This window comes from Cottoperca gobio, chromosome 23 (assembly GCF_900634415.1).
Source record: "Cottoperca gobio chromosome 23, fCotGob3.1, whole genome shotgun sequence".
NCBI lineage: Eukaryota > Metazoa > Chordata > Actinopteri > Perciformes > Bovichtidae > Cottoperca > Cottoperca gobio.
The window spans coordinates 12,893,853-13,033,739 of NC_041377.1; the positions used below are offsets into that span (position 1 = coordinate 12,893,853).

The 139,887-nt window shown below is 43.0% G+C and overlaps 2 protein-coding genes across 2 annotated transcripts; one reads left to right on the forward strand and one right to left on the reverse strand.

Annotated features, from left to right (window-relative positions):
* Positions 1-7,598: 7,598 nt before the first annotated feature.
* On the reverse strand, positions 7,599-15,165 carry ppp1r3aa (protein phosphatase 1, regulatory subunit 3Aa). The gene is made up of 5 exons (XM_029461489.1): positions 15,063-15,165; positions 13,608-14,448; positions 12,655-12,698; positions 12,470-12,555; positions 7,599-11,980 (listed from the first exon to the last, which is right to left on the reverse strand). Exons 2-5 carry the CDS (start codon positions 14,345-14,347, stop codon positions 8,804-8,806), a joined length of 4,047 nt encoding a protein of 1,348 aa, XP_029317349.1. The 5' UTR covers positions 14,348-14,448; positions 15,063-15,165; the 3' UTR covers positions 7,599-8,803.
* A 3,912-nt stretch (positions 15,166-19,077) lies between these two features.
* On the forward strand, positions 19,078-116,663 carry foxp2 (forkhead box P2). The gene is given in 21 exon segments (XM_029461975.1): positions 19,078-19,232; positions 28,180-28,246; positions 28,957-29,022; positions 59,770-59,956; positions 77,618-77,707; positions 86,994-87,131; positions 88,955-89,044; positions 90,718-90,846; positions 90,848-90,899; positions 91,931-92,207; positions 93,918-94,022; positions 99,785-99,872; positions 101,573-101,656; positions 107,006-107,216; positions 108,196-108,299; positions 108,473-108,574; positions 110,948-110,995; positions 110,997-111,070; positions 111,348-111,417; positions 112,315-112,646; positions 116,519-116,663. Coding segments are annotated over 18 exon segments (2,316 nt in total). The 5' UTR covers positions 19,078-19,232; positions 28,180-28,246; positions 28,957-29,022; positions 59,770-59,779.
* The last annotated feature ends 23,224 nt before the right edge of the window (positions 116,664-139,887 follow it).

Here is a 139,887-nt window from a genome sequence, read left to right on the forward strand (position 1 = left end):
AACTCTCAATCTCAAAATCCCGTTCTGCTGTAAAGACCAGGCAACAAAATAATCAGTGGATAATGTTACTTTCTGTCTGTTTGACTAGTCATACAGAGGAAAAGGGTATTAAACAACGATCGCTACGGACAAAAATCTCCTTTTTCCAAGAGAGACGAATGCATTGTGACATTTTCACAATCAGATTTTCTTTTTTACAGTAACAATATGAAGCAAAGTGAAATCTGTTAGTGCTGTTTTAATAGGCTCCACAACACTAATGTGCATCTTTAGTCTTTAAAACATTCTTAAAGAGGTTCAGCAACATGCAAGAGAATGTCAACAGCTTTGCGGGCCCTTCCCCATGCAATTCCCATTTTACTAGTCTTATTGGAGGGCCTGAGGGCCTTCGAAATGAACAGACACCGTGAGCTGTGTCTGAATGACTTAACCCTTTTGTAAGAGCAACATCACACATGGAATGAGAAAGGATCCAGAGAAGGGGAGAGAGAGAAGGAGAGTGAAAGTGAGTTATATGGTTCTGTCAAATGTTGCTCTGACATTTAGGTCAGGCCAACGCTCTAAATGGCATGCAGACAGATTTACTGAGGGCTTTCGGAGAGGCCGACTGCTTGTCTTCTGACTGTCAAACACTCAGGGCGTGCCTGGTCATCGCTAAAGCCTTTCTTAACCCTTTGCCACCTTTACCTACTTGTCACATGTCTTTGCTCAAACAAGGTCACTTTTCCATTTGGTGCATTGTTCCTACTCAACAGCAGGAGGCTAGCTTGAGATATGCTGGTTTAGCATTCAAGTTGCAGGGCTCCGGTACCAATTTGCACAGTTGCTTTTAAGTTTTGAAGATTCTGTTCAGAAATGTAAGTGCTAGCAAGTCTAAGCCCAGCTAAACAAACGGTTACTAGCCTGAGATACAGTACCGTAACTCTTACTCTCCATGTAGCTGTGGGGATTTACTTTAATGGATGTTTTTTTGCAGTTGGGCCAGTTCAAAAGAGACACTGAGTTTAATGCTTAATATTTTAAAGGCTACAACTGAGTGCAGTGTACCTTTTTAAAAGAGATAACTTTCCTCAAGTTGTTGTTTATTGGAGTAGGCTTCCACCTCAGTACACAATACAGAACATTAGCATATGTCATTAGTCAAAATGCTAGTGACAACAGGCCTTTTTATTGGAAATGCGTAGCAATGGAAGCGGCTTTAGTATAATTTATTATCTGCCAGCTGTAAAACACTGCAAGTGGAAAACAAACTTTAGAGTCATTTATAATGTTTCAAATGGAAACTGTGATCTGAGGAAGCTAGGACTGTATGGACCGACGAGCGTGAAGCAGATCAGAGTAGATATTTTAAGAAATTTGACATACAAATAATGTGTGTCCTCTGTCCCTACATTAGTCTCATATTTCAACATCAAGATTGAATAGTGATGACATAATAAATGGGAAATATTTATTATTTCGTTATTTTGTTGTCTTTGTCACCTATGAGTGATTATTACTTTAACTGGAGATATTCTTTATCTCATGTTCCAGAGTTAGCCTGTCACTTTAAGAGTGTGTTGCATTATGGGTTGTTTGTAGCCTCAGTGGCTAGACTGTGAGTTTCTGCCTGTCAACAGTGTGTCAACTAGAGTTAGCCCCCAAAGTGTGGAGGGAGTCTAGTATTTTTTTTAATGTTTAACATTTGTCAAGTGCTAATGTTAGAGGACAGAGAAAACCTTAATGTTGTGCCCAAAGTGCCCACTTCTAATGACAGCTGCAACACTTATTAATACTTTATTGGACATACTTTCAAATCATGTGTTTAACTTTGAAGACTAGCTTAAAGGTTCTCAATTGGCATAAAGAACACACACACAGGAAGCATGACTTCATTCTCTGCTCAGTTACATTTCAGTCTGCTCTTTACATATTAAAAAGTAGTTTGCTGCTTTATTGATGCTCTGAGTTTCTAATTGAGAAGCTTTAATTGATTGGTTTTAGTCTAGACACAGCGCGAGCCTGATAACAAGCTTCCAACGCCTGGTTCAACTGGTCAATGTTAATTATCTGTTTATTGAGATAATAATAATAAACTGGGCAGACAACGCTGCGTTGTCATGAAGTAATATGTCTTTTTCATGGAAGACATTTGGGCACTTGGTAGCAGGAAACGCACAGGTGTAAGTGATCAAAATTAATGAGTTCCATTTAGCTAGTTTCAGGATCCTGGTAATGTGCGCGGCTCGATGTCACTGTCATGGCTTACTGGGACAGAACAAAGCCATGGTTGATTAGTAATTAGTACAGAATTAGTAAAACTATTCATCCATATGTAGTCGTGGTGGTTATTGCTTTGGAAACGACTAAAAATGGCAACATGAAGACTTCACGAATGTATACTACTGCAGTTTGTGACAAATTGTCAATAGTATAGAGCTAAATAGAGAGAATCATGGTTAAAAACAAAAGGATAGGGCATTACTGTAAAACACACAATAGGGTTTATCCAAAAAACATACATCATAAGCAACCTGATGTATTATTCTGCATGTTTGCGATTCAGCAGCCCTACAGTTTGAGAGTGCAATTCACTTATACACCGCTGTCCTAAAAATGGACAGCTGTAACATTACACATGCATTTTTTATGATTACATTACTTATGGTCAAAGACTAGCGAGTCAACAACTTTGCTAACATAGCCAAAAAAATCAAGCAAGTGCAACACCAGACATAGCAAGCCAGCTAATATTACTTACAGGCGTTAGACCAACGGCAGGAGGAACCCGGTCCCGTTACCAGCACGCCAGCGTTACCCCCCGCCACGGGCCTCAAACCTTCTCCTCCCAGCGATCCAAAGCTCCGGTGCTAGCGGGGTTAACACCAAAACTCCGCTAGTGCTCCGAGCTCCCACGCCTGGCTGTTAGCTCAGTTAGCCGTGCTAAAATGATTTTGAAGCTTTTATTTTAAGGTAAAATAATCACATTATGTTGCTTTAATAGGAATCACAGTGTGTTGTCTTTTTAAATGTGAAGTTGAAGTTGAAATCTGTGCATAGGCTGTACTTATAGGATGGATATTTGGGCTCCTGACAACGTGTTTCTAAATTGTTTGATTTCGAAAAATAAAAAGTGGGTTTCTGGCTTGAAATGATTGACGAACAACAACTACCGACTGCAATGCTTGCTTGCTCGCTGAGAACAAAGAACTGCCTGGCATCGTGGTTTTTCTACAAGGTTCAGACAAGGGCCGCCAAAGGGAAATTTTCTCAGGAATGGCATGTCTCCTTGTATTAGTTGGCTGAGTTGCAGGACAGAAGAGAAAAACAGCTCATAATGATTCACTCTGCACTGCAAAAACAAATGCCCATCTTTACAAAGCACTTTACAATAGCATTTGTGCTATTGTAAAGTGAAATTATTATTATTTTGGCCAAAAACACACACACACACACACACATACACACACACTAAAAACCCCAGCCCAGAGTATGTCCTTCACTGCAGCCATCCAGAACTATGTTGTGGATGTACAGAGCTCTGTCTCACCACTTCCTCACCCTTTTGATGCACTTTGTTTTCACATGTTACATAATACTATATTATTATTGATACATTTCATAAAGGTCCTCACCGATGCTCTCTTCAAGTTCTCTACTCGTCACTCTCTTCTCACTATTCCCCGTTTGGTGCCAAACAATGACTGAATCTGACAGAAGCTCATGTTACAGTCATACAGCATTCCTCATAAGTTAAAATATCTCCCCCTCCCCCTCCTCCTCCTCCTCCTCCTCCTCCTCCTCTCCTGCTCATCTTCCTCCTCATTCTTTTCTCACACCTCCTCGTTGTGATGAAACAAACCCAGCCGACAGCACTACAGATGACAAACAGCTCTGTCATCTCATGGCAATGCTGCAAATGAAAGCAAAGGAAGTAGGAGCACTTACAGTATAATGAGTGCTATAAAAGCACAAGATATATTGTGCCGTGTGTGTTCTCTAAAAGTGGATTATATATGTGTTCAAAATGCAAAAAAGACTGATTTCAAAAAGGAGATTTTTTTTATAGAGGCAATGTATTCAACAGTAAAGAAATGTGTTAATTATAGATAGTTTGGGAAGTGAACTGAAACACAGGTGCATGAATGTATTGATTGATAGATAGTATATGCCCCCCCCATCAATCAGATGTGCTTCTGATGACAAACACATAAAAATGAAAAACAACCTCATGGTACCACTCCTCTGATTTATTCCTGGATGGATCCTCCAGCAGTCAGTATACTGCAATTAGCGTTGAATGGGAGGTGACGGTGTCCCACGCACGCACAGCTTTCAAATGCCAAGTGACACCAGCAGGAAGCCTGGCTGTCTTAGTGATGCAAGAGCCAGCGGACATCTGGGAATGTCGAGTTGCTAAGGGTAGTCAGAGAAGGAGGCAAGGGGTAAGGAGGGGGAGATGAAGCTGGCAAGGTTGAAGGCTGATGGAGCAAAGCACGGCGAGGTTGCGAAGGCGGAATGGAGATATGGGTGAATAGAAAAAAGTGGTTCCCTCGACTGGGTAGAGTGTGGACGATGCAGTCTGTCTGGTCTCCAATCTGTCAGCAGAGTACCTCTGTTCCCCTCGGGCCGCACAACACTGCCCTGCCTCAGTTTGCGCTCTCATCCACTCACATACCATGTCCTCATGCACCCTCTTGTCCCCGCCAGTACACTTCACTGCACAGTGATTTGGCCACAGGGATAAAAAGAAATAAAATAGATTGTCATGTGTTTGTTGCTTTCTGGGTCAAACTACTTATCATGCAAAATTACATTTTCAGTTTTAGGATTATGCAGATGGTGTCAAATGCTTGCTTGAGGTGATCACACGATTCCCTATATTATTTTAGTATCAATGTTTGGTTTTAGACACGTATGTCTTTGAAAAGTGGAGCTGCACTGACATCTGTTGGAAGAGATGCAGCATTGCAGCTCTGCTTTCCACTTTAAACTGCTGGTGTATACTTATATCTAAAGTGTGTTACACAACAATGACAAGATGTATTGTTTTATCCCTTAGTAGTAGTGGTATTCTTTACATATGCAGCATAAACACAACGAGTTGTTGAGCTTCCTTAAAGCTATTATGTTCCATTTCATCATTTTCTCTTTATGTAATTCAATTCCCCAAATGATCACAAGGGAGAAACAGTAAATGCTTGAATCTCTTGTTAAGCTTTGATGACTGATGTTGAACTACGGTAAGCTTGTGTTGAAGACTAATGGAGGAATGCACACACACACACGATAGGTCTCTCACATGATCGGGCGATCCTTATTATAGTTTGCCTCTCTCTGTCCTCACATACGCACATATACAGAGACGCATACCAACACAAAATCCTGTATACACACACACTGTAATGTGAGAATGATGAGCATCAACGTGTGATGATAGGCTCTCGTTTTAGTCAAGACTTGTATCACAAGGTTCAGGGTGTGATCCAGAGAGCCAATTAATGTGTTTCCCCCGGCCATCGCTAGAGACCCTGAGCAACCTTCTATAAAAGAGGGTCAACGCTATCAAAGGCTTTTTATATGCTAAGAACATATTAATGTAAAAAAAACAACTTGGTTTTAGCAGCCATTAGTACTAAAAATGTAAAAAGCTAAGACAGCTTTCACTGAAAGGGACAACCAATATGTTTCATTATGATTTTATGATTTGTGGAAAGGTTAACTGCTACTATATTTGTAAATGTTCCACCTTATCCCTCTACCTAGTGCAGCACTGGTTAGTTAAATTCTTCTGTTCGTACATGTTGGCAGTGGATTTAATAAATAATCGAAAAGGTAGCCCTGCACTTCTGGGTAACCTCGGCTCATTTGTCCTTGTTTCTCACTTTCTTCCTGTCACTGCTACTTTTTGTCTGCCCACACACACGACAGTCGCTGTGCCAGGTTCTTCACTGTGCCCCCTCAGAGCAATGCCCTGTGAAGAGTAGCCTCACACTCTGCCAACCTTGGCTTTTGGCCAGTTTGCTAAAGGTGCCAGCGTGGGATCGGAGCCAGTTTACAGAAGGTCAACATACCCCAGACAGGATCAAGTGACTTCTACTGAACAGCAGCGTCACTCAAACCGCCCTTTTATCGCACACAGTGTCACACAGGGAGTCGTCTCTGCCTGTGGTGGATGAGCAGATGTAGAGTGACACAGCCTCGCCGTCATTGAAGCATCTTTGAAAAACTTTGTGAAGTGAAATTTGATCAAAACACATTTTGATACATTATAGTTTTGTGCATTGTTATGCTTCTTTAGGACATGGCTACCATTTGGCATATTATCATCCATCAATTGCTTCCTTTCTCATCAGTATGGATATGGAAGCATACGTAAGTAAAAACACCCATGAACACACACACACACACTTCCACCACCTCCATGTTTTTGCAGATGTAGGAAAGTCAAATTCAAAATATATTTCATTAATGACAAAAGATAATAAGTAAGTTTGTCCCTTACTCTAACTCAGCAGTGAAATATAATTCATTTAAAGTATTGCAGTGTACAGGAGAATAAAGTTACCAACATATCTGAATCATCAAGGTTAACATCAGTTATTATAACTGAAAGACATTGTTCCAATTAAAACATATTTTGATAATTACTGTATAAATTACAGCCATTTTCTATTACAGTGCAAAGGTTTGTATATAATGCACACTTGTTGCACTTGCTTATCATGATCATTTGTGAGTTACATGATGGACAACATGCTCCATCCATTCAGAAAGGCATCTGCTCAGAGCAGTGAACTGGGGATCTTCTTTGATCAACTTATATACAGTACAGCTTCCTGTTGGTTTTACATTCATATTTGAGCCTTTGTGGCATCTATGTGTTATTTTCTGCCTCTACAAGAAAAGGTTTGTTTCTCCTAACTTGCCTAAATAACATCTGACAGAAAATAATTCCCTTGTACCCAAAAGCAGTAAATTGAACATCACAATGTCAAGAGCCTGAATTAATTTTATTGTATAATTAACCTTGTAATATTGTGCCTTTAGTAAGTCACATGAGCAGCGATGAAGTGGGTTAATTGCAAAGTGAATTTCACTTAATTGCAACACTAAAATTGAAACTATAAATGACAAAGAAGGGAGCCTGGTCTTCACTTTAAAGACAGGCTGCTAAGGTTCAAATAATTGATTTATTTGATTATCAACATGTAATTCTGCTGAAACTTCCAAAGATGTTATCCTTCAAAGATTGTCATAAATCTGACCTTTTTCTTAAAGCTACAAGTTCCTTGATATTACCTTTTATAGCGATTTCCAAATCCAAGAACAAAGAACCGACTGTTCCTCCGGTCTGAAGAGAGTCATCTCACAGTCAGTGACTTATCTTATGAGTAACACTGAAAGAGTGTGTGGCTGTTAATACAAGCTTTAAACAGGATCAAATCAAATTATAAAAAACACATAAAATGTCAAAAGCATAAGCTGAAGAACATGCATGAGCTACTGTATAAAGGAACATGAGTTAATATTGGGTACAAATAGATCTTGAATACTTTTTTGCCTCCATTAATGAGGCAAATTATGTTGTAAATCACAAAAAAAAACAATGGTTAAATTGTTTTTCTTAGTCATATGCATTTATTTTATTGAAAAAAAGCAAGGAAAGAGAAATGTTTCAAAACTCCAATGCCCCACTAATCAATTTTCACTTTGATCCATTGTAAAGTGATATTGGGCCCATAAACACTGCAAATATACACATAATTACAATACACAGGTGGATTTTCATATATATTTCAAAGACAAAAACTAATCTAGTACTTTTATTTAAATTTCAATGTTGCTCAAATTAAATCCAAGATTATCTGAAAATATATATGCTTTATTTATTTTTTAAAACAGACCTGATTGACTAATTCAGTGGTTCCCAATCTGGGGTTTGGGAACCACCACAAGGGGTTGCAATAAAGAGACATAACGGGAGAGGAATAAAGTGAAGAAAACACATTTCTACTGCATCAAAGTTTATTTTTTTCCTACTTCCCTCTAATGATTTAAATAAAACATTTAAACCAAAAACCAAAAACCAAAAATCACTCTGGTTAAATGGAGTTATTGTAGTAACTAAAGTTCAGGAACAAGATCACGCTTCTCTTCTACATTAGTTAGATCACCTGTGCACTTGTGTAGGTGTGTCCAACCCTTTTCTCTCCCATTTGTCTCAGTTCTCACAACCATCCAGCCAAAAACACCCATTCTTCTTCTTCTCTCTCAGCACGGCGGCACCATTACCACACGACAACAAAGTCCTGGAGTTGTACTTGTACGCTCCAGCCACACCACGACCCTGTTCTTCCTTCTTCAACCCTCTCAGATTTACCCCTTTTCATCGCACCGAACACAAACCTAACCCTATCATCCCGCGCACAAAATCCCAAATCTTCTGGCCAGTCCAAATGAAACAACTTTGTAAGGTACAAATGGCGTGGTCCGTGTTCCTGAAACTGCTTATAACTGGTGGACTTGCAGCGAGTGACAAGGGGTCACAAAGAGGCATTGCTTTGTTTTAAGGGGTCACAAGCCAGAAAACGTTGGGAACCACTGCAATAAACTCACTTAGAGTTAGAAACAACCAAATATAAAAACACACACACACACACACACATTATGAGTGCTGTGTGTAGCATTTTGTTTTATTGCACCCGTTGCGAATCTTCTTCACAATTGTCAAGATATTTACGGCATTACAATTAGTGTAATGTACTGATGTTTAAAAATGCTACACAGCCGTTTGTAACAACCGCTCTTCCCTTGTTTGTCATCACTCTGAGTCTTTTCCACTTATAAAACCACCAACCAATGAAAATGTGTAGAGCGCAAAGAATGCTGGGAAATCACACAGGAAAACGATGAAGAAGAGCCCAGACACTAAGAGGGCACCGATTAGAAGTCTGGTGATGTGGCGGAGGATGTATGACACACTCCACATTACAACGCCATCGGACTCTTTTAATTTCTCACAGGAGGAACTCTGATGTTTGCGAGATGGGTGGGCTGCTAGATTAAAACTCTCCCTGCGGGCGACTACACAGTCTTCTATCTGTCTACCTGTTTCCTGGCGGGTGACTGATCTTTCTTTTATTTGAGTGTAGTTCTCCTGATCCTGTGGAGCGCGTTGGGCTGATTCAGGCCATGACTGCCTACTCTGAGAAGTTAAAATTGGAGTGAGATCTTGACTGAGATGAGCGCTTGAGTTTGAATCCATCTGTGATTCTGAGAGAGAGTGAGTTTTGCTGTGTGACCGACTCTCTTCTGGGGCGTATTCCTTTCTCTCTAAGGTTTGTTCTAGGCCTTGACAGAGACTTGAATTTGTATCTGTTGGTAATTCTGTCAAGGAAAATACGCCTGAATCGAAAGCGTCACTGAAGTCCGTCTCAAAAAGACGATCTTGTGTAATATCAGGTATAACAACCAGCTTGCCCCCCATCCCATCAACAATATCGGCGTCTTTATTAGACGCCCGTTCTTTCCGACCGAACACCTCTTCCCATATCCCACTGATCAAATCTTCTCCAAATCTTTCAATGAACATCTCCAATCCCGACCCTATCACTTCAAGTGCTACAGTATTATGTGCTGTAATAGGGTCTTTTGTTCCCTCTGACAATTTTTTACATTCAACATGTGAAGAGCACTCAACTTCTGCTGACAACTCTTGTTCTTTCAATTCAGCTGGTGCGTTCTTCCTCTCCCCCTGAGGGTTCTCCCCATTACCCATCAACTCCCCCAGCACTTCTATTTCCAGCTTTCCAACACTCATGCTCTCATCTTTGTCTCTCTGACTCATATCTTCCTCTCTTCTTTCTAATGTCTCAGGTTGTTGTTGAAGTTCGGTTAAAGTGTCTTCCTTTGCAACTTCTTCTGGGCCTACATCCTCTTTCTGACCCTTCATATCGTCCTGGGAATGGCTCCATCTCATTTCTACCTCTTCTACAGGGTTTGAGTTGCATGCATCTGTTGGAAAAGGTCTGAATGCATCATGGACACCTTGGAAGACCTTTTTCATTTCCCTTGATTCCACTGTGTGTCTTGTTATTTCCTGTTGCTCCTCAATTATCCCATCACAACTCAAGCTTTTTCCTTCCTCTCCCTGATATGAGACTAATACATATTCACCTGTTCCTGAATTCAGTACATTTTCCTTTATTTGTGTCAGTGTTGAGTCCTCCTCCTCTTTCTGAATGCACACCTCTTCCCCTGCTTTGATTGGCTTTGACTGTTCATACATTTCTGGAATTATTGATGTGTTTCCCCTCCGCCATGATGAGTTAAATTGGAAAGCTTCGTCATTAATTTCCTCATTTAATACCTGAACAATTCCCACTTCCGCACCAATTAGTCTCTTTGTTTCATCTCTTGTTGTACAATAGGAAGGTTCCATCTCTGCCTTTTTGAATACTTCCAAGTCGTTGCTATTTGATGCAACATCTTCGCTTTCTGCTTCATCCAATTTGAATTCACTTGCCATTATTTGGCTTCGCTTAAAACTTTGCTCAGACGTTTGGCTCGGATTGGATTCATCTGCATTTCTCTGTTCGAGTGTTATTTCATTTTCATTCTCCTGTAATAGATTTTCACTGTTTTGTTCCTGCCTGAATTCCTCATGTTGCTTTTCATCTGCACACCACGGGGAGATTTCACACTCTGCGGTTTTCCGTGGCCTAAATCGCTCCTCATCTGTAGATACTTTATTTTCCGTACAGTTATTCACAATCCCTTCCTCCACTCCTTGTCTGGATGTGGAGAAGACAAACCACTCCCCATCCTTTGTCACCTCTCCGATTGTCCCCCTAAATGCCAGCGTGTCATCCATCACACTGTGTGAGGTACCTGTAACCTCGCCTTCCCTGCCGGAAGAAAGACCCTCATCCACTCTTGCTCCCTGTGAGATCCTATCAACGGCAGTGGCATTCTGAGACTCTGGCATCGCTGTCATGTCTGTTGTGTCAGACTCCCCTGAGCTTGTTATTAAGTCAGCTTTGTATGGCGTGAAGGGCTCATCTTGTCCTATTCCTTCTGCTCTTCCTAATTTTCCTTGTCTTCCTCGCTTCCACATCGCATGCTCCTGACACTCTGTTGAACTGTCGACAGAGCCCTCGGACACCTGCGTTGCCCCCTTGAGGCAAAATTCCTGTGGAGTGTCTGTTACGGCGTTTGTCTGTGACCTTTGGGATGCATCTTGTGTCTCTGTGTTGTCGTCTCTTAGGCTGCAGACACATGCCTCCGCTGGCTGGTGGTCTTCAGTGTTCAAGGCAGCATTAGCTTGATGATATAAGGATTTTTGACAAGTGTCTGACAGCAGCTGACATACAGCTGAGGAGTGCGTATGTAAGGTGGTGGGTGTATCCGCGCCCACCTCAAATTCATGCTCTTGACTGCTTGCTGCAGTTTGGGCATTGTGCTCTTTATCATTTGAGGGAGACACTGACGCTGCCGTCTGCAGCCATTCTGACTCTGGAACAGCAGAATGGTCTGTACAGCTCGGCCCATTAAGAAATGCCTGCCATACATTGCACACCGAAGTTTCTTTATCAGGGGTATCATCTGTACCGTTAGGAAAGGTCTCCCACATGTCATTGACAGTCGGTTTATTTTCTAGATTTTCCTCTGACGCTTTTGACAAGGTCATTTTAGCTTTTCCGGTACAGATGTCGTCCATGTCAGCAGCCCCCCACTGATGGGCTTTGTCAGTGTTCCAGTCCAGTGTAAGCAAAGGAATCTGGTGGTAGGTGAGCACCTGTGGCATCTCGTTGGATTGCTTCTTATGGCGTTTGTGGAGAAAGCTGGCAGACTCACCCCACGGAGTCAGCACAGAAACCTTCTGCCTATTGGCTGAGTCATGTGAATAAGCCTTTGGTACTTGCTGCCTCCTTCGGGAGAAGTAGTCCTGCACACGCGCCAAATGTGCTGCTCTGTGTCGGCTGTTTATGCTATTCACCTGTCAAAAAAGGTCAAAGGTCAAGCCAAGTGGTAATGCTTGAACTCCTATAATCAGAGGCTACCAGTTGTGTTAGTCTTAAGGTCATCGGCTACTTTAAATCCCCTTACTGGCTTGATGACAAAAATGCATGGAATGACCCATTCATTGAGTGTTCTTAACGTTACTGTGAAGCAATGTATTGCAACACTTGCTGCAACCTCAGCACATACACCTATGTGTTTACATTTATTATTAATAGTTTGCACATTTCAGACATGCTCTCAAGTGTCAGGCTAGCTCACTTTCCACATCTTTCTGGAACCCACCGAGCACTGTGCAGTATGACATGCATTTTTTTGCTCTGTGCAGAAAGTACACAAATACTTTTTCACTATATATGTACGGTTTATATCAGCAGTGTTTACTTCTGGGTGATGTTTCATTTTATTTCCTCCAGACTTCAAAAAGAGTCTGCTTGTCCAAAAGAAAACGATAAATGAACCTCACCAAAGGTTTGTGTCCTTCATGGGAAAGTAAGGATTGTATATCTGTGCTGTGCTTTCGGTTAGCCTCCTCTGCTTTATGTGTGGCCTCTGCAAAAACAAAAACAAAGCATGAGTCAATTTGTTTGCACTCTTCCACTTAATTAATGTACATGTACATACACACATAGAAACATTAAGTGTACACACCTGCAGCTGCTGGTGTGTTGATCTTTTCCTCTGCACTTCCCCGCCTGCGGTTCAACAATGAAGCAGAACATAAGCTCACAGATATCTTTTACAGCTTTTAAATAATATTCTGTTTCGGTGTTTCTTTGTGACAATTTTGCAGATATTTAAAACAGTTGCAATCACATTTAGAGCTTTTCTGTAGTTTTGGCTGCATGTCTTTCTGTTAGGAAACAAGCTGAAGGTTCATCATCTTAAAGCTCAGTGTTTAATCTATAGTACATTTTTCTGACTAAGGTTTAGTGATATAACAGTATAAATAGGGGTTCAGAGATTTCACCTAGTCAACATCCTCAATACTTTTGTATTTCGTCATCTCACCTGTGTCTAACCTGGCTCTGCTATAATCATGATAAACACAGTTGTACACAAAACAGCTGTGATCCTTTATTTCCATGCATATATATGTGTATGGACCTGCATACCACCAAAACAGCAAAAAATAATTGTTCCAAAAGCAAACAAAAAAAGCATTTTTTGAATTGGAGTCATTCAAAGAGAATAAAGTAGCTGAAGCATATCTGGCTTCCTTCGGCGTGGTGAGACGTCATGGAAAGCTACACAGACACCGGACCTTAAATGGGCAATATGTGTTCTGCTGCCCAAACATCCATCACTAAAGCGTTACATAACAGCTTACTGTAAACACACAATTGCCCTGCCAGCTTCCACCTAATGAGAGGAGCAGCATACTGTGTCAAATTTCCTACCACGGCAAATGAGCGTTGTTTCTGGCTGATTTGTTGCCAGGCAAAAACTTGTAAAAGTTTTACTTCTATGAGAAGTTTTCCCTGATGGATCCTGTTTTATTTCAATACTGATTACCACATAACGACGTCTATTGTCACAAGTGTGATGCGACTTCCTCCGGCTGAGGCATGTTTAAAAAAAGATTGAGCATTGGGTTCTCTCACGTGTTAGCTTTGAGACAGCTCCTCTTGTAGCCGATACTCTCCTCTTGCACCTGAGGCCCGTGCTCCTTCACACGTCCCTTCTGGTGGCAGAACAGCACATAGTTCATTTCCGTGTTATTAGCCCAAAAGGTGCCCACGGACGTGTCGTAACGCAGACAGATCTCCACTCTGGTCCCCTCTCTCTCAAAGGGAGGTACCAAGGTATACATAAAGGTAAACCTGTCTGTCTTCCTATCACTGGATCCAGGCACATACTCCGCCAACAGGTCAAAGTAGCTTGTCCAGCGATCCAGGGTCATCCGGGCATAAACGGACTTACTGTAGCAGAGGTTGACCACCCTGACGTTGCCACGGAGTGTGGTGGTTCCCGGGAGGAGCTCAATGCTTTCGAGCTCAACCATCTGTACTCGCAGTCTCTGTTCCAGCGCCTCTGGGGATGAGGGGACTGTAAACAGGCAGGACATGTAGAACTCCTCCGAGGGATGCATTGCCTCATTCTCAGGGGGCTGGCTGACTTTTGACTCTGCTACTTCAGCAATGTCAAACTCCTTTACTGACACCAGGTTGAAACCAAATGCATCGGCAAACGACACCTTCCTCAGAATGACCTGTGGGGACTCCGGTTCAGAGTCCTCATCCGTTTGCTCGTCTGAGGCCTCTTTCTGCTCCCCATTTCTTTTACTGTCCTCCTCCTTAACTGCCCCATTCTTTTCCAAGGGTTGGATGTGCAGAGCCTCCATAATGTGCGGTGGTCTGAGAGGCAGCTGTCAGCCCGTCCTGCCGTCTGTCTGGCTTGGAGGGTGGCACCGACCAGAGTGCCCCTAGCCTGGCTGCAGTGATACTGTAGAAGGGAGAGCAGAGAGAGGACGTGACTTGACAGATGGAGTTCGGTTACAGCTGAGCATTGTGAGTCTGAGCCAGGACTATTAATAGGACACACATAACTAGTTCAGAGCAGGCCATTTATCCTCTCAGTTATCCTTGCACAATATGTTTGCTAGTTACAAAATAAATAAAGGAAAATATAGCTTTTATAAAGCACTTTAAAATACAACTACAGCACAAACAGGTCAATGTTTACAGGATATTGGGATGTTTATATTTCTTCAAATATGCAAATGTTTCAAAATCCAAACCAACAATTTGACTTTACTATCCCTGTGGAATTATACAAAACACAATAATAATATGGCCGACATGGGACTTTTGATCCGAGTGTAATGGCATGGTACAATTTCATCTGGTCAATGGTGGCCAGGTGATTACAGAGGCCGTCATGTAACCATTACATATGTCATATAATCTGTGCATGTAAATACACAGCTGTACTGTTATGATGAGGTAAAGGTGAGGACCCAAATGCAGCAGGCAGACGAGGATTTCACCAAAAAGAGAGCTTTAATTTACAAAAAACTAGCAAAATACAACTGTAACAAATAAACTGAAAACACAGACCAAGTCAGAGGGGAGACATGAGGGCGACACACAGGAGAACACCAGGTAACATCGATGACGATCCAACAAGAACACTGGGACAGACAGGGATATGTACACAGACACCAAACAAGGGAACAAGACACAGCTGGGGAGAAAGGCAAAGACACAGGGTGAATGGACACAGGAGGAACACATTAACAATCAGAGAGGGAGGGAAAACACACAGACAGGAAGTACAACTAGACATGACACAAGGAGAGTAAACTCTACAAAATAAAACAGGAAACAGAGTATAACCAGATCGTGACATGTACAACTTTATGGCAGATGCAGATGGTGCTTCTTTCAGGATTTGCAGAAATGGAAATTGAACTTCCACTCTAGTAAGTTGAACAAACAGTAGCTTGAACTAAATATTTGCTTTCATTTATTTTAACTGGATATCGAATATAAATGCAGTTAGTCCTGCACTGTGCTCGGAACCGAATATCTCAACTATTGATTGCATTGCAATTACATTTTGTACAGAAATTGTTGAATGAATTATGCTGACCTTGTTGATCCCTTAAAGTTGCATCTATTGCCATCATCAGGTCAACATTTAAATTGTTCAGAATTAGTTCAAATGCCTGCAAAACTAATTACATTCCCAACCTCTTCATCTCTACTTTGTGTGTACTGCTAATTAGTCCACGTCAGCATGTTTATATGCCTAAACATAAGCATGTCAACATTGTCAATGTGAGCGTGTTAGCAGTGTTTAGTAGAATGTTCATTGTGCCGTGCAGGAGGATGCTGCAGTAAGTATTTGTGTCGACGAGCACTAACGTGTCCCCAGGAAAAAGAAAAAGATAATTTCCCTGTTCGGATCAATAATGTCTGAAATTATTATTATTGCTGATTCTGTGCTTGAGAGGCCTCTGTGTGTGTGTGTGTGTGTGTGTGTGTGTGAGTGTGTGTGTGTGTGAGAGGCAGCCTCCATTCTTCAGGTTCACTGCATCTTGGAACAGAAGACTGAAGAGTATTCTGTTCTAGCGAATTGAGTGTGTGTGTGTGTGTGTGTGTGTGTGTGTGTGTGTGTGTGTGTGTGTGTGTGTGTGTGTGTGTGTGTGTGTGTGTGTGTGTGTGCCACCCTCTCAGGTAGGAAGTTTAGCTAATCTTCTATATGCAGTGTAACTATACCCCAAAATCTAGTTTATCTTGTAAATAGACTTTAGTGCTAGTTATACAATCCTTCACTGGTAGGTGAGTGGGGTTTTGTCCTCAAAGACCCCTTTATTCTACGTTTTTGCCAATTTTAATTGCAGTTTTGGTCTTTAATTAATATTAGAAATTCTCTATTGCAACTTCTGTAAATGCAGATATACATATATGAACAAGTCTGTAATAATTAATCCAAAAATGACTCTGCTTGAGTTTTTCTCTTTTAAGTGTTCACATTTAAAAAGCAAGGGAACAAAACATCAGGAACAACAAACTGCTTATCAAAAAGAAGAAGAAGCTGAATCAACACCTCTTTAATAGAATTAACAAAAATGTGTTTTCTTGTCAACCCTTTGAATTTATTAACAGATGACAACTTGTCCTGTATGTCTGATGTATATCAGTAGATGGCACTATGTGATCAGAGTAAAATACATGTCAGATTAACCCACACCTCGGACAAATGTATGTACATGTTCAGTTTGCTCTTCTCTTGTAATAATAACAGCAAGATAATGATAGTGAACAAAACGTTCAATACAGGGAGGGAGAGGGGAAATAACAAAACATATTATGTATATGTTTAGTTATGTACAGTCCATTGTCTCATACAGTACGTTACATTGGACATACTGTTATGTATATATTTGACCGGTAGGTGGCAGCATAACACCACAATTCCATGATACTTGTTTTCCCTTCAGCCTCATCACTTCCCAGATGCTGATTCCTCTTACTTTTTATTTGATGGATTTTTTTAAAATCGCAATTACGATATGTAAGAACACACACAAATAGAAAAATCCAATAGACCAACTTATTAAATGTAAGGAAATACATATGCATGTGCCATGTTTTCAACTCGAACAATACTTAAAAAAAGAAAGAAAACAAATCAAATATAAATTTCACTGATTCTTTCTCTAAAGCCAGGCCAATTTTAAGACATGTTGGATATACTGTATGTATAGCAACGCCGAGCTTGTCCATATATGTGGGGAAACTAGCTTCACTGGAGAATAATAACACTGTAATATTAATATCAACAGTAATAACTATTTCGGAGATGTCGAGTATTTTATGTTTTAGTCAATAAAGAAATCTCCGTTTCATTGACGCAATTTAAATTCCCACATACGGAGTAAACTAAGACACACCGGCTGCAAGATGTGTATCTTTCACTCAAAACAAAAACAAATAAAAACCTCCTGTCCATGAACAGATCACATTTCCCACTCTTAGTCATTCATAATATAAATACTATAAAGTATAGCATTCCAAACTAGGTTTCCAGTAGATAGAATAAGTAAGTACTTCTCGCGTTTTTCACATTTTAATAAACTTGCCCCCCTCCCTTTCTTTTTTTCACTTGATAATAATCTGGTCATTCATTTCTTGACCGTGAACGTCTCAGCAGTTGGAAAAAGAAGAAGAAGAAAGACGAGACAGAATAAAGCAAAGCCTTTTAACAAACGTATGACTGGCTTCGGATCTACAGTAAAAATAATAAATAGACTAAATTACTTTGTACCTTTTAGCAAAATGGATCAGAAACATTCCTTCACTCAAACAGTGCATCTGTCCTCTTTCTGTAACAACGTATTTATTCAGCAGTGCTTTTATTAGATGACATTTAGAATGAGTTATAGGTAGTCTAAACGTATGTTGACATTAACATACGTAAATTGCGTATAATAATAACAACAATAATAATTTGTAAGATATTTACAGTTATTGATTCCCCAACATTTTGCTGTATACACACACTTCCAGACGATCATTATGTGTCTTTTTTCCCCTCTGCAAACTGATTAATAAGGTGAAGTATAATGTATTAAAATACATTAAGGCTGATTTAAAATGTTTGACATAAAAAATGCCATAAGTGATGCTGAACGTAAACTTTAAGTCTGGACTTGAAGAATGAAGCAAGCTCTACTTTGTTTCCTGGTTTACACAATTCGACACGTTTTACCCTAATTCTGTATCGATGTAATGCTTTTTGATTCTTTTCCCCAACAATGATTGCATATTTTTTTTATGCTGAATTATAAGAGTCTTAATAGAATATGAAGAGCGACGCAGTTTACACATATTAAATGGAAAACACACAACTTCCTATATAAGAATATCTTATTAGAAAGGAAAACAATAACGTTTGATGTCGGTCACTGTGTGGTCGCTATATGGAGATCTAGTTGAAATATTACAGAGACATTACGGGAATATCTATTGATTTTTCTTCATGTAGTTCCGACTTGCGGATGTATTTGCAATAAAGCGATTTATTGCTGGTCGCCTTGAACGCAAGTTTGTTAGATCCAGCGCCGGGCGCACTTATCTTTGGGTCGAAAGGACCGTCCCGTTACTGAAAGGTTCACTCCCCAACAACAATGCATTTCTATCGTGGAAGCTCGCACACGACGCTCAAACCTCCTAAATGAGCCGCCGCGAAACGTTTGAAAAAGGGGAAATAAACTTTTAAAATTACTTTGTGTTGACATAGCTGATGGCCCCTGACGTCACACGGGGTCGCAGTACGCCCAAAAATAACAACACACACCTCCGCGCACAAGCAAGTGCCTCCCCTGGGGGGGTTTCTAGTCCCAAATATACTTGCTTGCTGGGATACAGCTTGATGTGTGTTTGAATCGTAACGAAAAAAAACAAGCCGCGTCTTCCTCGCATTGCGCGTCATTCAAACAGGACTCAGTGTACTGCTTTTCCCTCTGTTGCATTAGTAATAACAGCGGCGTTGACGGGAGACAGCAGGAGAGAGTGTGTGTGTCTCCGACAGCGGTGCCCAGCGGAGGAATATTTGAGCTTTTTATTTACTCTGCAGCTTGTTGTTCATTTTCTCTGCGTTATGGTGAACTTGGACAGTCACGTGTGAAGATCTCTGCAAACATAGAGGACGACAACTTCGCACCTGGTGTGTCCCTTTGACTTTAACCGCGAGGAGAATATACCTGCCATTTTTTTGTGGTAAGTTTTTCTGCCCAAGAGCCTATTTCTCTCCACACTGTTTGACTTTTTGAATTAGGAAGTGGACCGCCGGCCACAAGTTTGTCCTGTGTTATCTAGCGCTTTGACTTGCGACATTATTATTTACACGTTGCGGGAGGACTTCCTGTGCTTTTTAATTACCGAGCAGCTGATATTTAACATATTTCACCTAGTAGGCTACTGTAGTTCGGCTTTTTCATGTTGGACCTTCAGACAGCACTGTCCAGGTCTGAACGCTGAACACTGACTTTTGAAAAGCCGATTTATAGTTTCTTATCTGCATATTGTTATCTTTAATTCAGTTTATAAATGCGTCTTGCAAATTGTAGCGCCTTTTTATTTACCACCAACGTATAAATGACTTATCTAAAAACTATTTAAAAAAGGAAGTCTGTTCAGAAATGTGATGAATTGTGTAATAATATTGTTATATACGCGTTTCTTCAACAAATAGTGTCAGATTATATTTGCATTAATGTCGTTGAAAGCAATTTTACTATCTATTTAGTGTTTGCTGTAATGTATTAGTGTTGCCAATACATGTAAATACATAATACTTAAACGTGTAATACAAATTGGTATATGTATATCACATATTAAATCTATATGGCATCCAATGTTCTTATTTATCAAATAGGCAATGATTTTTTAAATTCCTTTAGTGTTGTAGCCATGGTATTTTCCTCTGTGACACACAGTAGTAGTTTTAAAAGCATTCAAAAAGAAATCAGTCCTGTTTTTAAAATAGCGTTGTCACAGTTCCTGATGCTCAAACCTGTACACATAAACATGAAATGCAATGATAATTAAAGCATAGGCTGTAGTTGTTTTATAATTGTCAATGCTTCCTCTGCATGATCTACATCTATGGTTATCAGCAGTCAACACCTTACCGTGCATGTTTGCTCCATTTTTATATTCCATCTTTTTTGTCCAGAAACAAACAGGGATGCTGGAATCAAAATGCATGACTAAAATTCAAACTATTTAAGCAAAACAGTAAAAAGCTCATGAAAGCTTCTGCTGAGTTCTTCCATTTCTTGCTACTGTTCTCTTTCAATCACTGTAGCTCAAAAATCAATAGAATGTTTTTTTTTTTGGTAAAGAAAGGCTATCAAGGTAGTGGGAGATGCTGAACTCTTCGGGCCTGTCCTCTGATCAGCTTTCACCCTGGATTAGCTGGATCGACCCTCCTTGTTGAAGCCGCAGGGTGCACAGGTGTTCCCTCCTCAGTTATGCAGGTGTGGGCCAGTTCCCCCCTCACTCAGCAGCTCTCACTCTTCAAAGGCCAGGCGGCAATAAATGCCCCTTGTGAAATATGTCATCGACAGTGCACAATCAGCTCCTTTGTTGAAGTTCCCCTGTAATCATGTCTTAAAGCATGTTTAAAACAGCCAGTACACACTTGTTTACTTGTTTATGGGTGATGTGTGCAGTAAATAACTTGATTTTGTGAAACGGGATGCATTTTCCTCCGAGGCAGTGGTAGCGGTGGAGAGAGACTTGCCATTAGCCTCCCTCCAACACTGACCGTTGTTGCACTTATTACCCCGACTCTCCCCACTCTGCGTCCATTTTTTGATTGCTGCATTTATCATCGGGCAGTCGTGCTCTACATTATGGTAATAGGAAAATGAATGTCCTCCACAGAATTAATGTGTATACCCTGTCATACGTTTCAATCATTTATCAATATTAAGATTCAGCTTTCAGCTCAATGAACACTGGTTGATGCATGATTTTATCTTTAGATATGGAAATTGTTGCTTCCAGCTGAGCTGAAGTAGAAAAAGCTTTGCAATTCATTTTTAATTCTGAGAGTCCTATGAAAACTTTGTGCTTATACTGTGAATGCAGAAACTGCTTAAATCGACAGACTACATTCAAAATGGCAAATTTTAGAATCACAGATCACATCAGTTCTGTTTTTGAGTCAGAGCACTTCTTAGGCAATGAAACACTTGCTCACTTTTGGATTGGCTTTTAAGTTGCACCATTACCCATCCCCCAACACCTCTGTAATGAAACAGACTGCTCGCTCAACCCTTGAGGTGTTGCTGCATTTTGGGGGAAAAACGGGTAAGAAAATCAAGGGAGTGGTGCAGCAGCTTCACTTTTCTAAACCTCTCACTGAGCTCTTCCACGAAACCTCCACAGTGTGTGTTCGCGTATACCTCACTTAACCCCGTTACTCAGCTTAAAGGCAATTCATTTGGAAATGTACAGGTTTTATCCCAGTTAACTTCAATAAAAATGCAAGTTAAAGCAACCAGAAGTGATCAAGTCCTTCCCCCTCCTCCTCCTCCTCCTCCTCTCCCCCTCCCTCCCTCCCTCTTTAGTTCCCCCCCCCCCCCCCCCACCCCTGTAAGAATGGAATTTGTGTTGACAGTTTTGGCCTTTAATGGCACTTTTGTGCCGCGCAAAAGTATTTGTTTACCAGGATCATATACTGCAAGCTGTCAGCTTGGAAGAGATTGACTTCGTAAGATAAAAGAGTGCATTACATGCTTAAGAGGCCACCCTTTTGCACTGTAATTATCCACATCACAGTAATGATGTTTTGTGTGCCACGGTTACTAAGAGTCTTGAGACAGCTCAGACTTTTTTAGTTACGCTCTGGGTCACTTCTTAAGCCCGACTCGACGCCGTTGTGAGGGAGAAACGTTGTGACTCTTTGACCGGAGAAAGCTGTGCAGGGTGGGGTCAGGGGATGAGGATTAGGAAGGAGATTGCAGGCTGCCCACACAAGGGCGAGTTAAGAACCATTTGAGGAAAGAGTGTGTTACTCGCCATTTGTTTCAGTTCGTGGTCACATGTAGAATTAGTTTGAGTTTATTTTTTAATGGGTTTCATGTTTGCTTGGCCAAGTTACATATTTATTTGGACCAAATGTCAAAAACATATTTCTAATATTATATTAATAATACATCTTACGTCACCATACCTCCCTCCAAGGATTGTAAAACCACAAAAAGTGTAGCTTTTGGCTGGCGTGGATAACCTCGCAGTGTGTCAGATTCTGAAATGGAAAGGGACATGCATGTTAAGTTCTGAAACAAACTTTTTGCTTTGCTTACACTATTTCTTTAAAGATATGTAAGATAATTTATGCCTTCATAAGGTTTAGAGTTCACCTCCTGGCACCATAGTCTTGACGGTGACCTTGTGGTTTCACAGTCTCCTGTTGAGCTAACACTCCGAGCTGCCCCCCCTGAGCTTGGCCTGTAACACCTACCGACTTGTCTGTGTATCCATTAAACTCATTTGAATCACAGTACACCAACAGCAGTCACAGCCTCCTTGTTGTTGTTGCATATTTACTTGATGGTCAGTGTGGTGTGAAGGCATGACTGCTTTTATTCAAGTCATAGTCAGATGAAAAGATGTGTTGGTTTTGGGGGTCTTGCCCTGAATTAGATGGAGGGTCAGTCATGGTAAAAGGCAAGGTCATTGTCGCTCAGACCACATCCAGCCATCCGCCTGTCACTCGTAAACTGTCAAACCTCACTGTAGGCTGACAGTGGTAGCAACCATTGTGTAAAGGGCCTTTATAAAGACATCTTTTAGTGAGGACAACATCATTTGATTATTAGTGGTGTGAAAGAAACTGTATGCTGACAATACGTGTGAAATGAGGGACAAGAAAGTGACTATTCCCTGGGTCAGTTACAACCTAAATAATGTCTGACAACCAGAGGGTAATGATCTAAAAAAGAAATCGTTCTTAATGTATGAATGGCTGTGATAGCTGAGCTTCAGCCGTAGACCGTTTGTGCTTCTGACCAGAATACAGATACATCAATACTGCGTTAACTCTGCCTCACATCTCTAAGGACCTTTTTCCCTTTACCCAGAGAGACACAGACAGAAAAAAATGTTTATTTCAAACATGTTGTGAGAGGGAAAAAAAAACATGGGGGGGGGGGGGGGGATTCGTGACAGTAACAGTTTTTGACAGGCACATTAGGCTGCAGAAAGAGCATCCAGCTCGGGGCTGAGGGCATATGGTGCTGCCTTCTGCCGGCGTAGCTCTAGAACAAGTTACAACACTCGCGCAGGGTCACGACTGTCTCAGGTTTGTTCCTTCTGTCTCGCTCGTCTAAATAAAAACAGGAGGCAAAATGGAAGTGGGGGGTTGGGTGGTGGCGGCAGTGTTGAGTGGGTTTGCCGGGCAGCAGTGTTGTACAGTAGTCTTTCAGTAAAGGACAAAAGGAATGTTTCCAGTCGAGCCCTTTGGGCCAGGACATAAATTGGTCAAAACGTGAAGGAGAGACTTTTGACATTTCCAGAGATGCATCACTGTTAGTTTGGGTAGTTTCACAGCAACACACCACAATTTCTGCTTCTGGCATGGCAAATATACATTTGCATAAAACGTAATAGCAGTTAAAAGCAAGTATAGTGTAGTGATGCTATCTCCTTTCACCATCTGAACACCCAGCTTGTGCTGTTGGATGGCGAGCCCTAATCCTACTCTAAACAATGACCTTGTTTTCACCACATTGGCTCTGTTAGGTTTTCTACTCTGTAATGTGGAGAGGATGAACTTGGATAATGTGTAGGATGACGCAGGGCTCTGGTCTGAAGACAGCAGATCGACAGCAGGGTAATTACAGGCTACTGTGCGGCTCTCTGGATTTTCCCTGGATCACATCTATAGGCCTCAAAGCTCAGCCTCTGTTGCTACTCTCTGAGAAGGAAATCAAATGGCCACAACATATGGAGGCAGCAAAACAATGGTTTATTTTTATGATATTTGATGAGTGGTTTTTAATTTAGATTGTCACTTCTGGCAAGCAGCAGGGCAGATGGTGCAGACTTGAGTGCCCATTAGAGCCTAAATACCTCCAGGCAGCTGTTGGTCATAAACTTTTTTTTTGTAGTTTTTTCATGCATGCTTTTTTCTTCTCTTTTTAACATGGTTTGGGTCAAGAGGAGTCAAACCTGTTATAACACCTGTTTCTGCATATGCAAATCTGTTGTTTTGTCATTTCATTAGGCAAGGCGAAAAGACATGGGTCCCTTGTGGTTGCAAATCCGACTGGCACCGGGCCCAATTGGCATGCTACACAGCAGAAAGATGCTTGAGGCGGGGTGAGGGGAGGGACCAGAAGTTGGGGTTTTTTTGTAGCGACTCAGCCATCGGATGCCATCACATTACAGCTCAATCTGGATGGGTTCCTAAAATCAAAGTTGTGTTGAAATTGAGGAGGGGGCGCATTATCTTTATCTTTTCTGTAAAGAGTAGCTGTAAGTGAATGACAAAGGACATGCCCAGTAGCCAAACAACTGGCACACGCGTGTCTGGCACACGCAACACGCCTCCTTCCACCCCCCTCAGTGTCCTCTTCTCTCCCCCTCCTCCCGCTCCTCCTCCCATCCACATCCCTTCATCATCTGGCGCTCTCCGGCACCGCTCGCTTCTTAACCACATGTGCCAGTGCCGGGCCTGCTCTTGCTCCGGGGCTAATTGTTCACTGGTAAACTGCATGCTTGTTGGTGGGGGTCTCCCCTTTATCCAGGCACACTGCTACAAAGCAGGATGGTGGCGGCGATGATGATGGTGGTGGGTGGGTGGGTGGAGGAGTGGGGGGGGTACAGATCATGATCTCTCCATGCAGTTTATTTTCGCTGTATAAGTCTGAAGATTGTCGGTTGTAATCCGGCCTGTGCTCTGAATGCAACAAATACACCATGAAATTAAAGGTTATTGCAGGAGCGTAATGCAAAAGCTCTGTTCCAGATTACCAAAGCTGTTTGCAGACCTGGGGAGAATGAGAAGGAAGGGGGGCACCAGCAGACGATGCTTTTCCTTCCTCAGTCAGTCCAAGAATCTCCCTCTGGGAACTGGATTTGTCCTTTTTTTTAACAGATATAATGTTCTTTGATTTGCGTGCAGCCTAATTGGGTACACTGTGTATTGAAGGTGTTCGCTTAAAGTTGAAATTGCACGTTGAATTATTGCTCTGTTTGGTTGTCCTGTCTAACTGATAGGCCTGCCACTAACGATTACTTTCATTATCGTTTAATCTGCCGATCATTGTTAGGATTAATTGTTTGGTCTAGAAAATGTCAGACAACAATGAAAAATGTCCATCCCAGTTTCTCAAAGTCATGTCTGTAAATGTCTTGCTTTCTCAGTCCAAAAAAACAGCAAACAAAAAGAAATCTGCATGTTTGAGGCCATTTTTGCATGAAAAATGACATTTAATGATTAAACCATTATCAAAATAGATCATAGATTATTTATCTGCCGATCGATTAGCGGACTAATAGTTGCAGCCCTAATAAATGACCTGTGACGAGTCCATTCTAATCCATTGTTACTTTTTCTAATATTGTAGTCCTTTTTATGAGTGCTTTCCTCAGCCTACACCAAAGAGGTAGATGGATGAAGCACCTAGGACTAGTCCCGGTGCTGAGTTAATCTCATCTGATAACTGAGGCCTTCCTCATCCTCCCTCTCCTGTCTCTCCTTTCTTTTCTCCCCCTCTCTATCTTCCTCCTCCCTTCTCTGCCGTGGCTTGGCGGGTCTGCTCCTCTCTCACCACACAAACGGCATTAAAGCCAAGGCCCACAAGCCCCCTCTGATATGGGAGAGTTCATTAGAGATGTGCCTTTGATGGGCAGCCTTTTCATGTGACTACCGGTTTTTCAAATACCTTGATGTAGAAGCTTAAGAAGGCATTGTGCTGTAAGCCCTTCTTTTGATGCGACTTATTTAGATCTGCATAGTAAATCAGGGGGGAGTAAATAACCAGCCAACAGATGGAAGCAAGGAGATAAGGCACCAGCGAACAATCGCATTTGTATTTTGTTATGATGTTGACAGCAGCTAAAATTCACTAATCTAGAGCCACTGATCTGCATTTCAAAGAAATCTCATTTAGCAGCAGGGAGGATAAAGTTCCTCTCATTGTGTCTATTTTATTGCATTCTTCACTAATTTATCTGCCCACAGATTTAACGTGCATGGCTTGGTGCTAGGACCTGGCCTCGGCGCGTTGCATAGGGGGGTCTTAAATACTGTGAAAGCGGTTACGTCTAGACTGTGAGCTGAGGGTAATTACACGTCTGACCATGAATAGAATGAGTTTGAAGACTCATCTTTCTTCCAGTGGGCCTGAATTGCTCGACTAACACTGATAAGGAGCATTTGGTCCCCACAGAAATATTGCCAGTGACTTTCCATAATGCCCCCTCCCTTTTTCCAACACCGAGGATGGTATTTACTTTTAAGATAAAGTTATTGTGTACAGTAATCTGACTTGTTAGCATAATGTCCTCTTTCATCGCAGGACCCTCCTTTTTCTGCAGTTTGGAAGTATTTGTGGTCCGGGTCTTAAATAGTTTATCTTGACTTAGTGCACGAACGCTTTATGTAAATATCAGCCTATAGCATTATTAGGCCTTCATGAATACTTGAATGCATTTGCCATATTTATAAGTTGATAGAATTTACCAGTGGTTTTTGTATTTGGCATAAAGATATGTGTGGTATTTGTAAATCCCTACGAATTGGAGGTCATACAGACTAATAGCATTCCTAATGCTTTTCCGGTGAATAAAATATGACATCTGCACAGCCCTAGAGGTGTTGTGATATTGAAGTCTACTCAGCAGCCAATCACTTTTAAGCAAAGGGGCATTAACTTGAAATAATGTTTTATATCTAAATTATATTTTAAAACTCTCGGTTTTCTTTGCTTCACTGTACGGTTGACAACTGTAGTCATCCCGCGCAGCTACGCCTTTTTGCAACATCTCATTCGATTTTTGCAAAAAGTCCCATCATTATTTTAGACTCACATACAACTATATTTCTCAGTTTAGTATGTAGATGTACAAAATACAAATGAATCATATGATTTTATTTCATGTTATACGTTTCCCCAACACACAGTGCATTGGTTGGTGGTTACACAGCAATCTGTGCAACATTTTCCACAAACTCAAAACAGTGAAAAATGATAGCAGTTGGCATGTTTTTGTTTTCAGCTGTGCTTTCTGAGCGCAGGGCCTTTTTTTTTTTTTGTGTCCAGTTCAGAGAGCACATTCCTCAGGATTCAGCCGTCGCTGGTTGCCTGTAGGGGTCATTGGAATTCTGGGAGAATAAAAGAGAAAACAAAAAAAGTCTTGGAGAGGAACATTTAGGCCATTTTGTGCCCCTCATGCCCCCAGCTGCAGAAATGTGCCCCAACAGTGCTGTTCAAAGAGGGGGAATTATTCATTTATTTGTTGCCTAATGCTCTAAACCTGGTGAATATGCAGTAAAAACGTCCAGAACAATCTGTAGCTGCATTTGTTGTATTGTACACTCTTTCTGTAGTATAAAATAATCAATACTAATGGTCTATAAATTATAGCGATGCCACAGCATGTGTACTTGACGTAGACAGCTGAATGGACCTACATGAGAAATCAATCGTGTCAGTTTAATAGTGTGATTTACTTGGCGTTGAGAGCTTGAGCCTTCCAGGCACTGCACCTTTTAACTTGAGAGAGTGAGGTGTGTGTGTGTGTGTGTGTGTGTGTGTGTGTGTGTGTGTGTGTGTGTGTGTGTGTGTGTGTGTGTGTGTGTGTGTGTGTGTGTGTGTGTGTGTGTGTGTGTGTGTGATGGGGTGGGGGGTTGGGGACTATAGTTTTTACTGTACTGTACATTGCCTGTTTGTGCATGCACTCTCTCACACAGACGCACACACACGCATAAACTCTCATGCTGCACAGCAAAATCCAGGTGCACTTTGTTGTTCCAAAGTTTATTGCTTTCACCTACAAGCCATACGGACAATAGTTATGCAAGACACAATCTAGCCCACACATGTCCGCACCAGCACTGAATGTACCTAGGAAACCAAAAAAAAAACAGCATTTCATGAATAGCTTTTAGACTAATGGTATACTTTCTGTTTTTGTCTCATCTCAGATAGCTGACATCGCTGGACTCCTTCCACTCCTGTGACGGACAACAACAGCAAGTTCTCTCCCTTAGGGTGAGTATTTGAACACGGTGCCTTCATGTCCATCCGTCAAAGAATCCTTAACCTTGAGAAAGATTAGGGGAGCATTACCAGTGTTATTTCAAGGATCAGTGTTAACATTAAAATTAACAGTAACCTACGGCGTATTCTCAAGATCATGCTTCTTTCCAAGCTTTTAAGGCATGTCCTATTTTTGTTTGAATAAAATGATGAGCTCATTTAGTTTTTTATCAAGACTCCAACTGTGTCTTTGGTCGTGGTGTTAAAGTATTGTGAGCCTTACTGTGTGTTTGGGTGATTGTAGTGGCGAGTGGAGGTCAAGGGGGCCCCATTCCCCACTCAAATATAACAAATCTTCATCTTGTCCACCATGATAGAATTCTCCCTCCACTAGGCAACCTTTCAGTTGTGCCTGTTTGGTTTTCACACATCAAGGATTTTCAATCTACTCTACCTCAGAAGTTATGATATGCATTATGGCCGACAAATGTGGGCAAGCTTGGATATCAGTTTTTCTGTTATTTACTTTGTTGATGTCTTGATTGAGATTTGCAAGCGAACGGAACAAAGTGAAGTTATATAAGCTCTAACCTGCTAGTGCACCTGGTATGCTTTACTATATACTTCAGAAACTAGAAGCCAGAGATGCAGCTTTGTTCAATGTACTGCTCGTAATTTCAGTGCAAACATATTTTTTACACTTCTCCTTTTTTTTTTTTAAGGATGAAATATGCAAGCTTTGCGCCCGTAGAAGAACGCAGACGACACACACTTTAAAGTCCAAAGTGGTAAGTGAAAGCTGTTTTGTCTTTGTCCTTGCATGCCTGGTGTTGTGCTTTTTTCCTCCCAGAAAGACCTGTCCACTTTCTGTAATGCGACACATCAGTCATAACTGTTGGTGAGGTTTGGCTTCAGACTAACACAATCCTGGGCCAAATGACCAAACAGCAGAGCCCGGTGTGAGAAAGTTATACCTGTTTAGTACATGGAACTCACTCCATTTAGAATCTTTACAATTAAAGTAGAAACTGATTTCTTTGTAGTTCTGCAAAACTTGGACGATGATATCAGATATCTCCCTTTTCCAAGCTAATGATACAAGTCGGTGTTTGTCACCAGGTCAGTCCACAAATGAGTCTCAGGGCTTAATGAGAATCACCAATTATATCTCCGTCGTGACTTATATGGCCACTCTATTGATTAGATCGCTCATATACACTCATGCATTCAGTGCACACATTTCCAAACATTTTCATGAAGCGATGCGGTGAGAAGAAACGCAATAAAACGTTTAATTTCGTTGGTTCGGAAGAATGTGTCTAAAGAGTGTGTGTGCTTGTGAAGGTGATATGTTTCATGTACTGTCACCCGATAATCAATCATTCTATATGAAATATTTTGACACGTCTGCCTAAATACTCAACGTTTTTGGTTTGAAGCCAGACATTTCTGTCAGTTTGCTTTAAGTGCATACCATAGGTTTAATTAGATTCTTTTTTCTACCCCCAACCTAATCTATTTATCTTATGACACAATCGTGAAGAAGCGCCTTTGAGGTACAGATATGATTTAAAGTGTATGTGCAGGAGCAAAGATGATGGGTGGCTTGACTGTTGAGCCAAGTCCACCACCCCAAGAGTCCTATCTTTCCAGAGGGAAGCAGAGTCCAGATTTCCTTTTCCACCTAAAACAGATTTAAATATTAGTTCTTAATTTGTCTAGTATTCAGTTAAATCTTCAAAGATGAACTCTTACTGCATATCTGCGAGCCTTAAAAAAAAAAAAAAAGTCCTTTTAATCATTGCAAAAAAAAAGTGTAATTGCCCCAACACTGCAAGCCGTACTTTCAATGTAGACGTATATATAAAAATCTACAGCAATTAAAGACATCTTTGGCCGCTTTAAAGAAGCTGCAGTTCGGACTGAACAGCCCTCTGCTCACATTTCCAGTTTGAAATTGATTTCTTGTCAAAGATCAGAGACCTCTTGTCATTCCACTTCCAATCCTCAAATGGTTTCTCTGAGCCTGCTAACTGTCGTTCCTGTGAGTGGGCAAACAGGGGGAACCTCCATGGATCTCTACCCTGGGCACTCAGAGCAGTCGAGGGGGTAGAGGCAGAAATCAAAGGGACTTGGATCATTCCCCATTGGCAGCCTCCATTGTCTAGCTGATGTGCGATTGGTGGAGAAGGTGAAAACTGCGGGGTGGAGTGTGGGGGTGGATGGAGATCAGGCAAAGCAACCCTTTTTTTTCTCTCCTAATCTTTATCCACCATTAACCCCAGTGCCCCAGTGTGTGGCTGAGATCAGGGCCATTGGTCAATCCCCCATTCACTGCCACCCAGAATATTTTAAAGTTAAGCCCCCTCGCTTAACAAAAAAAGTCTTACTCATCAAAGGTTTACTTTCCCTTCTTTCCCTCTCTTCCTTTCCTTTTGCTCTCGGTCCCAAGGATCTGCTGCCGTTCTCCGTGCACCCTTCTCTCTATGGTCCACTGTTTTGTCTTCACTCTTAGGCTAGGGGGAGGGAGAGAAGTTGGAAGTTTTTGGAAGTTCCCCAAGTTTCCATATTTCAATTTAATGAGGTTTGGTTTGGGGACCGATAGTGCCGTGCTGTGAGCAAATTGGAGTAAAAGTGGATTGACCAATGATGTCCTGCCCTTTGCTGATCTCTGGGATTAGGATCGGTCCTGTTTTTAAACAGACTCCTGAATAGTACTTATATTATTTCCGCAGAGGAAATATTATTCACACCTGTGATGTATATTCCCAGCTTTTTTTCATTCGTCCTTTTGCTGGTCAGGACACTCCATATGAAACCCATCACAAAACATAACCATAACAAGGCTGAATTCAGTCCAGATCTCCTACTCCATGTGAACATTTCAGACTCTCTCTTTCTTTTATACGAATGTCTGTTCTCGGCAAGTGTCAGGTATTTATCTTGCACAGGTCTGATGTGAGTGAGAAATGGCCGAGGGACAGCATAGAGAAACCAAGAAGAGGATGTGGAGATGCAGGACAGACGGTGAGGAGTGAAGAAAAGAGATTGCATGGAGAGTGTTTGTCCAGAGTGCACAGTTGCCATGAGAATGGAGTCAGAAAGCGGGGAGGAGAGGAGGCTCAGAATTGCCGTCATTCCTTAAGGAGATAAAGAGGCTCAATGAGTCTATTGATCCTCGTCACTGCCTATGCTGTTCTCTCTTTCTTTCTCTCTCCCCCCCCCCCCCACACTGCATCTTTTATCCAATTGTTTTTAAAACGCCAACTCTTCATGCTATTTTGAAATAAGATACATTTGCCCTGAGCAAAGTCGGCCTCAGGATACCTTGAGGCCCCTCCAATAGTTCTGTTTATGCACACCTCATATTAGAAATGACTGATTGCCAATGCGGCATACACAAGCTTAATTTCCAAAAAACGAGCAGGGATCTAGTGTTTCACGTGTTATTCTTTCCCTGCGATTTTAATTGGAGAAAGCTTGGGTGCGGAAGCTGGACTCGATGGCATCTCTCCAAGAGCCTGAGATTATTGTGAAACCCAACCCGAGGCAGGCATGACATCAGAGCGGCCTGACATTAGTTTGAACTCCTTATTTCAGGTGGGAAGAATTATGAGCGGGCTTCACTCGCAGGTGATCGTGTCCAATGAATCGGTCGCACACAGTCGCGCATTCTTCTCCCAAGGTCTGAATGCTGATTGTCTTGACAGATTGAACTCGTGTGTTATCACCAAACTGTCACACAGACTCAATCTTCAGCCCTCAGTTTACGTTAGCCCTTCACAGTCCAGTGTTTTATAGGGATATTGTCATCATGACATAAACTCAATCTACACTTTTTTAACCCTACTGATGAGTTCTGTCCCTCTCATCGACGGCATACTATGTTACAGTGTAAAGAACCATCTGGAGACTAATCAATGCTGAATCAACAGGATTTGAGACATTTCCAAAACGCAGATATTATGATGTACGTAATCCACAGAAATTGGCTTCTAGGAAACACATCTGTTTATTTTTACTATAGCAACCTCTTAAAGAAATTGTGGCAATGATATGTTGGCCTCCTGTGGTGATATAAGCCTTGCATGTTTTAAGTAATCAGATACAAAGAAGGTTTGTATCAATGTAAATTAATGTAAAAAGTCTATAATTCGTTTTTGTTTCATGCCTATTTATTTGCATATAAATGACTGTGTCTAAAATACACTTTTTCATTAAATATTTTTATTTTGACCAAACATTCTTAAGATTCCTTCATGAGATAGTGCCCTCCTCCTCTTTAACTCTTTCATTCACTCTAGTAAAAGTTTCAAATCAAACCTCACAGTCACAGCCACTGAAGAAGCTTTTACTCCAGAGGCAAAAAGCCAAGTCCTTTGTTCATAATGATCACTTGATCGCAGGGCTGAAAAAGGATACAGGCGGCAGCAAAAGAGCTTTGGAATCTGACTTCCTCACTGCAAACCACAAGCCCAGACAGTGCAACTGTTACTACCTGGTTGGAGACAAAATGGGCAGAAAGCATCCCTGTGTGTGTGTGTGTGTGTGTGTGTGTGTGTATGTGTGTGTGTGTGTGTGTGTGTGTTGTGTGTCTGTGTGTCTGTGTGTCTGTGTGAGTGTGGAAAAACGCACGCACACACACACACACACACAGCATGCTCGATTTGGGTCATCGAGCTGACAGACAGTGGAATGTGAATGTGTGTATGTTGACAAACTCTGCTGCACCCTGAATGGGGTTTGTGATTACACCTCATCATGCGTGCTGCATCGGTCCTGTCCCCGGCCCCCGATCCTTCTCCCTCTCCCTCTCTGCCTCTCTCTCACCTTTCGCTCCCTCTCTCTCCCCATTTCTCTCCTCTCTCACCACAGTGCCTCCTGGGCAATCATGTGGTCACACTACCTGACTCCTTGCTGCTCAAGAGTGCAGTTGACAAAAACAGCCCGAGGCCCGTCATGTGGAAAAGATTCAGTCGGCACACAGCATAGATTCTACCTCCCCCCTCCCACCCCCCCACGCTACAACTCCTCACTTTCTCCCACTAAGTAACTGAAGCACCAGGGTGTTTCCTTCTTCTGCTCACCTGTGAAGGGAAGTGGCACGGCTTTCCTCTTGTCTGGGTGTGTGCGAGAGTTGGATATTTTTGTGTTTGCAACTTTGTGGCCACAGTGTGTGGATGCCGCTTTAAACAGCCAATGTGTGCACAAGTGCGTAAGGGTGCATGTGTGTTTGCTTTCGCCAACCCTGTCTCCCTCCCACACTCTGAGAGATGCAGGCAGCCTCTCTTTGTCAGTTGAGTTGCACTCCTCATGTCATGTAACATAAAGCTGGCGGTCAGTGAGCGCTCTCGGCTGTCAGTCAGCTTGGTGGTCCTGGCCTGTCGAGCTGCTCACCTGTGTTTATTGGACAAGACCTGCTTCACACTACCCAGGGAGAGCACCTTGTCTCCCCCACTTTTATTTTTCTCTTTCTCTCTCCCATGCTTTCTCTTTCACTTTGTTTGTGTCTATTTCTATCATTCCCTTTGTCTGTCTTCCTCCCTCTTTCTACCTGTCTCTCAACACAATATCGCTTTTTGTTTAGCTAATCTCTTTTATTTTTCTTAATCCACCACTACCTTCCCTCCCAGGTCTTCTCCCCTGCTGTCCTGTGCAGTTTATTGTTTCTGGCTCTCTTCCCCTGCTTCTCTTCTTCTGCTCTCCCTGCTGTCTGTTTTTTATTTTGTATTATTTTGGGACCTTTTTGTCAGTCCATCGGTTGAAAGCCACGGCGCGTCTTCGGCGGCTTCGGTGTTCATCTCTTCTCCACACCTGGCTGAGCACACGCACGAGCCTGCACACACCGCCGCTAGACGATTGATTGAAACTTGTGTCTCAAAGTTGCTAATGTTCACTGAAGCATTATATTGTAGATAAAGTAAATAAACTAGGTTACCATGGGAGAAATCTCTGGAATAGACTGCAGTGATCGGGCAGATGACGCACACACACACACACACACACACACACGTAGCCTTGCACAGAGGCTTTCTCTCTTTCACATACACACACATAAACAGGCCCACACATACATAAAGTGAATGGCTGAAAAGGTGTCCGTGATGTTGAGGTGATGTGGAGATATTTTCTATGGCTCAGGAATTTTAATGTTTTTTGAGGAGTTCTCTAGAAAAGTAACAGTTGGATTCAAGGGCTCGCAGTCAAGTGTCTGCTTACACGTCAGTCCACAGCACACAGTCGGTACACAGTATACCTTTTATAATGAAAAGGCCATTTACTTTTTTGCTTGGTGAATTTCCAGGAAGCCGTATTTAACCACATAACTTTCACATGCGTTCTAAAAGTATTTTAAGAAAGCCAAAGGTAGGCTCGATCTTTTCTTTTGTTCACGCTCTCTTCTTCTTCTTTTTCTTCTTCTTCTTCTTCTTCTTCTTCTTCTTCTTCTTCTTCTTCTTCTTCTTCTTCTTCTTCTTCTTCTCGCTTTCTTTTCAGATGTTCTTTCAAACCGTTTGTCAGTCAGTCCAATTCAAATGATTTTTGTTCGAAAGACTCATTTGCTCGGTTAGTTAGCATATTTTTTTTTTTTTAAATGAAAGGGCTGACTCTTTGTGGCTTCAGGGTTTTAAACCAGGGTCCGCTGAATGATCCCTCAGGCTGCAGTGCTATCAAGGCAGTTAAGCCACACATCGAAAGAACACCGCATTCATATTTCCACCTGGTATTATATGAAACTCCCTTGTATCCATCGTGGTTCCATTCTGTGCCGTAAAGTGGTATAGGTGACATGGTAATACATTTGCATTGTGCCCAGTGATAAATACTCCACCAGGTCTTACTCACTCCGCTGCTTCCAAATGTGTCCGGACAGCGGCTGTATTGTCAAAGGCGCGGGGTCATTCAAAACTCAGTCGCCCTCCCTACTGCCTTTTGTCTAATATTTCTGCGCGGGTGATAGTTTTCTCATTTATTTAGTGAATAGTCGGCGGGTGAAGAAGAAAGAGAGTTTTACATTATGGAGATGATGGAATGGGTTATAATCTCCCACATATTCATCACGGCAGACATTGGACCCTTGTGATACTGTCCTCCATTTGGCTATTGTTCCGGTTCTCTTTCCGCGTACTGTTCCCCTCAATAGGCAAAGCAGGCTTTAATCCTGTCTCTCTTTGGAATGATAATGTTTACTAGCTATCATTCAATAAGGAGCCAGGAGCATGACACACATTTCTCTGTCAGTAAATGCTGTGAGAATGTGCTAGAACCAGATACAAAAGAAAGGTATTGTTAGCCCTCTGAGGATAGGATGGAAGGGTTCGGCTATTTCGACAAAGTGATTGGGCGTTTCATGTTTCGTAACCCCGAAAATCTTTTCACTACTTTTTCAGCCTGACTTCCCTGTCTCGAACATACCAACCTGTATACATTACAGTGAAAAAATAAGCCCTGAACAGGCCTTTGGTGTTTGCCCGTCCATACAACAACACGTAGACTTGGCAATGCTGCGTAATTATTGCCTGTAAGTAGGGATTAGGGTTGTGGATGTTGACAGTAAATTGGCTCTCAGAGCGTGTGTTTAACACACCTCTGTGTGGATCAGACACATTCTTGCAAAGAGTGAAAGTGAAGGTTTCTGTACATAACCCCCTCCCCCCCAACTCTTTCACCTCACCTTGTCATGTATTTAGAGTTCATCATATAAATATGGGATTATTTTTCTCACTCACTTATCTCTTATTGTGAAGGACGCACAGGCGAGCTAATGGGATTTCTAAATGTAAAGAATAAAAAAAAACAAGTCCATGAAAGCTGAGATGTTTGTCTGGCTTTATTTTCGTCCGTTTCTCTTGCTCCCTCCAAATTGTTTTCCCTTCAAAGTCTTGACAGCATTAGGGATTAGTGCCATAGCTGCTAACAATCATTAGTGTGTTTTCATCATTGTGTCATGCACTGTTCCCCCCCCCCCCCCCCCGCCTTACCTCCTGCGTGTGTCTCCTGCTTTCGTGCCAAGCAAGAAATGAAAAACAATCGTAGCGACCTCCAGCGACCCCTCCTGACGCTCAGACAGTTAAATGGTTTGTAAGACGTTTAATTACCAAATGGTATAATCGTTATTCATCTCATCATTAGATGTATGATATTAAGTGAATTGCCTCCCTTGGGTCCCTGTGTTTCACAGATCAATAGATTTAGATGGAGCTTGAAGGGGGCGGGGGGGGCAGTTAAAACACTTCTGAGGCTCCTGATATGAACACATGCATTGTTGGTGTGATGCACCGTGGTGACATTCACTCATTTATTTATGCAATTAGCTTTTATATAGGTTTAATTATGCTAATGTGTACATCTGCACCCAGGACCGGCAGTATGTCACTTTAGCAAATGGATTTCTGGCTCCTGGGTTTATTTTGATGGTGAAAGGACATGAAACAATGGACAAGGTTATGGCACCACAGACTTCCCATCGCAGGAGTGCTTGCGTTTGCACTTTGAGACACTTTGTTGGTATCAAGCATTGTTTGAAGGCATTGTAGAGATTGCTAATGCAGCGTGTACACCTCTGAGGCCCAGTAGCCTTCAGCTTGATATCGCCTGTATTCCCAATGTGAATATGGCTGAGTGGTGATCGGGGACTTGCTGCACCACAAGCTGCTATTCACTGCAGCCGGCACCACTAGCCAGAGTTAATTGTCCATTATCTGCTATTATCTAAGCTCTACCCCTCTCTGTCTCTTTTATTCTCTCTCACTCATGATTCTAGCCGTCGCCACCAGTTTCACTCCCTCAATATGCTCTATCCACTGCTTTTTTTTTTCTTCTACTACCTACTCTAGCAACCTCACACCAGTGTAAAAAGTCAAGTCTTGGCAACTGAGTTCAAATAGTAATAATGATTCCCTTTGTTCCTGAGGTACCTCAAACATGATTCTGAACATAAAGTCAGCAAAGCATCACGTTCATTTCTTGTCTTACCGTCTCCCCGCTTGAGTGGGAGGTGCTCTGAGTAAAGATTTGAACAATATTTTTTCCAAAAACAACATGCAGATGTACAGAATACATTTGAATTACACTTTTAAAACGCCGGTTCACATGCTAACAGTGTTGAGGTATATGTTTGACAAGGAATAAATCTCCCATTTTTGGATAAATAAATATGCACGTTTGCCTTGAGTTTGATGAGATGATAGATCTATCTGCTGAGGTGTTTGAAGAATCCTCAGAAATTTCACTTGATGGCACTGTTTTCCTTTTTGCTCCCACTGAAGCAACAGGGCATGTTTTATGTATGCTGGGCACAATGTGAAAACCCGGGCTGTGCCACAGATATTTGTGCGTCTTTTCTCTCTCTTCCTGTCCCTAGGCACCAAGAAACACTGACAAACAATAAGGTCATGCACTATACTATTTTTTTTTAAATCATTACACTTCAGATTAAATGGTTGAGAAGTAAGTACACATTGGCACAGTTACTGTCATGTAGTTCATTAATTATTTTGTGTGTTTTGGAATATTTTCGTGCTTTTTCTTTAAAAAAGAAAATAAGTTGGAGGGTTTCTGCTTGGAAAATGTAATGTATAATTTAATGTAAATTCTAACAACAATAAAAGAAAACTGTCACTATTCAGCAGTTTAAATTAATTAAATTGCATTCCTCCTGTGCTGCCAGGCGATGCTTTTAATAATTACATCAACAAGATGATACAAACTATAAGGCCTGGAGTGATTCTGCAGTTCATTTTAATCTCACACCTTCCTCTCAACTACCACTTGAAGTAGTTGGATCTTCACCTGCAATTAGTCTCAAGATAATAGACACACACACACACACACACACACACACACACACACACACACACACACACACACACACACACACACACACACACACACACACACACACACACACACTTGCACAAAGTCATTCATGCAATTTAAAGGGCTTCAATTTTTGGTCCTGTTACAGTATAGAAATAAATACAAAGTATTAAAGCATAAAATTCAGTTGAAAGGGAAAAATGGTTGCCCTTTGTCCATTACTCTCCCTGCTGTCTAGCAGGGAGGGGGATTAAACAGAGTTTAAATAGAGGTTGGATGGATGGATTGGGGGTGTGTGGGGCAGTGGGGGTCAAGATCATATTAAGTGCTCACAAAGCAAATGGTTCAGCATTAGGAAGTGTTGGTCTGGTGGCCCTGCCTCATGAGCAGCCTTTAAAGACGCAATACATCACAGTGAAAAATGGCCAGAGCTTGTATTTCAGCATCGTGCGCATCATAAATAAAGGTGTGCCATGTATAATTGACGCTCGTGCATGGGGAACTCGGCTGGAGATGAGAAATGGAAATCTGTGTACTGGTAAATAGATAATCACACAAAAGTAATTGAGGTTTTCAAACCCCAATCTAGTCTGCCAGCATGAGCTCGTTTGCATGTTAATCACGTCAGTGATTTCCCTTCATCACAGGGAAGTCCGCGCACACTTCCATAACCAGCTTTTAATTGCATTTAAAATGTCACAGAGGTGGAACACATGTAATTTAGCCAGAACTGTGTCCAAATTAATGGGTACTACTGAGACGCTCCATTGGACAGGGTTAGAAATGAGAGGCTGTCCATTGTTTGGGTCTTTATTAGAGATGTCTCAGTCTTCCAGTTTCTCCATGATAACATCTCCACAGCACCTTTTTTTGAAGTGTATATCAAGACTTCAAAATTAAATCTGACAAGCATTTAGTGAACGACTTAACACTACAATGTAGATGCCAACTTCTTGCAAAATAAGCCAAATGGATGGACATTTAAAAAAAAAAAAGGTGGAAAAGAAACATCAAAGGGAGAGACCACAAAGCCAAAGTGTTGGGTTTTAAATGGAGAAAGAAAGAGAGGAATAGTTTATTTTCTTTCATCACCAGGTGTTCTTTGGTGTATAAATTACCAAGATGATGTTTCCATAAAACAGCTAAGAGCACTCCAGAGAGGGAAACCTGCAAAACAGACCTATTTAATGTTTCATTGAGGTGGACCATCAGGAGCAATAAGCCAATATTCCTCTTCCCCTTTTCCAGATGCCTTCTACACCACTGTATCTTACCAAAACCCAAGCCCCTCTTACTTTTTTCAAAAAAGAAAAACTTCTGCCGAGACCTACATGAAAGGAAGGAACTGTTGAAATGTTAATTTTACCATCTGCTGTCGAGGCCTGCTACCTTTTTTTTGTATGTGTGCATTTTCTTACCCCCCCCCCCTCCCTGCCTTCTTTTAATTCCCAGTAGTTCTGTTCTGTTTCATGAATGTGCTGCTATTTTGGCTGTTTGAAGTCATGGGGTCTCTGCGAGCATGGCTTTAACTGGCTGGAAAATACAATGCCACATGGTGGATGGTGGAGACTGTCTATTAGTTTCCTGTTTAAAGCCCAGTCCCTCCTGGTAACCTTGTTTCTTATACCAGTCCCAAGGCTCCAGTTCCGCTCCCGTGCCCACCTCACAGCACACAGTCCGTCAGTCTCTCCTGCTGACTCGGACTTGCCCTCGCTCCCTCTCCTTCCTGAGTGTGCACGTCTTCGGGGACCTATTTAGTCTGTTTATCTTAATGCTGAGGATTTTAATCACTCGTTTACAAGACCCCTAGCACCTTTAGCTAATCAAAGTCTCCTCCCCCCTCTCAGCACACATTATTGCTCGTTTTCCTGTAAGCTCAATAAACCCCAGCAAATCCGAGAAAGAATTAAATTCTCAACAACTCCTGTTTCTACCTTCTTTTTTTTTTTTCGTCCTGTCTTCTCATCACAAAAAAGTTGACACTTTTAAAAGCAAAAGTATATTGCCAAGTTTGCTGTGAAGATTTTGCCAAATGGATAGATTCCATTGTGAGATTTGATAGTTGGCAATTAGGGTGAGACATCCTGTGTGCAGAGTTGCTTAGCATTTTCCTTGGCCGGGACCAGATTGTTTAGTCTGCTCTCATTGTGAGCTGTTTCTGAGCTGCAGTTGACGGTTGTTTGCAGAGCGCTGGGGGAAAATGTGAGAGGGGCCAGTGCCTTTCTCTATTTATTTATTTTCCCCGTCCTTGGAGCTGGAATCTGATTTGTGTTCATGTTTCTCTATTCTCTCTGAGCGTTTTTTAAGTGTGGCTGCTGAAATCTAGACTCTGTATGACCTCACTGCGCGGCCTGTGTTTCATTAATGACCAGCCCTGTGGTTTGGGGAGAGGAATATTTTTCATATGACACCGCCTTGCATTAGCGCGCAGCAGCAGCTGCACAACCACAAAACCATCCAATTTTGTGGCTTTGAAAGGTGTGAAAAGTTCAGCTCCCTATAGCAAGCATTGCATTTATAATTATAGTCAGTGTATGCAAGAGCCTATATGTGTCAAGCAGCGGAACTACTGAAGACTAGTAAAAGAAACAAAAAAAAAGAAAAGTCACCTGCAAATGAAACATTTGTCTTTCATTCTCTTTGGCAACTTGTGAAGTAAATAATGGAGATACGTTTCAGAGTGAGACGTTTACACTTGCAGATTTGACATGCTACGCTTAAGAGAAGCCACCTAAAATAACAAGCAGAAATTCAAAGTGGAGTAGGTAGCATTTTGACAGCTTGATTCATATGTAATAAATATTTCATTTCAGTGTGGTTTCATACTGTTTGGACCCTTAGAGTCCCGAACACAAGCAAGTCTTTTTAAGTCTTTTTATTTTTTTTTCAAGTGCCACATCTGGCATAAGAGGTATTTCTTCACAGATTGATTGATTTCCCAGGCTTTGTTGGAAGCGACTCACGCGAGCCACACAGCAATTGACTAAGAAGCATGCAACAATTCACAGACACACGTAGCAAGCCTTTGCACACCCCCCCCCCCCCCCCCCAACCCCTTCCAAAAAAAAGCCCAGACACTAGACTACTGTAACTCTGGTTTGTACCTTGCAGGATATTGAATATCCAAAAGGAAACCTCAGATTTGTCCCGTCCCAAAACAAAGAGCCGTTGTGCTGCAGCCCTCCTCTTCCCCCCCCTCACTTTAAAACCAAACTAACACTGTCAACATAACACAACAAACACTTTGAATACATAAGATAGCATGTGTATATTTTCTCAGATCATTCCTAGCCATTCATCACGGTGCACTCCCATAGTCCTGGCAGCATTAAGTGTTGTGTTGTCAGCTTGAAGGCAGGAGGTGGAACCGGGAGAGATTGAGGTTAGTCACCAAGGCTCAGAGAGAGTGAACAAAGGAGAAGATTACCTAATAGTCCTGCTATGTATTTGAAGTGGAGCCTGCTGTTTGTTTGGTGAGGTTCGGGGCTGGATGTGCAGGGAGATGTCTCACAGGCAGCTGATGGGTACTTTTAAGCTGTCAGAAACATCCCCTTTGCCATTTGTCTTCCTGAATAGACCGCAACAGACTTCGACAGGGGGCAAAAGGCAATACAGAGAGAAAGTTAATGATGTTTCCCAAGTTCGCAAAGTGTTGAAAATGTTGCCTCCAAGTATAATTGGGTGACTTTGTGTAAATTAAAAGTCAGCCTTGATGGGTAGCTTGACAAGTGTTTTAAAGCGCCGACGCACGCTCCACGCACTGCTTCCGGGGCCTCGTGTTACGAGATCTCTAATGAGTCTGCTCTCGACTTGTGTATGTTTTGTAAACAACAATCTCACAGCTTGTCACTGAGAATAAAGTTCTATATTTTGCTCACAGAAATGAATTCATGGTAACAGCACAAACACCATCAACCCGGTGTAAACCACATAATTACATGTCATTTATTTAATTAGTTGTATCATTTTCTTAGATTACCCTCAATAAAAGAAGCACATTAAAACCATGTTGGAAAGGTACAGATTTTTTGACAAAAGGTTGCGATCCGTGCAACGCACTGTGAATATTTACCTACATGAATACATTTTTTGAACAATGCACTTTTCTCATTTTATTAATTAATTAAAGGTAATTAATTTCCTAAAGCTGTTTTTAGACAGTATAACTCAAATCACTCTCTTGATAATTTCTTTTAAATGGTGTTGCTGAATTTAATTTCTTTCTTTTTTTATTCCACAAATTGCAGTCGTCCTTTTGTCGTATGATTTCGAACAAACGGTTACAACTTCTCTGAAACGCAGCCAGCCAGCCCTTTTCTGTTTTGATAAATTGTACATCTAGTTCTATTTTCAAAGTCATCAGCGATTGCTTTTTTGCCACTCAGAGTACTGAACATGGACAGCTTTTAAAGGCAGTGAGTAGGTATGATAAGTGGCTCAATCCTTGTACTAAAGCATTTTTACTGAAGGTTTAATAGCAACTGTATAATGACTTATAATGTATTCTCTCCAATTGCACATTTCCTCTAATATAGCCCTTTTGCCGTAGCAAAAAAAGTCCATCTGAATATTATTGTGACCAGCTTTTTAAGAATACAAATCAATTGCATGATTTTAAGTAGTTAGATTCATACTTTTGTTGTACATTTCCCCCCAATGCCAAATGGAACGGTGCTCGTATAACTGGAATAGCTAACCAATTTCAAGTAGTGACATCATGGTCGGCTCCAAGTCAACTGTATGTTTTAGTATAAAATACAACCGTTCATCGGAACATTTCAGCCTAGTTTGAACTCATTGAAAAGCAGTAGGCTTATGAATCATCTTGCTGTTCCAATTTAATGGAACATACCTTTCAATGACAGCGTGTACCGGCACATCATCAAAGTGAAACTTCCAAAGTTCCGCTTAACTTGTTGCCGAAATACTTTCTCGTTTTCAAGAAAATTGCAGCGCGCAAAGTCTCAAGAAGTGTATCAGGGAATCTTCCCTGAAGGAAAAATTGCCACTTGCATACTTGTCTTTGACCAAAGTGAATCCCTCACCCACTCCAGGGGAACACGCGCTGTTTAGGAAGATATAAAGGAGTAATTTTATTACTCGGTACATCTCCCCTCAGAAGCCATTTCATTTCTCCTTTCAGCCTCCACAGAAGCCTTTATTTGATCTCATGTTCCAGAGTAGGACTGCCTCAAACCAGTCGGACTCCGTTTATTTTCATTTGGAAAACACATTTAGTGTTGGAGGGGTGGCAGTGGATGGAAGTGGAGAGCAGGGGGTTCGGATGTGGAAGGGACGGAGGCGAGTTTCTCTATAACATGTTAATGTCCTCCTGCAGGGATTTTTTCCCACTGTGCCCAAACTTTATATTTCATTCTTCCAATTTGATCAGTGTTATCAAAGAAAAATCTTTCAAATGTATTCACATTCACATTCACATTCACTTCTCCTCCTCACCAATGCTTCCTCGCAAATAACCGCTAAGTTTGCGTCCGTACAGTGAAATTGATACAGCTGGATACCCTTTACTCAGCGCTTTGAAACTGCACATCATTGGAAAAGTGTGCCATTTATTAGGCAGCCCACTTAGGCAGCCCAGATGTAGCTGGTCACTTGAGAGGGAGACGTCCTCATAAACTGTGAGACTTAAGAGCGGGCACAACACCCAACTGTAGAAACTAAATTAGCCCCACCCACTTTTTCTTAAACTCCACATCCTTGGCTATTTACCAAATCCTCAACCGGTGCAGCTGTCTGGAGGAGCCCCACATTCCCTGAGAAACTTTCTCCCTTTTTTAAATTATTCTTTGTATTTTTTAACTATTTATCAGTGTCTCTGTCTGTGCCTGCAGCCCCTACGTCCTCTCCAGCCTGTGTCTGGTGACAGCACAACGAAAACATGTTTGTGAAAAGTGTCGTTTCAGTGCTCCGGAAGTCCCACTCACCCAAATAGTTCCTTCTCTATGTCTTGTCTGTCTCTCTGTTTTCTCTTTTTTTGGTGGGGGCGGGTTGGGGGGGGGGGGGGGGGTATCGTAGCCTCCTCTGGGCTCAGTTCCACACAATGAATTACCTCCAGATGTAATTCCTATCCCCCGCCTTTCGCCCTCAAATTAGTGGCTAGTAAAAATTAGGTTTGAATTATCCGCGGTGTGCAGAATAGAAGAGTTTGAAATTTCCATTTAATGAGTTTATTATTCTTTGCTGGAATGCCTTTTCCTGAATTAATTTGATCAGGTTTTTTCTTTTTCTTTTTGGTGTTATTGGTGTCGAGTTGAATGGTGTTTTAGTCATGAATGGATAGCCTCTGTGTCAGCAGTAAGTCAGAAGGTAATCGGAGGACTCCAAAGTCCAGTCTGCAGCCGAACGCTCCACGCCTCAATAGATCCTGGAGAGGACTCACAAACTTTCTCCATTATCTACTTCATGGTCAGTGTTTAATTCTTCATCCCGCATGGAAGTCTTTTTCATTGCTACTTGCAAATGCATTGACAGGATTCCTTTAGATATTGGTTGTTGCATAGCACACATAGGTGTTGTGCTCTTTAGACTGCCAGTGGAGCTTGTCTTGCTGCCATTCAGCTGAATAGCCGTGATTCTGGGAATGATAATCTCTGGCAGAGCTGGAGCTGTGGGATCCTCAGATACTGCAGATCACTGTCATAAATGGGTTTCAGATTCATGTGTGAAACGACTATTGTATCTCACTTTTTAATTTTTTTTTAGCTGTTCCTTCATCTTGATGACATCTCAGTGGCCAGGAACATTAAAAACAACTCTGTAGCATGTGTTCCTTGAGAAGGAATCTAATTTAAACTGCAACCGCCTTTACTATATGATAATATCTACTACTGTGAAAAAAGGGAACTTGTCTGCCATGCTCTGCTCTTTCATGTAATTCCAATCTACTGTATAACAGGTAAACTGCTGTGAGCTGCACTTGCTTGTTTAAATTTACCCGGCTCAGCCGAGCCTTTGATTTCAGCAACTCGTTTAATTCAAATACTCTTTTGAAGAAAAGCTATTTTTTTTTAGGAAGGGGGGGTTGGGCATTGGTGGCAGCTGTGGTGGTGGGGAAAATAAGAGGAGGCGCACGAGGGCCAATTTAACCTGGAGTGTCTGTCGCTAGTCTACCAGCTCCTTCGTTTCAAGAGGCCCGGTCAGCTTGAACTGTCTGACTTCTGTCATTTCGATCTCTTTTTATTTTTCTCCTGTAATGTATACTTTAATTCCCGCCCGCCTGCTGTCTGTGTGCAGCAGCGGAGTCTGCAGAAGCAGCTGGAGGGGAGGTGCAGGTATCATTAAGCCTTGGAGAGGCACCAGCGGAACGCTGCTGAGTGCTATACGTGGCTCCTTGCAGCGCGTGTTGATATTTCTGGCCCAGTGAATGTACAGCCTGGTTTATTTTCAATAGGATCCAGAGGCCGGGCTTGGCCAGAGTGTGCCCCCACCCACCCCCACCCCCCGGCTGCTTACTCGGGCTGTTGATATTGAGTCAAGCAAACACTCTCTCAGGGATGTCCTGTTGGGCACTCAGCCAAAGTCGCAAATGGAAGTCGCATGTGGAGACTCCCAGAGGAAAGCAATAAGGCCTCAATTCACACCCATCCACACTGCTTTTTTTTTTTTAAAGCAAAACTTGTGTATATAATAGTTATTTGGACAAAATCACCAAACCTTTGTCTTATTCACTGATTCAGAAATTGTATATTTCCTAAAAGAAATGCATTTTCCAAAGGACAAACACCATATTTATTATTGTAATTGCAGTAATCAGGCCCCTCTTTACCTCCATTTACTGCTCTCAGTTTTTTTTTGTAGTGAAATACATATGCAAATATATTTGGACACTGTCATTATCAGCCACTTAATAGGCATTTCATTAGGGATTTTCTGAACGCACGGTGGAAGGCAAGTTGCCATGGATACCCTGGTGCTTAAGTACAGTATATTAAAATGGCGCTGCCTTCCAACCACTTATATAATCACCGGTCCGTAATGGCCTCTGCTCTCTGGCCATAAGCAACCTATCGTGTGATCAACATTGCCCAGGACTAGAAAGAGCCCTACCCCCTCATTATGCTTTATTTGTATTTATATATTTATTCGCAGGCAGGACAAAGTGGCTCATGAATTGTGCTTGTGGAACATTTGTGTGACAAGTAATGAATGTGTGTGCTCGGTTTCACATGTGTGGTGTTTGACTCTTTGGAAACAGTGGTTATCACTGTGTGGGAGTTGTTAGGGGCCGTTGAGCATATTTTAACAGACGGTAAAATCACTTCATTTTGTCTGACAAGCTCTTAAATGTTCGAATGGACGAGGGAAGAGGGAAGTCAAATGGATAACCTCCCAACGCAGAGTGAACATCATTGATGCTCTTGGCACTTGTGCTTCAATAAATACTCTCAGTCAGAGAAAAGACACAACGTCTTTGTCTCCCTGCATCGTTCTCTTTGTCCTCCTCCTTTCCACTGTATATCTAAAAGGTACATGCGTGCTTTCATTTATTTTTAGCACACACACTAAACGTTTTTCCTTTTCTACATTTTTACTAATTTCTCTCATTTACAGTGTGTGCTAGGCTGATGGTTGTTAAAGGGTTAATAAGGAGTGATTCACATGGCTGAAGGCCGGGCTGCTTGTGACTGACGAACCTCGTGGCACTTTGCGGTGGCTTGGTAGTGTTGGTGTCACAAATGACGAGGGAGACGCGCCGTGATGGGCGCTTGACTTTGTCTAATGCCCCGGAGGCAATGCACTTCACGGTGGCTTTAATTGAAAATTAATAGTTAGTGGTAGTGTGTGTGTGTGTGTGTGTGTGTGTGTGTGTGTGTGTGTGTGTGTGTGTGTGTGTGTGTGTGTGTGTGTGTGTGTGTGTGTGTGTGTGTGTAAACTGTGAAAATGATAGCAGTGCCGGGAGACGGGAAGCAACAACCGACGCCATCGTTGTCGTGGCGTTGCACTGCATCACAGATCCACCGCTCCCCCACTGCTGCTGCCGCTGCTCCTGCCAGGGTTGGTAACCAGCTGCTGCCACCCCCACCCCCCCTCCCCACTGTACCCACTACACATGTCTATCTCTCTCCCCCCTTTTCTCTCTCTCTGTCTCCCTTCACCGTTCTGCTGCCACCACATCAGGACGCTGGTGGGCCTGTTCGTCTCCGTTGACCTTGGCAGCGGAAAGCGCCGCGAAGAAGAGACATGGGGAATAAATACCTGAAGGGTGGAGGCACACAATTGTCACAGATGTGTAGGAATAGGCATAGCATTTCCCCAGTGTAGTGAATGTTTCTAGGGCCATGGGCCTCTTGTTTGTCTTTTCCAGCGAGGGATTCTGAGTAGTTTATTAAAGGGGCTGAAGGAGCTTCCTAGCCTGAAGCCTTTAACGCTGAAAGAGAAATGGGAGAAATTACTGGCATAATGTGGATGCTTTGAGCAATTAACAGCAGTTGTTTAATGTTAGCCCCCTTCGCCTATCTCTGTCGCTCTGTTTTTTTTCTCTCCTGCTTGCTTCTGGTTCTGTCATCCCTCTCTCTCTCCTTTTCTCTCGCTTGCTTCAACTCCCACTCTCTCACTCTGCCATGATTGTTTAGTGTTTACCCTCCCTGCCTGAGAGCTCAGAGAGTTGACACTAATGAAAATGCTACATCTTTTGGTTCTGTGTTGGTCTCTAAATAATGATATCATATGGCTGAAATATGCTCCAGCGGAGCCCGGGAGATAACGTGCTATTCAGAGCCTGTTAAATCATGGCAGTGCACAGCTCAGAGCTGCGAGTTCAAGTGGTCTTTACATCACGTTAGGGGGCTACGTCTTTACCTAAATAAATCTGTCATAGTTGCCCTGGGTGCCTCTCTTTTAAAACATAAAAGTTCTTGCACTCTCACTAACCTCTTGCTGTGGCTGCCTGTACTCCTGCATGTGTCTGTAAGTGTATAACTATGAATTTAATTTTAGAGTTGCGTCTCTGCCAGATTTAGTGTGTTTGTGTTTGATTCTATGTATATGGCACAAACATATGTAGGCAGATGCAAAAAGAAAAGAAAGAAAAAAAAAAAGTCCCCTCTTGTATTAAATCTCTCAGGCCCATGTGGCAGAGCGAGCTGGTGGCAGATGGACTGGCTTTCTGCATCTGCTGTGTGCAGACTGGGGGCTTTGTACTCCTCTCTCCTGGGGAAGACCGAGCCTTTCTTCTTGCCAGTAGATTCCTGCCTGTTGGAGCGACTAAGAAAAACATCTGTGGCATGCAAGGGAGAGAGAGAGAGAGGAGGAAAGGAGAGAATGAGAGGGAGAGAATAAAAAAATTGACTTAAGGATTGGCAAACACCATTAGCCCTAAATGTTCCAGCTCATTGCCTGTTGTGCATTGTTTACAGCAGGGGAAACATGTTGATACATCACATCCAGCCCGCCTTAATTCAGCTCGCTTCAGCTTTCGTCGGCTTCCTGAGCAGGCAGTGGGGACCGGCGGTTTTTGCGGTCCCAGTTAGAGATACTGAAGTAATTCATTAGGAGAGACTTGTTTAGATAACTGAATCCTCATGTAAGACATCTGTCCAGACACGTTGGCCTTTTATCAAGTGGTAAACCAAGCTTTTAATGACTGTGGCTGAGGGGGAAAGCTGTGAAATGTTTGTCAGCTTGTGAATATTTTTTTTTTTTTATAAGAAAAAAAACAAAACAATATAGATTCTTTATTGTGTTGGGAATAATTTAGTTTTTGTTATTGCTTAAAAATGTATTTGAGAGAGTAGAGAGTGGTGGTGGTAGCTTATTTGAAAAAGACTCGAAAAAAAAGCATCATCTTAGTATTTTTGTCTAAAGAAAAAGTGAGGGAGCATTTGGCATGTGGAGGTCTCCCCAGTTCTGAACCTTTTGTGGTCTCCCTCCCCTCTCGGATTCCTCTACAAAACGCCTCTTCTGAACCCCCCTTATACACACGCACACGCACACACAGTAACACCCCCCTCACCATTCCTTTGCCAACTCTCTCCACCCTCCGCCCCCTCCCCTCCCCTCCCCGCGACCAGCCCCCTACCCCACCGATCAAGCCACTGGTTTTTGTGTACTATTGGTCCTCAGGCGTCAAAACAATCCAGTGGGGCTGCCTGACTTGTTTTAATTAGGCAGCACTGAAACGGCAACTGTCTCTCAGACGTGACCAGGCAGAGGTGCTCTCCCCTCGCACTACTGTAAATACCGCTATAAATACTTCTCAGGTGATGTCTTTGACAGTCAGCTAGTTTCTCTTTACTTTTTTTTCCCCCACTTTTGATGCTCTTGATTTCTACTAGTGGTATTTCCTCCCTCTCTTCGTTTTTGAAAATGCATCCAGGCTTCTGAGAATACTTCTTCAAATGCTTCTTACCCGGGAGAGTGGATTTCTCACTCATTGTTTTAAAGGTAGGTCATTTTATCTCTCCCTCTCCCTCCCTCTTTTGCAGTCTATTTGTGACTTTGTTTGGTTGTGTACTTGTGGTGTCGTAGCGGTGCTTTGTGATAGCGTGTTACTTGGTAACGCATGAATGTGATATGGCTAATTGTTTTTAAGAGCCCTATACGCTCTCTGCCGGAGCACGGTGCGGAGGCTACCGACTGCCGCTCAGCCCTTCACTAATCCCATTCAGACTCTTTACATCTGCACACACACACACACACACTTTGACATGCACACAATCAGAGCTGAAAAGAAAAGCAGTGAACTGTGCTCGAAGAAAGCCAGACACTCATACCTTTTGTGGCGAAACGCACCTCACATAGCGGCTTCCTCCAGCCCTTCTCCTCCGTCTCCGTTTCCCTCGCGTCTCAGCGATGCTGGGTACATAGAGGAGCAGAGTAGAGAGCCGATCGGGCAGTTTGTGTGTAAGAGTGTGTGTGTGTGTGTGTGTGTGTGTGCGTGCGTGCGTGTGTGCGTGCGTGTGCGTGTGTGTGTGCACTTACACAAGAGAGAGAGAGAGAGAGAGAGAGAGAGAGAGAGAAACAGAGAGTGTTCAGAGAAGCAGATGTGCGATTAGAGCGAGAGCAGCGCGAGCTGCCTGGTAAGCATGCAGCCGAGGTGCAAGGGGAGAGCCGGAGCATCCTGCAAGGAGTCACAGCACTCTGCGTGTGAAGATCCCCCTCACACACTCACACACTCTCTCATTCACACGCAGGAACCACCCACACACACAGACTACCTACACACACCGTTTCTCTTACACATTTGCACCCAAATGCACAGAAAACTTCTTACTTGATAATCAGATCTTGAAAGACATATCCTAAATTTAAAAGACAGCAAAATGGAGATCTAACTAATAATTGCCTTGTCTCTCATTTCCAATAAAATGAAATGATAAGCAGTGTTTTCCAGTAATTGTGATATATTTCATCAGCGGCAGGCATAAGAAATGATGGTCTAATTATTTCCAGTGTAGAGAGAGAAAGAAGCCGCCGTCATAAATTTCTATTTTGTACTCTATCCCCCCCCTTCCATGTACACACACATATGCACTCACACACACACTCTCCCTCCGCTTGTCCCCTCTCACACTCTTTTCCTTCTCTCCCCCAACTCAAGCCTTTCCTATCGGGCCTGCGTGTCCGACCCGCACAGGGTGCCCCGGTCGGTAATTGCCCCGGTGACAACTGGAAATGATAGAATAATTGTCAGGAGAGGCGTCTGGGCTTTCTTTTTTTTTTAATGGGGCGAGGGTGATTTAAGTGTGTATGAATGGCACGGTGGTGGTTAGGTGGCAAGAGAGGGAGAGGAGAGGAGAGCAGAGAGAGAGAAGGAGCGGGGGGGAACTGGGGCGGGGGCTGGGTGGCGGCTGGCGGGGGGGGAGATGGCTTGTTTATGATGCCATCCCCCATAAACACGGCTGAAGTGATGACACAGATAGTGTTGCCTCTCCACGGGGTGACACCAGTCGACTTGCGGCCGTTGCTGCTAGACACCCTCGGCAGTGGCAGAGGCAAGCATTCTGTTCTCTGGTCAAGCTCTCTGGCACTCCTCACCTTCAGGTAAAAAAAAAAAAAGAAAGAAAAAAAAGTCAGGCAGACTCTGTCCATCCATCATCCATCATCCATCATCCATCATCCATCATCCATCATCCACCCATCCATCCTGTGTTATCCGTAGTGGACTCCAGGCTCTCGGCTGTGTTTAATGGTTGTGTTTTATTGCCGGGCTGTGTCTCCTGCCTTCCCCGCTGGTCGTCCCACTGTGTAACCGTGCAGCCTTGGTCTGCGGGCTCTGTTAATCTGCTGCTTAATTAGTGCTGATGAATGGCTCAGTGTGTGTGTGTGTGTGTGCGTGTGCGTGCGTCCAAGTGAGTGTGTGTGCACCGTCGTGACTTTGTGTTTGTGTGCATGGGGACTCACTCACTGTGGTGTTTTCTGCTCTTTTGTTTTTGTTGTGCTGTCTCTCAGATGTTGCTTCTCGCATGTTAAGCTCATCATTGATCATTAAAATCAAGAGGACAGAGATGTGGTTAAACGGAATAAAAGGGCACAGCCACTGCATAACCTTTCTTAAACTAACAACAATCAAATATTAATCTGTTGCAGATATGTGTGTTTTGAGAGGGCAAAGATTTTGCTTTAAGTTTGGTTTGTGGGGGGAAAAAAAAGATCTTTGGAGCAGATGTTTAGTTTGAAGAGGAGAGAGGTCACGAGACTGATAATCGGTGAAGCACTAATTATCTTTATCAAAGGCGAGTGGGATAATTTGTTTACTTAAATATTGATGAGGGTGAGCAAGGCATGGTATTGGGCTATTGTGGGCATATTATTAACATTTCATAGGGCTTTGTACAGGAATGCGAAAGGGACTCCTCTTCATAATTTAATACCCTAATGCATAATGAGCTATGTGATTAGTTCACATGGAGAATTGGCCAAACTCCATTTTGAAGGCAGATAATTTACATTGTTCTCCAGAGTCTGGCATATAATAGCTTCTTTAGCGCAATAAAATTAAATGCTACACATTTTACAGCTTACAAATCCCCTTGGCAATATTCAGTTCTGAGACTTCTCTCTCCCTTTTTCTTTCCGAGTCTGTCTAAATAAATAAAACAATATGTGGGGAAATGAATTTAAAAATTGTTTAACTAAAACACATGTTTACCTACATGTTTTATTTAGAATGCACACTGGCCAATTAACACTGTTCATTAGCCCAGCCGCGTTATTTGTTTTGAAAGTTTAACCAATCACTTTGTTATGCTAATTGTGATGTAATTTAATTTGAGTTCCCGTAATGATGATGCCGCTATTATCCACATAAATGATGCAGTTAAGCAGCACGGCCTCATTTGCATGTGCTTGAAGGGAGAGAGGCTGAAAGGAGCCGGCTCCCCGTATCACTCTGCTTTAATTTTCCAGCTCTGTTCACTCCTGCCCTTTGGGTCTTCCTGGTCTGTCGCTGGCTATTGATGATCAGCACTTTTATCTGAATTTTTTTTTAAATGACAAAGAGGCCTTTATTTGTCTGCTAACAGATTCCTAACACCGCAGTGTAGAGAAATTAAATAATTGTAAGACTATTAAAAAATGCAAATGATTATTTCTTAGTATCAAACAGTAAGTGAACAATTGATTTATGAGCCCCCACCACACACACCTACACACACGTTTTCATTGGTTCTGGGGGGTGACGGGTTGGGGGGGGGGGGAAGAGTGGCGTCTTGAATTTATTATTTCAAGATTTATAAAAAATTGTGCTTTGTTGGCTCAATGTTTAATCTGTTGATTCCATCACAATCTTTGGTTTGGACATTATTCAGATGTGGATTGAATAGTCGGGTGTGTTTTCAAAATGGGAAGCTGTCAGGCAGTACACACTGTCAACCAGTCTCTGCATATTTTTGGAAAATCAATTTCTTAATCCTGTAAGAAGCAAGAGTGATCCTTTCTTCCGAGCAGTTTTTAAAGTCCCCAACCGGGCTTGGAGGAAGTGTGACTAAGCCCGTGTTAAAGACTGCCCATTATCTATTTTGTCGTGGGTTACACTTTGGTCCTTTTCCTGTGGAAAGATTATTTTTTCTCCTGACCGGTCCCCCCTCTGTTATGCTCCTAATTGGTTACATAAATCTTGTCTGGTATGAATGAGGAATGTTGCGGTGTTGTCAACTGCAATCTTCACCCTTATTTACCAATTCATTAAGATCTATCGATGCAGGACTGCTGAGGGGGAATGACAACATAAATCAGAGCTGGAGACATAATGGCCCTAATCAAGCAGAAATAACTGGAAACGTCACGATGAGCTATGTCTCTGTAACTGTGCCGGCCGCGGCTTGCTCCCTGCGCCTGTCCGCTGGATGTGCCGCGCTGTGGAGAGGACCGGAGAGTCAGGCCATCCAACTGTCATTAGTTCCTCTCATTTTTCTCTTCTCCCCTCGACAAGGCACCAGACCAGTGTAAAGAATTTGTCAATTTTCCTCCTTTTTTTTGTTTTTTTTTCCAACCTTTGCTCCATGTCAAAGCAGCTCGGTCCTGATTGCTTTGGTTCATGTAGAGAATAAAATCTTTTCTGAGTGGAATACTTCCACGCATGAGCTCTATAAATACAGTTGGGTCGGAAGTACCCTGCATTCACAGCGCACCTCCTCTACTCTTGGTAAAGATGATTGGACGAGACAATGAGGCCTCCCCTCTTTATAGGTCAATTAGTCCTGATTAGGTGGGCCGAGTTAATTAATGGAATTGGCAAATATGCAAATGAGAGCCGACTGATCAGCTTTCGTCACTGTCTTGCTCGCCCCACAGCGGCGGCGCTGTCTCCTGCTTCAGCAGAACGAGGCGCCTGATGTGTAACATGTAAATGATATGGGACGAGCCTAAATGCAGGAGAAAACTACTTTCTCTCCGCCTCTTTTTACTCCGTCTGCGAGGGGCGTGCCACGCTACAGTTATATATTTCAGAAGTGTGCATTTATTGCTGCAGCGGTGCTTTTTGTTGAGCAAAGGAAATGGATAAACTGTCAATTATATTATCTTTTTACTGAAAAATGTATTGTTGATCTTTAATTTAACGTTTACATGTTGGCCTACCAAAACCCTTTTTTTTTTTTATTACTAGTAATTGGATAGCTCATGTACAATAACTGCGTTGTCGTATTTCAGTGCTGGTTGTATTGATGTAAAATGATTTTGTATTAACATAGTATCATACACACTATTCATGAGTGCCTCTTGCATTTGATTCTAAGAAGACATTGTGCAGACCGTACAATTGAACATGCACTTTACACCCTTTCCTCTGGTTTGCTTTGTCATTTCCTTCCCTTTCTGTACTCCACAAACACTCTGACACACACTCACACTCACATTCAGGGACACTTACACACTGTGGCAAATAGTCTGTCTTTTATCTTATTCCGTCTCATCTCCTTATTGTAAATAGAAGAGAATTAAGTTCTGAACATTCTTGACTGAACGTCTCCTATCGCAGAACTACGATTTATTGTCAGCTCAAATGAAGAATTGAAATATGACTGAGGTTTTACTCAATGTAGGGCTCATTGGACAGGAGATAAGCACATTTGATTCTGTTGCTTTGAATAACGTTAATCCCGGAAAAAGCAAAGTCCATTATTCATATTCATCTCTTTTCATTTGGCCCCACTCTTGATTTTGTAAATATGATTTCTTTTCTTTTTTTTTTTTCAAAAGCAATCTTCATTCACCGGTGAAACACTTTTGAAATTCCTCTATCTGAGAGCAGAAACCATTACCATACACAGGTTTATAAGAAGTAGTCATTAATGCTCTTTTATGGTGGCCCTTTAGTGCCAAAAAGGAAGCTTTTAATTCTAAGGCACGGCAGCCTGGCTTGCCTTTCTTAATCCGGGGGACTGGGTTTTGTCGAACGTAGCTCTCCAAGTGGTCGTTTTTCCATCTCCGACTCCAAACTCCCTGCTTGGAGCTGAAGGCTGTAATAAAGCGCTTGTGGTCTCCCTGTGCTGTGACAACTTGCAACCAGAAAAGATTACAGTACACACCCAAGTACAAATAAACATATGATCATAATCAAAGATTCTTTGAAGGCATAAATGTATGGTGTGCCTGGCAGACGTTATGCAGTCTGATTAAGTTATTTTAAACTTCTTTTGTTCTCCATTATTCGCTCTTAGATTACATTTATCATTTTGAAACGCAGCGCTTTTAAGCACCATTTTTTTTTGTCAGCACATATGTGGCATTTTGATTTATTAAGCAATCTGAAGTATTGAATATGTGAGCCCCTTGCCCTTGCCCAGTTACTTCTTTATTTTGTATGCATAGTAACTTATGGCAATGATGAATTAATTTCACTCAAGCACAGAATCTGTGATTATTTTAAATGGTAACCATATCTCGACTTGATCAGAGAGCTGTGAGGAGTCGGCAGACTGTGAAATGTAATTTCTATTATTATTATTTCTTTTATTTTGATCTCACAAACCAAAAGAATTCACGCCAGCCACCTGAAATGTGAGCTCACAGTGAACGGACGTCTGGGATCACAGATTTACAGGTCACTTTTTTTATTTTTTTGTCATCCTAATGAAAATATTTATTGCAACTCATGCATATAAAATGAGGAGATGGATCAGTGTTCTAGATAGAGACACAGTGGAGAACATCCTTACACTGGAAATGGATAGGCAAGAGAGTCTGAACGAAAACTAGTGTCAAGCCCGTTGTGTCTTAACAACATAACGTGTGTGTGTGTGTGTGTGTGTGTGTGTGTGTGTGTTAAATTCCCCAGTGTTCCCCAGACAGTGTTGGGAGCACAGCAGACAGCTGCGTATTCCCACTAGATGGATGGCCAGTGTCATAGTGTGTGTTTACTGCACATGATAGAGCGGGAGACAGGCCAGGTAATGAGGCTACATTAAGGGCTTTTAGAGCTCGCAAACAAAGATGGAGGGCTGCTTCTTTCCCCTTTAATGATAGGTGTGTGTGTGTGGTGTGAGTGTGTGTGTGTGCCAAAGGGAGAGAGTCAGTGTGTATGAGGCAATGAAAGGCTCAATTCTCCTTACACCTTTTTTGTTGTGTCACTTCTGGGAAGAAAGAGGAGAAATTCTCCCAATCTCTGGGCCAAATTCGTCGTCAGGACCCTTTTCTCAGATTCTGTACCTGATGGAAGAGACAGATTTGCGTAGCGCGAGATTCAAGGGTAAATATTTGCGCAAGCTGAAGAGGAATAGCAAGCAAAGGCTATGGTTGCACAAGGAATGAGACAAAAGCTGGAGTTGGTCTGAAGCTTTTGCAAATAAAGTGTCTGTGTGTCTATCTTTGCTTCATCAGGAAATGGCTTTCTTCCTATTGAGACTCCACCTTCTAATAGAAATGTTGGAGCCATCAGAGAACGTTGACGACAGAACATTTGGAGAGTGCAGAGTTATCTCTGTCCCTCGCTATCTCTCCGCCACCCCACAACCTAAACACTTAGTATCACTATCATCTTCCTTCCTAAAGCCATACATCTACAGACTCGCCAGCATATTACCGCGGCAATAACGGCCTTCCTCTCTGTTTCCGATCACGATAATAAGTGGTCTAGGTTCTCCATCATTGGAAGATTATGGCTTGAAGAAATGGCATCAAATAGTGGGTGTGTTGAAACGCAGGACACCGGCAATTTATGTGATGTCAAACACGCGTGCAGGCAAGCCGGCAGCCTCACTCACGCGGCATTAAAGCTGCCTTGCACCGCCGCAGATCACAGCGAGGGCCCTAGCTGATATTGTAGCTGGGGGTGGCGCGGCTCCTTCCGACCCAGTTGGTTTAGGACAGGCTGAGCCGGGGTCAGGGCTGGTATCCCTCAGGGAGAGAGTACAGGGCATGGTGGACCTGTGGTAGACACACAAATGTAGATACACGCATGAATATAGTCACACCCTCAGGTGCCGAGTATTGTCACTATCTGTCTCTCTTGAGTGTGTGTGTCTGTGTGTGTGTGTGTGTGTGTGTGTGTGTGTGTGTGTGTGTGTGTGTGTGTGTGTGTGTGTCAGTTCCATCACCCCCACAGATCAGCTCAGTAGCCCGCTCATCATTGCAGCCTGGCTGTGTTTCTAATTGACATTCTAATTGGCAGATTTGAATGCCGCCTTTAGATGGCTAATTAATTTATCTCACTGCTGTCATTAAGGTTAAAGGACCATCTGATCTCTGTGAATATACTTTGCATATATCTGCATTATCATTATGTTGCAGTTAGACATATTGCACAGATTTTTATTTTGGAGGAGGATGAGAAGATTATGGCACTGAGATTAAGCTAAGTGTGGGGCTTTTATTGTTTGTATGTTAAATACAAATTATGCTTCCTGATTCTTTTTTTTTATTCAAGCTATGATGTCCTCTTTTCTTAATTGTATCCCTTCAGTAAGCACATTAAAAGCACATTTCATTGGTTTGTTAATATCAAAGTAGCAATTTTCCTTGGACTTCCGCTATAGTTTGCATTGCATTCAGATGTTATTAAAAATCCTTATTTCCTTGTCTCATATATCTTCAAGTTTTCTGAACACCCATCGCTGGTCCAAGAAAGAAAGGTGTGGGGGGGGGGGGGGGGGGGGGAGAGAGATCCTAGCTCCATTAGAATGTTCATAAAATTGTAGTAAAGGCAATCAGACAGTCTTTCTCTGAATATTTTAAACATTGGGCATGTAAAATTTATGCCTAATTTGAATACTTATTAGCCGGCTGATCTCGGCTGCAGCCTTGAGTTTCTTATGCTGAGATTCATCACCGGATTGGATGTCACATTGTGCCAGTCTCCCCCCCCCCCCCTCCACCACCACCACCTTCCTCCCTCCCTCCCTCCCTCCCTCCCACTCACTTTCCTTTTCTCTCTCTTTCACTCTCATTCTTTTCATCTGTCTCTCTCCATCACCCCCCACCCTCTCTCTCTCTCTCTCTCTTTTTTTCTGTGTCTCTCTCCATCAGTAGTGAGCGGCGTGGTGTTTAACAGGGGCCTGTTTGTTCACAAGCACGCCTTGTCCTGGCCTCTTCCCTATTTACTTGTGTCCCGGGCAGCTGTCGCCCTGCTCTGTGTAACAGCTCAGCCCTGTTTGTTCTCCCTGCCTGGATCCTGTTTATCCTGGCTGTGGACATCCTTTAAGGCCTGTCCTGTATCTGCCCCTCGTCAAACACACACACACACACACACACACACACACACACACACACACACACACACACACACACACACACAAAAGGAAGGACGTGTACACACTTCTATTAAAACGGTATTTACTGGCCAAAGAATACACGCGGTACCCATGTGGGCTGGGCACAAAAAAACCTATGCACACACACACACACACACACACACACACACACACACACACACAATCATAATCATCATTCGTACCTCTTTTGTTGCATGGATGTGGGTTATCTGGCATTGGCTTGCTCTTGCACATTTTTGGTTATTTTTTTAAAGATGTAAAAATATGTGTTTTTAAATATGAAGGTGGAAAAAACCCGCTGTTAAAATAGAAATAGAAGTAATGACGTGCTACAGGGCTGCAGGGCCTTTGAAAGCAAACTTCCTCCATAAGGTAGTAAAAGTTGTTATAGTAATTATTTTTATCCTTTTTAAAATATTAATTGTCTCAAATTTAAAATGTTATTAAAAGTAATTATTTTCCAAATAGAGGCTGCGAAAATTCCATGATTTTGGAGCGCATTTAGCCTTTTGTTGGGTCTTTTATTTATTGTGAGAAGGTCTATTGATGTTGGTGGGGCTCCCAGCGAAGGTACAGAGCATTAAATGCAGGGGGAAATGATAAAACATTTATTACTGGAGAGAGAGGAGGTAATATGCATAATTTATGCTGTTTTTAGCACAATCATTAGTGATATTCGTGATAGATTTTTTTCCTTTTCTCTCTCTTTCACCAGTTTTCCATATCTAATAGATGCCGAGAGAATTAATTCAATAACCTATATTTATTGTTAAAACTGTTGTTCTTGCGTTGTAGATCTTCCACCACAAAGTTTGATTGCAGCTTGGTTTAATTGTGTCCCGTTGAGAGAAGCGATTATTTAATTTTCTTTTATATAAATGAATATAAGGTTTTATTAAAGAAGGGCGGCGGGGGGGGGGCTTTATTTAGCCACAGCACAGATGACATACCCATTATAGTGTTCATCACCAGCCCTGCACCATGTGATTTGGTGCCTCCTCCTCCCCGCCACCAAATTTTAATTTTGCATGATTAGCTTTGCGTCATTAGGCAACTTCATTCAGATTCAAGACGGCAAATATTTTAGGAGAGCCTGTGCTTCTTTTTTCTGTCTGTGAGGGAGATATTAAGCATGTGCTCATTTGAGCATATTTGTTCAAGCATATTTCTATCTTAATTTCCTACAAATGTTTTTTTTGTTGTAAATATCAACAACATAAAAAATGAACTTCCTTATTAAAGCCAGATGCTTAGATTTATGCCCAAATTTTACGGATAAAAAACGTTTGCCACATCTAGGCACCCCTCCCATTTTAAATAGTACCAGGACGTGCATCTCTTTGTATTGCTTCATTTACACAATGAATGCATAATTGCTCCTCCTGCATCCCCCCTTCTCCTTTCCCCCCTCCCTCTTCTTTAAATGCTTTAATTTGCAGAGGGGGACTGAGGGCTTGATAATGGAAGCGTAAAAAAAAAAAAAAAAAGGAGGGAAAAAGGGGGGAATTGTAAGAAGAAGAGCCCTAACCGGTGCCTCTTAATCACTTCTAGGTTTTAAATCATGATGATGCAGGAGTCGGCCACAGAGACAATAAGCAACAGTTCAATGAGTCAAAATGGAATGAGCACCCTAAGCAGCAGCCAATTAGAGGCTGGCAGTAGAGATGGGAGATCAAGCGCTGGTGACACGAGCAGCGAAGTAAGCACAGTCGAGCTGCTGCATCTGCAACAACAGCAGGTAAGTTGTGTTTCTCCCCCGTCTCGTCTCTCTGCCGCTCTCTCTCTCTCTCACTCTGTTTCCCCCTCGCTCTCCCACTCTGCTCTGCTCTCTGCTCAGGCAGCGCTGGGTTTGTTTCCACATAGACAGGAGGCAAATGAAATATTATTTATTCTTTTTGTATTGTTTGTGTTTTTCAGTACACAGGGAGAAGAAAAGAAACACCATTGTTTATTTAATCGGCTGTTTGTGTTGTTGGTAGTTTGTCGTCAGCATGTTCTGCCTGAAGCTGAGTGATGGAAATGTTTTAGCAGTCACTGTTTTTAGTTGTTTTTGAAAAATAATATTTTTTTGTATTGGCATTTTAACTTGTATTTATAGAGAGCTCGTCGCAGCGATGTGAGGCCATGTGAGAGAGTTAAAGTGTGTATGTGTGTGTGTGTGTGTAAAAGTGTGTGTGTCAGTGAGAAAAAGAGAGATAGACCGAGAAAGGGAAAGAATGTGTGCGTTGGAGCATCGTACGGACCAGTTTTGGGTAGTGTGTGTGTGTGTGTGTGTCATGGCAGCGCTGTATCCACCAGAGGGCCTCCTAACTCGGCACTATTTGGAGGCTCACACACAGATACAGACGCTCCAACCACAGACCCACCGGCGGCAGAGAAAACCTTTGACCGGGACACTTTTGAAAGACTAATTTGCATGTAGTCTCTGCGTCTCCCTCATCTAGAAAGTCATTTAGATTCTTATTTTAGCCCACACTTTGAGATCATTCCCTCTCAGACAGACTTGATGATATTATTCCCTTCTGTTGGTTATTTAGTGTTGATTTTAATGAATTGTTTGGAGAACCCGCTAACTAATCCCAAACTGATGCTCCGTTTTCAATCTCTTTTAACATTTTCTTTCTTCATATCCATGTTGTATTGTCTCTATTCTTCTCAGTCGGAGCAAGTTGAGGGTGAATGAACTGCAGCGGGTGGGGGGGTGTAGGAGGTGGTGGTTGGGGGGCAGGAGTTGTGAAAGTCAGTCACCAGCAGAGTAAAGGAGTCAAGTGTCTCTCGTGTCTTTTCACGGTGAATGATGCCTTTGACAGTTTGCCAAAGGAGCAGTGGGAGACGAGGTCAGAGGGCCACGCTTTGGGGTGCATGGGGGACAACGCCGCGGGTTTGTAATGATGCGTGCTGTCCTTTTCGTTTGATGGGGAATTTTCATGCTAGAGTGTATTTGTGTGTGTGTGTGTGTGTGTGTGTGTGTGTGTGTGTACTTTTTGGAGGCAGCTGAAAGCCTGCAGTCAGTTCGGTCGGGGGCAATACAATAGATGACGATGTGTTTCTGTGTGTCTGCATCTGTATGTGTTTGGTGTAGCAAAATGAAGCATGTCCTGCAGGCTCCCACCCGACGCCACCTCTTCCATCCCCCATTCTAACTCGACACCCTTCCTCCATCCACAGCACAACCCCAGTGGTCCTGCTGGTGGCTGCAGCGGCATCATAGCACTGTGGCCTTACCCCCCCATTCATCACAACTCTGCCACTCTTCCTATACACACACACACACACACACACACACACACACACACACACACACACACACACACCTGATTGGGGTCAATTCTCTCCATCTCCCTGTCATTACTCTTTTACATTTGAAGGTGTTGTGTGGAGGATTGCTCTGCAGCTGTGGTGATACCGTGCAGAGGGTGAAATAGAAAGAGATACAGAGCAGGATAAGAAGACGCTGTTCAACTGTTAAACAATGGAATCACACTTTAATATGTTGCACTGGAAAAGCAGAAGAAATTTGTTCAGTAAAAGTATTTTCTAGCATTTTTATTTTAGACCTTTTTAAGTGCTGTATAATAACTAAAAATCGTAAATAATATTTTATGGAAAATTGCCCACTTCCAAAACATTTAGAGATCTAATATGAGACGTTACTAAGGTGTGTGTCATTTGAAGCAGAGAGAAGTGTATGGATGTGTGTATGTAAATGTTAACTCAACCAAGCTGTGCCGTTTCAACAAAAAAGACAGAAAAGCGACGTAAGCATAAAGTGTCTAGTTAAGTCTCTGAGATGGACGTACGGCTAAGAGCTCGTAGTGGTGGGTGGGGTTGGGGGGTGGTGTTGTATGACAGTGTGTGCCTTGTAAAGAGGCCAGCCCAAGCCTTCTCCCAACCCAGAGACAGACACATTGAAATGAGCAGTCCAGCTAACAGGTCTCTGGAGGCTTTTTAAAACAGGGGGCCCTGTGCTGTTAACTTCACACACACTTCCTGTGGCGCGCTTACACTGCATCTCTTTGGAGAAAGCGCGCAGTCCGACCAAAGATGGATTTATGCATTGGTTGGCTATTTGGCAGTTGTTAGTGTGCTCATCTGTAGAAGGTGATGTTGTGATGTTGACAGGTGTATATAAGTGAACGACAGTGTGCACGTGTGTATGAAGCATGAATGTGTGTGGTCATTTATACATGCGTCCATCCATGCTTGTACATGCTTTTTTTTTTTTTTTTTTGCACCTGTGTGGGGCTTAAAAAATTCCAGTCCACTTCTCCTCTGAGTCCATTTTGAAGGAAGGCTGTTGTGTGTAATTTTCCACCCATATTTGGAATGACATTGAGTGGTCCAGTGGGTATAGAAGCTCCAGTCTCTCATCACACTGCTGGGGGGATGATTAATAATAAGCACTGATGAATTCTCCACTGTCCCTGTGGGTTCTGCCATTACCTAGCAGCTCCAAAATACCACCTGCAGCTATAATTAGAAAAGCAGCATCTTAAGGTCTTGTCGTCTTAGATTCGGCCAAAGGCTTATAGGACGGAGATCCGGTGACACTGGAGCCATTTCTCCATATTCAAATATTAATAGTTACTTTTTCCTCAAAAAAACAATAATGCACTTTTTTTATTTTAACGATCCGTATTGTTGTAAATGCAGGTCATCGTGTTCAACGTGAAAGCCACACACTCCGTTATCCATGTATCTTTAATGATAACCGTCGTGTCACAATTGAATTTCCTGCCCCTAATTTCTGTCAGGGTTTCATCACCCCATTCCCAAGGTTGTCTAAATAGACCTAATTTGATTTGAGATCACAGATTAGATACCCACTGTATCTGATTGCAATTTGCCAGCTGCAGATATGTATCAGAGAAAATGATAAATGTTGCCCAGCCCTAATTACTCTGCTAAAATGATCATTATAAAAGCTCCCATGTAAAAAACATTAAAAAAAGAATAGTGCTGAGCTCACATTACTAATCAATTCATCTCTGTCTTATGTTTAATAGTATATTCTGCTGTATGTACATGGGAGCTATGCATTGATCTTTGGATCCATACCATAATGTCCCATAATGAGGCTGTTAGTTGATTACAGTGGTCTGTAGACTTAATCCTGCCAGGGTTATCAGTGGGATTGATGAGCCAATACTCAGGACTACTGCTCTACTCTCTACTGTACGCAGCGTATTGATATTCAGAGCAAGATGGAGGCTTATCTATTGTGGTCGGGTCAGTCGTTTTAACCAAAGACCTCCGGATAGCTGCGGGGACATCCTTCTATCATTACAACCTACCACCCACACAGATCACTGACTCATTAAACGCAGACATAATGAGAAAAAAAAGTTGCTTTACAGATTTCAAATCTTTTGTCTCAGATCACACATTTAATCACATTGCTCTGGTTGTTTATATTTGTCGTTTCATGAAAGTCCACGCGTGTTTTACGCTCTGTTTTGAATGTACAATGTGTGTTTGTGCAGACAGTTCTTTATTTACTTTCCGACAAAAAATGCAGTTTACGAAGTCGTAGATGTCGACGTGTTGGTAAACTCGTTAGGCGCTGGCTTGCATTTTATTTTAATTTTTTCCCCCGAGGCACATGATGCAGCAAAATTCAAACTATCCAACCCCATTTTAAATGACTGCCGCATTTTGACATAAATTACAATAAGTGCGCCAAGGTGCCATCTTACTTCCAGGCTACCCCTGTCGCTACACGAGAGCTAGGCAGTGGTCCAACTTGAGAGTGACAGCAATTAACCTGCCTTCCTAGCTGTTTAGCTGGAGGAAATGGAAGGGATGAGAAATATGACAGCAAGTGATGGGTAATATTTAGGGTTTAGGGGCAAATGAAATTCTCCCCAAAATGAAAGTCATTAGGGAGAAAGTTACTCCACAGACAAAGGACAAAATGACAGTGTGCATATGTGTGTGCGCGAGCTCACCTCCCTCTTATAACAACTGAAGTTTGTTGTTTAGTTGAATACTTGAAATACTGACACACAATGTTCACCTTCCATCACCTCTCACAAACAAGCCTCAAGCATCTTTCTCTCTTTGCCCTTCACCTGCCTCTCTGTCTTTCTCTCCGTACCATATTCGAGAACACGCACACACACACACACATACACACACACACACACACACACCTAAGATGCAAATCTGGGCTTTGCCCTTGAGCATAATTTAAAGGCCTAATCACCCAGACTGTCCCTTTGGATGGAACAGGGAAGGAGGGAGGGAGGATGGTGTCTCTCATTTGCACCCTTACACAAAGAAGCTCATTAGGTTTATCTTTCAGGCCTGAGATTGCCCCACTCAACTGTGTAAATAAGACACTGGCCCTGGCCTGATGCATCAATCACCTCTCAGGACAGGGGACAGACCTCCGCTGAAATATGAACGATTTCATAAAGGGGCCTTTTGTTAACCGTCATCATCCGTTTGGAGATAAGGGGTTTCTGTAAAGGCTAGAGAAGCATTAGGCAGGCAGCATGTACTATATGTCTTTGTAAAATTATTTCCCCTTTCAGTGAAAAGACAGCTCTTCCCTGACTTATTTACAATGAAAGCCATGCTTTTTATTTCAAGCCTTGCTATCAGGACAGTCCCTACAGAATAATACATACAGGCCTGTGATATATGGGTCTGTAGTTTCCCCCCTTCGCGATGACACTAAAGATATAGGGTGTGAATGACAGCATAGCTACTGTTTGCTCACCCTTCCCCAGACAAAACACAGTATTATTCTATTATCTGTCCAGACGCCACTTCTTCCTCATCCTCTCCCTTCTCTTCTTCCGTCTCATTCTTCAGCTCCATGAAACCTGGGCTGTCCATCTATGTTTAAGACACATTACATGTGGCCTCCTGGAATTTACAGTGGCGCTCTCCCAGTAACTCCATTTCGCACAGGAGTCCCCCGAGAGCACGGCGAAATGTCAAGCTGCAAGGCTTGAAAGAGAGACGAGGAGAAAGGGACAGAGGGAGCGAGCGATGTAGGGATTGAGAAGAGAGAATGATAGAGATAGACAGAGGCAAATCTGCTGGAAATAAACACTTATGGCTATTTTATGCTCAAGCAGTCGGGAGCTGTGAAGTCGGCAGTGTGGTCTGCAGGTCAAGTTGCAGCACAGGTAGAGTGTGTGTGTGTGTGTGTGTGTGTGTGTGTGTGTGTGTGTGTGTGTGTGTGTGTGTGTGTGTGTGTGTGTGTGTGTGTGGTTACAGGATATCAGATCAATGCCACAGAGGTCACTTGCTGTGACAAGCTTCTTTTTTGCTCATATGACATTAAAGTCCAACACAAACCGCATGCACATTAACATTTTCTTATATTTGAATGGCAGCGGTAAATGCATTAAGTGGACGCCAGTTGACATCATTCAATCTATATAAGGCCGTTTGTTTGACCCGTCACATTTTTCCTTTCTCTCTTTTCTTTTTCCCGTGTATCGCATTAGCCCCGTGATAAATGAACTAGGTCAGGGTTAACCACCTCAGTGTAAATAAGAGGCAGCCATTCAGTGGCACATACTGTGGCCGATAGTCCTGCAGTCTCGAGCCAACCTAGTGCGGGCCGGGATCAATGGCCACTTCACAACTCATTTCCTTTTACGCCTCCCTAACTGCCCTGCTCCAGCTCTGGGAAATAAATGGCACTGGATCTATAAGTCCACTCACACAAACACATATACAGGCATGCATACACACACACACACACACACACACACACACACAAACACATACTCTGAATGGACTGAGCAATTGCTCCAGCTCAATACCCTCCACAATAATTTATTTGCAAACTGCCTTGGTGGTGAATGGTGCATCATCTTTCGTGGCCTCACAATCGAAAACAGGCATTCTGTCATTGTTTGTTGCCACTCCCCTGTCGTTGGCTTAAACAGAGTGCCAGTAGTTAATGTGACGGGGTGGAGTGTTACTGTCACCCACAGCCTGGAAATACACATGTAAATGGCTCTGTTTTCCTCTAATGTGGAGTTAACAGGAGGATAGAGAAAACACATGTGCGGAGGGGGTTAACACACAAGGTAACGCATTGCTGTCTGATTTTCTGGAAATGCTTCCCTTCCCCCCCCCCCCCCACCCTCCTCCTCAAAAAAAAAGGCAAGTGGCTTATAGTCATTTGATAGGCCACGACACCGCTATCCATTTAACAGAGCTTAAAAATCCTACATATGCATATGCCGGGGTGTCTTAAGCTGACAACCAAAAGACAGGATTTGCTAGAAGGCAGCTTTGGAGTGTTGTGAATTTAACAAGCATGTCTAGTATTACAGTTCCTCTCCGCTTTAGCCATGAATAGTAACAAATCAGACTCTGAAACGCATGCCCGATGGTTTGTTGTGTGTACTCCCCCCCCCTCCCCTTCTCCAACTAATATTAAAATGACTTCAAATCTGGTTAAGACGATGACTACCAGAAAGTAGTAGCATCTTTAATGTCACCGGTGCTCTCTTCCTCTAATGCGCCCGGAATCTCGGCTAACAGATTCCAGGTATCATCACTTGTTAACGCTCTCCGTTGCTCCGATTACCTTCATCCCTGACCCATTTTTTGAATATATAAATGGCTCTTTCCTATTCCCAAGTTGTTTGTAGTTGTAACGCTACCAGGCTGCGAGGGGAGCTGCTCTTTACGCATTGCCTTCCAAACACATGTATACATATGTAGGAGAGCACGCCGGGCTCTCAGCCCTCTCCTCTTCACAGCTTTTCATACAAATGCAGTAAATAAGCTCAGGCCGTGGGGAATTGAAGGCTCCAAACAGACGAACTGACTGACATGTCACTTAGCACTGGCTTTGGCTCTCTTCACTGCAGGCTTTAGAGCTGAAGCTGCTGCTTTTTATTGTGTATGAGCCAAGGTCAGGCCCTCACTTTGCTGTCATCTGTATTATTTACAACTTCATAATGAGGCCAGGCAAAGTATTTGCTATATTGTTTTTAAATGTGGGGGAAATGGAGCTAACAGTTTAACATATTTTAAGCCTGGAAAAAAAAAACAATCCACTTACAATCAAGTCCTGTGGGAGGACGTACTGCACGTTTGTTTTGGGCACATACAGAGAGTAAGATGTGCTCCAGCATGAGGTTAACGATGGAAGTCACACTGCAGCCGAGATAGACGGGCCCGCCTCTCCTCCAGCCTGTGGTCCCGCAAACAGCCTGCCATTCCTCATCAAGGCCTAACCACTGCTTATTTACCCACACTGCGGGACTTAACTCACACGAATTGATCAGTGATAGCAGTGGAAAGCTGCTTGTTCCACCCTGATAAAAGTCACGGCCGTGAGCATATGCAGAACATGCTTTGTGGGCTACGCGCAGCACTTCAAGCTTGACTAGACACTAAGCTGATATTGGTTTCACGCTTGAGTCCATGGTGCAAAAATCTTCCAATTGAAAGCCGGAGATTTGATTGTTTCTGCGTATGCATTTATCAGAAGTTTACATGATAAATATACATTAGCCTGGTGGCTTGGCCATGCGTGGTATTGTTTCAGCGATACTATTCTTCACGCATTCCTTTCCACCTGTTTGGACTTCATCATCCAATTCGGTGTGAACCTGATAATCATAATTTGCACAAAACTTTAAATGGATGTGTCGGAGTCTTGTGCCTCTTTAGTGGAATTTTTGTCAGAGAAGAAACACAAGTTTGAAATGTGTGAGGAGAGAATCCCTCTCAAAGTCCCTGAAAACTGCGTGTTTTCCTTTTCACTCGTCCCATATTCTTTGTGTTAACTAGCTTGTGACATAATTCTCACTCAGAAGTTGAGGTCCCTACAATATGTGTAAAACAACCCCCATTCCCCCCCTTGGCTTATTCCAGACTTAATTTTGTAATGCCTTCACTGCAGTCCTAAATGATATGTCACTTATCTTTCATACAAATTTCAACCAGAGGTTTTATTTTCTTAATAACCACTGTAATTGTTCTGTCCTTGTACGGAGTGCTATGAAGGGAGTGATCATGCTTTTGGCACATTTATCAAAGCCCAAGAAAAAGAAAAAATGCAGAAAGAAGGCCCGTGTCGCACATAGCCGGACTAAATGTGCGACAGAGTGATACATTTTCTTGTTAGGAGAAATTACACCCGCTAACTTGAGCTACTTCAGCATGAAATTGAAAAAGAAGCATTTCTTGTGAATTTCCATTCTTGATTCAATGAAAGATGTAGATTAGCCCGTTGGAAGAGGGCGGGGAACAAGAATGAAACTAAAGAAGTATGACTCTGCTCGCGCTTGCTTGTTCTTAGAAGCGTGATATAGGATGCTGTTGGAAAAGGCTTTGTTTATGGAAGTAGGGCTCAGTCAGGCTGGTGGCAGATTAAAGGAAAAAAATTAACATCTCTCTTCTCTCTCTCTCTCTCTCTCTCTCTTTTTGTCTGTGTGTGTTTGTGTGTGTGTATATGTGGTATACATTTATATATTCACACACAAACCCTGAATTTTTACATTTTTACCACTGGGACTCTCAAGCCTCTTTGCCGACCTGACCCCAGTCACAATCTCTGCTTGTGATAGCTCTCCATCTTTTTCTCACTATTCTCACACACACACACACACACGCGCGAACACGTTTCACCAGACTCAGCTCAGTCTAGCAGCCTGTTGTGGTGGTGGTGGAACACTGATTGATAGACGCCTGGTGTCAGAGTGGAAGGCAGATAACTATATCTTCTACAGCTCGCTTAAAGGTCAAACACACATCCCTGTAATTGGAATATTCACAAGACAACCACCAAGGTACAATGCAGGGAGGAGGAGGAGGAGGAGGAGGAGAAGGAGCACAGGAACAGATAGGTGTTATATAAGCGAAGAGATTGGGAGAGGGGGAGTGAATGTGATCCATGGCCCTTCCACGGGCAGATGTAGTGGCTATTTATTGAGTTGATCTTTCGGGGAAGTGTGGCGTTCATTGAAAGATACACCGCCCGCAATGGAGAGCGATCCCCACTGAGGTGACTGGGGACTAATGGCAAGACAAAGTAGTCACGTAAACTTGTTTAAACTACAAACGGTCTATAAGCTCCTAAATAATTGTCTGAGGAATTATCACGCTAGACAATGTCCTGTTTACAGCATGTAGAAAAGTATCACTACAGCAGCAGGCCAAATTCAGGGTCAGCCATGCAGCGCGGGAGGTAAGGTCATTTACAGCTGAGGTCAGGGTGCTCTCTCATCGACCCCAGAACAGGGTAACAATTAGACTCAGCACTTAACCTGAGCTCTGCAGGACGAGACAGACAGACACTCGTACTATTGACCTGCAACAGCAGAGCCCCCAAGACAGGATCTGATGTACACACGTGCACTAAGCAGGCACGCGGGCTTGGTTTGCACATGCACACACAAACCCTGTAGGTTTTTAAATGACATCAGCCCCAATTTTGGTCGGCATGAAGGTGGATGACAGGGACACTCTCGGCTTTCCTGTTCCTAATCATTGTTTTGTGTTCCTGTGTAGGCTCTGAGTGTATATGTGCTGTGTACATGCTGTGTGTCTCCATCAGTGCTTTAATAGAGGGTAAACGCACCTAAATGCAGTTTACCTAACCAGGATGCAGCAACCTTTTATTTACCGCTATAGCCCCAGTCTTTATGTTTGTGTCTCTCACGCAGACATGTGTGTCAGCGCATTCATTCTACAGCGTCTATTGGTATTGACATTCTGCACAAAACAAGCTTTTCCCGTGGCGGCTGCTTGTTCTCTGGTGCAACAGTCGCCTCTGGCCATGTTTTTGGAGTGAGAGCCTCTTAATAAGGCCTTGTCAACAAAGACAGACACAAGCTCCATGAAAAGCAACTTCATTCTGCGTCTCGCTGACAAGAATGATGGGGGGAAACCCTGAAATACAGCTGTGTTCAAGCTCACTGAAAAGCTACAGTCGGCGTATAGTTCACAGTTTTGTCATGCTGTCATATAGACAGTATGATACGCAGTCCAATTTTTCCACTTGACTCAGCCCCTTTTTTTCAAATGAACTATGGCTGGGCTGAATGCAACATTTTATATCAGGTATTCATCCAACTGTGTGACCTCCACTCGCCTGGAACTGTGAAAAGGAGAGGGATCATAATCACCTGAAGAGGAAATGAAGCGCGAGAGAGAGAGAGATATAAGCATTTTGTTTCCTTCTTAATTAGCAAAACATGAATAGAACTGTCCACGTATATTAAGAAAAGACAATTCATTGTGTTTTACCTTCTATAAACAGCAAGTGTATATGCTCTATTTCAGATTACGGCCATACCACACTGACAGAGAGAGAGAGAGAGAGAGAGAGAGAGAGAGAGAGATATGAACACTCATACCTCATGCAAGCTTTGCTTTTGCGAAGAGAACACTTGACCTCACACACTGCCCACCTCATACACACACACACACACACTCCTCCCTTCTTCCACCCAGGCAGATACCTTCGCCGGTCTCTTCTCTCTCTGTCTGTCTCTATTTGTCTTCCTCTCTGGCTCTTTGTGATAGTATATTGTGGTAGCTCTCAGTTGTCGGGCTCTAAAGGACTTCCCTATGAGCAGCAATAGATAAAGAGCGTTGCTGAATGGGCCTGCTGTCAACTTTTATCTAAACGTAGCAATACAGCACAGGTCATAGTAAAGACTTTGCTAAAGCCACCAGCAGAGACATAGCGCCAGGGTGAAAGCGGGCGTTGTGGGGTAAATTGAATAGAAGTGATGAAGCATGGAAGAGATGCACTGAGACAATGGCTGAAGAACAGACCCAGTTATAGCATCTGCATGACAAAGAGCTAATAAGCAAGTATATAAAGTCATGGCACATCTAAGATTATTTAAGAAATAAGTCTTTCTAACCTGATGCTCAAAATACATTTCTTCTTCCCTTCAAATTCCACCTCAGTTTGAGGTGTTAAAGTTCAGCTCGAAGGTAGCTGTGAAACAATTACTCTCCCTGGCTGGAACAGATATATCATTGTATTTGCACAGAATATCCATGGAGATAACAGCAGGAGGTGGGATGTCGGTTGCAGTGAACTACAGCAGGCCGTGCTCTGTTATTGCTGGCACGGCCTCCCGACGTCTCCGCAGACGCGCACGTATTTGTGCATATGCACTCTTCAACTCTCTCTCACAGACATAAACACACACTTTATCTGTGATGGGCAAAACAGACCCGTGTTTTGTCTTCGTTAGTGGAAAAAAATAAGTGCGGGGTTACACAATGGAGCTCGATACCCCTCCTGCCACCAACACCGCTTTTCTTCCTGGGGTAGGAGTGAGCAAATTCATCTCGTCAATCCTCCCGGGAGGGTGTAGCTATGCAGCTCTGTTTACTGTGGCAGAAAGTTAATATAAATTTTCATCAGTGGGGGAAGTTTACACATATGATTCTATTTGTCCTTCATTATTAGCACCTGAGTCTGGGGCTGGGTAGGCATAATTGTCTACAGACACAGGCCAAATAGATGCAAGGGAAAGGCAAATAAGCACACCCCAAAATAATTTGATGCTTGTGTGTTACAATCCTCCACCCTAGGAATTCTTAATCTAGAGAATCAATAAACAAGGGGCGAGAGAGACGTGGGAGAGAGGGGGAAGAAAGACAGAAAGATGAGAGGAAGAAATGAATAATATGAGCTATAAGGAGGGGAGAGGAGGTGGGAGGAGGAGAGAGAAAAGACATTGAGTTGAATTCAAAGTGCAGTGAAGAGGAGGAAAGGAGTTGAAGAGAGCAAGCAATCAATATGGAAGGTTTTCTTCCCAAACACCTATTATCCACTTTAGAAACCTTTTGTACGTCGCTTTGGACAAAAGCGTCAGCTAAATGAACTGTAATGTAATGTAGAAAAAAGAGCCCACAACAACAAATGAGTACAAACAGATCGTCGTTTTTGGATGAAGCACTTTATATGTTGAGCCAGTGGAAGCTGAAGTAGCCGAAAACACTGAGATAGAGACATTAGAGTGGGACACAGAAGCCCATTGTTCTGCTGGAAAGCTTTACCTCCGTCCTGAGCCCAGAGCAGATTCTCCATGGACCTCTCCCTCCCTTTCTCTCTCTCTCTCTCTCTCTCCCTTGTTCACTGCAGACTGTTGATTTATTGAGTCATAAATTAAAATGCTCATTACTCCTACATACTTTCCGAATTCTCTTTTTCTCCCTTCTTTCCTTCCCCTCTGGTTTCTCTCCTTCTTTTTCGTTTCTCACGGAAGTGCCATCTGAGAAATAACCAATAGGTTTCTGCTGGGAAATACTTTGACTGTACTTTCCACCGTCCCGACAGTTATTAGAGCGATAGAAAGGGAGCCTCGGCAGAGCTGAGGAGTAACTGATTTGAAATACTTACACGTCAGTCAAGGAAATACACCTTTTTTTTGATAGTGCACCTTCAGTCACTTTCACATTAGCTTCAACTTTCAACAATACCATTTGCTTTTGACTTAAAACGAAATCCAATCATTGCAACAGCCTTTTTTGACAACATAGCTGCTATCTGTATCTGCAAACTGCATTCAAAAGACGTCATTCTTTATTATTTCCTTTCCACGCACTCAACCAAGCAGAGGTGACTGAATCCAGGTGTGTATTGTGCTCTTTGTGGAGGCGATAAGGGAACTCAGTCTGGAGCCATTGTCGAGGCACCGGTGCGTCATCGGCAGTTCTGACCTTTATAAAAGGAAAGGAGTCTCTGTGCTCCTGTGGCCGAGCTACTATAGGTGGAGGAGATCAATAGCAACTATAGAAGCCCACGCACATCAAGCATTGATCCGATTATTTAGAAAATGTAGTAACTGAATTTGTTTAGAAGTTCAAAGATCATCAGTGTCATCTCTGACACGGTGTTCACAAAACCACCAAGACATTGAGCAACTCCAGTCTGAGGGTTTCCAATAGACACACACTGTATTGTCAGTGGTTGATTGAACTTCTTCTTCTTCTTCTTCTGTAATCTCAACGCCACCCAGCTGCATCCATTCTCCGATTCCTCCATGGCGCCTGTTTAGGGCCTCTGCTGTTCTGACGACGTTCCCTTTGCTTGTTTTCACAAACTCAGGCCCCACTTTTGTATTCAGACATTGTATGGAACATCTTCTCCTTCTCCTCTTCTCTTCTCATTTGTCTATCCTCTCCAGCCAGCCCCTCCAAATCCGTATCCATCCATCCATCTGCCCTGAATCCACTTATATAAGGAGATAGGGTGTAAATATTTTGGTGTTGAGTGTCAGCGCATATCTCCCCCGCCAGCGGGCCGGCAGCCTCAGTCCAATCAGCCATGTTTGTTTGTTCAGCTTAAACTGTTTGTGCCTTGTTTTCTGTGGCATGTGACTCCCTCCAGCTCCAATAAAGTGTCACACTTTTCCTTTTTGCCCCCCCCTCCTTCGCCGTCTGTGTTTCCTGGAAGCGAAGATAGATAAGCCCGGTGGTGCGCTGCTGTGTGTGTGTGTGCGTGCTTATTCACGCACCATGAGCAAGGGTTTGCATGTGTGGGAGTTGTCAAAGCTGTCAGCATGACGGGAGTTGTTCTGGCCTAGAGCCTAGTGTTGAACAGCAGCCCTTTACTCCGTACAACAAGCACACACACACACAAAACATCCGCTCCGCACACCCCAGTAAAACTGTGTTATCATAATGCAACCCGTTTCTTATCGATCAACCATTGATAGGCCGTGTTTACAGCTACTTTCAGGAACATGGCGACATGCATCCAGCGCTGTGGAGACGTACCTGTTGAGAGCACCTTATTTCATACCAGTGTCATCATACCAGTGTCTGCTGTGTCCCCTAATAACAACAACTCCCAACGTGACCTGAGCAAGGAAGGGATCTGCGCTGTTCAAACACAATGTTACAGCCTCTCAGTTATATCCAATTCCAATGTCATGGCTGCATATCGTGCAGTCTCCAGGTGGATTTGAAAGAGTGACATTCTTAGTGGATGGCTTATTTTTTCCCCCTTCCCCCTTCCGCCACACAAAATAAGCAATCTGGAGATTTGTAATGGTTTTTGCAGGGCCTGCTAATGTATTTCATGCTTGTTTAAGATCTTTGCATGCTCCTTTACAAAGGTGCATTGTGATAGGTGTTCCTTATTACCCTGTCCTGCATAGAGTCTAAACACTGGGGCTGGGAGAGTGGAGGACAGTGGGAGGGAGGGATGAATGGGTGCCTGCTTTTGTTTTTTTTTCCTCTCTTCCCCTCTCTGTCAGTCTCTTCTCACTCTCTCCCTCTCCAGTGATCTCTGCATGCCTGTTAATGTAGCAGAGGAATGCCTGTGTAAACATTCTTGTTTCTCGGTCCGTTTCGCATAATAGTCGCCTGTATCGCCTTTCTCCTGACCTCACTATCTGAAACCAATTACACCAGATCCATTTGGGCTGAATCTTATTTTCACAAGGATCCCCGTGTCGCGGTCTTGGTCGCTCTGTGTGTTATTTTCCCTCATCTTGTTTTTTTTTTTTTTCTCTTTTCCAACCTCAGTGATGGATATCAACATCAAATATGCCTCTGAGTGCCTTGTTATTTATATAGCAGGGCCTGGCTCTTTTTTTCTCTGGCTCCCTCTCTTATTCTGAAGAATGTGTCACATTGTGCTGTTTATACAATTTGTGCATTAATAGACTGGGGATGTCATTTTTTCTTGCATAGCAACCCAGGTTAAATAGACGGTACGCCTGCACTCGTCTGTGTTTTTGTCCGCTCCGGTGGCTCTTCAGCAAAGTTTTGATGACTTTCCTTGGCATTTTGTGCTTTTTTGTGCTTCAAGATGAGCTTCAACTTGCCATCTCTGTGGAGTGGGAAGTGGGTGGCACAAATTGGTGCTTTTTACTGTAATGGCTGAATACTCTGAGCCAGTATAAGTGAGCGGACAGTGCTTTTTATTTTCCTCCCTTACCTTCCACACCATCATAGACTCTCAGAAAAATAGCTAACCCCACTTCCACGGGAGAGGTGACAGGCAGTTCCATGCATGACGAACCACTCTGGAAAAGTTTGGCCGGTGTTGATAAGGTCTGTGTTATGTTTGGAGAAGTACTCTTTATGCAGTCTGAGCAGACTCCTTTTTTTAATAAGCCGGGTGTAGTTGATCTCTCTGCTTCAACCCTGCACCTCCCTCCATATTTACCTGGCATTGATATTGAAAGTGGCGTTAAAAACACCTCCTTTCTTCTTGACCGTGTGTAATATTTGGAGTGGCTCTCTTGACTTTGAGTCATTATTGATTCGCACATGGATAAACATTTCCTCTTTCCGTCTACCTCGGGTTGCATTCATCAAGCAGCCTTCCCTCTAATGACTGTGTGCAGGACTCCATAAAGCTTATAATTACTTTGATTCACCAATCACGCTTAGATTAATTAGGCCCTGTGTTTTAATTAGCAAAGTGATTGGCTGCATTCAAGGAATTTTGTTTCCTCTTTCAATAAAATTAAGTGAAAATCAAGCGTTGTTTTATTTCCCGTCCATTTTGGAAAAAGTCCACAAGAAACACACATCGTGTGCGTATGTTTGCCCGTCTGCTGCAGTTAGTTGTTTTTTTGCAACTTTTTGCACGCATGTGTGCTCTGAAGAAAGACCACGGCTCAGCTTACAGATGTCACATTATACACTCACACACACACACACACACACACACACACACACACACTCACCGGTGGCGACTAGGCTCCTCTTACCAAGGAGACAGATCAATGCAGTTAGGACCCAGTGCCAGTGTAATGTGTTTGTTTACTTTAGTTCAGAAAGCCTGGCTCCTCCTGAGCACCCAGACAGACAGACCCTCCCCCCCCCCCACACACACACACACACATCAACTCCACCACCTCTTCAAGCATCCCCCCTGCCCCCCCAGCTCTGTCTTTTCATAATTGATCAGGAGGTGGCTGCGTTCCCTGAGGGGTTAAGACATGGCAACTTTTTTTCTCCTCCTCATTTTTTTTATCTTTCTCTCTTTCGCTCTCTTTTTCTCTCTCTCTGTCTCTCTCTCTCTCTCTCTCTCTCTCTGTCTCTCCCTCTCTCTCTCCCTCTCTCTCGTCTTCTCCTCTTGTTTGCTCAGGATCTCAATGTACTAGTTCAAACATTGTTCCCACCAGCTGGCAGAGCTGCGCCATATGCACGCCCTGTCAAGGCAGCTGTTGTCATGGATACTGGCAAGCACCAGAAAAATAAAATGAGCACCCCTGATTCCTGAGGAAGTGTCACTCTCTCCATCCGAGTTTTATTTATTTTCTCTTGCTTCTCCTCCTACTCGTCCTCTTCTTTTTTCATCAAAAAAAAGAGAGAAACACCTGTGAAGTTGTTGTGTTGTGTGCATGTTTTTTCCCCCCTCCTCTCCCACTTGATGCTCGTGAGGCCTGAAGAATACAAGGTATAAGAATACGGCTGTGTGCAGCAGCAGCAGTAGTAGCAGCTGTGCACAATGTTCTTTTCTGCCAGACTCTTTCATCCATCTGCTCTTGAAGAATTGGAGTGAAGCTGCTAGCCCAGCTGCCACCGTACCTGTGAAGCTGGAGCTCGCTCGTCACACACATTCAGTACACACACCGCCAGGCGGGAGGGGATCTGTAATCCCATCAAACCCTAGAGAAATAAATTACCCCACATCCCAGCCTCTCTGATTCCTATCATCTTCCATGTCTGGCAAACACATCAAACAGTGTTGGTGGCAAATTTTACAATTTACAAATATGATTTTTCAAATGTTTCTTGCCACGTGTGAACAGCTGTGAGATAATTTCATCAGGCAGGGAAAGGTCTCCCTCTCTCTCCATCTACCTGTCCATCTTCCGATCCATCTATCGCCCATCCTCTGCTCATGAGCAACCATAATGCATAGCGTGAAATCTGTGCTGCTAGTTAATTCACTCTAAATGTAATCTGATGTTGATTTTGTCAACTTTAATTACAGCTCCCAGGGACACTTCACATGGTGCTGCCTCTACTTCAAATTGATATTATGAATATGCAAATGCGCTGGTAATTTGCCGAGAGAAGTGGGTATTTCAGTTGAGCACACACTAGACAGGTCAATTCTACTGACGCTCTGTCTTTTTCTTCCCCAGCACACCACCCCCTCCACCTTCTTCTTCATGGGTGCTCTACACAAACTGTATTTATCCTTGATCACAGCTCTGTGAGTTGTTAAAACTAAAACGTATCTCCGACGTGGTGTTAACCACATCAGAATGTGTTGCGGAGAATAGCATGTGATATTTGACAGGTTTTTCACTCAGATGACTGTTTTGTCCCTGAAAATGTGAATTATCTCCGCTGTCAGCTTCAGGAAATCTAATAGTTTATTTCCAGTGTCTCTTTTCCTCCCTCCTCCCCGTCTTTCTTTCTCTCTGTTTTTTTTTTTCACACTGTCTTTTGTCTTGTGTTCCTTTCTTCTCAGGCCCTACAAGCAGCGAGGCAATTACTCTTGCAGCAGCCAGGCAGTGGCCTGAAATCTCCAAAGAGCCAGGACAAGCAGCGTCCACTGCAGGTAAAGCAGCTCCCCGTCTAATCTCTTAAATCCATCCATAATACATGCTCCTCCGAAAAGAAGATTTCCTCTGTTCCATAAGTGTGTTTGATTTGCCCACGCAATCCTCGGACCTGCCATTGGAATCCTAAAGCTGGACAAGCCAGTCCCCAGGAAGCCGCGCGTCACGTAGACACGAGGAAAAAAAAGAACAGAGAGCAAAGTTTCATCCGTACGCCATCTTTTTAAATGTACATCTGATGAGGAAGGCCTCCATCAAACTGGATCATAATTATGTAAAGGGTATCCAAAAGGTTGTGTGGTAGGATGATAAACGATTTGATCGGTGTGCTTTGCTACGCTAGATCCATAGCATTGTTGACACGGAAAGATCCCGAGGTTAGTTATTATTTGAAAGACACGTCAGCCTGACACAGATGGCTAATTTTAACTGCCTGTCAGTTCCACTTTTCACAACTAATTTGCCTTATTGATTCGTAGAGCTGTCTATTTCTGTTGTCAGTGTTTTGTAAAAGGTCACACACACACACACACACACACACACACACACACAGTTGCACACCGACACCACACACACATGTCCTTCAGTCCTCTTTCTTCCTGGTGTTAAGACTTTTCTCACACACTCCTTTCATTCTGCACGTTCAAGTCAACAAGACAGTTTGTTTTTTCTGCCTCAAATTACGTAAGGCCCCTTGACATCTGCTCCATGTTTTTATTATTATTATTTAATATATTTTTAGCCGTTTTATTAAATTGAAGTGTGGGAGTTGGTGCCCTCCACTCGGCTAATAAGTACTATCAAGGAGCAATGCTCATTAGGGGCTCTGTGCATTTCATTAATGTCAGGGAAATTGGCGTTAACCTCACCCGTTGATATTTTCACAGAGTCTAACAATGGCGACACCTTCAATTGGAGTCACACCCCTGTGTACCTAATTACGCACTGGCGAAGAGATAAGGTTAGCGAAGACTCAGTCATGCTTTCGCATTTAAATAATTCAACTCAACCTCATCAAGAGTGCCAATATTATCAGTATATTCACACATAGTGGCATCAGAATTCTAAACATATTTTTTAAAGGGTGTTTATTTATTTGAGTTTATATTTTTTTGGGGGGGGGGGCGGGATAATTGGTAATTAAACAAAAGCTCTTATTGTTAGGGTCCATTATGTACGCCAAAGCGAATAGATTCAAACAAATCCTGATCTACGAATGCCTTCATAGTCACCAAGTACAATGCATACATGGCAGGAGGAACAATATTGAGTGAGAGCAGTGTGGGTGCATGATAACAGCCCGTGTCCGAGCCCCCGCCTCTAATAACACCAGCAGATGGTAAATATTGAATATTTACATTTGCTTACTCCATCCTTGCCTCACGTTGGCGATATGAATCAGTATGAATCAGAGGGCCTGTCGGATCGACCTGTCCTCAGCTCCCAACTAATCCATCTGTTGATCCAGCCTTTATTAACATCCTCACCTCTTTGTTCCAAAAAAAGTCTCCATATAGAGAGTCACAGGAAAGGCAACCGCTGACTCTCCAAGTCATACACACGAGCACAAATAGGGCTCAATGCAATCTGGTTGAAGATTATTTTTACACTGGGAATATGCTGCTCTGCTCCCTTGAATCCGCTCATTTCAAATTACATTTTAGCCGTAATACTCCATTGTGTAAATATCAGTACAAAGCAGTAGAAACTCTGACTTGATTAAAAATCCTTGTTGTGTTATTCATATTGTTCTATTTCTTCCCTCTTGTCGGCGCCGGAATTTTCTTTATTCTCGTCTTTGAGGGATGATGCACTGTAAAACTGCATTATTTACCTGGATTATGAGGCCACAATGGGTGCTCTAGTGCAATATTTTATTAGCGTCACGGCTTGATAAGCGTCAATGGCAATCAAGCTGCATGTTTTCCACCAGAGGAATGGGATGGATTGATCCCCTTTTATGATTAGCGCAGTAGAAAGTGGGAAAAGGATTAATGTTACCATGACATCCTGCTTATGGTAGAGATACTGATAAATCCTCTGCCAGTCTTTTTTCCCTCTTGTTCTCCCATCTTTGGTATTTAAGAGCGGGAAATGATCCATAGATCATGGCATGTAAATTATTTAGTACACAAGCATCTAAGTGCCTCAGCTTGCAGTTTTAATTACGCGTATTAGCGGCTAAAGGCTCTCGCCTGACTAATTCTATCCGCTCGCTCATCGCTGCTTCTCAGGAGTTGATGATGCGGAGGCAGGCAGCTCTGGCATCCACGTGCACGCACACAGCACACACACACACACACACACACACACACACATGTAAAAAAAGAAAAAGAAAAACAGCACCACAAACACACATACAAACACACACAAGCTGCTTCTCCACATTTGCGTAATGTGACAGGTCTATTATTACACAGTAAGCCCACGGGAGCACTCAATAAACACCTATTTCTTCCTGTAAATCCCCGTGCCTTTGCCATGCTGCTTACACGGCTCTCCCAAGGCACACAACACCCTCTCGTCCCCGCTCCTCTCTCCCCTCGCTCTCCTCCTCTCCGTGGCAATATCTCCCCTCTCTGAAAGGCATTTATACACTGACATTTGGAATACAAATAAAGAAATGCGGACACGGAGAGGCGGAGAGGATTACAGTGGCCTACGAATCTGACAGTTGTTTCGCTCGCTCACACGCGTACATAATGCATCTACACACACTCATACACAAACACAATGAGAGTTACTTAAAGTTTTTACAAGTGACTTTGTGCAACTCTTCTTTTTTTTTTTGTTAGTGGCTCAAGATTTACTGGAAATCGGGTAAAATAAAGTGATATTTAGGCCACCCAACCACACGCGACTATATTACCACTTCTCCTCTTAACATGCCACCCCGAGGCTCCTATTGTGACACAACCACCACCTCGATATGTCAGGGCGTGCACATAAAAAAACTGCCAGAATGACCCCCTAACTCTACCTCGTGAGTGTGTCAGATGGGGGCTAGACAGTGTGAAGGTACCCCCTGACCCCTTCCCTCCTAGTAGTTAACATCCAATCCTTCCCCGTGCACTCACCGCAGGCGAGTGTTGCAACTGCTGCTCTGCTCCCTTTCACACCATCAAGCTGTGAATACCTTCTTCTTTTTTTACAAGACTAATTATCTCAGTCCCATCTGTGCAACTACTCTGCTCTGCTCTATGAATGAAAAATATTTAAGGTTTTTATGGATGGGGAGAGATGTTTTCTGTAAATTCTGCAGCCTCCCGCCCAGACCAGTCAGATTGGTTGTGGGCACTGGGCCATCCTAGGAAGTGTCACATTTTTAAAGGTCGGGTCTACCACTGAGCCAATATCACCTCGATAGCAGAACTCATCTGCTTATTTGCTTTCATCCGGAACACACACACACACACACACACACACACACACACACACACACACACACACACACACACACACACACACACACACAGATGCAGGGGGAAAGGGCTGCAACGCTAGGCTTGAGTATAGGTTAGCTGACTCCAGCGTGCGTGGCTAAAGGAAGGTAGTTCACATTTACATTTATGAATATATCTTTCCTCTGCATCCCCTCTGGTTGGATCTGAAAATAGAGAAAAATTATCACTGTGAAGGGAAAAAAGAGAGAGGGGGAAAATATTATGTTATTCATGAGAAAAACTTCTGTTGACTCTGAGAGAGAAAGAAAAAAAAACCGTCAGCACATTTTAAGTCAAACACCCTCTGTTACTGCTTTTGTAACCAGAAAACAAGATTCTTTTTCACTCCCCATCTCCCTCCCCGCTGCTCTTTTTTTCCCTGCATTTACAACACCTACAGGACAAGATTGCTAAATTGCGAGGACAGAGCAGGTTCATCATTGTGATGCAAAAGAAGTTGAAATGCAACCCCAAGGCGAGGAAGCTGAGTTTGGGGGATCAAGAGAAAGTGAGAGGGAGGGAAGGATAAAAAAAAAAAAAGTAGCTCAGACCTTTGATGTAGCAGCAACAAATTTACCTTGTGACAGAAGATACATGGGTGCAATAAACGAGTTATACCAGCCCTTACACATGCAATCAGATGATTCTGGCCAGGGTGTTAATTGGATCCTAACCGGCAGATCTGATACGCCTGGGCCTCGGTGGTGAGGGGGAAAGCCTTTCCAAGTGATGAACTATAATTCACTGAGCTGCTTGAAGCACTTGTAATTTACTGTGTGTCACTGATGAAGAGGCTGATCCAGTGGAGGCCATATTACCTGCAACATCAGACGGAAGTGTGTCTCCCCCCCCCCCCCTCTCTCTCTCTCTCTCTCTCTCTCTCTCTCTCTCGCTCTCACTTGTCCTCTCTCTCACTTTCTTTCTATTTCAGCACTCTCCTCTCTTTTCACTTTTTTTTATTCTCTCCCCTCCTCTATCTGCTGCTTCCATTTACTCTTGAAATGTGCACCTGCAGGGAGGAATCAGTCGGGAGTGAATTGTGCCAGTTTAATGATAAAGGTGTAACACTTTGTACTGATAATGACACAAACAATGTGCACGAGCAATGTTACACAGCCACAGCGTCGCACGCTACATTCGAGAGGCTTAATCAATGACTATCTGCATGTAGAGATAAATCAATATGGAAATTGTGCTAAGCCCGTCCCTATCTCCTCAGGCTTTTTATACCAGGCTTTTTGCATGATGGGTCTTTATGTTATGATAAATTGCACTTCCCATGCACTGCTTGCCAAACTGCTATGGAAATTGATTTAGGAAAACATTCAGTAATCTACTTAGCTTCAGTCCTGACAATCTGGAGTATTGATCTCCCTAAGCTGAAAACACGACACGCGTCTCAGTGCGTGTATCTCCTATGTGAGTTCACATGGCACGTGTTTTCTCGCAGACCACACACTTGAACTTCACAGTGAGACACTCACCGGGCCAGCTGCCCTGTAACCTCGGTGGTCCTCGAGTGGAGGGTCCCATCTATCAATAATCGTGTGGCCATATTTGGCAGTAATTGGCTAGTAAATGAGCAGTGTCAGCTGAAAGGGAGTTTAGAGGTCAGAAGTGCACAAGCTATGGGGGGGGGGGGTCTGAGTTGTGGCCCCCTGAGACACTCATTGGGGTGAGATGAAATAGGGTCGGGGATGGCGTTGGAAGGGGTTTGTCCCTTTTTTTTCTCCTCGATGTCTTTCTCTCTCTTGCTGTGTGTAAGATGAAGCTAGTGGCTTAATTAGCAGCGACTCTCCCCGCCAACGATCCGCAGTAATTACCAACTAGGAACCTTCCATTTCTCATCGCAGTTATCTTAAGCAGTGTCGAGCTCAGTCCCCTGTCCAGAGCTACAGGAACATCCTGTCGTTGATAACCGCCCCGTGCTCGTTGCCCCCGCGATGTTTATGGCCGACATCTAATCACCAGTTCCCCCCTGCTTATTACTGCTAAGTGAATTGTACGGTAGGAAATCGAATAAAAGGAATTCCTCTCTGCTGGACTTTAATTGTTTAAGTTCGAACTCTGATATGCCACTTATCTCCTGCTTTAGGTAATTTGAGTTGACTCACAAAAACTCATTGCTGTAAAGATAAAGCGCCACACTTTGGAGTGGGTGTAATTGCTGGAAGTGCGTTTGTCCATTGGTCCAGATAGTCGGAGGCAGACGGCTGTGTTAGCCAGCCAGCGAGCGGCATACAGTGGAGGTGTAGTGTTTTGCATTTAATGGCAGAATGCCCAGTTAAATCAAACATAACGAGAGACTTTAGGTGCCAGCTTTGCCTGGAAGAGATGCCTCAGCTCTCCGCGGAAGAGCTTGACCTTTTGCGAGGCATTGGACAGGCTGGTTACAGGCGAGAGTGGTGTAATGATCTGCTTGTTCTGGTGTGGGCCCCACCAGTGTTTTCACATCAGGAGCCAATTTAAAGGTCCTTTGTTTTGCTCTCCAACTTTGAGGGCAAACCACATGGCTTCAAAGTTCATGTCAATACAGCTCATCGTTCTTTTTAAGACAAGGCACATAAACAAATAGGGGTTCAAATGGTGAACACAGTTAAAAATGGCCACGTTTTTTACAAATGTTAGCAAAGCAGGGGTTGAATTCAAATGACTTGTTTCATAAGTCATTTACAAACCACTCTTTCCATCCGAATGTGCTCTATTAAAAACAGGAGGAGCACCGTTTCTCTTATTAAGGTCCCCAGTGGCCCCATCAGCTGCAGCTAATTTCAAACCATTGAATAAATTGCGTTAATATTTTTGTGCATTAAGTGTTGGAAATCTATCTTTTTGGATTACAGAAAAACAGAGGCACAGCCCAATTGGATATCATGGCTCCTCTTCTACGAGAGAGCGAGAGTCTATTCACGGTGTGGGGATGTTTACGCCACCGCCATCGTCGAGTAAATGCTCATTAATTTTATCCCATCGTGGCAAAATCATTTCTTGGAGAGGCAATTCAGCCTCCTGTTCCTTTCAATTCACCGCTCACGTCAATCAAGACCTCGTGCAGTATCCTGCAAAATGGAGGTGTTATATTCCTGCAATTATCATGTCATATACTCGAAAATGTAAATGAACGTGTGTGTAAAATTAAATTTATGGGTTGTCAGTGAAGAATAAGAACCAGGAGAGCAATTACTTATCTGCTTTCATCTTGGAGCCTCTGATACGTCAAGCAGAAAAGCATGCAGTTAAATGCTGGAATTAGCATTGTGCTGTACTTCACAATGGATGTGGGCCAGTGCCTTTTCTCCCTTCTCTTTCTTCCTCCTGCCTTCTTTCGCCTTTTCCTTCCTCTCTTTTTTCTTTTGGAGCACTGGTGAAATGAAGATGATTATCACCCATTACGTCTCTAAAAAGCAAATTGAAAGTGTAAAAGGTACTTCCCCCATTTCATAACGTGGTTGTTTGCTGTTTTATTTTCTCTTTCTGATGTGCGTTGTTGCTTTTACTCATTGTTGCTGAAATCCTGCATTATTCATTTACAGGTATCTGTGAATGCTTATATTTCACCACTTACACAATGAAGAAACATCTTAAAGTAGAGTTTATATTTAATTCCACTTTATATATGCGTGCACATACATTTGTGTTTAATCCTACACGTCTAAGCCTGCATCCCTTTTGTGAATCAAAACATCTTTGTGCTCGCATCCAATTAATAGTCTTAATGAGTGCATCACTCATGTTGTTTCTCAGCTGCACTCGTCCTATTGTCACGGCATCCAACACAAAACCGGGAGTGACTGCGGGGGTAATTACTTACCTAGCAAATGTACCTTTAAGGGTTAATAACATTGAAGGTGTAAGCACGGCATTTGCATAATTACACACGGACTGTTTAATTTGCAACTTTTTGACGGCTTTTGTTCGGCGCCTCGCTTTATTGTGAATGCATTTTCGTTTGGCACTCTTACATAGAGGAGTCCAGAGAAGAAAAGAGATGTACCACAACATCCTCCACCTCCTCCTCCTCCTCCTCCTCCTCCACCTCTTCCACCTTAGATGGAGTCCCTTCTCTCTAAGACCCTAATGAACAATGGAGGCAGGATTTGTTTGAATATGAATATGAATGTGCAGCGGGGCCGGCTGGAAGTTGACCTTCAGCTGTGATTTTCAGTTCATCAGGATTAGTCAAGGCGGGCGATCAGGAGCCACTAATGCATAATGACTTCTAAAATGAAAAATGTGTAGTGACCATGCAAATGTCTCGGCTAATCAAAGAGGGGGGAGAACCTGGGGTGGGGGGTGGGCGTTGAGGAGAGGAGAGCTAAACAAGGACGTGTCAAGGCCTGACAGAGAGAGAGTGTGTGAGGGAAAGAAAGAGAGAGAAGGAGGGAGGGAGGGAGGAGACACATGCATGGAAAGTAATCAAGGCAGCTTGATTAGCTGGCGATGAGGACAGGGATGTCTTATTGGCCCCTTGACACGCCATATAGGCAGGCTACTGTCATGGCAGCTCTACGCCAAACACTGTCGCAATTAGAGTCAGTGGAGGTGTTACTACATGTTGATATTTTAATTGTGTTATAAAGCTTGTCTTTCAAGAATCGTTGATGACAAGACGCGGCCTTCAGCCCTTTAAAAAAGCGTTACATTCGCACATTGTTGTGCTATAAGCTGATTTAATTACATTTTAAAGGTCATATACGGAGGGAAGACAGAATTTAAATCACTTTAATCAGCGAGTAAGTCGTTTTCAGTCGAGGAGAATCAACTGGTGAACCATTGTGTTGTTGCAGTGCGTTGGATGCTAAATCATTCACTCGTGTGGATTTTTATTCTCCAACACACCACCGAAAAGTCAATCAGATTTACCTCGGCGTTTTCTTTTCGCTACAAAAGTTGTTCAATTGTTTAAGCAACCACGAGGAGCTAAAACTCCTGTAAGCCCACACTCCCCTGTTAGGATGTGTGCACAAAGACCGGAGAGAAACGTATTCTGTGTCTATTGATCCGCTGCCTCAGAAGTCGCTGCCGTCTTAGAAGAATTTGGCAGAAATACAGGATTTGTATCTTTGTTTTGTTTTGGTGAAGTTCTTCTACCGGAGTTTGACAGCTCGCATTTTAATGATTATCTCTTTAAAAATGACATACATTTTTATCAGAACGGCACGTCGGCAGAAAGTAAAACAATTGTGCTTTTGGCTGCTTTTGTCACAATATAAAACTCGAAAAAACATTCACTGCAGAAGGCATCTAATAAATAAACATCCTACATACACAGAAGGGTTCACGTCTTTTTATTTTTTATTCATATTTTCCTTCCCTCAAACATAAAATATATCTCAGGGTGAACTCCCAAGCCACGACCCACCTCATCTTGCTGATGTGTCCACTTCATCAGTGTAGTTCTAATCAACTTTAGAGGAGTGCATGTTCACGCTGTTTCACAATAGCAGCACTGATAGGCACGCTAAAGTGGGGGAGTTCAAGGGTCCTGCTAATTAAGGTCTACGTCTATTTAAATCTCTTACTTTTCCCAGAGGGGTGGAGGCAGAGCAAAATAAGAAGAGCAACACAAAGGCACAGCACCCATCTGTCCTTCAGCATCTCCTCTGCTGCCAAGCGTCACGGCCATGGGAGGCCTGCTCTCTCTACCTCACAGTCGCCAATTACCACACTCCCAGTAGATCCACGCCACTCGGCCTGACGCACGTTGCTAATGCTCTATTTTTTCCAACTTTCTCCTCTTTTACTCACCCCTCCAACCATTCCACGCCTTTGCTTCTCTCATCTCTTGTTCATCTCTCTCCGTCTCTCATGCCACCTCTTCCCTCTCACGCTCCCTGTCCAGGTTCCAGTGTCAGTGGCCATGATGAGTCCCCAGGTGATCACGCCGCAACAGATGCAGCAGATCCTCCAGCAGCAGGTGCTCTCCCCCCAGCAGCTCCAGGCCCTGCTCCAACAGCAGCAGGCTGTAATGCTGCAGCAGGTACGCCACGCTCGCACCTAAATGCATGCACCCTTAGACAAATATTTAGGGACAATCACTCTTTGTCGCATGCAGACACACACACGGCGAGACGCAAGCCGTGTCCCATCAGCAGTCGGCTGTAGATGCACACAAACAGACACACAGGAGCACACACATTTACTTCCATTGACCTGGTGAGACGCATGCACACGGGTACAGCTACACACATACACATGGTTCCCACTGTTCCTTGACATCCTTGAAAGCTTGTGAATTTGAGGGGAGTTTTTAAAAATAGACATAAACACACAGGGGTCATTGAAAGTGCTTGAATATGTTGTGCAAGAATATAAACTGTTGTTTTGATCTTTTTTTGACTTATATTATTCTATATATTCTATGTCCTGCCGTCTAATTAATGAACCTTGATCCGTGTCTCTAAGCTGTGTTGGGTCCTTGAATTTGAGGGAATTGGGCACTTAAGTCCTTTTAAAAAGTCGATGTATTTGCTGTTTAAGAAGCTGTGGGGTCCCTGCATACGGATCACCCCCACACAACCCTGAGTCACTCCTGTGCTCCGAAACATCCCAGCCACCAGTCGCTGACGCCAGCTCACCACAGCCCTGTGTCCTTGACACGCTTACCAAGAGGAATCTGAAATTGACGTACTTGTTCATGTCACCTCTAATTAACTGTCTCTCGTGTGTCGCCGGTTCAATTCCCTGACAAGCATCCATCAGGGGCCGAGAGAGTAGGGCACAGTTGAATGATAGGTGACGGATGATGTAATATTTGGAGTCAGCTTGAGAAAGCACACACTTGGCACAGTCTCGTGTCAAAGTTGAAACGCATTTGTCATTCATAGATTTGATTAAGGCAAAGAGAATAGTTTAATTAAGAATGTCAGTCATTCTGATTATTCCTCTTCATGAAGAGTGCTCGGGAACTACGTTTGGTTTCAGCACAGTGCCTTTGCTACGCCTTTTCCACAGCAACCGAGGGCACTTAAACTTGTTCACTTTAACAGCAATAATCCTAAATCAACAGCAATCACAGGGTCAAAACCTGTCCTCAGTCAGCATAGAGAAGTTCTACTGTTGATTTATGTTAAGAGACCACAGCAGGAGTTACAAGACATACTCCAAGGGCTTTATATCAGTGTCTGTAAAATCACCCTGGTATTTCTATGGCTTTTAGCAGACAACTGGCCCGTACATTCCACCGGCATCCTGCTCCTTTTTCTGACTAAAAAGCCATCTGAAGATAATATGAAATAAAACTGAAATCATTGTCTAAATAGCTGTCATAGTATGTGTGTTAAAGGAATCAGTTCACTGTAGCGAACCTGTTCCTGAGAGGGTTTATTCTGTTTATTCCAGCCACTCCAAAGGAAGCCAGTGCTCTCTGGCAGCCAAATGCGTAGTTAATATGATGAATTGTTGCCCCCAACAGAACTGTGGGACTATTAAGAGTCCATATGGAGAGGACTGTGAAGAGCATCTAGGATACAAATGCCAAAGCGGTAGAAATTGTTATTTATAATGTGCAACAGTTTCTGCATAACCAGCACCAGCTGGAGCTAAAGAATTGCAGGCCTAAGAGAAAAGATCTTGTTAATTGTAAGAGATCTGCTTTGAGGTTAAGATAAAGTCAGATCATTTACAACATTGAAAAGAGAAATACATATTTGAGCAAGCCTGCTTTATGGCCTATGAATACTGCAGCATTATTTAGGTTTATAATATATATGAGACAATTTAGAGATATGCATTTACTCATGCTTTTACTCTTTTCTCTTTCTGTGTGTGTGTGTTTGTGTGTGTGTTTGTGTGTGTGTACAGCAACACCTGCAGGAGTTTTATAAGAAACAACAGGAGCAGCTTCATCTGCAGCTTCTCCAGCAGCAGCACCCTGGCAAGCAGGCTAAAGAGGTAGGTGCACCACACACGCACACGCTCCAAACTAAAGAAAAAGGTTAATTTGCTATAAGTGAACACGCACGTCACTGATGAACTGTTCACGCTCACGCACATGCAAACATATTTACACATTCAGCGATTTATAGAAAGGAGACGACTCGTTAATGAACGCTTCCTGTGGGACACATGCACCATCGCTAAAGTTACAGCGTACGGCGCTAGGAAATGGCAGTGACAGGCAGCCGGTGGACGGACATGGCTCTGTCTCGCTTTCAGAGAAGAAGAGACGAGCATGACGGCCTTTGCCACATCCAGGCAACACTGTACGTGTGGAAGCGGTTAAATTTACCAGAAAAGCATCACATAAACACACACACTTTTAGTTTTTTCTCTTTCTCTCGCTCTGTGTGTCGCACCTCTCCGTGTCTCCTCAAGAAGCCCATTATGCCGCCCCTACAGGAAGCCGCGACTGACCTCCCGGCGGCTTTGTTTCTGTTTGGATTTGTGAATAGAGTTTTTTCAGGGGCCCCCGCCATCAAATATGGAATAGAAATTGCTCCCTTATTTCTCTTGAGGCAGGGCGGTGGGGGGGGGGGGGGACGACAAACTGCCTTTCCTCCATCACTCCAATATGCAGCCTGTTTTCCAGTGAGCGCATCACAAGTTTCCCCTCCACCTCCAGTCTTCTCCGGGTCCACCATGATGCAAACGTACAGAAACACGTGAGCGTGACGGGCTATATGCACATACACATGTATATGGAGAGGAGAGCAAGTACTGACAAAACATCAAAATCACAATTACCTGCGTGCATTACAGACTAAAAAGACTGAATATATCCCATCAAATCTAATAGTGTGCACTTATAGCCAATTATTACCTGAGTTTTCCAATTTCAAAGCTTTTGTCTCTGTCTAAAATTCCCCCCCTCTCTGACTGTTTTGCCGCGGTCACTGAGTTTGATGTTTTTCATTTTGTTGTTGTTTTTGTTGTTGTTTTGCACAGGGCTTACGCAATTGCCTGTCTGGCCCAGCGATAAACAACTCTGTGAGGCAGCGAGGAGAGCAGAGAGAGATTGGAAGGGGGGCAGGCGTTGTGCATGTGGGTGCATATGTGTGTGTGTGTGTGTGTGCGTGTGTGTGTGTGTGTTTGCACTTGTGTCTATGCATTCACGGGCACGTGATGCTGTAAATCTCTCATTCTGCCAGCTCCCTCTGGCCACATAAGCTGTAACAGACCATCAGTGAAGGCGAGACAATTAACTATCAGGGGTGGTGGAGGGGGTTGTGGGATGGGGGATTATACCAGAGGCTTAGTATCATACACAATCACAACCACATACACTGACGGGCTTGAGAGCTGGTATATCGGCACAGCTTTGTGTCTGTTTGTGTGCGTGTGTGTGTGCTCACAGACATGAGCACACACAAAGAGAGGAGAATGCAACAACACTGGTACAGCCCAAAAAACAGGAGGGAAGGCTAAGTGAGCACAGACAGAGAGGGAGAGAGGCAGAAGAAGAGGCAGAGAGGTATAGCTAAGGTCACAGCAGAGGCGAGTGCAGACTCTCCACACACAGCTCCATCTTTCTCCTCTCCCACTATCTCAGTTGTTAATTCGTTTGTAATTTTCCCTCCCCTCCTCTCCTCTCTTGCTCCCCTCTTCCTCCTCCTTCCTCTCTATAGCAACAGCAGCAGCAGCAGCAGCTGGCCGCCCAGCAGCTCGTCTTCCAGCAGCAGCTCCTGCAGATGCAGCAGCTCCAGCAGCAGCAGCACCTGCTCAACATGCAGCGGCAGGGCCTGCTCTCGCTGCCCTGGGCCCGCTCCCGGCCAAGCCGCCCTGCCCGGACAAACCCTGCCCCAGTCAGGTAAGGGCAAGAGGCAGAGGGAAGAGAGAAGAGGCAGAGGAGGGAGAAGAGGGAGAAGGGGAATGTGTTTAATCTTGAGCATGTGACTTGTAACAGTGGTGGTCACATGCTTCCTGTGTGCAGGTGTCTTTCTCTCTGACTCCTCTTCTGACTTTCCATCTTGCCTGTCTTTGTTTTTCTCATTGGTATGCACCTGTGTCCACCCTGCGTTATCTCTAAGTATGTCTGTATGTCTGCCTTCTCCTCATTGGTATGCTCTTCCGCCATCTACTTTGTCTCTAACTCTCCACATGATCGTTTTGTTTAGTCTTCCATTCTTCCTTTCTCTCTCTTTTTGTCTGATTGTGGCTTTCTTTGTCTAGTTCTGTTTCTCTCTCAGCTCTGCTCTGCCTATGTTTGTTGTTTTTTCCTTCTCTGTTTCTATTCCCCGGCTCCCCAACCCCCCTCCTCCCTTTCCCCGGTTGTTGTTGTTGTTTACTGCCTTCACTGAGAGCCAGGAGAAGAATAAAAGGACAGAGAGAGAGAGGAGAGAGAAAGCTCAATTTTCTTATCCTGAGCCAAGTAAACACCTATTGTTGTTTACCACCAAGATGGCGCAGACAGAAAACAACAGGCAGGGAGTTTTTAGAAGGAAATCAAAGTAAGTGAATATCGCCAAATTAGTTGCCAAGCGGTGGACAGAGCTTGTTTATCTCCGAGGGAACACTCTCTGTAATGTTTTGGAGTTCTTCCTCATTGAAAACACACACATCTTTGAGGCCGAGCGCCACATGAACACACTTTGGTTTTATTAAACAGGATGAGTTCAAATTCAGGTCCGCTGTGAAGCAGCGCAGGATGATAGTCTCAGTGAGGACAAGGCCTTGAGTCATGCAGCTTTAAACAACTTTCCTGGTTGTTTGAATAACGTTTGCAGAGTTTAGGCTTCAGCTTTTTGTCCCGATATGAGGGTTTGCATGTAGTTGAGCAGCCCTCTTGATGCAGTATACTGTACACTGTGAGTTGCACTGATCTTGATTACTCTTTAGCAGGCCTGAGCCCCGCAGAGCTCCAGCAGTTGTGGAAGGATGTGACCGGAGGCGGCGGTCACGCCATGGAGGACAACGGCATCAAACACAGCAACAGTGGCAACGGCAACGGCGGTGGCGGTTTAGACCTCTCCACCAACAACTCTTCCTCAACTACCTCCTCCTCCAATCCCGCCAAAGCATCGCCGCCCATCTCCCACCATTCCATCGCCAACGGACAGTCCCCCGGCCTCAACCACAGAAGAGAGAGGGAACGGGAACGGGAAAGGGAGCGAGAGAGGTAAAAATAATTGAAACGTCACCCACCCGCCTTCTTGTTGCAGCGCCGAGGAAAAAGGCAGAGAAGATGAAAAGTTTACAGCAGCATGTTTGCAACCCGTCACACAAAGCTTGTTGTTTTCATGACACAACACAGGAACACATCACAAATCCGCATCCGCCAGTATTTGTCCTCGTTTATAATAACAACGTTGTTGCAACAGGGAAAACCTGATGTTTTGTTTATTTGTTCAATAGTTTATTAGTGTCTTGGTTGTATTAAAAAAAAGCCTTGTTCTCCCAGGGGACCACGCGTGCCATTGAACACACTTAGCTTGCACACAGATATCAAAAGCAGGGAGAGGAAGCCATGCAGGCAGGCACACTTACAACAAGCCTTTCTGGCAGGCAAGACAAGGTAACCTCCTTGTACATTAAGTATTTAGTGCTTTCTCTCTTTCTTTTTTTCTCTTTTGAAAATTACCTTCTTTGCTTGCTTGTCATGTAAACAGAATACGTGATGCCTTGAGTGGCATTTCCAGGATGTTTATCCTTGTGATGGCGTCTTTAAAAATGCACCCAGTACCAAAACACTGACTGTTCACATATCTGCCTATCTGGCCCATGCATTATTCAAAGGCTTTTCTTGGGCGATATTATAATAAGGACTTAGGGTAGCGCTCTGTGTGTGTGTGAGTCTGTGTGGATGCTTGGTAGAGACTCACACTGGAGGTGGAAGTGCTGTGTAATTGGTTTAAAGTAGATGCTATCTCTCCAGTACCACTAAAAGGAGGCTTGAAAAAGATACCTTTAGATGGAAGACGGAGAGAAAGAGAGAGGTAGAGAGGGAACGAGAAGGAAGAAGAAGAGAAAAATATGTTTTATCTGCCGGTGTCCCGAGGGGTGTGTGGTGTCTCATAATGATCGAACATGGAGTATTGTCAGGAGCACTGCTTACTAACATGAAACGGATCGATGTGGGGAAAGCCCCTCTGTAAAAACACAGTGTGAGCTCTGCCAGCACTAACACACACACATATTCATGGGCCACACACAGGCATGCATGCACACAGTCATCGACCACACAGACGCATGCACAGGCATAACCTATAAGCAGACAATACACACACGTACTGTACGCAACAGACTCTCATTCGCATTCCCTCACGCGGACAGACGCACACACCGGTGCCAAACCTAAAGGTTAAACTGTCATCTTTAATAGGATGTGCTGTCTAGGCAGGGTCGTAACTTATTTGGGTGCCATTTGAAAAACGCCAGAGCACCCCTGCCCCCATTGTCCTCAAAGAACATAAGTTACACAGAGTATTAATCTCCTGATGAAAATTATATGGCTGTCTGGATTTTTAATGTTTACTTGAAAGCGTGCGCCCCTCCTCCCCATAATGGCTTCACAAGATGGGATGGTGGCTACAGCTCACTCTAGATTTCCATGGGGGATGTTGGCGCACACATTACTCTACGCTCTCTCTAAGTTAATGTATGATCATGTGTGATATCGTGTGATCGTGTAGATTGATTGGAGATGAATAGTTAGATGTGGTAGCACACTGAATCATTCCTTTCACCCGAGTTTCGGCCTCTCGATACAGACTCAACTGAGCTGACCTGTTTTGACCCGTTTCTCGCAGCTTGTTTCTCCTGACCTCCCTCTACCGCTCTTTGTTTTCTTGTTTGCTTATTTTTTCTTTTTCGTTTGCTTCATTTCCAGTTCACTACAGGAAGAATGTGGCGGGACCCACCCCCTGTACGGCCACGGCGTGTGTAAGTGGCCCGGCTGCGAGAACATCTGCGACGACTTCGGACAGTTTTTGAAGTAAGAAAATGACACGGATGTTATGCTGCATGTTAGCGACATGTTGGGATTTTGTGTGTCTGTACAAGAAGTTACCCCCCCCCCCCCCCTCCCCTTACACCACAGCACCTCCTTTCTGTGGGTACAAAGAAAACATCACTGCCTTTCACAGAGCACACTTTGACCTTCCAGACAGCCAGTTGACAGGGTTCAGCTCTGGCGGTGCAGGATTCAAACCAACTCTGATCCATAACAAATCTCCTCCCTGGCGTGGAAGGGCCTGATAGGTTTGTGAGAAAGCGTCAAAAGCTAATGGCAACTCGCACGGCCGCACACTTACCTCCACAACAAAGGCCCCCATTCACTGTTGTCATGGTGCAGGCGCCAGAGCGAATTAACTCTTCATGCTCCATCAACAATTTAGTTAATTAGCTCATTTGTAATTGGCCGGCTTTGTTGCCAGGATGTTAGTGGGGTGACATCAAAGGAAGAAGGTGTTTGCAGCACTGCCGATTACAGGTTATCACATTGCCACTCACTGAGAGTTTCTCTCTCTCTCTCTCTCCCTCTCTATCACTCTTTCCCTGCCTCCCTGCTCTCACACAGAGAAGAAAAGAAAGGGAAAGCTTTAATTTGAATATTCTAATTAGATTTGTAATTAACTGTGAAATAACGATCTGGCGAGTGTTTTTCACGGGCTGTAAATGTCCATGTGAATTCGCATAAACTATTGAAATCGGGACATTGTTCCGCCGTATTTTCAAAATTATGCATTTCTCTACAGTAGTGACTGTAATAAGTTGCAGAAAGCTAAAATATGTACTGATAAAAGAAACTAGTCCACCCATGGGGGAGCTGCTGTAGGATTTAGGTCAGGCTTTTGCTAATTCTACAGCAGCTTGTGAATTAAAGCTAAAAGGTGCATCTGTGAAATTAAATGACTGTAATAAAAATAGTGTTTGCCAGTGTTTGAATGACGCAGACAGACGTGACATTAAGCTGCATTTTCACACTCCATCAACGCATACAATACACTCAAAGAAAGCACAATTGACTGTGATGGATTTAAACGAATCAGAGGTGAATATATATTCCAACCATTGCCTGACAAGTGTGTTTACTTATCCCCTGTGGAAAATGTGCCACATACATGTCAATGTCAATATTCATTTTCTACAGCAGCGCATCCATAGGCATCGCATCATCTAGAATAATGTTAGAAGCCATGCTTAGGAGTTTGCAGTTTGCTGTGTGCAATGCATAGTGCAACCTGCACAAGTCCTGGAGGAAGAGTTTGCCTTGCAGCTTGGGAGCAAAAGTGTGTGTGAGAAGGCAAGCCTGTATCAGATTAGCAGTTTTTCTGATATCTTGTCCTATCACCTCAGTACACTTACTTAAAGAAGAAATCAGTCTCTCCCTCTGCACTGTATGCTCTAAGGATACTGTGTCTAGGTAGCTTAGCTTGGTTATTTAGGCGAAGGGCAAGAGATGCACTGTGTAAAGCGATGTGCCTGTGAATCCGGTAAGCTGGTAAGCCAATGCAAAAGGATGCTCAGTTGTAAAGACAAACTGAGAGAGCGAGACAGACCGACAGACAGAGAGAACGCTGGTAGACTTCAAACTTTGAAGTGAGAGCACAGGTTGGCAGACGGTTTTGTAAGAACGAATGCCAGAACATTGGCTGCTACAAAACAGAACAGTGTCTTAGTCAGCCCCCCCTCCACACACACACACACACACACACACACACACACGCACATCTCTGCAAGTCAGAGGCTGGCTCTATACTGTAACCCAGCCAGCACATGAAAACAGGCACCAACAAAGAAGGCAGACTCGTCATCAGAACAAAGATGGCTGCTCGGTGGCGTGCCTTGGAGCAGTGATTGTCGGTGTCAGAGGGAGTCCTTTTATGTTTCCGGAGATGCCAGTCGAACACACACACATACACACACACACGATGCGCACATGCACACACAGGCAGAGTTTAAACGGGGTTACATAAAGCGGGTGTCACATTTAGATGACAGTTTAGATGTTGGTAGCTGGGAGTAGGTTACGTGTGCGGAGGAGGGAGGGTGGTGGGTGGGGGGGTACCCAAGTCAAGCTGGCGTCTCGTAGCTCGCTGGAGGAGCTCGGCTCAGCGGCGGTGACACGTTTAGTCATCTATTGTTTTGTTGCATGAAGAAACTTGTCAGGATCAGCATTTAATAGCTCTTCAGTGTGCTTTTAAGTTGTTCTCACCTGGAGAAGGTAGCCGCGAGGTGGCTGGCACCCTGAATTAGCTCTCTGAAGTTCAAAATGAAATAATATTGCCTGGGAATGTTTTTTGAGCAGTGGGTGTTGGTGTGTGTGTGTGTGTGTGTGTGTGTGTTTGTGTTAGTTACATGAGAAAGAGAGAGGGAAACATTAATGCTATTAGTGCTAAAAAGCTATTTCTTTTAGGGAGACTTTATGTAAAACAAAAATAGAAAATGCAATCAATGCTTGAACAAGTTGATATAAATCATTTGCATAGCTGCACAAAGCCTCCTGTCAGCTTACTGCAGTTTTTGAACTAGACTTATTGATTTAAATCACTCCTGATTTCATTCTTTAAAAAAAAAAAAGTTTGATGTTTCTTCTCTAATATATACGTGTCTTGCCCCCCTCATTTGGCCTTTCACCTAGTGTATCAATACCCTCCCACCTCAATAAGAAACAGTGTTATCTACGCATAAACAGAGACTTTCTCCCCCCCCCCCCCCCCACACACACACACACACACACACACACACACGCACACTTAACTCGTCCACTCTCTGTCACCCATCTGCTCTCCTTATTACTGGCAGGAAGGCAGGCTCCGTGTTAAAATGGCAAACTCAGCCGCTAACGTTGGTGTCTGCTAATTAAACCCACAAGGCAGCAGCCAAGTGTCTTCGTCTCTATGTAATGTACACACACACACACACACAGACACACACTCCCATGCACACACTGGCGAGGCAGGCCCCTGGCCCCTGGATAGCTGAGCTCCCCTCTACCCCTCCACATGTCTGATGCACTGTGACAAGACCTTTTAAAACGGAGGGCATTACTTATGCACCGGCACCATGGGGAGAGTGTGTGTTTATGCATGCCAGTAGGTGTACAATGCGTGTGTAGTTGCACATGGCTGTGTGTATGCTCCTTCTCCTTGTGTATACATTAGTTTGAGTGTGTGTTTGTGTGTGTCACATGTACAGTAGACACTTAGGGGGCCTAACTTGCTGTTCTCTGCTGGGCCTTTGCAGCCCCTGATAATACACACAGACAATTAGCAGAATGTATCATCCATATATGCCGGCCTGAGTAGATTTATTATTGGGCCCTTAGTGGACGTTGATGGTCTATACATATTCATATACACAGCTGCTGAGATGTTTTGTTCCCTTCTCTTTAAGATAAAAGAGAAACTGCAGCATCCAATAAAAACAGAAATCTTTATCAACGTCTGTGTCTTCCCCCCCCCACCTCCCCCTCTTTGTCTCTTTATTTGCTCTGATTCCTCTACCTTTGCTACATCTCCATCCCTGCTCACACTTGGTCTTCATCACACTAGTAATTCCAGAAATCAGAAATCAATGTTCCACTAAACTGAGGCATGAACAGTAAACATAAACAGGAGGCAGCCAGGCCTGACGGTGAGCAGCGTGTCCTCCACCTCTAAGATTTAAAAGATTACACCCGGATGCTACGGATTTGTCACTCTGACTCTTTTTTTGTTTTGTTTTTATTTTGTATCCATTTTCAGTGTGTCAGAAAAGTCATACAAGAGAGAAGGGATGGAGGGAGATAAAATAAGAGATGAGAGTAAAGGGACTTTTATGCAATTAGAGAATAAGAGGAGAGAAGCGCATCTACATCTCAGTAAATAAGGTGTTCTTTCATTATTTCTGCCTGCCTGTCTGTGCGTTGTTGTCCCCCCCACCTCCTCCTCCTCCTTTTTTTGTCTTTGTGTGCCATTATTAATGCACAGTAGGACATGCTGCCATTTGAATATTTCATAAATGCATGTCGTAATCTGTCTGTAATCGCCTCGCTAACTGGCCATCGGTAGAAGGTGCGAGTGTGGAAGAAAGAAAATCTGTCTGGAGGACCGTTGAGAGGCCTCACCACAATCACACATCCACATATAAGAAAAACAAGCTGCTTGTCGATGAGAGGCAAACTTAATATTTTTCTCCCTCTCTTCTTTTTTTCGTAATGAGGTATCTTCAGGGACAGCAAGCTGCCCGCTCTGTGCTTTTGAAGCAGCTGTAATTCATGACACACGCCATACATCAAGTGCATAAGATAGCATTATGGGCAGTGAAATGAAAAGGGTATTTGCAACATTAGTTCCCTCATCCTGCGAGGGACGTGATTAAATGATTAATGTAATGCCCCCTTTTTTGCATGCGCATTCTGAAACAGCAATTAGGCACAGGGCTGGAGAAATCCACCAGTTCGTCCCTCCCCTCTCTGTCGCTATCCCTCATCCATCCCACTCCTCACCCCTCCTTCTTCTTCATTCTTGATTTATAATGAAAAAAATCTGAGCATTAGACCTGAAATGGGTACAAAAGTAGAAGCAGGGGATGAGAGTTTTTTAATGTGTTTAGTGTAATTGAAAGGTACAGAGCTATTGTGATTACAAATGTTCTATTCAGCTTTTGATTGGCAGGCCAAGAGAAGCCGGCTATATGAGTTCTTGTTTTGCACATTGCAGATAAACAAGAAGTGTGGGTGGGGGGTGGGTGTTGGAAGAGAATAGAGAAATATGTGTTGGGAGTGTGCATTTCTGTGTGTTTGAGCAAGTTGATGATAATGTTAGCGAGAGTGTGTTCTTAGATAAAGCAAAAGCCAGAGAGAGAGAGAGAGGGAGATTTTGTACTCCCTCTAATGCACTGGAGGCAGCGCTGTAAATGATCATTGAAGGGTCTGCAAGCTAACCTATAATTACTGGAGATAAAGTGGCAGCTCTGGCATTTCATAAGCATGCCTCCTCAAAGCTTGCTTTGTGAGTTTGTCACCAATGATCATTTAGATAGAGGCTCATTACCCAGCATCACAACACTTTAGAAACACTTTTTTCACCCCATATTGGTGTGTGTGTGTGTGTGTGTCTGTGTGCGTGTGTGTCTGCATATGTGTGCTTTACCAGGAATAAAGGTCTGTCTTAATGGTGAGGCTCTTTTGTGTCCTACAGACGCAATCCAATCAAGACAAAAACCCTCATTGACTGTTATGGCTGTCTGGCTGCCTTTTTTTCTTCTAATGAGGCGAACACACCAGATACATTTAATATGTCTGCCGCTGGATAATGCAACCTTCCGTCGTTCCACAGCTGCTTTTGTGTGTCAAATGTGGCTGGTGTTAAATTGTGTGTATTGTTTTCGGTAAACGAAGGAGACAAAGCCGTTCTGCTGGGCTAGCATCTTTTATTCTCTGCAGAAAGCGGCGCTCAGGGTGGCGCTGAAGTTCGCCATCTAAACTAGCGCAGGCCTATTGTCATGTTAAACATGGCACTACACACTGTCATGTTACTTCCAATTACCTCATTTCAGAGTGGAACAATGCTCCCTAACAGTATGCTATAGATAATTGTCCCGGTATAGAAATATTATCATTAAAACAAAACAGCGATGAAGTTGATACTGTAATTATCCACAGTTCACACCGTGGTGGAAATGAATAGAATCTGCCGTCTTCAGCGAGCTTCGACATATTTGATGGATTCTAAAGTTGGTGTGTAACATCTCTCTCTGTCTCCCTCCCAGGCACCTAAACAGTGAACATGCCCTGGATGACCGGAGCACAGCCCAGTGTAGAGTCCAAATGCAAGTCGTACAGCAGCTGGAAATACAAGTAAGTTTTCTGTCCAGTAATACAGAGCAAACTATGGGAACTATATGTGTTGTTACTTCTTCTTTTCCATTCTACTTTAGCAAAGTCATTTCTCATTTAAGTCACTTATCATCCAGTCAAAACAAAGAAAAACAACTGTGAAAGTTATGTGAGTGAGAGAAGGGCCGTACTGTGGTCTGCTTAATACTTCCAGACAAGCAGGACCTGCTGAATTCAACAAAGCCACTAAACAAAGGAATCCTCAGGCCTTACAACGAAAGCCATTATGGCTGTTTTAATTGAATTAAGCGTGTGCTTTATTTTTTATTTTTTTCTTCTTCTTCTTTTTCTTTCCAATTAATAGCGAGCGCATCTCTCCCAGTCTGCCGTGTTAATTAACTGCACTTTGCACCTGAAGAAAGCTCAAAAGGGGGGAACTATTTTCAGTAGGTGGAGCGTGACCTTATTAAGAAGTCATGCTGGCTAGATAATGAGAGCGCTGATTGAGCGACATTATTACTCAGCACTGCCGACAACCGCTGCTCTTCCTTTAGAAACAAATAGACACGTATGTTTTAAACTACTGTCGGCTCAGACAAAGTGCCAGCTGGAAATATTCAGTATGCCAGTTGAAACCGGTCCGTAATGCTTCGCACAGTCGTGTATTTTGAGTCAGATACAAACCAATTATTATAAAAAATAGCATTAATGCAATCCAACTCTCCATCCCTTGCCCTGTACCAGAGGCCTGCTTGAAGCCAAGCATTTCCTCCCGCACATAGTTATTTTCTGGTCTGATAAACAGTTTGTATTTAATTGTTAGGCATCTGGTCTTAAAAGTAAATACATTCTGTTGGCATGTATAAAAGAAAAAAAATATTTATTTCATTTTCTGTGTTTTGTTTTTCCATTGAAACACAAAGCTACTGAAGCTTGCGCTTTACAGTGTGACCAATTACAGCGGTGCACTTGTGTTGTCTGTCCTGTCTCTTCTCTCCCTTTTTCTTTCATTCCTCACTTCACCATCCCTCTCGTCCTTTTTTTTTTTTCCACGAGAGTCGTCACTAGTAATGAGGCCCAGCTCTGTGTGTCTGTGTGTGTGTGTGTGTGTGCGCGCCTACTTGCTTGTCTGTTTCTCTGTGTGTTTGGTTGTGTGTGTGTGTGTGTGTGTGTGTGTGTGTGTGTGTGTGTGTGTGTGTGTGTATATTAAGGGTGTGGGGAGGGGGTTGAGCGTTTCACATGGTCCAGTCCCTGTCACTCCCTGTGAATTAGATTGATGATAGGCGATGGCTGGGGCCACTAACTGGACCGGGGAGGCGGGGCCGCCTGGCACCCTGTTTGGAAGACCCCTTCACCTCTCGCCAGCTGCTAGCTGCGCTCCATCCCCCTAACAGTGTCCACAGGACTCTGAGCAGACACTCAGGACCACCTAATTTATGGCCCAACTAGCTTGTTACTGTCAGTCTCACTGACCTAAATTTTGCTATTGACAAAAAGATGAAATGCTATTTGTTTAGCTGACCTGTCTGCATCCTGTCCCCCAGCCTGTCGTACATCACCAGCCGAACTGTCTTCGAGCCGAACTTCTCTCTTTTCTATCACTCTACCACCCCAATCTTATATCTCGTGTTCTTTAGTCTCATCCGTCGGTCTATTCCTCTGCTCCTTTTTACCCCTAATCTACTTTAATGTACTCTCTTCTTCTTCTTGTCTCCTAACAGCTTTCTAAAGAACGTGAGCGTCTTCAGGCGATGATGGCCCACTTGCACATGCGGCCCTCGGAACCCAAGTCATCTCCCAAACCAGTGAGTGCATATTGCTCTGGCTACCGTAAACAGGCTTGGCTACGAATGAGGCCCAGACGCAGAAAATGAACAGTTTAACCACCCGGCAGTTGTGCGAATGAGTGACAGAAGATGAAAGGGGGGGAATGGGATTTGTAATGCCAAGTTATATCTGCTTCTTATCAGGTATTGTGAGCGTGAGAGGACAATAGAGTTTGGAAGTGTATTAGATGGCGGAGCGGTGGAGTCCTTGGCTAAAATGCAGGGTCATTTCTTTGTGATAGATATAATAGCCAAAACAACCTGTTGGCTGCTGATGACTGTTTGGCTCGGTGGCCGCAGGAGCACTCGAAAATGGAATGAGAGAGGAGAAGATGTGTCATTTAAACAACAAACACCTGAAAATTACAGTTGAGTGGTGAAGATGGTGTGATGTTGACGTAAATACCCGCCACGCTGCTGAAATTGGTCGCAGAAAGAAATAAAAGAATCCAAAATTGTGAAAGGGGTCATACAAGAAGGAAAATTCTGCCTTTCTGTGTTTTTCTTTCTCTTGCCTTTTTACTTTTTGATGGAGTGATTATAAATTCATTTCTCCCAACCAGTGTTTGAATTTAACATTAAAATGCTAAATTTTTGCAAACATTACTTAATTCCACGGTTTGAAATATTTGAGAGCAAAACATTGTTAGCGTGTCTCTGCTGCTTTAGTAAGTGCCTACTTTCAATAGAATAATTTTCCTCATCACCTCTCATCATAGAATGTAGATAATCACAAAATAGCATAATTATCCCATAATTCCATCAGGAATCAAACTACTTCTTTATTATTATTCAATCTCTGTCAATCTGTCTCTCTCTGTCTCTCTCTGTCTCTCTCTCTGTCTCTCTCTGTCTCTCTCTCTGTCTCTCTCTGTCTCTCTCTGTCTCTCTCTCTGTCTCTCTCTCTCTGTCTCTCTCTGTCTCTCTCTGTCTCTCTCTCTCTCTCTGTCTCTCTCTCTCTTCTCTCTCTGTCTCTCTCTCTCTCTCTCTCTCTGTCTCTCTCTCTGTCTCTCTCTCTCTGTCTCTCTCTGTCTCTCTCTCTCTGTCTCTTCTCTCGGTCTCTCTCTCTGTCTCTGTCTCTCTCTCTTGTCTCTCTCTGTCTCTCTCTGTCTCTCTCTCTCTGTCTCTCTCTGTCTCTCTCTCTCTGTCTCTCTCTCTGTCTCTCTCTCTCTGTCTCTCTCTGTCTCTCTCTGTCTCTGTCTCTCTCTCTGTCTCTCTCTCTGTCTCTCTCTGTCTCTCTCTCTCTGTCTCTCTCTTCTCTCTCTGTCTCCTCTCTGTCTCTCTCTCTCTGTCTCTCTCTCTGTCTCTCTCTCTGTCTCTCTCTCTCTGTCTCTCTCTCTCTGTCTCTCTCTGTCTCTCTCTCTCTGTCTCTCTCTGTCTCTCTCTCTCTGTCTCTCTCTCTCTGTCTCTCTCTCTGTCTCTCTCTCTCTCTCTGTCTCTGTCTCTCTCTCTGTCTCTCTCTGTCTCTCTCTCTGTCTCTCTCTGTCTCTCTCTCTCTCTCTGTCTCTCTCTGTCTCTCTCTCTCTGTCTCTCTGTCTCTCTCTGTCTCTCTCTCTGTCTCTCTCTGTCTCTCTCTCTCTGTCTCTCTCTCTCTGTCTCTCTCTGCTCTCTCTCTGTCTCTGTCTCTGTTCTCTCTCTGTTCTGTCTCTCTGTCTCTCTCTTCTAGTCTCTTCTCTCTCTCTCTGTCTCTCTCGTCTCTTCTCTCTCTGTCTCTCTCTCTCTGTCTCTCTCGTCTCTCTGTCTCTCTCTTGTCTCTCTCCTGTCTCCCTCTTGTCTCCCTCTTGTCTCTCTCTCTCTGTCTCTCTCTTGTCTCTCTCTCTCTCTTGTCTCTCTCTTGTCTCTCTCTCTCTTGTCTCCCTCTTGTCTCTCTCTGTCTGCTCTGTCTCTCCTATCTTGTCTCGTTCTTCTCTCTCGTCTCTGCTCTCTTGTCTCTCTCTGTTCCTCTCTGCTCTGCTCTCTCTCTGTCTCTCTCTCTCGTCTCCTCTCTCTGTCTGTCTCGTGTCTCTCTCTGTCTCTCTCTTCTCTGTCTCTCTGTCTCTGTTCTCTCTGCTCTCGATCTCTCTCTCTGTTCTCTTCTCTCTCTCTCTCTGGTTACTCTCTCTCTGCTCTCTCTGTCTCCTCTCGTCTCTCCTGTTCTCTCTGTCTCTCTGTCTCTCTCTGCTCTCTGTCTCTCTCTGTCTTCTCTCTCTTGTCTCTTCTCTCTCTCCTCTGTCTCTCTCTGTCTCTACTGCTCTGTCTCTCTCGTCTCGTCTCTCTGCTCTCTCTCTGTCTCTATGTTCTCTCTCTCTCTGTCTCTCTCTCTCTGTCTCTCTCTGTCTCTCTCTGTCTCTTCTCTCTCTGTATCTCTCTCTACTCTTGTCTCTCTCTGTCTCTCCTCTCTTCTGTCTCTATCTGTCTCTCTCTTCTGTCTTCTCTGTCTCTCCTGTCCTCTGTATATCTCTCTCTGTCTCTCTTATGTTCTCTCTGTCTATCTCTGATATGGTCTGCTGTCTTGTCTCTTTCCTCTCTCTGTCTTCTCTTCTGTCTTCTCTGTTTTTTTCCCTTCTCTCTGTCTCTCTCTGTCTCTCTCTGTCTATCTCTCTCTCTCTCTCTCTCTCTCTCTCTCTCTCTTCCTCTGTCTCTCTCTGTCCTCTCTGTCCTCTTCTCGTTCTATGTCTCTCTTGTCTCTCTGTCTCTCATCTGTACTCTCCCTCTCTTCTTCCTCTTCGCTCTTCTCTTGTCTCTCTCTTGTTTCTCTGTCTCTGTCTCTGTTCTGCTCTTCTGTCTCTATCTCTACTCTGTATCTACTCTGTCTATCTCTCTGTCCTCTCTCTCTCTGTCTCTCTCTCTCTCTCTCTCTCTCTCTCTTCTCTCTCTGTCTCTCTCTGTTCTCTCTCTCTTCTCTCTCTCTCCTCTCTACTACTCTCTACTCTCTCTCTCTCTCTCTCTCTCTGTATTTTGTTTTTTATAATCTTCAAAACTCCAGCACCATGGTTTCATCTCGTCCAATAAAGCATTTGCAGCCTATAATCCATGCCTGAATATGAATGAATGATGCTAATGAAGTATTGCATTACATAAAGCACACATGAAAGAGCAGCTAATTGCATTGATGGTGGGGGCAATTCTGACAGAATTCTTAAACAAACAGTTAAGTCCTCAGTTTTAAGCTTCCCCTTTTTGTAAGGGGAGGTAAGATGAAGATTGGGCTCGTGGAACAACGTGTGTGTGTGTGTGTGTGTGTGTGTGTGTGTGTGTGTGTGTGTGTGTGTGTGTGTGTGTGTGTGTGGCCAAAGTGACATAACGAGATGGTTGATGGATTTCAAATTGCAGCCTGGATTTCACACCCAGTAGATCAGAGGTGCAGGGTATAAACCAGACATTTGATAAATACGAATAGTCTGCGTTAGCCCATCAGGGCTGAAAATAAGTCCTATTTTTTCATTAGTGAAGCCCATGAACAACCAATGCCAGACGAATACAAGACGCCAGTGCACCGTCTCCCATTTCTTCTCTGAATCACACTTCATTAAATGCTACCTTTTGGCCATGCCATGGATGGATGAGAATCAAAGTTAGCAAGGCTGCAAGTTCTGAATAATAAGATCTCTCTCTCTCTCTCTCTCTCTCTCTCTCTCTCTCTCTCTCTCTCTCTCTCTCTCTCTCTCAACCTTAAATGTGTATTCAGATGAGCGAGAGGTGACAAAGTGCTCACTCCTCCATCCATTTGACTAATCAATTCTATTTTGCCAAAAAATAAAGAAATGGGATTGCATGCCTGCAAACATGTCACGCTTGTTGCCGTGTCTCGTAGGTTAGGAGGCGGCAAAAATGATGTTTTAACATTATAGATATACATGCCCATATGCGCACATGAAGGCATTTATCTTTTATCAACTTCCCTTTAGAGGAAAGTGCTGTTGCTGTTTCACAGTTCAGTGTCTGAGTTGGCTGCATGTAGCCGGGTGCAGGGAATGAACAGACATGGTACTGTCCAGTATGCGGCTTTAATCATTGTCTTAAGTAGATATTTCTGATAATGGGACGTGTATATTCAATCACACCTTTCAGTATGTAGATGTATATACTTTACATAACCCCCCAACGACCATCCTCATTCTCTGTACTCAGCAGAGGCCTGTACATGCAGCCTTGTCCCAGCCCATCACTGTAGCAGCTCATTACAGCTAAGTGGGCATATAATTATCATCTGAAAACCCCTACATCCACCGGAGTCTCTCAAACTTGACATTTTATCGTATTTATCAACACATGCCACAAATGACCGCTGATATCTTCTCCTCAGCCTCGCTCCTCTATCTCTCGGTGCCTTCGGCCCCCCATTCCCTTCCTTCTTTCAAGTCGCTTTTAATTCAGACTCTCGCGTCGAATGCATTCCACTTGTAGACTCACAATTAAGGCAATTTGGTTTGAATATGTAACGATGTCATTACCATTCCAACTAAATTAGCGCAGAGACTAAAAGGTCAGTTAGGAATTTTCCAGTCGTTAGAGCCTCTCACATGAGATTTGGGAAGCAAAAGTGGTGGAAAAGCCGGACGATTAGCGAGCACAGTTGGCATTCGTGCCAGAGATGACTAAATACTCTCTGGTCCCTAATGTTGAAGGAGTGCAGCGGACAAAGACAGTGAATGTGAGTGTGTATGGAGTCCCCATAACTGTCCGTCCAAGTTTATTAGGTTTTGTAAGTGTATAGTCAAAGAGAAAGAACATGAACTTCTACTATTAGTTATAATAATGACTTCCAGTTGTGTTCTTGAAGTAATAGCGTATTTTTTTTGCTGAGCTGGCTTGGAGGGTTAGGGTTAAATAAGAGTTGCTGCCAATATTTATAACAATGGGGCCACAATAGTAAATTAGGTTGTCCGTTTCATAGCAAACATAATGTCATGAGTTGTGGTTCTGCGTCAGGTAACCCCTGTAGCCCAATTCACACCAAACAGCGAAGAATTCTTGTAGCAGCTCATTGCTTCAGTGTAAAAGGATTATGGGTGGTTGTAGTGGGGGAGATGGAGGAGGAGGGAGGGAGTGATAAATAGAGAGATAAAGAGAGATGGGGCCGGGATAACACGGAGGCTGATCGTTGGATAATCTTGAACAGCGTTCTCTAATTAGAATTCTTATGATACAATTTGGTGGTTGTAATTAGTGGAGATGGGCTGGCTCCACTCCACGAGCCTTGTTAGTGGAAACACAGCTGTGTTAGAGAGGAGGAGAGTAGACATTCGGCTCTGTCAGAGAAACCACAAAATAACGCCTTCCTCTTTCTCTCTCCCTCCCCTGCCACTGTCTCTTTCCCCCTCTCCACCCTCTCTCCCTCAACTCCAGCTCAACTTGGTGTCCAGCGTCACCATGTCCAAGAACTTGCCCTCAGCATCGCCCCCCAACTTACCTCAGACACCCACCACGCCCACAGCACCTATCACACCCATGGCGGCCATGCCCCAGGTGCCATCAATACTGGGAGGAGCAAACGTCCCCAGTATGGGAGCCATGCGCAGACGCCACTCGGACAAATATTCCATGCCTCTGTCGTCAGGTGGGACCAACTACTCGGCACTGAACACCACACAGAAGCACACAAATGTCCCGTCAGCGCAGGCGATTCACTTTCAAGCAAATCTGATCACAATGTGGTTGTCTACATGTAAATCCTGAGGAAAAAGGCAACATAAAAGTATAGATTTTTTGTATTCTAAGGAAATGTACCTGCTTAATGAGCCTGAACATGAAACACACACACACACACACACACACACACACACACACACACACACACTGAGACATTAAGACATTTTGATTTGGCTTGGATTAAAAAACGTTGTACCTCTTTTTAAACTGAATGTCTTTTCACATTTATTGACATTATAATGTGGAAATTTCAAATGACGTGATCCCTCAACCCTGAACACGGCGCTATTAATAGTCCTCAAACCATAATGGTGTTCTAGTCCTTTCTGAACACACACAGACATGCACGTTAACACACAACCACAGAGGCTTGTTGGTCTTACCAATGTGAGACGTCTGGTGGGTTTATAAAAGCAAGCCTGTGTTTAATCACTCTATATGTAAATAGACAAGAACTTCCTCTGTGCATAAATATTACATGAATGTTAATTAAGTTCAAATAATAATGGGGAAAAAATACAATATTTATTACATTAAGACATTCCAAGTATTAAGCTTTGCATTTTAAACGGTCCGTCTTTGATGTTTATATTTACTCTCTCTGTGTTTAGTGTGAACACATAAATTATTCAACTTCACCCTAACTAACTACACGGATCTCATTTTATGGACGTATTAGTGTTTAAGATCCCTCACGAGAGAGATTAATTAAAAATGCATTTTGTTAGACATAGAAAATGTTCATTTGATATGCTGCCTGTAACCCCACCCCACCCCCCACCCTCTTTTTCTCCCCCCTTCTCCCCTTTCTCTCTCCCCCCTTTTAATTTGATGACACCTTGAGTAAATGCGATACCTAAAGGACTCACATTTACCAATTATTTCAGGTGGTGACACAGTATTTATTTTTCCGGAGATTGCCCCAAACTACGAGTTTTATAAGAACGCAGATGTCAGACCGCCATTTACTTATGCAACCCTCATAAGACAGGTGAGTGGGAAATAAATTAACTTTGCCTGATTAGATTCAAATTAATTGCTGCATGAATCATGGCAGCTCTCTCAATCCGTTGGTGTGTGTGTGTGTGTGTGTGTGTGTGTGTGTATGTGTGTCAGTTATGTGGTCTCGTTAGTAAACCATTATTTGATGTCATCTCATTTCAGGCTATCATGGACTCTGCCGACATGCAGTTAACGCTTAATGAAATCTACAGCTGGTTCACACGCACGTTCGCCTACTTCAGACGCAATGCTGCGACTTGGAAGGTAACCTTGATGAACCCTCAGCCCCCACGCAACCCTCCACTTTCACCTCACTGCGCCCTTTCACTCCTCTTACCTTCCTCTCGCTGGAGTCAGAAACCTTAAGAAAGCATATATTTACCCAGCACCAAGCGATTAGTACTCCTCTCCCCTTCTCTCTAACCTTTCTCTTGAATAGAGCCCATTCATCCCTCTTATTTATTTTTTCCGCCATTCCGCCTATTCTGTTTGGAAATGACAGCCGAAGGAATTATTCTGCCTCGGATATCGTTTTTCTAATTTGGTGCAATTAATAGCGGAGGACTTGGTGAGGAGTGGAGAGGGCTGTGATGCACTAATTATAGAGCAGCCACTCCATCATCAGCACCTTTTGTTATCTTTTGTTACCTTTTTGTATCATCGGTTAATTAGGAAGAAAGATGGCTGTTTGCCTGTTAACCAGCTCTCAGCTGTAGGCCAAAGATGCGTACACACACACATAAACTGTGTCTTATAGAGGGGTTAAGGGTGTGTTCATGTGGAACTAAAGCAGGGAGGAAAGTGAGAATTGGCCTGTCATGGAGGGAGCACTCTTCATTTACCCACACAAAAGGGACCATTTGTATATCTGTCTATGCAACTTTATTGTCCTGTCTGCCTCCACAAAGATGGTAAAAAATGTCTTTCCTGCAGCACACGTTTGAACCAGAAGTGTGTCTGTCCTGCTGATAAAGAAAGCCCCGCTGAGCGTCAGTGTTTTATCCCGTGGCCCCTGCACGTCATTCGTTAGCCGCCTTTAGCCTTTGTGGCTGCACAGAGGACTGGAGGGAAAACTCAACCAGCCGCTCATCAGTATGCAAGACATGGCGCAGCACTAGATTTAGCAAAGTGAATTAATTTGGATTTGGGATGCAAATGAGCACATGGCCGTGTGATCACCAATTCAGCAGGGCATGCAAAAAGATCGGTGCCCTTTTCTAGTTTGTTAGGTACAGTAGCGGGCCATGTTTTGCTGTGTAATAATGTTATGACAAGATGTGTTCTCAGAGGTTTTGTGGCTGTTTGCAGCACAAAAACAACACAACTACATTCATATGTAGCATTTAAAATCGTTTCCTAAAAAAGAAAATGCTCCTCTGTTCCTGTGCTTCAATGGCAATGATATCACAATGACATTAGAAAGATCTGGTGTCCCGGCCCCGCACAATGACCAAGGTGAGCCATTTGCATCCACAATTCCCTTTGTAAGCATTAGTGGGATGATCAGCGATGGGCTTGTCATTTGATTAACTGAGAGAATTTGTTTTTTTGAAGAAGAAAAGAAAAAAATGAACAGCTCAAAAGAGGGATCTACTCAACCCCCCCCCCCCCCCCCCCCCCCCCCACCCCACTTTCCTCTCTCTCTCTCTCTCTCTCTCTCTCTTTCCCTCACCCAGAAGCTTATTAGTTCTAACTATATAGCATGCATAATAAAACTGCTCATTTGCTCATTAATATTAAAATTATCATATTCAGAGCCATGGGCATTAAGATCAATCAAATCCTGGGATTTTCAGGTCAGATGCGAGATCTGCTTATGAGTTTTTTCTTTTTCTTTTTTTTTGAATCCCCTTTTTCTTGGAGAAAGAGCAGTACACACCAAGCGAAGGGACATGATAAATATGAGAGGCAGAGATATTAAAGCCGAGGTTATTATTTGTAGAGTCTGATGCATGTTTTAATTACAGTCATATGGTCGTATTAATATAAGAGGGCTTTTTTTCTCCTTATTTTGTAACTAATGAAAACATCTCACTGGTTTATTGTGTGAGAGACATATCCTGTTTTAATTTAAATACAGCTTTGATGATACTTTTGAGAGATAATTGTGTCATGTAAGCATATATTCAACGCCAGATGTGACACCACCTGGAGAATATTTGGACATATAGATGTCAGACACAGTTCACCTTAATCCTCCTGATTCCTACATGCACACACACTCTCTCACTGACACAAGGGCCTCCTGACGACTGTCTTTTTTTCTTGCAATACTGTCATCTTTAAAGCGATGTGTCCATTAAGAGAAATGCTTTTCTGGAGCCGAAAGGGTTACTGACATCACCATTATCAAGGCCGGCATTACCACTTCTGTCACCACCATAAGCCATTCGCTATGCTGATTACCTCCTTTTAGCCTACTTACTCTGATTGATATGTACTGTGTGCAGGACTTGTAAGAGCATTCGCTCTCACTCAATTTTTACTAATTAAATCAATGGTGCGTGAATGTTAAGAATTTCTTCAAAATGCAAGAAAAAAATCAATTTCCAAGCCTTTTTTTTTTCTTCTAGTTAATGAATGAATATGATTCGTTTTACCTCATCCCTCTGACCTGTGTGTCATGTCTCTCTGCAGAACGCTGTTCGCCACAACCTCAGTCTGCACAAGTGCTTTGTGCGCGTAGGAGAACGTGAAGGGGGCGGTGTGGACGGTGGATGAGATGGAGTACCAGAAACGCAGGTCGCAGAAGATCACAGGGTACGAATTCTGTCACACCTCTTTACATCCAGATCTGAAGGTCAACGACATGTAGAGGGAAATCAAACGGCCCCCAACATTCTGTCCTCTTCTTTGAAACACACCGTCCTGTCAGCTTCTTTAATTATATGTGCTGTATAGTCTTCCGGCTATGCAATTATTTTCTTTAGTTTCTAATATTTGATGTATTTTCTGCTTAAATTGATAACGTTATTACGTACACCAGTAGTTACAATGTGAACTCATTTCTTTTTTTTGGTTTCTTTAAAATGTCCAGAAGCCCTTCACTTGTCAAGAACCTGCCCTCCAGTCTTGGCTATGGAACTGCACTAAACGCCAGCTTACAGGTATGAAACTCTGACTCACCGTTTGCCTGGTTATTTGATTGACAGGCAGAAGTACTGCTTGACTGATTGACCAAGTGAGTGACTGAATGAGCGTGGTTTCCGGGAACAATAGGGCTCCACATTAGTATGCGCAGATATAAGAGGAAGCAAGTTCTAACTCTCTTTCTCTGTTTCTGTAATCTCTTCTCTCATACCTTCGTCTCTCTTTTCTCACCCCTTCTCCCTCTCTTTCCTGCACACCGTCAGACTCAGAAGGCCACCCTGTGGTCGAATCAGGAAGCAGCTCTCTTTCTTTCCGTTCTTTTTCCCTACTTTCAGCCACTCTAGATTGATAGTGGCATGTGCAAATGCAAGGGCATGTGCATTAATATTTATCTAAGCTGTCATAAATGATTTGGCTTCATAGTGTACGCCGGCGAGGTGCTCATGGCAAAACTTTAAAATTTTAATCACTGTATATAACTTTAATGCGCAGCAGGCGAAAGTGTCAGGAGTTTTTATTATTTTGAGGTAAAGTTTTGGGGGACTTTTTTTTAATAGCCACTCCATACAAGGGCATATGAATGGCAGCTGGGGGGAGGTAGTTGTCAGCAAGGTGTCACAGGGGGAAAAATAGCCTGCAACAGAATAAAGAACTTCAGAATGAGACAACTGTGTTTTAATAATTACTATGTTAAATCTTGTCATTCTCTCACCTGCCACATTTTCCTCTTGTATCATCCTCTTGATTCCCGTCTCTCCGTCCACACACCCTACGTTACCGTACACTCTTTTCCACATGATTATACCCTCGTATCCATCCCCCATCTTCCCTCAACCCTCATGTAACTCCCTCCCTACCTCTTACCAACCTTCCAACTCTTCCTCAATATGTCTCCTTTTCCCTCTCTCCTGCAGGCTGCCCTGGCAGAGACCTCTCTGCCCATGCTGGGGACCCCCGGCCTCATGAACAGCGGCTCCACGGGCCCGATGGGAGGCAGCTGCCACGGCCTCCTCGGCGGTGACCCGTCTATGCTGACGGGCGGAAGTCCATCCTTACTTTTGGGCGGAAGTCCACCCGGAATGTTGGGCGGGAGTCCACCGGGAATGCTGGGGGGAAGCCCCCCAGGTATAATGAGCGGCAGCCCCCACACCCTGTTGCACGCCATGCACGAGGGGCTCAACGGCTCTTTCGATCACCTGGACACCAACGGACACAGCAGCCCCGGATACTCCCCACCAGTACACATGTGAGTTCCTACAGATTACTCCTGCAGCTGTTATTGCATCCATGTGTGCAGCTACACACATGGATGTATACGATCACTACATGGTAATTAGGGCTCATTATTTACTGTTTTTATAACACACACACACACACACGACTAGAATTAATTGGTGCTCGTTTGATCATTTCTTTTAAAAGAGCAGGAGTACAAAGTCAAATGAAAATAAAAACTCATTATGCTGTAACCCAGAATCCCTTCCTGCTCACTCGCTGCAGTATTTGAGGGATAATTGTGTCATCTCACATTTTTTTATGAGTACCTCTCTGAGAATCCAAGCACATGCTCCACCCCCCACCTCCACTCTACACTGAATTCACTCGCTGTCCTTGTGCCCTTTGTTAGTTTAATTGCCTGATAGTTAACCCACACTACCAGTATGTTCTTCTGTATGCCATGACCCGAGGGCAAGGTTCAGTTTCTAGTATGTATTGTATCACAAGCAAGGCTTCTCTCTGCTGTGGCAATTCCAATGGCACTGTGCTAATAGCCGAGGTGAGGCTGACGTTTTGGATAACGGTTCTAATTCTATAAATAGGCTCTATTACACATTCGTCTTTAATTACACCACTGTGTGCATTATAGGGGTTTAGCTGCTATATTTTATGCAAGACTGTTCCTATTAATAATGAGCTAGTGTAATTACTTGAAAAAAAAATCTGTCCTCCTCCCATCCCCGTTTTAATGACGCTGAGAGAGAAAGAGAGTGTTTTTAAAAAATTTATGTCATGTGAGTTTCAGGAAATGATGTCACACAGGTCCGCCGCGTGAGCCCTCAGTGGGGTGAACGTAGCATGCAGGGAAACACTCACAAGGCACATTCTGAGACAAACAGAAATTTACACATTAAGGATTCTCATCCTCTGTCCATCAAAGCTCATGTTGCAAAGTCAGCCGACATTAGCTAACCACTCCTGTAATGGATAAAGGATGCACTCAGGCTCCATGGAGTGTATCTGCGTGGACTGAAAAGTGTTTGGTTAGCCCTACCAGACGTCTATACGTTAATGTGTTAGGACGTGTTTACCCCTCTCTGAAATGGGGTGTGTGTAAATGTGCCCAGCTCTAGACTTCCCAGTGTTGCCACTCCCTCAGGTCATTCAACTTTTAGTAACTGGACAGCATTGACCTCCTCTTTTTCCCGCTTGCTTTCTCTCCTCTCTGGCCACACCGCCTTGACACTGACATGAGTGGCTGCGGAGGATGAGATGCATTCATCCATCCCTCCCTCCCTCCATCACCGCCTGCCTTTACACGGCCACGACAACCTCAAAATGGAAGAAATGTGTTTTTCATGACTGGCTTTTTCCAGGATGTTGTTTAAATAATGGAGTGGCTTGTAGCACTAAACTAAATAGTACATCACCTTGAAGGCCTTTCTCAGGAGAGGACTCCTCAGCACAACCAAGTCAATCCAACAATTAGGCAAACCTCTCTTACCCCTCTGCGTCTGAAGGTTAATGCTAACTGCTTAACCGCAAACCAGAGCGCCCCAGGCCACGCTGTGTGTGTGTGTGTGTGTGTATACATGTGCAATACACTCATGTACACCCTTAGGGGTATGCTTAAAAGAAGCAGTACTGTATAGCAGGAAACGCTCTGCAACTGTAAAACCAGAGTGGAATATTTATTCCTAGAAATGTCAGATTAAAGAAAATAAAATCTGTTTAATATCGCTCTTACTTGTCCCGACTAATTGTTTGGCGACCAACCCTCTTTGTCAATGAATCACAGTGAGATGCTCTGAATATCTTTGATTGCCCCCTCGGTCCTCACCCCTGCCTTCGCCTCCCTCCCCCCTCCCCACACCACCTTTCCTGTCCCCCAACCTACCATTAGACCCTTGGACTAATGACCGTATTTGCATCCCTGACATACCTCTGCATGATTGCTGGTGCTAATCTCCAATTGATGTGAGCGCAGGCACCTCGAGAGCACGCACACACCCGCGCAGAGCACCGCGTATTTATGGCACCGCAAAGTCCGGCGTTTACTCCTGAGTGACTCAATAATGGCAGCTAGCCATTAAGTGCTAAATGGCTCACCCACATATTTTAATAAAGTGTCAGAAAGCTCAGGCCGGTGAATATGGCCCTGCATATCTTTTCTTCAAAGCCACACCTTACGAGCTGCATATTAGAATAACAGAGGAGACCTGTGGTAAGCAGTAATTAAACATTTAATAAATGGTTTGTAACACACTATCATGTGGTTGCAAGCATATTAGTGTTTATATTAACAAGCTTAACTCCTCCCATGATAAGATAGTAAAACACAAATGTAATAATAATATAATATTTGTATTCATAGGAGACGTTATAATTGTTGACAAATACTGTATCTTAATAATCACTTTAAAATGTCCTTACAGTTGGTACAACTGAATCATAATGTTGCTTATTAATGCTAAATAAATCGTAAAAATGTGCATATGATGTTTGCTACTTTCTTATGACAATAAAATACTAAAATAATTGAGGATAAAGATTGATGGTTAATCTTAATCTACTAGAGATTCATTATTCTGTTTTATTTTTTTTAATCAAATGTTTTATCATTTAGTCTATAAAACCTAGTTTAAAACATAATTATTTCCTGTATTCATCACTCTGCTTGCATCCTGCTCAGATCAGCCTCTGCTCTTCATCCTAACACATCAGAATATTAATTTACAGTATTTGCCTCTGAATATTAAAGTCATCTGTACCTTTTAAAAAATATATTTTACAATTCAAAGACCCCCCCCCCCCCCCCCCCTTCCACTGATGAAGGCAACCCAGGAGAGAGGCTATGAGACGCGTCCTAACGTACCACCACTTGATAAGTCTCCCTCTCTCCCCACTCTCCCCTTTCAAAGTCTTCAGGGATTTTCTGATGCATCTGATGTGTCAGAAATAATTAGGTTTTGTCAGATTTATCATCGTGGCACAAACCCCTCTCCCCAACTAGGGCCCCGGATCATGTTATGCCTTGTTTGTGTGTGACAGCATTATTATTCTTTTTAGTCGCCCAACACTTTTTCTTCCGCCCACTCCTCTGTTGTTCTGAAGGGAGAGGCGCCCCGCTCTCAGCGCTGCTGCTGCTGCTGCTGCTTCCTGCCGGCGTTTATTGACAGTGGCTAAAGATATTCATCCATTTAGAGTTAAAAACATGTATCATGGTGTCCGAGCGAACTGCCGGGGCTGAAGTTGATTAATGGCAGAACGTAGCTGCCGGTTTTTCCTCTTGAGGAGCGACATGCACAGCCCCTGCATATTAACGAGTGGCTGCGCTTTCTATTAACTAGATAAAAAAGCCTCTCCTCTGCCTTTGCTCCAGGGGGCTCAGGGATGAGAAATTCTCCATTATTTATCATGTGGCCTGTTTCCCCCCCCCCCTTTTTTTTTCCTTTTTCATGTATTTCAACCTGGTGTCATCAGTAAACTTTAAAATGCCAAACATGTCTGGAACATCACAGCTTATCGGCCTTACAGGGGCCATGTTTTTCATGCAATTTTCATTCGCTTACTTACAGTAGACGTGAGGCATCATGTCGAATTAGCGTCTCACAAACAACATGCTTGTTACTTTCACTTTTCATGTCATGGCTGTTATGCGCCAGTTTTTTGATACAACAAAATATTTATCTGTGAGCTGTGAACACATTGATGACCAGAAACCCTCTCTCTGTTCCACAAATGTATTTATTTGTAGTAATAATTAGCATTGCTATATTTTCTTACTGTCCTTTTGCAGGTCATTAAAAATGACGTGCGAGTTCAAACAAGTGCTTTTGGCTGCAGGAATTTTTAATTAAAAAAAATCTAACATTTATCGGCAATGTGCTTATGTCACAGGCTACCCATTCACGTGAAGGAGGAGCCACTTAACATGGATGACGACGACTGTCCGATGTCACTGGTGACGACAGCCAATCACAGTCCAGAGCTGGACGACGACCGGGAGCTGGAGGAAGGGAACTTATCAGAAGACCTTGAGTGACTAGGATACAGTTTTTGGTCGACGTATCCCTTCACCCCGCCACACTGTTTCTCTCACACAGACCTCCTGCAAGACTAGAAACCACTCCACAGTCCAAGCAACCACAGCTGACTCTCTCTGTGTCTCTCTCACCACTGGGACTATTTATTGAGCATGCATCCGGATGGAGACTGGTCCAAAGGAACTCTTTGTTGCAGCCCTTTGGGATCCCCAAACATGACAGGCATGAGATGTCTGATTAAAAAGAATAAACTCTTTGAGACCTATTTCATTAGAGATGGCGTGGCCACATACAGTACAAGGATGATGGACTCATGGATGGGGGAAAAAAACAAATGAGCAAATCATGTTCCGTTGAAAGCTAGCGGCCTCATATACTGCCAAAAAGGAAGACGTTTTATGTTTGTGAATAATCCAACCCCCAGTAGTTGTTAATGTCTAGAGACAATTGCTGGTTCAATTCACGTTGTTGCTCTGTTATCATTTGCACAGGAGTAGTCTCAGAAATGTGTGTCACTGCCTGTATGTTGCTACTATTATGAAAACCAGTATATTATTTTTAGCTTCTTCTTTTTTTTCTTTTTTTTAACCATCGTTAATTTTTTCAAATCTGTTTTTCGACACCACCAACTGTAAATGCCATTCCCTGAATCACACCAGTAACTGCGGTACCAAGACTGTTGCAGCTGTCCAGAAAAAAAAAAAGAAAAAAAAAAGTTGGCTTCCAGTCTATTATCTGTTTGTGATTAAAAGTAAAAAAAAAAAAAAACAACAACTGGAAATTAAGTTGGGGGAAAAATAATAGTTTGTATAAAGCACCATTTACAAAACAAATGCATTTCCACATAATTTTCTTCTTGCTGTCCTCCTTACCTCCTCGTTCTAAAGCTTTGTCTACCTGCAAACAGTCACAGGCAACAGCTAGAAACCAAAGCCAACACTAGCAATGGCCAATAGCTTATAGACAGAAGCCACCAAACTCCTCTTGGTCCGTCTTCTGCGACTTTAAACTAGTACAAAGAGAAGCTTTTGTTCCGCAAACTACCTTCGAAAAACCTCTGGGATTGTTTCATTTAGCCCTATACAAAGATGATCACGAGAAAGAGAGAGAGGAAATAAATGCTGATTTTGATGTGTAATTTGATAAACTCATAGAACGTCCACTTTGGAGGTTTTCTGCCAGACGTACTGTAGCTAAAAGGTGATGTGATATTAGAACGGCAGGCATTTTGTGCTGGTGATTTGACTGGTAGAGAGCAGCTAACTGTAAAAGTGGATCATGACCAAAACAAAACATTTGTGTATTCAATGGAAGTGCAGAAACATTGTGTTGTTGTGAAGTTTCTTTTTCTTTTTCTTTTTTACTCTTTGTTACGCATCACACATTACACATCAGACGTCATTGTTTTTTATTTCCATGATTTTTTTCTAACCTGGTGAATTTGTAATGTTCTAAGTGGGACTGTCAAAAATAATGTCACGTCTTATTTCCGTGGCGGTTTTGTTCCGAGCCGCGTCGAAACCGAAACTGAAAACATCGCTAACCAAACATGAAAAATATCTAGTGAAGCCAAATAAGTCATAATTTCAAGTTGATATGAAATGGCTTGGTTACCATGTAAAAACAAATAATAATAGCCATTGCAGAAGAGGATATGGAAGGTGAAAGTTAACCTTTTCTAGGTGATATCTGCTTTAACGTCATCAAATACTCATTGTGTGGTTCATAGCTTCTAAACTATATAGATACAACTGGTGTCAGCACTGATGTACTCTGTATGGGTAACCAGCTTTTTATAACACACTTGGTATTTACAGAGACTAAAGAGTTATTGTGTCCCATCATTTCCCTCACAGCTAATGTCATCTAGAAAAGTGTTGTTGCTTTAATGGTCATTTCTGTTTTCAGTAAACCAAAGTTACACAAAATTCTGCCTCCTCTTTTATGGGATAAAGAAATGCTAAAACATCCACACACACCCTGTCAGAGACTAGCATACATGCGCGCGAACAGACACACACACACACACACACACACACACACACAGACCCCGAGCTTTTGGTCTGCCAACCTTCTTGTTTCGGTTAACTCTCCAGCTGCAGAAAATGTACGCTGTCAAAGAACCGACGAGTGGCTTTGTTTTTGTGCTGTAACGACCAAAATGGAAACACTGTGCATATGTTGTTTTCAAATGTTGTGCCAAGCCAAGGAATTGGCTGTAAGAGCTTAACACGCAGACATGTGCAGTAATGTACATACACGCAGCATGTAAAGTGTACACACACACACACACACACACACTTGCCAGTTCCACGTCAAGAGGGTACTGGGTCCAGGAACAAAGCTTATCCCTTCAATACTTAGCTGGAGACAACAAAACGACTTGAGGACGACGTTCTTAATAATCTTATCACACCAAATAAAAAGGACGCTGCGTCTTTCAAAAAGAAAAAAAAAAAAGAAGAAAAAAAAGGGTTCTCCCACTTACCCAAAAGGCTTTCTAAAAGCGTCTACCTCTGCACAACAAATTCAGAACAATTATGACAGATTGCACGAGTTATTAGAATGCCACAAGAGCTGTTACACTTTGCTACGCTTGTCTCATAGGACGTGGCTCAAACCAACGTTTACATTCCCTGCGTCAAGATATGGAAGATTTGCATTGTAATAGGTTGTCCTCAAACATTTGTAGAATGATAATGTATAGATTACCTGTAAGGGAATATTGTGTTTTAAAAATGCATGTCTAAAAATCATTTGGTGGACTGGAAACAAGAACCAATAAAAAGAATATAATAAAAATCATCGGGACGATGGCCTAAATGTACGTACAATGCATAGGAGTGCGTTACCTCAGATATACTGTTTTGGGAGGGATAAAACCTGTCAGCCACAGAATGCATATTACCTGTAGATTTGCATGGGTTTTGTATAAATTAAGTAAAAAAAATGTCTAAAATAGTTGCTTGCACATAATACCAGAAAGACCTCCAGAACTGCGATCTGCTCCTCCACTAGATTTTAGGATTGTCTGGATTTTCTGGGTTGATTTTGTCTGTATTTTGATAACTGTGCATACTTATGTAAAAAAATGTTGGTGGACCCATAAATTTACCAGACTTTTTTCTAAGAGGAAAAAAAATCTCAGTGTTTCTTTTCTGACTTACCTGAATTTTTACTGTTTCTCTCTCATTGCTCGCTAAGAATAGCAAACCTGCTTTTTCTGCATCTGCTTTGCGTAGCTGTAAGGCTTAACCTAATGTGTGTATTTATTGCTTGTACCTCTGTGCATACTTTATGAAGCATTATGTCTGGCAGTTGAGTCATGTATCCTTTCTACTGCTATCCTTCTCTAATAATTGGGAATATGATCCCCCTATGTATACAGTAAATTGGGACTGTAGCAAACATATGTTTATGTAATTGGTGAAAACTTTTTGTTTTTCTTTCATTTCCTTTTGATCGAGATTCAACTACTTTTTTTGATACTTTTCATTACTGTGTACTGTGTCCATACGTTAAAGGTTCTCTGACATTAGAAGGTCATGGTTGAGAATTGTAACAGACGTTATTATTTTCTGTATTCATGGCATTTCACTGCTGAATAAAATAAAGGACCAAAACTTGGAATTTGAAAAGCAACTGTCTACCTCCAGCATCAGAGAGTACACTTTTTTCCCCTCCACTGTTACACATATATTCTACAAAGGCACAGCCTTGAAAATCTAGCACACTTTTAACGTTTCAGGAGCTGCTCCTTCAGAGATGTGAAGGAAAAAAAACAATTAAAGTTTAATGTATATGTTACAAGGCTTTGTTCCAGCTTCCAGCACCTAGAGTCTTGTTTAGAAGAGCGGGACGAGGCACTGCACAGCCCACCCCTCTGGACCTGTAATGGGTTTAGCCTTTGTATGATTCAAGCCCACTGCTTTCATGTACCACAAGCGTGTCCCAGTACACAGCAGTACTGCTGTGTACCTCTGAAAAGGCTTTTGTATGAGTGACTTACCCAGCCAGGCTTCATTTCTGGGCTACATACTGCAAAAGTGGTTTTGGCACAAACCACATTGTTAAGTCTGTTGTCATGCAAAAAATATCAGCCTTATTACCAAGGTTCTGCGTCATGTAGAGAAAGCAAAGATGTGAAATTTCATCAGACGTCCTCCATTTTCAATCCATCAAGAAAAGCAGTTTCCTTTTGACACTTCAAAAGAAAAGAAAAACACCCCTTTTAGCCTTTCGATTGATGGATGTTGACTGATAAAACGCTACGACAGGCCGTGTGGCTAAATCAACTCCAGCAGGGCTACCACACCTTGTCGGTCATGGAGCAGCCGCACACTGACACCCTCATTGAGATTCAAACTGAATCTACCATGACCAATAGGTTGCCCATTAGCTCGTCTGTATGCCGAGAGCCTTCGACACGTTCCAAAGGGTGCTCTAGGACATCGTGGGAGCCTTTGAATCATGTCTCCTGGTCATTTAATCGTAACGCTGATGCATGTTCTTTTTCCTTACCATATGATGTCCCATGAGAGGTCAGAACAACAGCGTTTTTCATAAAGGCACACAGACACATTTCTCCTTCTCTTTCCACCCCCAATGACAGTCCCAGGCATCAGCCATGGCAGGCTCCTGTTATCTCCTCAGCAATGGCGTTCCAGAGCATTAGCTAGCTCGCGAGGCACTCGTCTTCCGTGCTATTTATGCACTTGGAAGTGTTTGTGAATTCAAGTAAGGGATCGCATACGGAGCGCAACAAGGGCCGCTGTGTACTACACAACATCAGAGGGAGCTCCGACATTAAAGTGTGAGAGCGCCTGCTATAGACCCTTCTTTCAAAGGCCATGAAATAATAATGGGTTGTGGTTAGAGAGGTATCCGTGAGTCACACTGGCTGCTTTTCATAAAGTGGAGTTATTTACAGTACGATGAATAAAAGAAAGGGTAGCTGGTGGTGCAAGCCTTTTCCACATGAATGGTGGAGGGAAAAGAAGTCCCTTTAATATACAGTGGCAGAGCAGTCTACTACATGAGAGGCTGGGAAACAGAGAATGCTCTGAAAATGGAGTTAATCTTTTGTTATTGTTTTTGGAAGCTTTAACGCAATAGTTTAACATTTTCGGAAATAAGTGTATTCACTTTGAGAGTAAGACAAGAAGAATGATACCACTCGTATGTTTGTATGGTAAATATGCAGCAGACTTTACTAACCAAGACTGGAAACGGGAAAACAGCTAGCTAAATTAGTGCAGCTGGTAGGCTGATTTTGTCGCCTATTGACGGAGCCTGGCTAGCTGTTTCCAGTCTTTATGCTAAGCTAAACCATTTGGCTACTGGTTGTAGCTTCATATTTACCGTACAGACATAAGAGTGGTATCGATCTTTTCGTCTTTAGGCTAGTCCACACGTACATGGTCATTTTTGTAAACAGGGTTTAAACCCCAACGTCCTCTAATCCAATAGAAAGTCCAATCCTTCCAATCCCTTATCTGATAATGTGAAGTACATGCCAAGGCCTGGTGATAAATCAGAAAGTAAACCATTGTTTGCTTACAAAAGCTCAGTTTTCCGTGACCTCAAACACTGTTTGGGGTCTGGACGAAAAGCTCGAAAAACATGCATTAGATGATCTCGTGTAGTAAACCGCTCTGCAACTGGATACTAAAGGGACCAGTCCAACTCTCGGGATAAAGTTCATGAGAATATTTCGATCAAACTGTTCCTTGAACTTCCTGACACGGAATACATCTCAGTAAATCTCAGTAAAAATGGCGAGAGGCTAAATGGCTTACATCTAGCCCTTCTGAATTAGATCCTGGCATCATTCATTTCATCTCCAACACTGACCAATTAGGTCAATTTATGAACCGTCCCCTTGTGGGATTGGGTGGTAAATATCTCCAGTCTCACAGTTTATTGATTAAGAGTGGCGACACTCTCTCTCTCCCACTGTCTCTTTCTTTCTCTCTCCACCTCTTCTGACCTGACGATGCGTGTCGGCTCCCTAGAAGACCCTCGCCCCCAGGCTGCAAAATTGCCTGCTAAATAGTCCGAGGCAATGGCAACGCTAATTGAGATCATCATTATTATAATTGCGAGCCCTGAAAAGCGCGTCTTAAATAATTTGCATTGCTCTCAAGTTGATATTGGACGCAGTGCAAAAATAATTGCATAGCTCGGAGGCATGATGCTCGGTTCGGTGGCGGGCGAGGGGACACTTGCGCCCGCTCCCCGCCCCACCCGGCTCCAGTAACCGGTTGGGTGCCACAAGGCGTTTTGCTCCACGTCAGATGCCTTCAGAGGAGTCACATGTTTGTCGCATCAGCAGCGGTGGAGTTTTAGGTAGGTCATGTTTTAGCCCACTTTTAGGTAAAATCCTTCCTTGTCGAGACCTCACAGTCAGAAAATCTCAATTCAAATAAGAAGACAACTAAATAAATCCCATGAGATCAGACTTCTTTAATGCTTGTCCCAGTGCTTTCCACTGGTCACTTTGTTTTAATGTTAATCCACCTGCCCCGCCACTGCCACACATCTGATTTTCCACTCCGTCGAAAGGAGCTGCTGAGACAGACAAAAAAAAACTGTGTGACCCTGATACATAAAACTTCACTCATCATTACATCAGAGGGACCTGACTTTGTGTGGATGTGATGCGGAGGCGCTGGTGTAATGTATGCAAGAGAAATGCCTATTTCTCCAACTGAAACAAGGGATTAACCCAACAAAATGGTTAGAAACTGCTGATATTCATGAATTCTTGCCTGTGGCATTATCTACCACATACACACACACACACACACACACACACACACACACACACATCTTATCAGGTTCTCTCTCCCCCTGTCTCCCCCACACAAGCACAGAGAGACTTGACAATGAGACTAATAAATATGATATGGTAACATGATAAAGTATTTGTTTTCTTTATGCTTTAACAACAACAACAACCCCTTCCAGGCTGCGTGAAAATGAACACATCAAACAAGAAAGAAGGGGTTGCATCAGATTAACTAAATCCTCTTAGAAATAACACTCCCCTCGCACACACTCTTTGCCTTTATCGCTTGTGTTCCCCCTCTTTTTCACACATCATATGTCTCACACACTTTCTTCCCTTTACATGTTAGTTGTGATGAATCAAGCTGTTTGAGGTGGATGGCGAGCAGGTGGTTGAAGAGGTTATGCTGAAAAGAAAAAATCCCAACTATCATCTTTAATCCATGGTTATCACCTCTGGCCTTAATCACCAATTCATAATAGGAATTTATAATGGAATGATTTCAATTACCTACCACCACCGGCACCACAGAGTTCTGCAATTAAATTAGGCCAACGCAATTGTATGTCTTTGTCTCAAATCTCAATATGTTTGTGTTAAAGCAGCCCCCTGTTTATGAAGGGGGAAGTTTGGTATTGTGGAAAAGACATTTCTTCTTTAAAAGAAAAGGAAAACCTTGGGAGTTGATCATGTGGGGGTTGGGGGTGGTAAAGACGGAAAAAAAAATCTAGCATTAGTGAGGAATGGTGGGTTAAATCACTTACTGAAGATTTTTAATGACATTTCAGTGTTCCTCGTATAATTACTCTTCATCCGAGATGGGCCGTAATGCTGTTGGACAGTCGTGGTTCAGGCTCGCTAGCTCGCTTCATTAGCGTGTCATTCCTATTTCACATCAGAGGCTTTAATTGTAATGCTGAATATGCACAGCTCTCCACAGAAGCCTAATCAAAGTGGATCCACTTGTATTATTAATATCAGAAATCAGCCCGCGTGCTATTTTTTTATAAATAAAAGAATACAGACGCATAAATCAGCTGTCATTTATTAGCATGGCCCTGGCATATCCGCCAGACATGCAAGAAGAGCAACCCCACCCCATCTCCGTTCCTCCCTGCATCACTCATCAAGATTTAAAAGAATAAAAGACAGAGCGGAGAAAAGAAAAGAAACTGCATTAAATATACATACTAATTCTGCCATGAAGTAATCAGATTACAAAGCAGGTGACACCAGGCAGCAAAAAAAAAATGTGGACGGCTGGCAATAATGAGGGGATGGAGAGGTTCACAGGGAGAAAAGATGGATGGACAAACACAAAGAAAAGGTGGAGGGAGGAAAGAAAAGACGGGAGGATTAAGGATTTACATTCTAAAGCAAATACCACAAGAGAAAGAGACTACAGTGCAGAAGAAACAGTGTCTTTGAGGAGGGCCCTGCACAGGTTGTGCTGACCAAACTATAAAAAGCAGCTGTGTTTGGAAATCCTGTGGCAGGGAGAGTCAAAGTGCTGCGAACCGCTAATCCACATCAGTGGAGGGCTTTGGTGCTGATGCAGATGGCACACGCAGAACTGCAGCTGAATACCTTCTCTGTCTCTGAAAAGAGATACTGAAGCTTTGAGAAATTAACCTTCACTTTTGATGTGTATGGGGTTTTTCTTTTTTTTAAATGGCTGAATGCTGGGCAAAGCGTTGGTAGCCTTTTTGTTTTTAGCATAAAGATGGATCCATGGGTGGTCATTTAAAGCTCATAAGAAGATACTTTGTTATCTTTTTTTTTCTTTTCACCTTGGAAAGGAGAGGGAAAGAGTTTCCAGTGCAGTAATGTGAAGAAATCAGTAGAGGAAGTATTCAGATCCAACACAGGAATGTAAAGATTATTTTTATACGGCAGGTAGATTAATCCACTGGTTCCCAACCGAGGGGTCAAGCCCTCTGCACGGGGTCAAAAAATAAATCTAAGGGGTCGTGAGAGGACTAATGGGGAAAAAGAAGAAAAAATGAAAGGTTTCTATTTTCCTCCACTAGTATCCTCCAAAAGTAATTTATTTGATTTAGCCTCATGTTGTCAGCTATACAGTAAAAGGTGACTTCATACTACATGTTGACAGGCCAGGACTTATGTCTCATGATTTAGTTGTTATGTCAAAAAGACAAAAACTGCCATGTAAAAAATATAAATCTGTATTGAAATAATCTTTATTATTACAAAATAAAATTCTTTCTTTTGCCAGTTTAAGTCAGAAGCCGACAACAAAAGTATGTTCCACAAAGCAACATTGTGACATTCAATGTCAGGACACAAGAAAAGTTGTGACAGCTTCAGATGGAGGAGACAGACATTCATTATTAATTAGACATTAATGGAGAGACAGGCATTAATTAGGCATTAATGTGGAGTCACATCCTTCCACTCCATCTATAGCTCAGCCCCTCCCTACAGCCACTGCAGCTTCTCTATGTATATAGAGTCAGATGTGAAATACACTTCTATTTAAACATACTGCTGTAGTTTCTGACTTTTTTTATTATTATTATACAAATTATTTATATTTTTATATTGTACTTTTTTCTGTCTTCTATCCTATCCTTTTTTTGTGGCCAGTTGACAATGACAGGTGGTAGACTGAAGGGGATTCAACATACAGCATTGTAAGTTTACTTGTGAAAAAATCCATAAAATAGAAGTTAAAACATTTGAGTTGATTACATTTGCTCTCTGTGTCTTGTTAAATATACTGTATATACATATATATACACTTCACTTTCCTTCCTGACATTAATCTGTTTTCTAGAGTCCGCTGTGTGCTGAGGCAAGTGGCGGAAAAAGAGTGTCTCGCTGTACGGGTGCGAACATGCCAACAGGCCACTGTAGTTGCCAGACATCAATTCAGTGTCGACATGTAAGAGGGGAATTCGCCACTGCTCTGAGAGGAGGTTTGTGTCTGTGTAAACGGCACATTCACTAGCTGATCAAAAGGCTGTATAAACAGAGAGAAACAGAAAGGGAAGAAAAGTACTGTAAGGAGAAACTAAATTACTTTCCAGTGTACTGTACATGCTATAATCCTGGAAGAAGGCAGGCGGGGAAATGATAGTGGCAGTGGGGGGCAGTGTTCAAGTACAGGTCAGCTCCATTACCTGGGTCCAGCATGTCTCTCTCACATCCTGAACATACATATATAACCCCAGTTTGATGATATTCTCTCCCAATCTCGCTAGTTTTCCATTCCAAACCTCTTTGATCTGTGATTTGCATTTTAGTGCCCACAGGGTGAAAGTTATTTGGATGAGATTTCTTTTTTTTTTCTCTCTCCCTCACTGCCTCCTTTTCTGCATCTTCTCACTCACCCATTCACCGTACCTGGGGCTTGTAAACTCACACCTCCCTCCCTCCCCCTCCCTTTACTCCCGCTTTCCCCAGCTCCCTCCATCCCTCCCTCCCCGACTGCAGCGACGCTCAGGATCTACTTTTAATATCAGCTATGCCCCAGAACGAAACAAACAAATTAGCTGACGGGAGGAGGGAGGAGTGAGATTCAATTTCGGTTCCTCACCTGCATGTGATCCTTGGGGTGGCCCCCGAAGAAGCGGGATGATGTAGACCTTGGTGGAAAGGAGCTAAGTAGGCTGCATCACTTAAGTACTGCACTGAAGTAAAACATTCATAAATCTATATTTCATGTTACTTTATACTTGTATTATACTGTGCTTCTATGGGAAATGTTAGTTTCTTCTTCAGTATTGTATGCTATTTGACAGCTACAGAGGAGAGAGCATTTTTAAGAATGAGAGTTAAATAAGAAGATTGAAACCACTCGTGTTTGTACGGTAAACATGAAGCTACATTTGAGCTAGCTTAGCTTAGCAGAAACACGTAACCTCTGAAAACACCACAGTGTGTTGTTTTTAACTATTTGGCTTTTGTACACATTAAACAAACAAGATGTAATGTGTGAATTAGTGAGCTTTAGAGGTGTCTTTTGTTACCTGTGGATGGAGCTAGGCTGTAGCTGTTTTCCCCTGTTTGTAGTCTTTATGCTAAGCTAAGCTAACCTGCTACTGGCTGTAGCCTTACATTTAGCGTACAAACACGAGAGTGGTATCAATCTGCTCGTCAATGTCCCAGCAAGAACGCAAATAAGTGTATTTTCCAGAACGAATACTTTCACTTTTGGAACTTTTTTTACAAATCTTTCTACTTTTACCTGAGTAGAATTTTGGATGAATTGATATTGGAACTTTTACTCATCTGAATACTTCTTCCACCATGTACACCACAGCCACAATACAACAAACAGAAACAGACAGACAAGAAATTGAACTCATCATCATCCCACTAACACACCCCGTGGATCACATAAAGAATTGTCCCACGTCTGTGGACAAGAATCTTCATCGCCCCCTAGACCAGACATCCGTCACAGGAATTCTGCTTCTCGCTCGCTGCCCATTTGATGTTTTTAAACAATTTATATTTGTTATCATATCAAAGAGGAGGCGTGCGGCTATCAAACGCGCGAGGTGCACACTCTCAGCCGAGGGGCCCTCTCAGCCAGCCACGCTGCATTCCTTATTCTATTTTATCTCTCTTGGTTTTTGACTAATGTCAGTAACAGCTACCGGTAATAAAATGCTTGTTAGAGTTTGTGCCGTTGCCTCGGAGCGTCGGCTTTGATACATTGTCAGGCCATTTGCCAGTGTTTCCTGATTACCTTGCCACCAACTGCATGTTTATTGATTGGGAGTTAATAAAGCAGAGGGCCTCCACTTATTTCACCCTCGCTTGCTTTGCAAAAGGTGAGGCTTCCTTTGATGTGGAAGCGATACATTGTCAGGCAACATAAACACATGTGTTGTAATGTCAGCTTCGCTCCTAGCCACCTTTTTGCATTGTGTGTGCAGTATACAGTGCGGTGGTGGTTTTCACTTTGACTCTTATTGTCATTGTTTGGAATGAATTGAAGGTGTAAGAAAAAACAAATGGTGCCAATTACTTACATTACCTGCAGGCGGTCTGGGTGACTTTATTTTGCTGCCTGTAATGCTGACATCTGATTCAATGTATCTTTGCATCTGGGTGTCTTCGTGTGTTAGTGCTTTTATGTTTTTTACGTGTAGGATTGTCACCGTGCAGCCTGTCATCTTCGGATCAGTTTATCTGCTAGTATCTTTGTCCCCCCCTCACCCTCCCTTCTTCTATACTGGCTGTCCCCATGACAGTTAATATGGTGATTCCATCCCTTACCAGCTGATTGTCTTTTGTCTCCGTCCTCTCTAGCTTCTCCCACTGCTGTTTACCCTGCCCCTTCCCTAGACGCAGGCCGCCTCGCATGATTTTTCCGTCTTCTTCCTCTTGCTGTCTTCTATCTCCCCCCCTCGGAACTCCACTGAGCCAGCAGTCGTGTCAAATCAAAATAACATCTTTAAAAATTCAGTCAACATTACCCCCTACAAACAGCGAGGGCCTCCTTGTTGGCTATTCATGTATTCAGGTGTACATTGTATCATGGTGGAGATGCATTCGGAGCCCAACATGACAGTTCCATCAAAATTTGATGTATTCATTCATAGTCACTAGTAAACTCTGTTTGTTTGCAGATAACCGAGATGTTTACCAGGGACAGGAGAGCAGACAGGCACATGCAGATCAGTTTCTTATCGGACAAGTTGTGTCTCTGCATCTGCCGGCCGTGTAACCCCTGCTAGGTCCCCAGTGTAACACGAGCCTGTGGAATATGTCAAGATTGCCCTGTTTTATCATCATCTTTTTCTGTTTTCGTGTGCGGCCCTGCGACAAACACCATATGTGCTCGGCCTAAGAATTCACCCCTTCCTCCCCCTTCATTCCCTCTCTTCCTCTTTCTAAGTTCTTGCAGTATTTACATCCTTGTTTAGTGTCACATTCTTGGGGTCAAACCACAGCGCTGTAGCCTCAGGCTGGCTCCCAGGCTTGTGTATCATTGTGTTTGCTGATCACTTTCACTGCCTATCACAGCCCCCTTCCCTGCCTTATTTATATTTTTATTCATCATGATAAAATACCCAGTAGTGCTTGTATAGGCAGCTTGATCTGGAATAATATGTAAAATAGAGAGTATTAAGGGTACCCTTCATCCTCCCACATCCCCCCTTCCTCTGCCTTCCTCTTCCTCCTCTTTCCTGAAGTCCCCCCCTCCCCATGAATCTCTCCCCACTATCTCAAACACCACCGCTCTCTTCCTTGGAACCGTCCCAAAATCTCATCGTGTCAAAATACATTACGACCATCAAAACATTTCTGTTTACAACATCGCAGTCGTGTCAATTAAATCTGATAAATTATTCAAACATTTATCTCCCCCCACGGTGCCTGGGGAATTTTTAATCAAGCTTCCTATTTGCTTTAAATTAGCACTGTCAAGTGTGCATTTGTGTAAAATCCCTGGTATCATTAAAGATTTATCAATTGGAAATCTGTTTGGGTTGATTTTACTGTTAATTGGCTAGGAGGCGTGCTGTGACTCTTCTGCAACAAGTGCCTCTGAGTCGGGTTAGAGCTGCGGAGAACAAAGATCAGCGTCCTCGTCCTCGAGTTGCATTGGCTAGATCTACAATCCGAGCTACAGCTGCTGCAAAACCTTTATATGCAAAGCTCATAATCATCAACAGTTGAGACAATATTTATTTTTTTATGCACGCAGACAAAATTGTAATATTTCAAGGTCTGTTTGTAGTTAAACGAACGTTACTGGTTGTGGGATGTTTCTATATATGATAAATGTATTTCCCATTAAAATGAATACTTTGCCTTCAGAAAGTATTCAGACCCCTTATGTTGCAGCCATATGCTAAAGATGTTTCTACACCTCAATTGGATTCCACCTGTGGTAAATTCAATTGATTGGATTTGGAAAAGCCCACACCTGTCTCTATAAGGTCTTCACAGCGGACAAAGCACATCAGAGCGTAAACCCAAACCATGAGGTCGAAGGAACGGCCTGCGGAGCTCAGAGAGAGAGAGGATTGTGTCGAGGCGCAGATCTTGGGGGGTAAGCTACAAAATAAATTCTGCTGCATTAAAGCTTCCCAAGAGCGCAGTGGCCTCCATAATTCCTCATTCAACAGTGGCCGGGACGGAAACAAGATTCTCCAGTTCGGGTCTAAGATTGAACTCTTTGGCCTCAATTATAAGTGTCATGTCTGGGGGGGGAAATGAACACTTCCTGAAGGCGCTGTGTGTTTTTGGCATTTAAATCACAAACGTATACTCAGTAGTCAACTGTTCTCTTGTTCCTCTTAGTATGCGGCTGTACATGTAGGTCTATATTTGATGACATTTTGCCCATCTGTCTATCCTGAAGCTCAGCGACTTGGCTTGGCTTCTACCAGTAAAGTTTCTAACACAACCAGCATTTGTCACCCCTGCCAGCAGTGCTGTGGGCCTGCAGCTCCAACTTTTTCATCCCAGCTGGGGCCGTCTCTACTGAGTCACAGCATCCTTAGCATCTGCCTTGCATTCTTGCATGTCTTGCACTTTAACACCAGGTTATAAAACACACCATCTCTGTATGTTGCTTGATAACATTTCCACAACCTAAATGGAAGTCTGGAGATTATTGTGCTGCATTTTTCCACTGCCCTGTTCACTGCCAGCCAACAATCTAAGCAAAGAGAGGCTGTGGTTTACATTGCCAGTACTCTTCAATACTTTACATGTATAAGCTGTCATTTTAATTAGTGCTGCTCTCTACTTTGGGTCTGCACAAGCTCCCAACTCAGCTCAATCTTAAGTGCCACTTAAACCTACTCTGTATTGTTAGGATTCATGTCCTCAATGTCAGTTTTTAACATGCATTTTTAAACACAGGTTGGCTACCCGGTGGAAGAAAACCAGAGACCATCATCGTTTGTAGAAAAGTCTAGCTCTGATTCCTCATATGGGTACTTAAAAAAACCTTTAAACAAACATTCTAGGACCTTATGTTGTATTTTGCATGTAAAATCTTGGTGCAAACTGTAATCTGCATATTATAATAATGCAGTGAAGTCAGATACCAGCACATCTTAATCATAATTAAGTGTTAAGTAAATTAAGCAAATATATATAATGCAAATTAATTTGAAATCACACATAACATGTGAGAGGTTAACCAACACGTGGTTAATTGCTTTGATTCATCCAACCACTAAAATTAAATGTATATACAGTACACAAAACTAAAGCTAAATCAAGCATAGCGGCATGATCTAATAGTAACATTTAAGTATAAATCAGCTGGTATAATAGAACGGTAAGCCAGGCCAGATGGCAACCACATGTCTGTCTGAAGACTCATGGAGGTTAGACTGAGGTCAAAGAGCAGCTCTGTGATCCACACGCACAACCACTTCCTCCCTCCATCGCTCTATTTCTTTTAGTCCTGTTTGTTCTATGTTTTATGCCATTGGCACACTTCTCATTCTGTCTCTCTTCTCCACGTTTTAATATCCCTCAGCAGCAGATAAGAGGAAATGGCAGCACAGCAAGTGTTTTACATTCCATTGTCCTCTTTACATTTTAATTCCGGTGCAGTTTTCCCAGTGTTTTTGGGCATGTTTGAAGCATTTTTTGAAACTATATCAGAGATGACATGTTTTGTGCATATTTTCAAACACTTTCCTTTTGTAATGCAAATGTCTGTGACTGTGTCAATAAGTAGAAAGGCAGACACATGCTGAATGGATGGCCTGAAACTTTGGTGGTGCAGAGTTTTGACTGCTGTGAAGGATTGTAATGTTAACTGCTTGTGATGGGGGGGTTGTTTTAGGGCTTCACTGATTCGACTCAACCACACTCACACATGATTTACAAATAGGCGCACACACATACACACGCACACATCTTGTGGGTTCTCACGTTTGTGCTTCAGTGCTCTCCATCAGAACTCAACCCCCCAACACACACACTGTGCTTCTAGGCCTCCCCACAGCCCAAAGAACCTGCAGCACATCTGTCTACACTGCATCTCCTCCTCCTGCTCTGCTCCTCTAACCGTGGCCAGGTGTTTGCCCACAGCCACACAGCTCTTCATCTCCAGGCCGCCAGACCGACGCTGATGTAATTGCTCTCTCCGCTGATCCATGAAAACAGAGAGAAAGGCGAGGGAGAAAAGGGTGGAAAGTAGCAGAAGATGGAGAGAGACAGTTTGTGTTGTAAAGTCAGAACGAGAGCTGGGATTATGTGACGGAGAGGTGTGGGTGGAGAGGAAGTGTGTGTGCGTGTGACTATTTTATAGAGGGTGGAGTGTGAGGCTCTCTGTGTGTGTTTATGAGAAGGTCAGGGATAAGTTGTGTGGAGAAGTCGTCATGATTTTTTGTTTGTTTGTGTGTGTGTGTGTGTGTGAGTGTGTGTGCGTGTGTACATGTATCCAGGTGTGTATGGAGCCATCTGCACGCATGACCTCTCCCAAGAGAGACAAAGCAGTTCCACAGTGGCACTGTGGAACTGCTTTTAGTGGTTGTGTTGTGAGGGCAATTTCAATTAATGTATTCATGATATTTATATATTTAAATATATTTATAAGGGGTTAAACCCACAGGGGGAGGTGGCTTTCCATTTTCCTAATGACATGCAAATGGGGTGTAATGTTTTGTTCTGTCTCAAGCCCATTCCAGAGAGTTCTGTGGTGTTAGGGGAATCATACCACAGTCTGTATATGTGTCCTAAAGAAAGGGTGACACGTCACTGACCGCCAGGAGTCACGTACATGTTAAGGTCCGGCCATTTGAAATTAAAACATTTACATTTTTAATTTACATTTTATCTGATGCTCTCAACCAGTTGGTTTAAAATGCAAGTAACAAGAGCATTACATGCAGGAGGTAATCAAGAATTACAAGGGTGTCCTGGCAGTAGATCTAACAAATTATTAATGTGTCTTTGGAATGATCGTATATCACAGAAAAGCTCCAAGGCTCAATGTGATTCACTTCATCAAATTGATATAAATACTAATATTAAGTGACAACACTATATTTAAATTACAGTCTGTTAGTTATCCAATATTGCACACAGGTATTTTAATAATGCTACAACCACTGCGGCGCATCATTTAAATTGTCCAATTTTCTGCTCAGTGATAGAACTAATTCATCAAGCATATCCTATTTGTTCCATCATGAAACAAACAACAACATTAATTTAATAGTCAGAGATTGCAACACTTAGCAGTGATCCCCTGGAGTTTTGAATGAAGTGTTAGATTAGATTAATGTTTTCTCCCTATGTGGCTAACCCTGCGACATGGTGATGAGACGATACTGTATCAAATTAGAGAATCAGAGGGAAAAAGCCTCCCGCTGTTAAAGATCTAATTATTGCAAACACAATAAACAGCTTGATTGTTTTGAATGTGTCCTACTGTACCGTGTTCCCCACACAACCCAGGCACTTTAGGCTGCTGGAGTTTGAAAGCATGTTTTATTTTTCCATAAAGATAAATTGATAATTCTTTTGTGTTGGATTTTTTATATTTCAGAAACATATTGACTTACTACTTATATTTGTTTGAGTGAGGATAACTCATAGTTTACACCCTAACTGGACATGTTAGCAGATCGACTATTATAGCATAGATATTTATAGAAAATTGGAATTTGGTAGCTTTCTTTTCGGAAATATTGTTCGATTTCTTGACAGGAGTTAATGCTGCATTCAAATGCAGTCGTTTTTTTCCACATTCACGAAAAGATTCCATATATAGAAATTTTCACGAATTGTTAATGTTACAACTCGGACACAGGGTAGGAAGACTCAATCGCACGACTCCAGACACAAATTCTAAAGTATAGAATAAACAATACTTTACTTCAATACATCTAAATAACAACTCAAAACACTCACTAGGAGGATATACAAACTTCTCTGAAAAAAACACACTTCTTGGAACACTGGTACATGCACATGATATGACAAGACGAACTGGCACAAGACAAGGGGAGACAGGACAGTTTATAGGAGAGGTGAGTAGGAACAGGTGGAAACAATCAGGGGTGGGGCAGACGCTGACGATGGCGGGAAACCACACAGGGACAGGAAGTAAAGGGATCGGGCTTGAGAAACAAGAGGTAGGTACAAAATAAAACAGGAAGTGACAAGACAACATGAAAAACTCGACGAGGCTTAACAGTTAAGTGTTTGCTGACATTGTCAGAAATGGAAAGGAGGCCATGGAATTTCGTTTTTCAACGCAAAATAAGTGAATGTATTGTCTATATGTATATGTCTATATATATATGAGCGCAGTGTCAATCTTCTTATCTAACTGTGGTCGAACCTTTCCTATAAGGTTCATGCATTAAAACTCTAAATTTCATTGTGTTGAGGTCAGTTTGTTCGCTATGATCGGGCAATTCTGATCAACATTCCTCAAGCTGAATGCATGCTCAGACATTAAACAGTATTTGAAGGGTTTTTGTTCAATTTTATTATTTAAGAGGTTGGGGGAAAGAAAATTCAGACACACACACTTCTATTAATTGAGTTCTAACAGCGAGTTCTAGTGGATGTCACTCTACAGATGGCAGATTTCTCATTTCAAGAACAAAACTTAATTTCCATAAACGCTGAGCAAAATCTGTGCTGATTCAGCATAAGAAAACATTTATCTTGCAACAAATTGATTCTTGATATTAATTCATGTGTTCACTCTTGAAGTGTGCCCATGATTTAAGTCTGCCTCTTTTGTATGTCCAACTTTAATTAATTAATGGCATTACTATCATTGTGGTCGAACTGATTTGGTTGGTCCATCATTTACAGAACTCTCTCTCTCTCCAAATCTCATCCTCTCCAGCAATGCTGACATTTGGAGAATTCTTGATTAACATAATTAGACAACTTTGATGGGAGATTTACAAAATCCCCCTTTTCTCCCATCATGACTTGTTTCCATGCACGTCTCCCAATCTTCACGTTAATGCTGTGAGTCCATGGATTAGATGTGACATTTATAAGGGCATATTTAACTGAAAGATGTATAGAAAATATCTTCAACGCATGAATATTAAATGCAGACGAGTTATTATTTACTGTATGTCGTCTGCAGTACCACTGGCACACACTCTTTTTGACTTTTTTCCTTTTATGTGTCGTATTTTTGTGTGTGAGTGTGTTTATATAAAAACAAAAGCTGTGGAAAAAGAGAGTGGGAAAAAAGAGACACAGATCGACTCTGGCATGCTGTTATTTCTCTATGAAGGAGACCACGGAAAGCTCCAGCAGTTTATTGATTTTCAGAACTGCTCCGCTCTCATTGTTATCCCAGGGTGCTGAGTGCTGTTCATTGGACACACGCAGCACCTCAGGCTGTGATCCCTTTCTGAGAAAACCCCAGCTCTCACAACAGGCCCTTCCCACAGCACACAACCCAGCGCCCCATTCATACTCATTCATGACTACGTCTCAATAGTTTCCGCTGAGGAGGTAGCAGGCAACCATATGGGGAATTAGGGCATCGAGCCTCATTCTCACATCTTTGAAGTCTATTCTGTGTGCAGTGGAAGATGGGGAATATACTCCTTTTTCCAGATGAGAGAATTAGACAGTATTCCACTGTGTCATGTCGAGCAGGGGGGGGGGGGGGGGTGTTGTGCTTTGGTGGAGGTGAAAGGTTCAGATCAACAAGGCAAGCCTGTTTATTTCCAGACGGCCGTGCTTATTCTCGCAGCAGCTGTTGAGGAGGTTAAATCAGTTTGGATAAGCAGCTACTTTGACATTTAGGATGTTTACCCAGCATGCATCAGCACATGCTAACAGTAAAAAGAAAAGAAACTACCAAAGCTGCATCACCCCCCCCCCCCCCCCCTTCTACTTATCATGCACGACTCAAAACAGGAGAAGTAACACATCACAGCACTTTTGTATTGTCCACTATTTAAAGCAGAGCTCCATTGTGGAGTGATGTCATTGCTGCTGCTCACCTTTAGCTTGGGTTTGTCTTTAATTATTGTCAGGGAGGAACACACAGCCAAGCTCATCAACTGGATAAATATTTGACCGCTGTTCCATAAATTGGCATTGGGGGTTTATTTTAACGACGCATTCTGTCCAAGCCAGACACCATGTGCCAAGCGATGCACAGTGAATTGGCTCCCTGCAGGTGACCACAGCTCGTCTCGGCATGAGGTAAATTAAAACTCACATTTCTGTTCAGGAAATATGAGATTTCATACACTTCCTGAATTTGTCTTATTTAATTATAACCTATGTCAAAGCCTAATCTGGGAAGCTTAGGCGGGGCATCCAATTAATCAAGAAATAGGTATGTTTGTGGACTGTGGAGGAGCGTGCAGTGAAGTGTGTGCGTGCATATGTATGTGTGTGTGTGTGTGAGGGAATTATTACATGAATATGGGAGAATAATTGTGCTTGGTTTGTGTATGATTTGTGTGTTTGGGTTCATGTGCATGTGGGTGGCTGCACGTGTCTGTGAGTAAAATGTGATCTGCCTCAACCCGGGGGTTTCGCTAACAGGACTCAGGGGTACGTGATGGCACCATGTGAGAAAGCTCAAAGCAGGACACGTGGGCTATGAGACGTCACGCCTTAACAAATAAGGACCCCACTGTGATTTTAGCCAGTGTCGCTTTAGCTTGGCTTATGGTTTATGCTAATCGCAAATCTGCGAAGGATCATAGAAATCCAAACAGTCTGACGTTTTTGATTATCTTTCCACGTCGGACAACAAAGGCAGCAAAGGACGAAGAAGACACCAAACTTTCACGAGTAAAAACGTAACATTTGCATATATCAAATTCATTAAGTCAATGGGATTTGGGTTGAAATTAAATTTAGAAAAACAAGGCTGTTTCATTCAAGCATTAAGCTGCTACTCCTAATTCACAGTTGCAGTGATCACAAGCGTTTCACACTAAGTGTGCGCCTGAAGGTTCAGATGACATAAGCAGCTACAACTCATCTCTGTCACGAACTTGTAAACTTGCATCAATTGTCACAATATAGCCTGATAAGTCAACTGCTTCTGCAAAGCCTGAGTGGCATGTATGTGATGTAAAGTAACATGTCACAACTCACTCCCACCGTGTAAAATGTCATCATGTGAGATGTGTTTGTTCCATGTGTTATGATGCTGGAGAAATGGAAAAGGTGGCTAATAGGAAGCAGATTCGGTGCTGGCACACGTGTGAGTGCATCAGTGTGTGAGTATTTATGTTCCTCCTATCAAGTGGTCTTTACATTTAGACCTAAGTTTCAAACCAGACCTCCACCTTTCTTGGGATTTCAATTATCATCAAAACATCGACATATGGCAGAGCAATGAGCCTGAATGATGGGTCAAACACAGTTTCTGTCTCGGTGACTTTGACTGATTGTCAATAAAGTGAAATTAATCACAGATGGATGTCAACTTTGATCTCATATTCTTCCAGGAGCCGGCGGAAGCCATTTTGAATCCTCTCGAAAGCTGTGGCGCAGGCGTCTTCTTCACATGTGGATTTCACATCGCCCGGGCCAAGTTATTATGATAACCCGCCGAGTGGGCTGTTTTTAACGTCACTATTAATCGTCAATCACCTGCTATGCTCTTTCTTTATCCGGGGGATACATATTTATGAAGTCTGGTGCTTTTGTGTGAACATTTGCAACTGATTATGTGCGCTCTTCTCACTCCAAACCTAGAGTCCAGATGTGCAGCTATGCAAGCCAAGAGTCAGTCATTATTCAGCTCCCTGCTCCGTGAGGAATAGGGTGTTTGTTTGCACTGAAACTAATCAAATGCAATAACAGGCTTCATTCTGATCATAGAGAGATTTTTCTTTAATGAGTCCATCAATTCATGCCCTATTCATGTCCATTCCCCATCCAGACGGATTGATTCAAACTGCCAACACAAAGTATGCCTCCTTTGACAGTTGGACCAATAAAAAGTTGAATGTTTTGATCAGACAGCCTCAAACAATCCTTTACTTAAGAGAGAAAAAAAGGACTTACCATAATGCTATTAATCATGTGAGGGCGTCAGGGTTTAGCTGGTTTCACGGTCAGCTTCAAAAAGCCTTACTTATTAAGTACTACTCATTCTGTGTGGACTGGTGTGTAAAATCTTTGAAGATTTGATCAGGTACAGGTGCCATTTCTTGCTGTTCAAAGCGACACCTCAACTCTTTCGCCTGGCCATTAAAGTAGACGTGAAGGCCAACACGGGCCAACTTTTGCATTTCTATTAGAATCGCGGCAGGCTAAGGAATAAGCTTGTTAGAGATAATTACAGATATTCTGTCCTGCAGCCATTGCTCCTTTTCACCTTAGTTTCTGCAAAAGTTTTACTCTGTAACAAAAAACAAATGTGGCTAGCAAGACGCTCATGATGGTAGGGGGAGCCTCACAGTTAATGATGAAGGTGAAACTAAACACTTGGACTGCACTCGTGCAGTGTGTTATAGGATTATTAATTTTTTTAAATACATCAAATGTATTCAAGACCAGTAGCAAACACTTATAATGCTTGGATTACTGCAGTATATATAGTAAGTGTTTTGTGGATGTGTGTGTGTGTGTGTGTGTGTGTGTGCCAGGGAAAGTCACAAACAGAGATGCGTGTTTGTTTGAGGCCTGTTTCTCTCCTTTCCCAGGCGAAAGGAGGATTAGGCTTGTCGGCGACGTGTGCACCGACTGAGCCGGCGCTTCTCTTCGCCACTACACACTCCAGCAATCAGGCAGGCTGCCAAACAAACAGATGAAGTCAACAGAGAGATGTTTCCTTGTGCCTTCTGAGATGTGACTGCAACAGATGCAACGCTGACACCAACGCTTGACACAGTGTGACAGCCTACTGTGTCTACACAGCCGGCTCCACTTTGACTTATTTTGAAAGGAGGGAGGGAGTGGGAGTGGGGGGGAGGAGGGATGACACTATGCACATGATCACACACAAGATAATGTTTGTCAGCAGCAACAGCGATGTCACAATGTAAGAGAGACAAAGAGAGACAGCTGGGGTTGATTTCACGGTGCAGTCATGCTGCGTGTACAGTCCTCAAAAGATTTCCATGTGTGGGGGGAACCTCACAGTCAGTTTTTCGAGGTGCAAGCACGCTTTGATTTGATCTGTGCATGATTCAATCTCAGAGGTGAACTATGGCCATTACACACTGCAAGGTCAAAATCCCATTACTTAAATGCAATTTTATCCATGATTTTTTCTTACAGGCTCCATCTCTCAAATATATCTCCACATTGCCACCCAGATAGGTAGGCTGAAAGAACTGCATGCTGGTTAACAGAGTTCTTGGCTTTGAGCAGCTCTAGGGGATGGAGTGAGGGAGTATCTGTATCCAGGTAATTACAGTCTGAGGGGGCACAGAGGTCCTCTGTGATTACACATCAGCCTTGTAATGGATTCAACACTTATAGACGGAGAGAGAGAGAGAGAGAAACACATTCCTTAC

Coding starts and splice junctions, on each gene's coding strand:
- ppp1r3aa (XM_029461489.1), bottom strand. CDS start 14,347: ATGGAGGCTCTGCACATCCAACCCTTGGAAAAGAATGGGGCAGTTAAG. Junction 12,556..12,654: donor CAACACACCAGCAGCTGCAG/GTGTGTACACTT, acceptor TTGTTTTTGCAG/AGGCCACACATAAAGCAGAG. Junction 11,981..12,469: donor ATGAAGGACACAAACCTTTG/GTGAGGTTCATT, acceptor CTTTTTTGACAG/GTGAATAGCATAAACAGCCG.